Genomic DNA, 123,552 nt, shown 5'->3' on the forward strand with positions numbered 1-123,552 from the left:
GATGGACCCCACACCAAAGTTATCCCCACCTCAAACTTGTGCTGCCCTGATAGACCCAAGGGAGCCCTAGAAACTGACATCAGGAACCTGGACGGCTGAGTTTTCTTTCCCAGGGAAAATGGAAAAAGGATGTGCCCAGGTGCCCCTGGCCCTGACTGCAAAGAATCCTTATATCGAAGGATGGAGCCCAGACCGAAGTTGTCCCCACCTCAAAATTGTGCTGCCCTCATAGACCCAAGGGAGCCCTACAAACTGACATCGGGATCCTGGACTGCTGAGTTTTCTTTCCCAGGGAAAACGGCCAAAGGATGTGCCCAGGGGTCCCTGGCCCTGGGCTGGGCCCTGACTGCAAAGAATCCTTATATCGAAAGATGGACCCCAGACCAAAGTTGTCCCCACCTCAAACTTGTGCTGCCCTGATAGACCCAAGGGAGCCCTACAAACTGACATCAGGAACCTGGACTGCTGAGTTTCCTCTCCCAGGGAAAATGGCCAAAGGATGTGCCCAGGGGTCCCTTGCCCTGGGCTGGAATCGGACTGCAAAGAATCCTTATATTGAAGGATGGACCCCACACCGAAGTTGTCCCCACCTCAAACTTGTGCTGCCCTGATACACCCAAGGGAGCCCTACAAACTGACATCAGGAACCTGGACTGCTGAGTTTCCTTTCCCAGGGAAAATGGCCAAAGGATGTGCCCAGGGGCCCCTGGCCCTGGGCAGGGCCCTGACTGCAAAGAATCCTTATATCGAAGGATGGACCCCACACTGAAGTTGTCCCCACCTCAAACTTGTGCTGCCCTGATAGACCCAAGGGAGCCCTACAAACTGACATCAGCAATCTGGGCTTCTGAATGTGCTTTCACTATGTAGATATTCCTCATTCATTGGCAGGGCCCTGCGATCCCCTTGGTTTTCAGGTCCCACGTTTCCTTTTGCGTTCTCAATGTCAAATCTCACTGGATTTCCCTCATCTTGCCTCTCCCACCCCAAGTACTCAGGGATTTTTTTTCATGCCGAATACCTGTTGTAATCTGACAGTACAAAGCTTCGGCTTGATTTTTTCTGTGCTGGATTTCTCCTTGGGAAATCTGCCACCATATAACCCTAAGCACAACCACTTTGCTTTGTTCAGAATTCACAACCTTCAGACCAGCATCATGGCACCTTACCGACTGGCCCTCCACTGGCACCTTCCCAAAGCATTCCAGTAATGCTCCACATTTTCAGTGGGCATCCTGTCTCACCCTCACCCTCATCCTGACCCTAAAAATACACCAAGGAATTCTAAAATAGCCATTAGGAAGGTATAACAATTCTCTAAAAGATACCAGAGAAAGCCTTCAAAAATCCCCTAATAGCCCTGCAAAAAAAAACACTCAAGGAAGCCGGCTCTGCCTCCAAACCCCTTCCTGTTGCCCTCTAGCCCACAGACGTCATCCCTACCTTTTCGCAGCGGGTCCTGTTGTCCTCTGAGGGTTCTGGCGTTGTCCTGGTGCGAGGGTCGCCACTGGGAGGCTTCCGGTGTGGTCTCGCTGTCAGGCTTGCTGTGCTGTGCTGCTGTTGTTGGGGGTGAAAAGGGAAAAGGCTGCTTAGGGTGAGGTTAGGGCTGGGTGAGGGGTGCTGCACCTGTACCCTAACTTGCCTCCTAAGCTGTACCCTGTAGCCCTGATCCCCACTGGACTGTCCAGCCCTCAGACCCTCACCCCCCCAGCCCTCAGGCTCTGGCTGTCACCCTCGAATCCCCCTTTGCCCCTCAAGCCCACTCTCCTCTGCCCCTCAGCCCCCAGCTTCTCTGTGTCACCCTCCAGCTGCCCCTGCCCCCCTCAGCATCTCTCTGTGTCACCCACTGTCCCCTCCCCTGTTCCTCCCTCAGCTCCCAGCCTCTGTCACCCTCAAGCTGTCCCTCAGCCTCTATGCCATGAAAAGACCCTAAAAAACCCACAAAAATGCCCTAAAAAAACCCTCATCTTCAAAATGTCTTAAAACCCCGACAAAAACATGAAAATAGCCTCAGAATGCCCTTAAAATACAATAAAAATACTCTACTTTAAAAAGCCCCCAAAGAACCTTTAAAAAATATCTCTAAATATTCCTAGAAGAGCTCTAAAAATAGCTCCAAAATCCTTAAAACACATTGATGAGACCCTAAAGAAACACCGCAGCGAGGAAGGCTGGAGAACGCGCTCCGGCAGGAAAGTGGCTCCCCCGCCCTGCCAGCGCTGCCACGGCTGCAGCTCCCTTCCTCTGAAACCCCGACACTGACGCCACGCTCCGGCGCTCACCTCACCCAACAAGGGAAAAGAAATGTAGGCTTCCCTTCAATCGTGTCCCCTAGAAGAGAAGAAAAGAAGCAGCTTTCCTCAAATGATGGCAAAAGGGAGAATTTTACCTCAATCCAAACCCCTTAAAAGGTGGGACCACAGGACTGCCCCCTCCAATTCAACCCCAGGATGACGAAATTTCAAAGGGAAAGGAGAAAAGTCCCCGCTATAAAGGCACAGCACCGGCTCACCTGCTTGGCTGCTGCTTCTCGGCACAATGGTTTGTCCCTGGGCTCCTCCTTTGAGCAATGCTCCACGTATCCAAGTGGGGATCCAGGTGATCCCCCGGACCCTGTCCGAAGCGCTCACCGTCCTTCCAGGAGACAGCCCCGGGAGCCCCCCACAAACTCCTCTTCTCCAGCAGCTCCATGCAAAACCTGGCTGAGGCAAACCCTCACCCTTAAATAACCTCCCCCCGGCAGGACACGCCCCTCCTCCTCATCAACTTAACAGCTCGCACCTGTGGCTGCTCTGAGCCCTCATCAACTTAACAGCTCACACCTGCTTCTGTTGCCACTCTCCAACAGGGTCTCTTGGTCTCTCCCTCTCCAGCACACAGCCCACTTCTCACAGACACAGATCCAACAGAAATCTGCTACAGGTGTTGGCTTTTCTTAATCCACCTGGTTACACGATTAAAACACATACATGCATTGATGGTCTTTGAGAGAAAGCTTTCCCCTGGAGAAAACAGTCCTTTTGCCGGCACACTTTGATACACCTTCGGAAAAAGCAGAATCTGCACCAACTCCTAAGACCCCTGCCGAGGAACCCAGCCCTGCCTGGGACACCCAAAGCAGCAGACCTCAAAAAAGGAGGGGAAAAGTCAAGCTTGGAGTGGAAAAAGAGGATAGAACTACAGCAGCCTTTAAAAATGCCTGCACAGAGCAATAGTGGGAACCAGACACATTTATTCTTTCCTTGCTTTCTGTGATGACATAAATAGGAAGTAAGAACACGGTAAACAAAAGGCAGAGCTAGGATTTTACAGGTCTTCATTTTGGCAGGCTGCATGACAAACACCTCTTCAGGGACTGCGATGCCTTTTGGGGAATGGCAGAGAACGGAGGCAAAAGGTGCCGGGAGCCCTTTCTGTTCCCTTCAGCCCCTGCAGCCCCTCCAGTGCTTTCAGGGCACTCTCTTGGTTCGTTCCTAGAGAAAAAGGCTAGGGCATGATTTTCAAAACTACTGCCCGTCCCCAGTCAGAGTTTCCTACATTCCTGGGTACAAATGAGTGGATGGAGAGAGTGGATGGATGCTGTCCAGCAGTGTCCCCAGGGGCATCTGGAGTGTTCACACTGCTGAGCTGAGAAAAACTCACCAAACCCAGCCCAGGGGCCTGTGATCCTCCACCCACCCGGGGGAACTCCGGGCGCTGTAAACAGAGGCCACAGCGCACACCAGGCTCTGCTGTGCCCGGTGAGGAGTCTCTGTATGAGCCCTGAGCCCTGGCATCACCTCCCAGACACCACAGAGACCTCTTGTGCCATCAGAGAAAAGCCCTGGAGCAAATGTGTGTCCCCAGCACGATCAACAAGAGATGCAGAATTACCTCCTCAATAAAAACACTGTTTCTGATGGAAATGTTACCTCTGTCAACTGTGAGGATTTTATAGGAATACTGGCTCAAGAATTCAGTGACTTCAGGGATTCCATACCACAGGTTCCTGGGACTGCTTGGGCATCCAGAGCCTATAGTATTGGTTAAACTGGTAGAGCTGAGGATACTTAGCAGCTTTGTCACAGAGCTGGAACGTCACGCAGGGAGCAAGGGGTTCTCTCGGAGAGTGCAGGAGGCCAGTGAAAACAGCATCAAGGTAGTCCACATCATCTGCTCCTAGAAAAGCCAAATAAATTAAACTACTGACATGAGCATGGACACTGGGGCAACGTTCCTTACTTTGGGCCTTGCCAGCAGCCCACAGAGCCTCACGCAGAAAAGAACTGATCGAGATCAAAAAGTGTTCCTAGTGACCTAGACACGTGCTCCTGGCCGCTGAGGTACCTGAAAAACCCTCCAGACATCATCAGCTCTTGCTGAAGCAAATAATCCACCTTCACCGTGTTGTGCTAAACACACGTCTGGCCCTTAACAGGGAGAGACCCTGCCAGGCACCGCCTCAGAGAAGAACTGAGCTGTACTGGGGGGACACACCCAGCCGACGTGTACGAGTTAAACAGAATTTTCTGTCAGAACTGGGACTTTCAGCACCCCCCAGGTGCTACTCAACTGCCACATACACACAGAGGGCTTCGTGAGGTGCTCTGGGGTTGGCCAGTCCTGCTCCAAGCCCTGCTGATGCCCCTGTGATTTTAACACCGTCCTCAAGGAGGTGGTAGAACCTCACAGTATTTGCCCCTGGAGCTTAATTTCTGAAGTTTCCTTTGGGAAACGCATCCACTTCCTACTTAACAAGGCAGACCTCTCTCCCTGCTCTCGGGAAGAGCTGCCTACAGGCAGGGGAACCACCTTCCTCTCCTGATCGCCATGCTCTGCCCTTAAAATGCTGTGTTACTGAGGCCAACTACTTCCAGACCAAGACTGTCCATGCAGGCACAGTGTCCCTTCTCTTTAGGGTCAGGGAAAAAGGGCAGAAGCACCTACAGAGCTACAATGCCCCTCTTGAGCACAAAGCACCGTGAATCTGCACCTCCTGCTGCTTGCAGGGAAGATAATAAAATGCCTCAAGGTAAAAAATTATAAATGGTAAAAAGTTATAACAAGAGGGTAGAAATGATGCCACTTTCACTCCACTGCTAGAAATGACACATAAAAAATAAAAAAAAACTGTACCTGTTCTGTTTTCAGACTGAAGCAACATCATATTCCTGGCTTCTAATGCAGCAGGGACAACAGCACTGAAGGGAAATGTTTGGATAATCACGTCTTCATTTAAAGAGAACCCAATTCCTTCATCTAAGCCATCACTGCCCTCCATCAGAACAGCCAGCATATCCACGACATCTAATAAGTGACGGAAAAAATGTAAGCAGAGGATCCAGACTAACTGGGAAAACAACAGAGGTAGAATGCAACATTCCAGGAACACAAGGTATCTTTCTAGTTCCCAAAATAAAAAAACAAAACAAAACAAAACAAACAACACAAACAAACCCCCCCCAAAAAAAAAAAAAAAACAACAAACCAAACAAAAAACCCAAAGACACATTCGCCAGGCAATACAATGTTAGGGGCAGCACAAAAATCACAGCTGTTCTTCACTCTGCCTTTCAAAGCTGCTGTCCAGCACAGGTTGCCCAGAGAAGCTGTGGCTGGCCCCGGATCCCTGGAAGTGTCCAAGGCCAGGCTGGACAGGGCTTAGAGCGCCCTGGAATGGTGGAAGGTGTCCCTGCCCATGGCAGGGGGTGGAACGGAACGAGCTTTAAAAAAGGTGCCTTCCCATCCAAGCCCTTCTGGGATTCCATGATTCTGTGAACAGCCCCGGGCAGAAGGACTGAATGTCCATTGTAGTTCGAAAATGTTGCTGCAAGAGCACGGAGAGAGATTTCAAATACTGTTAAAGTGGCACAACCACATCAAAAATTACATCTGGGGGTAAAGTGGCAACTCTGCAATTCCAACTTCTGATACCAAGGACACATGGAGGGCTGAATCCTGGAGATCCTTACATGACAGGATTTCTAGTGTTATCCATCCCCAGTTTGCTGCTTAGGGTTAGAAAAGGTAGTCAGTCCCAAGTCGTGGAATTCTGTTCTTAAAGGGTTACCACATACCATCAATGTGAGAGACGGGGATGCTGATGTTTGATCCGAGTCCTGTAGCAACCTGGAGCACGCTGGCTTCCCGAACCAGGTCTGCTGCCTTGTCCGTGTAGGGGTAGGGCTTTGTCCTCAGCTTCAGCAGGATCTGTCAGCAAAGGTGGAGAGAAAAGTAAGTTAACCGGCTCCCAAGTGTGGGGGGACCATGTGCTGCTAAGGAAGACCACGTGCTGAAAGTGGTTGGAAGCAGGGCGGGTTTTAGGACGACAAGTTCCATACTACTGCGGGATTCTGTCTACAGTTCCTGCTCTACAAACCAAATACATCAAACGACAAAAATAAACAAACAAAAAAACCCCACATTAAATTAACAAAATAATTATTCCTACCTCAATAACCCCATAACGCCTCGCACCATTCCAAGGAGGGCGGCAGGAGGGGCGGGCAGAGCCAGGGCCCCGCTCCGCCGCCCTGGCGGCATTTTCCGGCACGCGGCCACTCCCGGCATCTGGAGAGGGGCGCGGGGCCGGGAAAGGCGGCGCAGCCCTGCTCCGATACCGCTCGGCTGCGGCCCGGGAGCGCTGCGACCGTGCCTCCGCCGCCCGCTCGCCGCTCGCTCCCGCCCCTCACCCCTCCCGCCCCGTCTCGGTGGTTGAAAACAGTGAGAAATAGAAACGCACAGGGACGGACGGAAATGAAGTTAGAGATAGAAAAGTAATATGAGAAGCAAAGGAAGAAATACAGTGAAAAGAAAATGACTAAACCACACCAAAGAAAGACAGGAGCCAAAGCTGGAGGGGGAGGAAGCAGGGGGGATCATTATTAGGGTTGATTCAACTTTATTGAATGAATTTCTTTATTTACGCTTCAGCAAAACACATGGAAACGATGTACACAAATGCAAGTACAGATACAATCCATATACAGGCTGGTAGAAGTCCAACTTGCATACAGAGCAATACATGGAAAAGCAGCAGCAAATGCAAATACAGAACAATACAGAGCAATAGAAACCAAACACATATTAACACAATATGATCTTTTTTCTACTGTCATTACATTTTGTTTAATTGTTAGAGGAAACCCAAAATAAAAATAGCACACAGAAAACAACACTCATCCACCATGAGCACCTCCTTCACATTACACACAAACTCGCCATCGCTCTCATCTGAACTTCAACACATCTTCTGACAGCAGCTCTGACAGCTAGGAGCTATTTCCACTCTGGGCCCATCAGTTTTGCACCCAAAACCCCATAGAAGACAGATGAACTACAAAGTTTTATAACTGCTCTACCTAAGCGTGACTATGTACCCGGGGAAGAGCAGCTCCAATCATAAGTGGCACAACAGAGGCACATACAACGTAAGCCAAGGTAGGTACATACAATGTGAGTATGCACAACATAAGCCAACATAGGTACATGGAGTATAAGTACATACAATATAAACTGACAGAGACAAAGTGATGTGGCATTGCTGAAACCTAAGTGGACCCTGGCTCCTCCTCCCGATCTCCCCAGCCATTGCCAAAGGCTACCCAGATACCACCTAGAAATAAAAGATTTCACAGCTTCATCACAGAGTCCTGAAATATTTCCAGATGGCTCACAAGCACAGGAAACCTGGTCCACCAGCCAGTTGGTGATGGGGGTTTGGCATACTCTGAGTGGATTGCCTAAAACACACAAATGAGAATGGAGGCTTAGAGATGCACCAGAAATTGAGACCTGAGTGAGAACAACTGCTTCTGCAACCCGTCACTGCTCACCTTGGCTGCCAACATCTGGATCTAACTCCTAAAAATAAAGACAGAAAACAGTGCTGTAACACAGAGTCACCATTTACACTTCCACTGCAGAGACAAATGGTGACTGACCAGACCAGGAAACATCCTCTCCAGGGATGGGGCGCTCTGCCATGGATTTAATCCACCTGCATCTGAAAGAAAGTTATAACAAAAGTCAAATGGCTGCAGAATAACTTAACAGCTCCAGACATGTCAATCTAGGAATACCATCTAGAGTCCAACTCCACCCTGCATTACAAAATTCAAGTGCCCGGGACTTGTCCCATCACACCAGGCTATGCAGCAGGGAAGAACAGCTCCAGGACAAATATGTACTTACACCTGTGACACAGGACAGGAGGACAGGACATGACAAACAAGGGGATGCTAAAGACAAGCAACACATTATACTAACAAGATTATGACAGAACAACTATAGAAATCTTCCTGGCACGAAGAATAATGGCAAGGACTGAGAGGATGCCAAAAGAGATGCCCGATGCTATGGCAACAGTGGATGGCAGAGGCTCTAGGGAGAAAAAGAGAAGACTGTAATAGAGTGACGTGTTAGAAGAACTGTTGGTCACAATGATAGAGATGACCATGAGACAATGCTACATTTAGAATGCTGTCCGTATCCCTACAATCTTGTAAGTGCCAGGACATTACGATTCATGGCTGGAAAGTATGGATGGTGATACTGCTGGAAGCAAGGCCTCAAAAGTCATCTGACTCAATGCTTCTGAATTGCGACTCGGAGACATGGCCGAGCCCGCCGGGAAAGGAATGAACTACATCGGCATCGTGCTGAGAAGTACGAGCGTTCGAGAACCTAGAGATCATGGCTGATGCTTGAGGTTAGGCCCTCGAGGGGAAAAGGCAGAGATACCTGGTCTGAGGCACCCCAATGACATGCTAGGAAACACAATACACCAGACAACAAAACACAGACTGGAACTGCTCTGCACTGCACACCCTACAGCTGCAATAAAAAGTAGGGCCTCTTCCTTTAGCTGTCCTAAAAGCCCCTTAGTGGATATCCCTTTCCCCTCTGCTAATTTTTAAATCTGTACCAAGAATTTCCAGTCCACTACTAGATGATCATCCTATCTCCAGGCCATGGTCCCCAACTTATCTTTTGGATGACTGGCGACATGAATCCAGGGTCTGGATTTGAAAGAACTTGGTAAAGAGTAAGATTCATAACTGTTGTAATTACATAGACTTGCTGTAGGGTGATTAAGTTCTTCATCTTTGAAACAGAGCCTACTTGTTAGTGTCCAGCCAGCCCTGCAGTAGCTGGGCGGTTGGTGATTGATGTAGTTGTGGTTCACTTTTCTAATGATTTTTGGAAAGCTGGTCCATCAGCTGAGGTTATTTACACCAGTGGATCAGCACAATCAGTTTGGTGGTGGTAGTGGATTGTTATTCCTATTTGATTGCTGTGCTGAACATATCACCCTGATCTCAGGGAGTGCAGGGAAAGGGAAAAAGGGAATGTGAAAATACTCAAAGCATCATTATGGATGCAAACATGCAGATAGCCCATGCAGTCCGTGATGTGAATGTGACTAAGGGATGCATGAAATTCCACCTAGTGGGGTAACTGCAAAGATCAGCCATGCCTAGGGAAGTCTGCCATCTCCTGTTGCATGCTGAAGTACCTTGTGTACCCACCATAACCCCAATTTTCTTTCCCCAGTGTCCCTTTGACAGACCACTGCAGGCAGCTGGAGCACTGCTGGTGTGTATGACCTGATGTGTGTTTGAAGCATGGGTTGTTGGATGCTATTTTGAATCCTACTGATGCGTTAGGATTTTAGCTTTTTTATTTTTCATATATTGGTAATTCTGCACCCCAGCAGCTGCAGTGGTATGAAACACTGGCACATCAGCTGCCAGCACCATTTACAATAGCAAGATTGGTCTCTTAGGACAATAATGGATGTAGGACAAATTATGATGGTAAGCTGAAAGTGCTATTACTCATTATTGAAACTTTGAATTGCTCTCTGGCCAGTGCTAAAACTATAAAGCCGGCAGCCAGTGGACAAGCCCTCAGTAACCTCTGCCACTGAACTAAAAGCTTTTGGAGGGGAACAGAAGTGCTATAAATCTTTGGGGTGACATTTAATATTTGTCAGAGAAGCACTTTGGACTTATTTTAATCTCTTCATTTTGGAAAGTTCATAATAACAAATAATGGGTGCCTTGAACCTGGCCAGTGAATCCCCTGCCTCTCCCAGCTCCAAATGGAAACTAGAAGTGGCCCCTTAATAGAAAGGGCAGCTCTGCTCATTGCTGCCTCTTGTGCACTGTGTGGTCTCCCAGCTGCTGCTAAATGGATACAATCCATTTAGTGTTTACACTTGCTGCCTGTTACTGCAATGACACCGGAGTCTGCAAATGTTTTAACTTGATTTTTTTTAAAACTGTCCATTAACCTTCCTCAGTGATTGGAAGAAAAGTAAATTATTTATGATGCGGATGTTATAGGGGGATTGTTTCTGCATTAACATTTCATTTGGGAGTGTTAAATCTGTCTCTCATGCTAAGTTAAGGATTTGGTTTATCAGGTGATTTGTCCAGAGATGAATCCCATCCAAACACACACCTACCAGCACCTCTTCTTCTGCTCAGATGCTTCCCTGCCATGAAATGAGTGTCCCATGCTCCAAGTGAAGCAAATGCTGGGCCAAGGTGAATAACCTTATAAAGTGTACTTTCAAGCTGTAAATTTTGCTACTCACCTAAATGAGAAGCAGTCTCATCTGGAAAAAGAAAAATGGATTTTTGCCATTAGCATGCCTGCTATTTTTGGCTGGGCTTATTCAGGCCATGCTGATCTCCTTGATGAGAGGTTTTACTGGTAGGTAGATCAGTCACTACTGCACTAGAACAGATTCTCAAAGAGTTGCTAAACCTAATTTAAGATTAGTATGTCAGGAAAAAAGTGACTTTTTTAATTGTCACAGTGGTATCCAAATGGAAGATGTAGGGACAATTTTCATGACAGGACAAGAAGACACAGTTACAAGCTGAGCCAGGGGAGCTTCAGGTTGCACATTGGGAACAATTTCTTCACTGAAAGGGTTGTTAAGCATTGTACTGGACTGCCTGGGGAAGTGGTGGAGTCCCCATCCCTGGGGTTCCTGGAAGTGTCCAAGGAATGACTGGAGCTGGCCCTCAGTGCTATGGTCTGGTTAACAGAGTGGGAATTGGTCACAGCTTGGACTTGGAGGTCTTCTCTAGCCTTTATCGTTCTGTATGTTTGTGTTTCCTGGGCTATCTCTGTCACTATTCATCCCAGACTCCTTCTCAGGAGTGAAGGGAGTAGGCTGACATATGGCCAATTGGAAAGGGACTAAGTCCCAAGTCCAGGTATTAGAGCTTTAGAAATAGCTGTAACTGCTATATTTAAAAAAAAAAAAAAAATTAAATGCCACCAAAGTCCTTCTGCAAACAGCAGAACACTATCCTGGGGAAAGCTGTTTGAGGACATAAGCTAACAAATTCCACCTCACATTTCTGAGCACAAGCAGTCAGGGAGCTGCAAATGCACAGGTTTTTGGAGGAACTGGCACTGCCATATGCAAAACATTGGGCTATCCAGTCTGACTGGCTGTCCTCAGCACATTTGAGGCAGTGATTTCCCTCTCTCACCCACAATTAACCTTCCTGTGACTGCCACAAAAGAGCAGGTTGCAAAGTACTCTGAGGGCATCTGCTGAAAAGCGTTGTATAAACACACTGTAGAAAGAACACAAACTTGAAACTTGGACCAACACCACTTCCCTGTTCCATGTTAATATGTATGTGTGGGAAGTTCATGTACAAATGAATGTACAACGTACAAAAGCCAAACTGATACTGAGATGCCTGCAGTGTGTTCTCCAGAGAATAAATGTTTGAACTGTGGCTTGGAAAGAAAAGGTTGAGAGCCTGCAGTGGGTTTGACCAGAGAAATGAGTCGGTTACTGGAAATACTCAGAGGTTTGTCTCAGAGGTTCAGTGTTGCCAACCAACCTGCACATAGGGTTATATTGATACATGCATAAGACTAAACATGACACCTCTGTCAAACTAATCCCTGGGTACTATTTAACTACCACAGCTGCTTTTAAAAGATTGCCTTGGGGCACAGCCCACCGAGGCAGAACAATATCATCATCTTAAGCATTTTCCAAGTTGCTGACAATTGGGAATTCATGCCTTGTAGCAAAATAATTATACAATAACAGTGGAAGTCAAACAAGAGGGCATTCAGCACCTGATTGTGCTCTCTGTCTCTGTCATGCCTTCACTGGTTTTGCTGATATCTCCATATAAAATCATGTCTCTGGGCATTTGGTCTCCTCGAGTGTCTGTGTTGCTGGCTTGGGATTTCGTTGCTGGCTTGCAAGCAGAATATACTGTGAATCACGACTTTGGGTTACTCTGCAATATTCTGTATTACTGTTTAAATAAAAATTGATCACCTTTTTATAGACTATTCTTATCATGACAACAGACACATTAATGTCGTTTATCACTGGGAGTGATAGAGTGAATTAAGGATGTGTATTCCTTTTCAATAGTGAGCAAGTGATTAAGTTCTTTGTAAGTGCAAGAATCTTCTTCCCATACTGAGGTTTTCTTTTTTCTGACTTTTCCTCATAAAAATATAGTTGCAAAATATCATAGCACACCAAATGCAACTATTTTATGATCTCATAAAAATAACACTGAGATGTGCTGTCCCATGGTATGAGGACACTGCTGGTGGAGCTGCGGCCATGCCTGTGGGAGCAGGAGTCCTGGCAGACACCAATGCCCTCAATTGCAGATTATTCCAAACTGCCTTCCCATAATTGCAGGAGAGGTTACATGTCATGCCTCAGCCTCACATGGCTTCCAGCACCATGTTCAGACAAGGGCGTTGGATTCCCCAGGACCTGTGCAGACCTAAATTGGAACCAGCAGTGGCCCTGGACATGTCGTACAAAGGATGAATCTTGGGAGATTGCTGCCAAGGAACACTTTTCTCCTCTCTTTTAAGTTAAAAATACACTGAAAGAAGTGTAAGCTTTTGGGTATATATATATATAGGTATTATAGGTAGTGGCAGCAGCAGTAAAAGTCATGTTTGAAGAGCTGGGGGCCATCCTTAAAACTAAAACACTTTGGCTTGAGCCTGACCTAGAATTTCAAAATACCTCTCCTCAGTACTCCTAGCTGACAGCATCAGCCCCAGTATCATCAGCAACAGCCACCTGCCTGTACAACTGGTAGTTACCCCAGGCTGCTGTGTCTGCAGGCAGTGGTGTGTCAGCTGAGTACATCCTCCAGAGGCTGTGTCTAGTACAAATGCCCGTTTTCCTTTCCATACTCAATTTAGTGTTTAATGTAGTCACAAAGAAAAGGCTCATCCTCACGCTGCTAGGCCTGTGACTCAATTGCATTTAAACCCAGCTCTTAGCAGGACAGACCTCATTAGAAATATTCTCTGCCAGCTGGAAGCCCTTGTCTGAAGTAGAACTAAGAGCAAGGACATGCAGCTAGAATGGCTGGGAGCTTCAGGCATTACCTTGCAGTTTGGGAAAGAAAGACATTAAAACCAGCATCTTTTTCACTGGATATACCTGGAAGTGATTGCAGTATTATTTTAGGTGCAGTATTATCTTTGTAAATAAGCCTTTCCCAAGAACCTGTTCCCCACAGGAAACAGGATGCAAAATTTTGGCCAAAATTTTTTGCTTCAGAATGCCAAATTTGGCCCAGAGAGAAGTGAGGCCTTGATGCATGGAGGAGGCTTTGATTCAGCCATAGTCTACGGCTCTGACCAGATACCAAAGCTGCTCACACCTCTGGGCAGACCATGGTGCACCCATGGAAAAGCAGCTCCTCCAGGAGAGGACACACTTTTTGCCATAAGGCAAAAAACCCGAGGGCAAATCCATCAGGAAAAAGCAGCATTGCCTCCAGAGATATTTCATCTGAGTATGTGTGGAGTGAATTTCGCCCAGCAGGGTAGATTCATTAATTACTCAGTTGTGTCTTTAAACTGAAAATATGCCTATTTAACAGTTTTCCACTCACAATGAATATATTTTCCCCAACAGGCTGCAAGTAGAGACAGAGTCTTTCCTTAAGATCACTGTGCCTTCCATTAGCGAAAGTTTTATTGTCAAAACAATAATTTGTCCAATGTTGAAAAGCTGCAAGGAAAGAAAGAAAAGTCAATACATTTGACCTTGCTTCTGGGAGAGAAACTCCTGGTAGTCATTACAAGTCAACTGTGGAAGTAGCAACAAATGATTTTAATGGATGTTTCGTAAACAAATTCTTTCTAAGAGCCAACATTCCTCTGTCCTTCAACCCACACCTGAAGGAACAGGGAATGGAGGTTGTCTGCCACAGCAAAAGTCCTTTGCTTCCTTGGTTATCTGAGAAGAGAGCAGACGGATAAGTGGAAAGTAATTTATCAGACCTGCGGGGAAATAAGGCTCATCAGGATTTCCTCGCAGTTGCAAAGACAGCAGCGATTTATTCAAATGTGGTTAAATGACACACTCATTTTTCTCACTTAGGTCGCGGTTCTGGAAAACATCTTGGAAAAGAATTTCAGTATGTGCTGATGTTTAAACTTGGGTGTGAGCCCCATGCAGACTAGTGAAACTCAAGCATGTACTTTACACATAAGCATGGATCTACTTAAGTGCTGTCCTCAGAGCTGCTGTTTAAGTGGCTCCTTGAGCTACAGCCTCCAGCTTTGAAAAGGCTCTCCTAGTCTTTGTGTGCAATGCAGAGAGAGCTAACTAAATACTTGCTTGTTTTCTATAGCATTGACCAGAACCACCTCAAGTGCCAGGGCAGCAGACATAAGCAGGAAAATTGACTCTGATCATCTCTGGAGTAATTTAACATTTCAGTGGAGCCAAGTGTTCGTTCAGTGGAGCCAAGTGCTTTTCAACTCCCATGGTGTCAAAACAATTAGCAGATCACAGCACTGCTGATTCACTGGTGCTCCAAGAAAAGCATCTGGCCAACATATGGAAATTTAACACAAGCACTGAATAGCCTTCTTCTTGCACCATCAACTGGACAGACCCATTAGGATGATTCTTATATCACAGGATAGGTTTTGCAATTTAACTTAACCATCTGGAAAGACATCACTGCAGAATTCCAATTACATATTTTTATCATAAGCCTGTTTTCCATGCATTACCCCTGTTAGAATTCAGAGAATATAAAATATCCTAAGTTGGAAAGAACCCAAGAGGATAATCAAATCAAATTTCTTTAGCAGGTTGGGGATTTTGATTTAGATTAGATATTTGGAAGAAATTCTCCCCTGTGAGGGAGCCTGGCACATGCTACCCAGAGAAGCTGTGGCTGCCCCATTCCTGGAAGTGCTTAAGGCCAGGTTGGATGGGACTTGGACCAACCTGGAATAGTGGAAGGTGCCCCTGCCCATGCCAGGGGTTGGAATGAGATGGTCTTCTAGGTCTCTTCCAACACAAAACATTCTGTGATGTTTCTAAATTCAAGACCTTCTGTTAATTTGCTATTGGTTACATCCCTACCCACCTTGACAATTCCAGAAAGTATGATTTGGTACTAAAGCAATTAGTACTCTTGCTGACTAGTGAATGAGATCATGGCTGTCAGATTGGAAAAAAGCTATAACACAATAATGAGCCTGATCATTTAAAAGTCAAAGGCAAAGAAGCAGTCTCTGTGTGGATAGCAGGTATCTTTGAGACAGTTATGCATCTGACATTATCATAAAGAAAGAAAAAAATGGGGATGTGGAGGATGCCTAGTGTTCTTTGAGGGTCTTTAAGTAGGGAGGACTACAAACCCTGATGGTAGGATGGTCAGTGTGTTTCCAGTTAACGTGCTTGTCCCCTTCAGTGGAACTACAATGTGTTCATCAAAGAGATCCACGGACTCCAGTACTTTTACACAGAGGAGTTACTCCAGAGTTCCTTGTGTTTCCAGCAAAGGTGTCAGACAGGGTAAATGGAAGCACCAAATATGTTCCGTGTATGGTTCTGTGAATACTATTCCCTCATAATGAAAAGCAAAAGGTATCTCATCTACTTAGATGTAGTGTCTATTTCTTCTGATGCTTGAATTATTATTCTAGTATGGGTGGAGCAAACTCTCTGCACACCTTGCATCAACTGCTGGGTGACTTGCTATGTTGTTCCCATCTCCAAAGGGGATGGAAGGCTGCAGGTGACTTCCAGCATCTCCCATCAAGCCACTTATGAAAAAGGCCAACTAGAAAGCAGATCTTGTCAGACACATCCTAAAAAGCAGAGCTGCAAATGCTTGCCCATCAGGAGTAGGACACAGATGGATTTTCAGATTATTATAAAAGTGCCATTCAGTCAGAAATGGATTTCATTAATCAAATGCATTTTTTACATAGCTTCAGACTTGGCTGAAAATGTTCCTTCTTATTTTATTTATTGGCATTTATTAACGCAGCTATTAGCTATGTTAATGCAACCTCAATGGTATTTTCATTTAACTCCTAACAGGCAGTTCTTATGTATACCACATAGCAAATGTGACCAGAAGGAATTTGACACAACCAACTCTTCCTTTGGAATCAATATGGGATCCAAAACAAACCTCTGGTGATCTCAGCATCACTGCCCAAGGAACCAGGCATCCTACAAATAAATACTGAATTGCAAACCTGCAGCCAGTTGAGAATAAATCTGCTTCACTGGAAGTGGAAGAGAAAGCAGAGTTCAAGGCTGCTACTGAATTGGTGGCCAAATGCCAATACCATACACTTTAAGGCAGTATAAAATCATTCATCTGACAGGCTGACCCTCCACGCTGGGAAAATAAAGCTATGTAACTATCTTCTGTGTCTCACAACAGTGGTTCTATGCCCTGTTGAAAGCAGCCATCTCTCTCCATGGGCTATTTACTCATGCAGAATCCATGCAGGACCTCAGCAACACTTCTGAATTGCTTCTGCTATTCAGTGTTGTTGGTGTGTTGTATTTCCACACCTCTTTCCTGTGTATTTCCTAGAGCACCTGCAAGCTTCCTTGATCACTTTCTCCACTGAGATATTTTGCTTCACTCAGATGCTTTTCAAACTGCTTTGGGTTTGGGTTTTTTGCTTCCTCCTCTCCCACACCATGCCATGCCACACAGTAGCAGCATGCGCCCATTAGCAGCAGCTCACCAGCAGTAAATGAACTAACTTATAAAATATGCATGGGGAAGCAAGTCATTACACAATCACATGCCAAAACATTTCAGATCTGGACTTTTTTTTTTTTTAAGCCACATGCAAGCACTGCAGTGCTATCTTTGCATGTAACTGCTATTTTTGTCCCTTTCCTTGTCCTTGTGATAGGACATCTCTTATCACTAACTGTCCTCCCATGGCTTTGGCATCTCTCAAGAGCATCCTGCATTGTGCAGATGTTTGTCTCTCTGGTATTCTCTGTGATCCTTCAGTGTTCCCTGAGTTTTGCACCAATCACTGGCACAGACTCATTAATCGTCAGTGCAATAAGATAATACCTTACAAATGGTGCATGATGTGCTGGGAAAAACACTGATACTGCAATTGGGACAGCTACCAACATACTGGCACTGGCTCGGATACCCACAGTCCACCTAGGACCCAGGTGAATAATTTAATCTTTCCCTTCACATAAATTTGTTAGCTCTTGAACACTGCATGTGTTCATGAAGAGTCACTGAAGGGAAAATGACCTTGGGTTTTGCCAGTGTTCATTGTCAGACCCTTTGCTACTTAGGCCTTCCTCTCTAAACTCCAGATAAAAAAAATATTTGCATTTTTTTTTTTTGGGCTAAATTGTTAATTTAACATTAACATGAACAGACCTTTCAAGCCTTGGATATAGTACTTTGCCTAAAGGTGCCATGTAGGGCTACTGAGGCAACTTCAACATGAGTAACACTGTTTTCTTCCACATCACCCTCTATGCAGACACCTTACATGTGTTTGAGGTATGAATTTGGGAGAATTGATATTTCCATTTTAGAGATGAGAAAATTTGGGGTGCTGGAAGGGATTTCACCTGTATCAGCCATGAGGTGCCTGTGGCCATCAGAAATAGGACAAGAATAATTTATAAGACCAGGAAATATTTCTTTAGTGGGAGGGTGGTCAAACTCTGGAACAGGCTTCCCAGACAGCTGGTGGATGTTCCAAGACTGTGAGTGTTTAAGAGGCATTTGGATAATGCTGTTAATAATATTCTCTAACTTTTGGCCAACTCTGAATGTTCAGGCAGTTGGATTTGATGAACACTGAATGTCCCTTCCAACCGAAACAGTTCTATTCTATTCTATTCTATTCTATTCTATTCTATTCTATTCTATTCTAATTTTCTTCACCATTTTTTATTTCCTCACCTCCAAATCCTCCTTCCGTCTTGTGCAGCTGTGCCAGACAGTCCCAGCGTTATGCTATCCTGGCAGAAAAGTGTTGGTTTATCACTCACAGATGCTTTCAGTAGACTTTCAGCTTTCCCTCTGAGCTGCTTTGAGGTCTGCTCTTGCCTTCTGAAGCAGTTAATTCCTACAGTGTCTTCCCCTCAAAATGTCTTGAACTGCTTCAGAGGATACTCTAGGGTGACACAGAAGCCAGCCCTGCTGTTCAGAGGACACAGTGGCCACATGTGAGTGACAGCAGCGCTGTGCAGGGCCCCAGTACACCCACATTTGCAGCCCTGTGGTGGCACATTCTTGTTGGTCCATGCAAGACAGGCACAGGGATGGTGGGGCACAAATGTCTCCTGAGCCTTTTTGCATCTGCACTTGAACAAGGACCCTATCTTCCTTCCATCCCTCTCCCATGCCAGGCCCTTGTGCCTTTGTTGATTCCTTTCCCTTTTTGTTCAGACTCTGATCCAAGGCCCTTCCACTTTGCTCTGCTTTAGCCTTTCAACCTTTACAACAGTACCTGTGCAGGACCAGTTGAAACAGTATAACCAGCAAAATAAGCAATTTCTCCCTTTCAGTTTAGCAAGTTGAATCATCTTAGCAAAGGATCCAGCCACCCCCAGAACATGCATGAGGGCAGGATGATGTGACAGCTGCAACAGCTCTTCAGTGTTACCCCCTGAAATGCATATTTTTACCCAAGGAGTATAGAAACCAAACCTTCAGTTTCAAAAATTACTTTAGAAACTAAACACCTTTTTTTTTTTTTTTTTTTTTTTTAACGTAGCATTTGGCTCTTAAAGCTCAGGTTCTTTTGGGAATGAGACTCATTTTTTATTAGCCCTACCTTGGCTGCTTTACAAGGATTTTGCAATGCCCCAGTGCATTCCTGGTCACCTTCTTGCTGTGCCAGTTGTGGCCACATCCTGGCCACAACTGTTTGCTGGGGATGAGCCTGGAGATGCAGCAGAGGAAACAGCCCCAGTGCCTGGCAGAGGCCGTGAGGAGGCTCCAGGCAGGGCTCTGGGCACTTCCTCATGGGAAAGGTGACCAAGATCTCCCATCTGGCCCTAGCTCCCACCTGAAAGCTGTCACCTGTTGCTGTACCCCAAAAAAGACACCCTGGTTCTTCACTCACTGGCTGGTTCGCTGAGTGAGAAACTGTTGTGGTACCTGTTCTGCAGGAGCAATCTCACCAACATCTCCCCCCAAGAACTGTTGTTCTTTGCCATAACAACTTTTTAATTCAGTTTTGAAACTTTTTGTTTCATTGCTTGTTTCTCCATGGAAACGGTGTGCTGACCACATAGAGTGTACAATGGTAATTTACATTTTCATCTCAGCGTTGATGACACATTTCATGTTTTGGACTTGCACAACTGATTTTGTTTGTACATCTAAATTTTCTTCCTCATTATCTGGAGTGTCCAGTTCTGCCCTCCTCAGAAGAAAAAAAGAGAAACTACTAGAGAGGGTCCAGTGGAGGCCACAAAGATGATGAGGGGTCTGGAGCATCTCTTGATGAACTATGGGAACTGAGCCTGTTTAGTTTGGGGAAGACTGAGGGGGGAAATCTCATTAGTGCATATAAATAGCTCCAAGGATGCCGAGAGGATGGTGCCAGACTCTTCTCAGTGGTTCCCAGTAACAGGACAAGAAGTAATAGCCATGAACTAAAACACATGAAATTCCACCTCAAGGCGAAGAATTCCTTTCCATGGAGGGTGGCAGAGCCCTGAACAGCTGCCCAGGGAGGGCATGGAGTCTCGTCTCTGGAGACACTCCAATCCCACCTGGATGTGCTCCCGTGTCACCTGCCCTGGGTGACCCTGCCTGGGCAGGGGGCTTTGGACCGGGTGATCTCCAGAGGTCCCTTCCAACCCAAACGTTTCTGGGAGTCTGTTATTTTAGGTAAGTTTATTTTGTACTGGTAGAGAGGTGAAAATCCTTTTGACTCCTTCCACGCCGCTTTTATATGTTGGCCTGGGGAGTTTCAAACTTCGGTATAAAAACCCTCACATAGCCCGGGGCACGGTCACGCCTCACGGCCAAGCAGCCCGCGCAGGGGACAGTCCCAGCCAGGACACTCCCCACACGGCCGCCCTCCTCACCGGGACAGCCCCAATGACCGCTCCGCCTCCGCGGCAGCGCCGACCCGGAACGCGTTTGGAGGTGGTGCCGGGAAGATGGCGGCGCCCAGGCGGTGAGGGGAGAGCGGCGCAGCAGCCACGGCCATGAGTGCCGCCCGCGGCTGCCGCCCGCCCCGGGCGTTCGCAGGTACCGCGGAGCCGTAGGGCGAGAGGGCCGGTGTGCGGGCAGGGCCGGGGCTGCTCTGTGGAGCGGTCCCCGGAGCCTGCAAGGCCGTGCCTGTGCGTGTCCTCGTGTGCGGGGCGTCCCGGTGTGCCACACTGCGCTCTGTGTCCTCCACGTGTGTTTATCTTTGGTGCTGTCCTATGGCAGCTGCTTCCTCTTAGTGCTTATTTAAAAAGATAACCTTGTCGATAGTGTATATAGTAGTGGGACAATACTATGTTGTACGATGCTCCATCACCAAGGCTGCCTGAGTTCAAGCAGCGTTTGGACAACCCTTTCAAGGTCAGGGTGGGATTGTTGGGTTGTCCTGTGAAGGGCCAGCAATTGAATTCGATGATCCTTGTGAGTATCTTCCACCTCAGGATATTCTGTGAAAATGTGTCTTACTGGTGTTCAGGAATTTGGAAGAAACACTCAAAATTTTATTGGGACATGCCAACAGTTCAGTTTTGGGCCCCTTGGGATAAGAAGGAAAAGGAGGGTTTGGAATGTATCCAGGCAAGGGAACAGAGCTCGGGAAGGGTCTGGAGCACCAGAAGTAGCTGAGGGAGCTGGGCGGCCTCAGCCTGAAGAAAAGGAGGCACAGGGGAACTTCCCATTCTCCACAATTCCCTAAGAGGAGGGTGCAGCTAGCTGGGGACTGGGCTCTGCTCTCAGGAAGTGAGGGACAGGATAAGAGGAAGTGCCCACAAGTTTGGCTGGGGGAGGTTTGTGTTGAATCTTAAGAGAAAATTTCTTCTCTGAATGGGTGGTCAGGCACTGGCACAAGCTGCCCAGGCCAGTGATAGAGTCACCATCCCTGTAAGGGTTAAAAAAACGTGAATGTAGTACTTAGGGACATGGTTCAGTGGTGGACCTGGCTGTGCTGGGTTAATATTGAGACTTGATCTTAAAGGTAGTTTCCATCTTTAATGATTCCATGATTTTGGACTGTCAGGTCTTTTACCTGGAGCAACAAACATTTTCCATTTTTTGACCCTGGTTCCTTTTTGTTGGGGTGTCCTGTGTCACAGCTGACAACAGGCACTGTAGTCTTAATTAGAAGCAAACTCAGTGGCAGAGAAGAAACTGGAATCTACTGTTTCTTGCTTTCCTTTAAACAGGATTATTTCTCTGGCATCTGAGGAACACTGGTGCACAGCAGATACCATGCCGGTTTGTGAACCTTTACCATGTGGCCAGCAACAGGTTGATTACCTTTCAGTACTTCAACTTTCTCAAACGAATGGTAAGTCAGGGAGTGTACCTATACATATTTCTCATTGATCCCATGTGATAAATCAAAATGGAGATTAGTTTAAAAGAGTAATATTTTTCATACCAGCCAAACTTAGGCAATTTTAAGCGTCTCCATTTTTCACTAAATCAGAGTTAAAGCACTTCGTATCCTAAAACATCTCAGGCTGGAGGAAACCTTTTGTAGCAAGGACAGTGCCTTGTGTTGTACAGTCTCCTCTGCTTGACAGGCAGCTTTTGTACCCTTGAAATAGGGCTCTCATCTCCTGTTGAGAAACTTGACATAAAATTATTTAAAAATTATTATTTATAAAATTACTAATAAAGTCACATCTTGGCTAGCAGTCAAACAACTGGTAGATGGAACTCACTTGTGGAGGTGGTGTGTTCTCAGTTATTTGGTTTATTTCAGTCAAAATCTGAGCTCATTAAGTTAATGGGTTACATTTAGAGTGTGCTGTTAGTTTTAGGCATTAAAAGAGCTGTAATTATCATTAAACCCCTTGAAATTACATCTTCTTCTTTGACCAGTTATATCATATGTTAGTGGATGGTAGTAATTTTTTTTAATTGTGCTGCTGATTTGAACTATATTCACATTGCTCATTCAGAGTTGCAGACCACTCTTCCTCATTGTAATTATTACTGTGTACTTGAAATCAGGATTGATTGAAAGTTCTGTCTTTCTGTTCTTCTGCTGCTTGAAATATATAGAATATTGGGGGAAGAAAATATGAGAAGAGAATCTAAATGCTCTTTTTCTTATTCTGTGTTTGTTCGGTAAGCTCTAAAAGAGACCAAACAACTCCATCCTAATTTATTGTTCCATATATGTTCCTTTGAAATTTGTTGTCTACTTAATTAACAATAAGTTTGGCATAAATAATAATAGACTAATGTGGGAAATGACTTTATATCATAGGTGGTAGATTGTATTTTTTAGCATATTTTAAATTTTTTCATTTCTTAAATACACATAAGTTTAGTACTTATGTTTGGAAACTGAAGTTGTGTGAGAATTTGTATATTTTGCTGTTTAAAGGTGAATTTTGTTTGGTCAAAGGTTGAGCTTAATGACCTTGGAGGTTGTGTCAACCTTTATTATTCTGTGGTATTGATTAGTTGTAAGTCACATTGTATTACCTGGTGGTTTTGAATATGAACAAGGAGTTTGCTGTTGTAGCTGTGGGGGAGGAAGTAAACATTCAAATGCAATTCTGCAAGCTTACATAAACATTGATTCAGTTGTGATATCTTAGCCAACTTCAGAAGTCTTTCTGTGTGTGAAATAAGTGTCTGAAATTTAGACTAAGTTGTGTCGTGGAAGTAATTCTCCTAACATGAATAAAATAGCAATAATATTTTTGGTGTTAATAAAGTGAAATGGACAGAAATATCTTTATCTATTTGTTTTAACCTTTCTCATTGTATTTAGTATGTAACACAGTGCAACAAAGACCTCAGTCAACGAGCCAAACCCAAGTCCAATTCAGTTGTGTCTCCTTTTCATGAGCTTCATCAATTGGATCAGGAAAAAAAGGTTGTACACAAAATTAGCCCAGTTTCACCTATTCCTCAGTCATGGTCTGAGATGTCAAGCAGAAATGAGTTGACAGAAATGAAATCAGCTGCAGAAACTGAAGATTCAGTCATACCTGTGGGAGCTGAATCCAAGGAAGACAGACAATGGAAAGAAATGAAGCTACGGCTGCATGACTTGCCAGGAATTTTAGCACGCTTGTCCAAAATCAAGCTTACAGGTATTACTGATAATTTTTTCTCATTTCTCTGCATTCTGCTTGATAGCAGAATTCTTTGGAATCTTACTGGTATGATTTAGGCTTGCATGTGATAATTCCCACTTTACTGATGCTAGCTTATATCAATTTCATCGAGTATGTTCTAGGAAAATTTTTTTATGGAAGCATTCAATAGTTTTCCCATTGAATTTGTTTGAAAATAATGAGAGGAGCTTGGATCCTGTTGTCAGCTGGTTTCTGGGAAATAATCAAGTGTTAGTACACAGACTACAGTGAAACTGGGTAAGGAAGTGAATTTACAAATAATGTGTTCAGTATTTGAATTTGTCTTGCTTAAGTTTATCAGTGTTTTATTTACTTACGTTTCACTGTAGTACTGCTGGTTGTGAAATTAGCACTAGATATCCCAATGTAAGATAATCCAAATGGTTTCCTATATTAGAAAGGAAAAAATGTTTGAGTCTGACCAATTGAAATTTATAAAAGAAGATCCAATTTACTTTTCAGTCAGTGATGGTGTTGTCTTTTCAAACCAGCAATTTGTTAATCAATTGCCTTGCAGCCTTAACTACATTTTGTCTTGTTCAAGTAGTAATACTTAATGACTTTAAGTAACTCCGTTGCCAATAGGAACAATTATAAATTACCCCTTTGCCAATAGGTAGGGCTAAGTGTACTTTTTATTTCTAAGGAGGCTCTATTTAACTGACCAAAGCCTTACATCTTGTCTGTGATATAAAGTCTAAGAACAGAAGCGTAATTTCCTTAGTCCTTGCCTGGGTGCTCTCCAGTCGGTCAAGTGAATTCCTGATAATAAGACTGTTCCTTGCCCTAAAAATTTGTTATAATGAATGTCCTGAATTCAGGTTACTTTTAAAAACTTTTGTTGTGCAGTATATAAGTTTTCATTGTTTTTCTGTGGAAAAATCTTGCTGACCACATAGAGAGTATAATGGTAATTTACATTTTCATCTGTGTTACTGATACATCTCGTGTTTTGGATTTGGCACAGCTGATCATGTTTGCACATCCACATTTACTTCCTCATTGTTTTTAGAAAGCCTGAGAGCATTTATTGTGTGCAAGCCTGTTGGGAAGGAGGCTGTGATTTTAGTTTATCTCTGTCTTCTCCTGTGCCTGGAGGAGTTCTTGATCCAAGGTAAATGTGGTAAACTTTACCTATTGAGAAGGTATATAGAGATACAGGAAAAAACCTTACCCTCTTTTCTCATTGTCATCTTTATATGTTTGGTGTGCGGATTTTTTGGAAGTGGAAAGTGTAAAAGAGTAAGTTGGATGAAGAGGACTTTGTAGAAGGGGAGTTCTATTGTTGGTCTTTATTGGTCATGGGATAGGGTAGGACATAAGCAGAAATATGCGTGTAATATGTAGAGCAAGGAAAATTTTTTACAACTTGTGTAATCATTTAGACAAATTATATATTCTGTAAAGACTATAGTGTTGTAATTATTTGATTTTTTTAAAAGAAGAATAAATTATCTGAGGTCAGTTTTTAAGTTGCAAATGTCGTACAATTCAGTTCCTTTCACCCGTGAAGTTGTGATAGATCGCATATCCTGTGTGGTTTTTTTGGCAGACACTTTACTTATACTTTTTAGAGTATGAAATAACAAAAAAACAAACTCTGCATGATGCAGAGGGACTTCTTATGCTCTGTTATTTTCCTGCTGCTGCTGGAAAGAGATTTTTTGTTTGTAGTATGAACTGTATTTCACCTTGGAAAGGAAATGAGTTTTGCTATTTCCATACCCTTCTGCTTCATGTAAACCACAGGTTTTGTGACTCTGCCATTAGAAGCTCTGCCTTAAAAACAGGAATAGATTTTTATTTATATTCTTTTGCCATAGAAAACAATTAGGGAACTTTTTGTTAAATGTCACATAATCTACCTTTTTGGATTAAATTTCCATCCATTCCTATCTCTATGGTGTTTTTCGTTGGCTGCTCTCTGAACAGCTGTATCCTACTGCCCAGGCACTTGGAAAGCTAATGCATCTGTCTGATAGATTTTCAGAATTATAAATGCATTATTTTCAACTTGATCCTAAAGTTGCTGTGTAACTGAAAATAGGAAAAAGAGACAATGGAAGGTATGGGAATAAGAGGAAATCCTAATGATTTATAATGCGCACACACACTAGGAATTTCAGATTGTCTCATGTTCTTAAGTTTAGCTTCAAGTTTAGATTTAAGTAATGTTTTCTCCAAGGATTACAAATGAAAACTCAGATGAACTATATGTAAAACCACAGGAAAATCAAAGTTCAATTTTTAGTTTGGGGAAACTGAGGAAGGTATGATATGAAAAATGCCAAGTGTTCCCTTAGGTATCGCTCTAGGGTTTGTGAACATTTCCTTGTTGTCGCTCCTGTAGCATGTTGGTCTTTCTGTGAGAACAAGCAGCTAAAGTGGAACAGGCTGTTCCATCCCTGGAAATGTTCAAGGCCAGGTTTGATGGGGCTTGGAGCAACCTGGGATAGTGGAAGGTGTCCCTGCCCCCAGTAGGGGGTTGGAAGTAGATGATCTTCAATGTCCCTTTCAACCCAAACTGTTCAGTGATTCTGTGATTCTATGATGTACAGCACCATGTGTCTCAGTGCTCTAGTCCGATTGACAAAGTGGTGATCAGTCAAAGACTGGACTTGATTATCTTGGAGATCTTTTCCAACCTACTTGAATCTGATTACATAGCACCTGTCTGAGAAGTGGATCAACATGTGTGGACAAATATGCTACTTTCTGGGCATTTTTAGTTTTGATGACTAAACTAGATTTTTTTTTTTTTTATATCTTGTTATAAGAAAATAATTCTGTTATGCGTACTAGCAAACAGCTGGAATTTATTGGATGTGTTGCTTCTGTATGGATTTGTGTTTGTGGAATAGTGGTCCTCTAGTGCAAATGTGCTGAATTTAAAACCAGAAGCCTGAGATATTAGTACTGATTGAAGGTGTGGTTGTGAGCATCCTGCTTCATCTCTTGTTGGTTGTGTATTGGTGACACGAAGATGATGAAGATCCAATTTTGCACAATGACTTGACTCTTACCAAACTGCAGCAATGACTAAATAAGGGGCCTGTGTTGTGTTTGTAGGCTGAAAGTCTGATAACAGCTGCTGTAGTAAAAAAATGCATTTGCTTTAGTGGAGTTCTGGTATGTTCCCAATTGATTCTGGAATAACAGCATTTATTCTTTAAATGGTAACTTCAGTATAGCCAGAAAGTTTGAAAAATATTTATTGGTTGTTACTGTTCTTGCTAGTTTACCTTTATTAACAGTTCTAAATATATTTCATATACTTGTCAATGTAGTTCTTCTTTTGCGATTATTAAACCAATAACTATTATCCCATGAAAGAAACCAAAGCTTTCTGGAAATTGGTTTTCCATGCTACAAGAAAAACAAATTAAATAAAAATAAACCATTATTACAGTTCATTTTTAGCGAAATATTTTAAAATTGTTTGATGGTAAGAAGAGATTATCTGCTCTGTTTGTAATATTGCACTTGAATTTTTCATAATTTGGTGCAGACTTGTTTCAGATCATTGTCCCAAATTTAATTTTGCTTCAGGAATGTGGCCTTTCTTAGTCTGCAGGTTATAATCCATATCAAAACTTTGATGTGTTCAAACAAACCTGAGTTTACAAAGGACATACTGGTTAGGTGGGTAGCACTAAATCCTGCTGCTACAGTTGGCTTTCCAGAAACTGAAGTGTGAAAACTCAGGAAGGAATACTTCTTCAGCCTTTGGAAAGCAACTTTCCTTTAAGGCCTATAGAAACTTTTGCAATAAAGCAGTGAAATTGTTTATCGAAAAAAAAGTACAAATGCATTTGCTTTTCTCCTTCCTTATGTACTGATATATCACCAGTACAGGAGTAGAAGGGAATTCTAGAGTAGGATTGATTTGCTTTGGCTTTCTGTGCTTTTATTTTGGCTTGGCTACTTTTTAATAGTAGGTAAACAAAATATGGCATAATGATTCACATGCTATAAATTGAAAGGATTTATAAAGGCAGAGCACATTGTGATGAAGTGGAAAAGGAATGTGAAGAACACACTAAACTTCTGGACTGTGTTTTTATGCCAGAAACATTATAATTCACTCTTTGTCACCAATCTATCACCATTTCCTTTCTCATCTACATTGACGTGGGAGAAAAATGTCCCCTGTTGATTTTTGTTAAAGCTAAAAATGTTTAAAAGACTAAAAATAAGGCTTAGGCTGAGATCATAAGTTTAAATCTTGGCTTCTTTTTGAAGAGTGTGTATAATGCCAGCTCCCATCAACAAGTCCTGAAAGGATTGATTCCATCTATTATGCAATCAAGTGAAGTTAATTTGGCCCCTAACACACTAAACTAACAGGGATTAAAAAACAAACAGAGTCAATGACTTCATTCCCTTGATGTGATATCAATTAAATGCACTTTTCCTCCATGAGGGAAGTTGAAAAGTAAATTATTGCTTCCATAGTTAAAGAAAATAAACTTCCCACTCCAAAGGGAGCATTTTCCTATTTACTGCTAATGTGTTGTATTGGAATATCTGGGCGATGAGGGACGCAGGGGATGCCTGGTGTGCAAACTCTGCCCTAACAAGAAAAAGTACCTGCTTTAATGGGATATGGGAGAGGATGTGCTGCGGCCTTTTCAAATGAGATCCTGACCAAATCATGCACAAATGACTGGCTAAAATTAGTCTGGAGAAATCAATGGGGATTTTAATTAGTGCTATAACGATACAGTGTTAGAATTTCTTTGGGGTCAGGGTGGTGGTAATGTTACACTGACTGTTTGCCAATCTATTCCACCTTTCTTCTCCAGTAAGTGAGTTGTTTTCCCCTAACAAATTGGTGTAAAGTGCTCTCTAAGATAAGTTTTAATTAAATTCTTGTCTAGAAGTGAGCATGTGATTTATTATGGAAAAAAAAAAAAGAATGTAATCACTCTTGGAAATGCAAATGCCACTGTTCACTGTCATTTTCAGTGCATTTTTTAAACTCTCAGTTGTACTAATGCATTTCATGTTTTCTTGTGCATTCCTAAGGAGGATTCAAGAGTTTGGAAACTAACACAGTTGTAATTATGTAATAAATAAGATCTAGTCTTTCAGAATGATCAATACCTTCATGCTCATTTGTCTGGTGAGGCAGCAGAATCTCTGATTCTTTCAGAGCTGCTTAGAAGGGTGAAGTTCTGTCATAGATCCACTGTATTTTAGAAGTAGCCTGTGAATCTGTAACAAGGCAAAGAATTAATACTTACTATAATATGCATGTTATTATAATGATATTCAGGCATCAATGGATTTTAATACTTAGGGAAAAGTTTTGATGAGCAGCAAGTTTTCTCCACTATATTTTCTGGATTAAATCCTAAGGTTCTTATGCAGGCACAGTTCTTGAAATGAACACTTTGCATGTGCATCCTTACTGGCAGGTCTCTGCCATGACATTTAGTTTTTCATCTCAAGTAGTGCTGCTTAATGCATAATCTAGGTATTTTCAGTCAGTAAAGATTATTTATTTGTCATTTTAACTTCACTCAAAAAGGAGGCTTCGTAGGAATTGGGAAGATAAGAACATTTTGGTGCTTTGATTTAAGATACTTAAGGTCTTCTGTTTAATAACTAATAATTTCAGATTGTAAGGTTTGAGGTCATGAGCAAGATGTTCCATAAGTGTGCTGACTTTTATAGTATAAGAAATTTGTCATGTCATACTATTCCTTGCCAAAATGAGGTTTTTGAGACCTATTATTTGGGTAATTGCAATATTGCGATTAAAACTTGGGTAACTTTTATTTTAAGGATGTGATTTGCAGTACTGTACTAAAGTTACAATTTTGCATGACAGAACTGAAATGGATTTTTTATGAGCCCACTCAAATTTTGAGGCCATTAATTGTTGTTGGGTCTCTGTGATTATGTGATTGTTCTTTCAGCCCAAAGTGGGCATGTCAAATAGGAGCAGTGGGAACAGAGATTGTGCAGTGAAATTACTGTAGCTACATGCCCCAAATCTCTTTTTGACTCTGCACTGCTATATAATTCCTGCTATAATTTGATATAAAGCATATAGCTCAGTGTGGATTTTTTTTCTTTCTGTTTTTTTTTTCTGTGTTAGACTTTGCAGTGATGTGTGAGTTACTGGAATAAATATCTGTTCCTGTGCATGTTGTGTGGGGCAGTTTGGTCCTGTAGCAACTCCATAAAATAGGGAATAGTGTATCCTCACATCTGCTAATGTGCTAGTGCTTTTGGGTTTCTTATTTAATCTCTGGCAGTTCTCATTTTTGATTTCTTTATGTACAGTGTTTGTATTAATTTACCCAGTTCCTGGAGCTAATGTGAAGCATAAAGATAGCAAAAAGTTAATCTGCACAAGAGTTCTTTCAGGGTTTGAAAGTCATAACTCTAGTGTTATATACAAAGATGGTTTCTTGTTGATGCTTTGAACTATGCTCTCACTTGTGTTGCAGCTCTGGTCGTCAGCACCACATCCGCTGGCTTTGCCATGGCCCCGGTCCCTTTTGAGCTCACCTGTTTCCTGCTTGCCTCCCTTGGAACTGGCCTGGCATCCTGTGCTGCCAACTCCATCAATCAGGTCAGTCCCTCCCTTCATCTGTACAGCAGACTGGTGTTGTCCTGGCTTCTCAAATGCTGCCAAGTGTGACTGGATGGCCAGGAGTGTAATGCCTTCAGCTGCTGCCTGAGCTCTGAGCTGCTAAAACTGACACCACAAAAGTAATATATGCCTGAGAATTCAAGTGGAGTTGCTAGGCACAGTGTGTTTATATAGAATGGATTTAATGAGGTTTTAAGCCTCCCAATAATAATGTTTATCTTGATAATACCCATGCCTGGATCCCTGGAAATGACAGGAAGAACTGAGTAATTGGAGTATAAGAATAGCCAGTGGGGCTCCAGCCTTATTGGCTAGATTCTTCGGTTGTGTTATTTTATGACCTTGTTGGATCTGTCTTAAAGAGTGGCTCAGATCCACTTAAAACATCTATAGTGGGACTTCAGTGGGATTTTGTCCAGACTGGGATGATGGTATCTCCTGCACATCTGCAGAACAAACTGAGAACCTTCATTGTGTGGAGGTTGTCCCATGCCAGAGATGTTTCAGGTGCCTGAACTTGAGCTTCCTTGTGTATGTCAACATGCCTGGGGAGCTTAATGCTGATCTTGGCTCTCCTGCACTCAATTGTGAAGCGCAGTGGCTTTTGGGCTCTCCCTACCTCCCAAAGGAAAGCCTAACTCATGAACAGGTAGTAACACCTTGTGGTGCTGAATGGAGTTTCAAAGTGTAGTAGCCATGTTCACTTTCAGTTGTAAATGTGGCCTGGAAAAAGAAGGAGCAGCAGCAGTGCCACTGTTGACAGCACTTCATGGTTTCAGCAATCACTTGTGACTCCTGGGACTCCAGTAATGGAGGTTTCCTGGGATCCACACCCTGGAGTCTACTTGGGCTCTTTGGTATTGGGCTCTTTGATGTTTACACCTTGTAACACCTCAGTTGTAGGCATGAGATGTGTTTCTTGGGATTGCACCCATCAGCACACATCTTGCTCAGCCTGAAGTAAGTTGTATTTACTGTTTTTACAGGTTTTAGTAAGCTTTCATTGAGCTTAAAACTGAGGCAGGCAACTAACTGTTTTCTCTGCAAAATGAGGACGATGCATGATTTTTAATGGCTTGGAAATGTTTAGGTAGCCTGCCTAACTTGGAAACACATAGATAACCTTGAAAAATAATTTTAAATAAGTCACACTATTTTCAGAAGAATACATTTAGTTATCATGCATGTATTTTTCATGCAAAGGTTGGGTAAAAAGGCTGTCGTAACTAAGGTGAAGTTTTGATGCAATTTTAGATGTACTCTTTTTTCCTTTACTACATTTTTAATATTAAAAAATAAATTTATGGGTTATCCTTTGAAATATTTACTGTCATACGTACCTTCACTTTTGATGTGGATACTACTGGACAAAGAGAATTAATGATGGCTTATCTAGAGACTCCTGTGCAACTTGTCTCGAGATTTTGCTAGATCTTCTGAGAGATGACATTCTCACACAAATAACTGATTTTCTTTGTCTTCAGCTTCCATGTATTGCTCATTGTATTTTGTCCCAAAAATAAGCACTTCTTAAACTCTTGTAAGCCATTTCTTAAACTCTTGAAGTACTCAGAAGTACAGGAATTCTGTGCTGTAATTTGGAATTGGACACTTGGGATAGGAAAGGGGAGTTAAGAGGAGTGCAGTAACTTTGTGCTGGGTCTTGTAATTCACTCATTACTCACTGCAAGTTACTCCAGCCTCATGGTGTGTCAAACGGCCTTTCACAATTTCAGCTGAACACTTTAAATTTTTCATACTCATTCATGTTGACCCACTTTCCTGTGTAGAGAGACCTTGAAGGCAGATTACTCCTACTAAAAAAATATAAAGGAGCAGAGTTGGTAAGGAAACAAAAGAGCTGTGCTTGGTGATCTGTTGTTTATCAATGGATCCTTTCAGTCATTGGGTGTCTTTTTCCCAGTGTTATTGTGTCTAAATTGGCTGGGAAATTAATTTTCCATAAATACTTAAAGCTTGGGTAATCCATCTTGACCATTGGGAAGGAGCACATTTGACTTGGAACTTCCTTTATTGCCACTTTGCTCTATCCATTGCTCCCCATACACATCTATGTCTCTGGCAGCTCATGACTCATGTTTCTCCTATTGCTCCTCCTTATCCCTTAAGGACCTTTTTATATGATAACTGTCTTTCCGCTTCCCAAATTGCTATAAATCTGTACATCTTTAAGGGCAACTCATCTTTCCCACTCCTCGTTTCTCTGATAAATCTGTGTGCACAATTTGCAGTCCCCCCATATGTCATGGGAAGGTGAAGTGTGTATTGTATTAGATTCTTCCCTGTGATTTAAGACAGGATGTGAGAGGCCTTGTCCTGTGAAATTGTAATGAAGATTCTATAAAATTCATGGAAGTATTGATAGTAACTTGTAATTGGTCAGATTCTGAGGTTTGAGGGGGTTTTCCCTTTTTTTTTTTTTTTTTTTTTTTCCCCCTTCTCTCAACTACTTTGTTTTAGCAATCTGATAGGAGCGGAGATGGTTTTACCCCCAGTCAATTAAGCTGAATTAACTAAGTTAAGTCCTGGGGTGGGAGCCAAGCCTGTGCTAAGGCATACACAGACACCAAAATATTGTGTTTTATTTCTTCACAAAGTTGGTCTGAAACAATCTTCTAATTATCACTTCCTCCTTGTTTTCAGATAGTTGTATGTCATACTTTAAAATTATTTTTTCCTGCCTGCAAGAGCCAGAAAGTTACAAAAATGTGCTTAAGTGGAGATCCTTGCCCCACTTTCAGTTTTTTTAACAAGAAAAACAGATCAATGGTGCAGAGCAAGGACTTTGTATTTTTGCATTGTTTATAGAAGTACAGTCTGAATATTTATCCAGGTGTGTGTTTGGAAAAAAGTTTCACAATTCACAGGTTCTAAATTCTAGCATTACTTTTCAAAGCAAATAGAAAGAATGCATTTTGATGGTGATTCTGTGAAATTGGACAATGATTTTTAAGGTGCTTGTGACTTACTGTTTTGTGACTTGAGAGTGAAAAAGTTGTATTGGAAAATACGGAGAAAAAATAAAAAGGGCAGATGTGGTGCCTGCAGTACAGCAAGGTCATTCTAGAAACATTTGTTTAGAATACGTCAAGAAAAGTATCTTGGAATAATTTATGACAGACAGAAGTTGTAGAGAAAGAGACTAGGGCTGGTGGGAAATGTTATGAATTCTGGGGATCTGGATAAATGTCAGAGGGTCCTTGGGTTTTTCCATGTAGTGTGTATAATCTGTGGGCTGTAAAGGAGGAATCTTCTATGGGAAGGTGCCAGAGAACAGAAAGTGTTTTATTTCTCTTGTCCTCTACTGGTGTTTCTACCTCTGCCTCACTCCTTTCTATCACAATACTTCAGAATTGTACCTCACACCTAATCCAGCATTGCAGTGGCTCCCAGAGCCAGTGCTCCCTGGTTCTCTTCCACATCATCTAACACCACCTTATGTCCTCTGGCCCTTCGGAATTGTACTACAACATGTCACCACTTCTCAGTCCCACCTGCTAAAATGGCTTTTGTCTTTTTTTCCTCTCTCTTTCTAAGAGCATTCTTTCTTTTTTCCATCACTGAAGTAACTTAAAATTATTTCAGACAGGTGTTCTTTATTGGCATTATGTCTTTTGAAAATAACCCTTATTTTACAGTAGGTTTTGATTTAAAAAAAAAAAATCAATTCACTTACCAAGGACTGGATTGAGATACATTTTGTCTGTAACATTACTAAAGGTAGCCAAAATCTGCAGAAAATCTCATAAGAAGGGTCAGTCTTATTAGTTGCAGTTATGGTAAGGAAATGGAAATATATTCTGGGGTTTTGTCTTGTAAACACTGCATGTTAATCCTGAATCAAACAAATAAATGCTTTAATGTTGTTGCTTATAAGTTAGAAATAAATCAAGTAAACCCTTGGTTTTCTGATTAGTGAAGACTTTTTTGCTGTACTCCAGGCTGTCATAGAAATGGAGTGGGAGAAATTTATATTAAGTTAGTTAATAATATTTTTTGCTTTTTCATAGCTGTTTTTTTTTTTTTTGATGATTTCTGAAAGCTTACTCAAGCTTCAAGGAATGGAGAGAATTTTATATTAGAGAGAAAACATAATTTTTGGAGACTTCTAAGATAGTCACCTCTGATTTAAGGAGAAGGAAATAAAACATGAAGAGATGTTTACAACACAATACACAGCATTAAAATGTTAAAGAAATTGCATGCACATTTTATATGTCAAGTACATTCTTCTGTTACTGCAGCATGGTTAAAAAGTGGGAGAGAACTGTAAAGATGAAAGCAGGATGTTTAAAGTGGCTTGAATTTAGTAACCAAGAGATAAAATTATATGCTTGGGTTTGACTGATGGTACCTTGACAAGGAATTATGCTGGGCTGAATGTCTTAGCTGAAGTTAAGAGAGCTGAAAATGAGGAATACCATAAATATGTTATCCAGCATGAGAGAACAAATGCAAGTCAACATCCCTGTCCCTTCAGGGCCTGATCTGATGGCTGTGTTTTGCTGTTAAAGTCTCATCTTTTCCTGACAGTGGTGATTCCTTAGAAGTGTAGCTGTAAGGAGTGGGAAGGATGGGTTATTTTTAAAATAGTGGAGTGAAATTTGGGGTTTGAGTTCAGTTACCAGCCCAGGGAACCTATATGTGATCTTTGGTATAAGACAAACTATGAAGGTCATTTGGATTTTGCAGAAAGATAAAGTAAAAATAGAGCAGCCTTTCCTCTAGTTGTCAGTCCACTCACTGTATTATCCTTATTGGAAAAAAAAAAAAAAGTCTGGTCTTCTTTTATCAAGTCTAAATCTATTGTCTTTTGAGTTTTGAAACCATTGCCTCTTGTCCTGTCACAACAAGCCTTGCTAAAAACATCTGTCCTCATCTTACATATCTTCTTTAAGTATTGAAAGGCTGCAATGAGCCTTCTCTTCTCCAGGTGAATGCCTTCACCTTTCCTAGCCTGTCTCCAGAGCAGAGGTGCGCCAGGCCTCAGAGCATCTCCATGGCCTCGTCTGGACTCGCTCCAGCAGCAGCTCGACATCCTTCCTGTGCTAAGACCCCAGAGCTGGAGACAGCTTGGCAGGTGGTATCTCACCTGAGCAGAGCAGAAGGGCAGAATCCCCCTGCCTTGACCTGCTGCCCAATTTAAAAAAAAAAAAAAAAAAAGGAAAAAAAATTTAAGAACTCTGTTGTGGTAAAAAAACCCACCACCCCAAGGGTTAAACTAATACAGAGAAAGTGGTGGCTAGTAATAGTTGTCTGGGTTATTTATGAAGTAGAAAATAAAAAATAGTATGATTCTGGTAGTCCCTGTGCTCCCTTTCTCTTTAATCTCAGTGAAGAAATTCAACACAAAAGAGAACAGCAATAGTTGTGTTCCCCAAAACTAGCAATGTTTTTGGCATTTTCTCGGTACCAAACTTCTCATACCAAAGAAGTCTTTCATTGAATGTCCATGGAGTGGGAACTTTTTATTCTGCTGCTAATGTTATTAATATGCTCTGCTCCAAGTTGGAGCAGCTGACCTCTGTCAGATCATGCAACCCACCTCCACTCAGTGCAGGTTTTTGCTAAGTAAACTCCTCAAAGTTCTTTCTTGCCCACTTTTGAAATCTCTGAAATTTTTTTTTTTTTTTGCTCCTTCCCCACACAGATAACTGCACTGTCATGCTGAATGAGATAACCCATTTTACATGCCAATGAGATTTGCTCCATACAATATATGTAAAAATGATATAGTTGAATGATTGAAGTGATTTAGAAATAGTCTAAAATGACTTTCCAAGGTTTTGGCTTTATCATGTTTCCCTTCCTGCCTCTGGAATGATCCCACTGTCAGACACTTCCCTTTTCTTGGGAATGACACTCGCAGTGTCAGTCAGCTCAGTCAGGCCACACTCCCACACTCCCAGTTGCTCATTTGCGATTTACACCTGATGCATCTCTGCCTCTCTGTGAAGTCCCTTTGTTTTGACTGAACTGATAGCCTGCAGCAGCCGCCTGGCCTTTCATCTGCCCCCTCTCCCCATTCCCACCAGTGATCAAACAACTGGCAGGAGGGGTTATTAAAACTCCACACTTCAGGACTGTCAGTAGCAGAGGCAGCCTGGAATGTAATTTACAGTGGATAATAAATACAAGAAAAGTCCAACACTGGAAGTCTATCTCATGCTCTAAAGTGTGTTGATATATGCTGCTTTGATATTTTAACTGCTAGGCAGTCTTCATTAATGGTCATTGAAGATCATAACTTACAGCACCAACAGATGATTCATAATTGCAATGGTTGAACCAAGTTAGCATGGTGGAATCATTGATATGGAGTAGGACTAGCTTAGCTTGTGATGATATATTTCATGAGCAATGAGAACGATGAGCACTAATGAGAATCAACCTCTGAAGGAGCGATAAATTTTAAATGCAAAGATTATCTTTGCAAAACATGAATCATTTGACCTACAACTGAAGCTTGATAAAAGGTCTTAGAAAAATACTATCGATTAATGAATATCATTGTTGAAAGAAAGTATCTTTGCTCAGTTGCTTATTGTGTGAGTATGGTAGGCAAACAGTCTTAAAGTGGATGGATCCACATGACCCTTAAGGACTTAGACCCCAGTCACCTGTTCAGCAATGACAATGTCAGTGATGTTCAGCAAAGACAATGAAAATAAGTATAATGACACCCTTGTTACTACTTTCCAGCCCACTGTGGCTCTAACTATTAGCATAAACCTTCGTATTCTAGGAGAATTTGATTCTTACTCTTGTGTTGCATCTCATATATGTTAAAATTCAACAATTATATATTTCATAGATAAAAAATTAATTTAATGTTGTGCCCCCGTTTTATGGATCATCCTACTTCTGATTTGATAAAAACAGTTTTCTGTGGATACACAAAGTAAGTGTGTGCCGTTGTTAACAGGGCAGACTCATTTTCTCTCCCTGGTGGCATTTCTGATGAGCAACTGATTTCCTAAATGAACACCAGCAAGGTGGTAGGATGGTAAAGAGGAATTTTTGGAGATGTCAGCGTTAGGGACTGCAGTCCCCTTTGTCCTGCTGGGACAGAGCAGTTCTCTCTCCATCTGAAAACATCCTTTCATCTGCACAGGTGTTGATGGTAGACGTGGGCTGGGAGTGAACAGATTCCTGTTATTCTGAAATACCAGTGTGATGGACTGGAGCTTTCGGGTGCCAGCTTCAGACACCCGTTAACTTATGCATCCAGATATCCTTGAGATGATGCATTTGGATGCAACAAGATCACTAGCACCACACTCACAGGCTCTGTGGAAATACTGGGTGCAAGCAAGATAGGGGGTAAGAAAGAATTTATCAAGTGATGAATTGTCAGGAATATTTCAGTGACTTGGGGTTCCCTTTAGATCCAATGCCAGATTTTCCCTGGAAACCCTGATCACAGGCAGAACAAAGGAATTTCAAAGGGCTGAAATGAGGGAATGTGAAGAGAGAACTAGACAAAAGGGAAAACCTAGTACTTAATGAGATTTATCTGTCCTTTAGATCCATAGCGGTATTGCCTTTCTAAGCTTAGAAGAGTGAAAATAAATATTCTTTTTTGTCAGTCTATAAGCATGTTTTGACATTTCCAAATAGCTCAGAATTCCTTTAGCAGTGCAAGTACTAAATTCTAACCTTATTAGCTAAGTAGTGAAATGTCATTTTCTTTTTGTAATTTAAATGGTGCCATATTCAACTTATTGCCTTGAATTAGATTTCTGACAGTTTCAGAAACAGCAATACAAGACCTAGTATACCGTGCTGTAGGAAAAATAGCAACAATGTGGCAAAGTTAATGCAGAAGGGTTAAAGAAAATTATTTCCTGATTGCCTTAAGCAGCCTACCAATACCATTTCTTTGGGGAATAGCTCATTGAAACACAAATCCAGAGCATTCTTGTAGTCCTTTTCCTTTTGAACTATTTTTGGGTTCTCTTCAAATTTTCATAGTTAAAAAATACTACATAAATACCATGAGTTCAGATTCTACTTTTTCATTTTAGGAAAGGACTTATTAAAACCGAGTAAAAGTCCTCTTGCTTTAATTTTCCATGATGGCTGTCTCTCTTAAAATAAAAAGTTTCATTCTGCTTTGACTTTTAAGTTTGTTCCACACTCTAGCTGTCAACTGCCTGTGAAGAGTTGACCTGCCTAGGAGAGAGCTGATTGTGATTTGCTGCAAGCCTGGGCTGGAGCAAGCACTCGAATGCTCATTTGTTTGGGCTGGAAGGAGTTTAGTTATCTTGTGTGGCTTTTGACTTATTTTTTCCAAAGCTGCAAGGCTTTGTAGGAAGGTGTAGTGCAATGTTGACTTTTCTGACCTGATCTGCCACAGTTTGGGACAGTCAGGTGTCCCAGTCATCCCTTTCTCTGCTGTAGCTTGTAATAGAGAGAAGGAAGAAGAGGTACCTCTAGGATATGAGAAAAGCGACAGGGAGGGAGGGTCTTGGCACACCTTGCCCTAGGAAAGAGTGAAAGACCAAATGGCATGAATGTTTCCCACTGAAAAGGGAAAGCTGGTACTGCTGGAACTTTGAGATTGAAGAAATGAAGCTCTTATTTTCTAAGGATCTTTCATGTGAGGAAACTCAAAGTGACCAATTCAGTTTTCTGTAAGGGTCTGGTATATATGTGGGTAAACGTCTCTGTAGCCCACACAGTAATCACAGAATCATAGATTCATAGAGTATCTTGAGTTGGAAGGGACCCATCAGGATAATGGAGTCATATACAGGTGTGTTGGTTTTAGATAGCCTGATTTTTGGTAGCTGGGTGCCATTTCACTGTCCTGGTAGTTTGGCACATATGTCACAGTGATATAATTATTTTGATTTTTTCCTTCAAACTTGGTAAATAGTTTGTTGAAAAAGCCCTTTTAGTGGGTTATCAGAGTGGCAGGTCATGGAGAGCATGATAAGGCACTCTTTGACAGAAGGGATGCAATGGTGGTTGGGTTTGGTTCCAATTTGGAAAACTCCCAGTCATATGTAATAGCAGTTGTCTGCTCCTGTGCTAGTGTTCATTTAAATATTTTTGAAGGCACTGTTACAGGTCTTTGAAGTAGAGTGCATAGGTTACAGCAGATACAGGTAACAGAAGAGCCTTCTCTTCATGTCCGTGGTGGTAGCACTGAATTTTCTTATTTATTATCTGAATTGCAGTAGTGTCTAGAGAATCTGGTGGTTTTCCAGCATAAGAAGGTAATGATGTGTGTCCTGCAGAGTTTGCAATCTGGGAAGTTATCGTGTGAAAGTATGTGGGTTTGCCTCTAAAAACCAAAATACTTCTGCAAGTCACACAGTTCAGTTTTTCTGAGGAGCATAGAGAGAAGATTGAAAACTGAGTTAATTAGTTTGTAAAAATCAAAGAAGGTAGTTATTGTTGTGAGAGATATAGTCTTAAATGGAAACAAGCTGCTTTAAGCATGTAAAATCTCAAGGACCATCAATCTTCTTCTGGACATGACTTAACTGAACCTTGAAAGTGCTGCAGGAAGCATTAAGATTTGTCAAAGCTTATGAGTGTTGGTATAGTTACTTGACTAGTGCAGCTGACAGTTGACTGAAAATCAACGCACATCACATCCTGCAAGAAGCTCACGGAGAGTAGATTTGTGAGAGTAGATAAATATTCTTGCTCATAGATTGTTTTTTAATTTTTCCCTGTATTGCTGCTCATGCATTGAGTTGGATGTTGTTCTAGGCATGAGCAGGGTATGTTGAATCTTTGATTTGGGCCTATGCTGTGCAAGAGCTTTCCAATATGTTATCTAGCTAATTTATTGTAGGTTGAGCACACATGACGTGTGCAACATCCATTTTGCCAACTCATGGGGCATTTGCCAGTTGTCCTAAAAGGATCTCTTGACCCATATTTGCTAATGGCTGGATTTTTTGTTTTAAAAGTCACCATTCATGACATATACCCTGGGAAGGTGTAGATTAAATATATATATAATATATAATATATAATATATAATATATAATATATAATATATAATATATAATATATAATATTATATATAAATATAAATATATATATATATATAGCCACAATTTCTTGGGTTTTGGTGGGAAATGGTCATCCAAATTGCATAAAAAAAAATTCAGCAGTATCCCTGGTGGGATTATAACACTGGTATGAAGGGAAAGCTGCAGTAATTTTTTTTTAGAAAATTTTTATTTGTAATGTTGAATAGCCATTTGCTACTAAGTGGCTTTTAAAGAGGTTTCTAAGCATAAGCTGTTTAATGAACAAGTGAACCACAGCTCTGGGCACTATTCCATTTCTTCTGGCTTTTATGCGATCTGTATGGAAACTAAAAGAGGAGGTTAGTTTTCAATACCAAAATCATTAGGTACATCATCCAGATTAAAAAGCTTAGGGCATGTTGGAAGTATCATTAAACTAGGACAAGAAATAAAATGGGACACGTGGATGGAGATGTAAGAGTTACAGCAGCTTATTAATGTAAGTTTTGACTTTAAACCAGACATGTCTGCAAATCTTGGAGGTTTGGTATTCTCAGGTCCCTAAAGGCTAACTTTGCCTGGATCTGTATAGATTATGTAAATTTTTGAAGTAAACCAGACTTCTAGAAGATGAAAATCTGTCCCTATAATTCTCCTTTTAAAACTTCTTATTACAGTTGAGATTTATGTTGCTGCCCCCAGCAGAGACATGACAATCTGCTGTAACTTCAGAGAGTACTATAAAGGTGCTGGCATTTGAGAGCAGGCTGGATAGTTCGGCCTCAAACTCATTTTTATGTTCTGAAATTAGATACTTTAAAAAATAATTACCTTTTACAAGCTGCTTAAAGGCTTGGAATGCCTTGTGTTTATTAAAGGGTATTAAAAGCAAAATACTATCTTTGAAGGGTATCCATTATAAAAGTGTTTATCTGAAATAGCCTTAGGCAGCAAGGGAGCAGAATTGGAAATAGAAAATAAAGTTACAATGAAGAGAAGTCTCTGCTGTGTTTCTCTTGCTGCTTGTGCTGATTGCAGTCTGATTGCCCAAGTTTTTTTACCATGGTTCTTGGCCTCTTCCTGGCAGTGGGAGTGTGCAGCAGAGCCAGCCCTGTTTGAGGCAGGCTCCTTCTTCTCAGCTGAGTTTTCCTCAATAAGGAAGGTTACTGTTGGTGTGAGGGTAAGTAGCAGAGCCGTGTCTGGAAGGGACAAATGGAGAATACCACCTGGCAGAGTTCCAGCTGTAGCGGGGAGATGTTGAACTGTGATCTGTGTGTTGAGTTCACATTCTTCATCCCTGATTAAAGTCTTCAGGGCAAGGACCACTCCTGGTGGAAATCATTCGTGCCTCCCCTGTAAAATGACGGTTGACTTCAACTCCCTACTGATCTGGATGTTTCTAAAGTTTCTTTTGAAGTGGGGCCAAGAGGTGATGCAGAGGCTTATGAGCAGTGCAGGTTTTGTAGGGAGATTTCAAGAATTTTATTAGAGTTACTGCTAGAGTCAGAGAAAATGGATAACCTGTAAAGCACTCACTTTGTTCAAGTTGCCATGCAGATGTGATTCCATAGCTCTGGTCATATCTGGGATTAACTAGAGTTGGAGTAGAGTTGGTTTTGTGTCAGGATTGTGCAAGAATACATCAGTAGTATTATTACAATGTCATAATTAGTTTCCTAGTAGCATTAAGTAGGTGACAGTGAGGCAGTGTCATGAAGAGCTGTAAAAACACAACTGGCTGGGAGAAGATGTTTAGGAGATGGTTATTTAGTGTCTCTTGAAAACAAGAATGAAAAAATTTAGGAAAAGGCAAGTTAGAAATGATCAAAAGAGTGTGGTTGGGCACTGAACAGGCTTCCCAGGGAATGGTCATGGCCCTGAGGCTGCCAGAGCTCCAGGAGTGTTAGGACAATGTCTCCGGCATGGAGTGGGATTGTTGGGGTGTTTGTGCAGGGCCAGGGCTCCATGATTCTTGTGTCTCCCTTCCAACTCAGGATATATTCTGTGACTGTGATTCTTCAGACAATGCAGTTACAGTGCAACTCCTCACTCCAGGAGGTTTGGATGTTCAAGGTTTTGGTGATTATGCTTATGTCTCATTTGATATCTTTGGGATTTGCTTTGCTTATTTTTCAGTTTCAGTTTTCATTACTGACCACTTGAATTACATGGAGATGCAAAAACTGAACACAAGATCTAGAAAAAAAATCCCAAACCAGAAACTGAAACCCCCAACAAATCCCACCCCCTAACAAACTGCTACTGAAAATTAAAGGTAATGGACAGCAAATAGCTTTATATCCAAAAGTCCAGCCACTGCAGTCACTTTACTCTCAAAATCTTTACTTCTGCTGCTGTGACTGCTAACCTTTTGTTAGGTTAGCATGAAAAAATGTAACCTTTCTTTTTAAGTCTGGATTTTGCTGCAAGTGCTTGGGTGGCTTTTTTTGTCTCTTCTATTACAGGTAGGGCAACTTTTGTGGGGTTTTTTTGTGGTTAAAAAGAGAGGTAGGAAAGGCTGATTTTAAGTAGTTGTCCCAAAGAGAGAAATAGAATAAAGAGATAGAAATAGAATAAATACTTAACTGCTTTGAAATGAAACATACTAATCACAAATGGCTCTTTACATTGCTGGAGAATGTGAAGAAGTGGTGCTTGGGGATGCGTTTGGAAGATCTGCTCTATTCAGTGGGATCTAGAGCAGAAGGATGAGTAGAAATGATTGGTTACATCTAAAAGTAGGCTTTCTCTCTGTTTCACATTTAATTCTCTGTTAACTGCTGAGAATATAAAATTTTAACCGTGCTTCAGGCAGTCATATTAAAAGCTTCCCCTTTACAGCTTTGCCACTCTTTCCAAGAAGATCTGTCCATAGGGGCCAAAATTGCTGAGTATTTCCTTAAGCCACCCTCTCCATGGATCAGATTTTCTGGTGCTGCTTTGGTGATACAGATTCCATGTGTAATTGTGACTGCCTGCAATGCTTTCAAATAAACCCCGCAAGTAAGTTATCCCATGACCTATTCATTGTATAATTTTGCTGACTTTGAATTTGCAGCTCAAGTGCAGAAGACTTTTTTCTATGTCTCCAGACACTGGAGATATACTGGACACATATCCTTGGATATGTTTTTTTAAATGTCTATGAGTTCTGTGTGAGCATTCTTTCTCCAGGCAACAGTCATTGTATTTCAGAAAGTGCATTAATTGTGATAATGTAGCATAGAGCTCCTCTTTGTGAAATTCAAGTCTTTTTAACATCACCACCTTCAAAGACAATAAAAATTCCAGTCTACATTTATCTATTCCCATGTGAGGAGTTACTGCACTGTATATTGTATCATTCCATATGAAATTCTTCTGCTTAATAGTCTCATTTATACACAGTTGTCTGAGGTCAGTTTTCCATTTTGCAGTTGTCAAACAGCTGTCAAATTACAAGACCAGATCCCAACATTCATTTACATTTTATGCCATTCTTTGGGAGCCTGTTTCATATCTTAATATAACTAATGATTTATCTACATATCTTAATTATCTTACTGCACTTGTTTTTCACAGATGTTCACATCCTCTCTTTCTTCAAGAGCAGCCCTTAAAATAAAACTTGTGTAACATTTCATTTGGTGAAATTTAGTTATACAGCAAAAGAAAGACAGTTCTCTATCTTCAGTGTAGGCAATGAAAATGAAAACAGTTTAAATTCTGCCTCATATTAATGATAATTTGAATTCTGAACTGTGAAATGGAACAATAAAAAGAAAGTTTTGAAATGTGCTGCTAGAAATTACAAAAGAGAAAATCTCCATTTCATTCATTTATTGTTAGCTTTAGCTAATAATTACCCCAGCTATTGATTTTCTCCATTAGCTTTAGATTTTTTGTTCTTCAGTAGGAAACCAAAATAAAAAGGACTTCATTTGCAAATCATCTTTGTAGTAAAATGTATTCATTTTTCATCATGGGGAATATCAAAGGCTATCACATGAGTGAGAACACAGAGACTATTTGTGGTTTTGTGGTATGATGATTCTTCCGTCGGTGAGTTCCAAGCACAAATTTTTATGATGAAGATTTAGGGATTGTTTTCTTATTTATTTCTAGTGGTGTAATGATCAAAGGAATGTCTCTATATATGCCATTGATGTCTTACTATGAAGTACTTAAATAGCCCAAGGTAGCCCTCTACTTGATAAAATTCTTTAAAGACAGGTAGGACCGTTGGGTGTTAAACAATTGTCTACTTTTGAGCTCGGTGTGTTGTCAGGGGAGGAAGGCAAGAGGGGTTCTGTTACAAGCCTCAGCAGTTCTCCATAGCGCTGAGATTTAAAGAGCTCTTTTAAAATGTTGCCGTAAATTATGGTCACTGGCGGAAGTTTGTCTGGGATATGCTGGGCTAGAGAATGTTCCTGTGCCATTTCACCATCATTCACTAATGTATTCAAGCAGTGTAACTTGATTAATTCTTTCCAGGTTTGGGGGGGGGAAACATTCTGGTCTACACATATGTATTTGTAGCCACTTTCCATTCTGGAAACAGATTGTTTCAAGGCTGTTGATCGTCCTTTGTGCCAGTTGCCTCAAGATGCTGTGCTTTGCTAAGGAAAGGGAAACAATATCTGCACTATTTGCTGCATTTCATAGGCATTTCATAGGCAATTATTAGTCTTTTCAGTTGATGGGATCCGCATTGGGATTGTAATAAAACATAAGTCAATGTGAAATTGGATGCAGACTACGAGAGAAGATAAAACCAAGTGAAAATTAATGACAGATGTAAAAGTTACTGGTAATAACGTAGTCATCTTCTTACAATCTTTTTCAAAACTATATTTTTATTTCAGCAGATGTCACTTGAAATCGTCAGGGTAAACGATCTCTTTGATTTTGATTGCAATCTTCAATACTGAAAGTAGCTTAATTGTGTTGGGTTCTGACTTATTTATGAATGGGTTTTTACATTTGAGGGCAGCTGCTGAATTGTTCTGAATGGCAGGATGCAGAGTGCTCCAGTGACTGTCGCAAGTCTCTTTTAATGGCTTCAGGTACCACTAGTGTTAACTGCAGAGTCCATAGAGCATCTCTGAAGCTGGGGGTCTGTCATTGTCACAGCTGGGACATGGGGAGTGGTAGGGCTGATTACCTAATGTTCTCTAAGAAGAATTTGGGAAAGCTCAACTTTTTGGTATTGTTCAGCATAAACAGCTCTTCTACAGGTAACTGCAAAAAGCCTTCCCCACTTGTTTTAAATCATAAGCAAACTTTGTTTTCTTAGTTTCTCACATAAGAAAGATCACAATCAAGCCAAAGGCTGTCTGGTTCAAGGATTCTCTATTCAGCAGGATTCATGGATGGCCCTCTGTCTCAGATCCATTGAGTCTTCCATTAATCTCTTCCTGGCCCTGTTGGCTACTGGCAGCGCTGGAAGGAGGATTCTAGACATGGGAGTTCCTAGGACCTGAGACTTTCTTCTTGTCCTCCATGAAGCATAACTGGGCAGCTCCCACCCACTCCCTGGGTGCCTGCAGGAATAGTGGGAATTTTTGGTGAGTGAGAGCCTGGAAAAGTCTGGTTGATGCCTCCAGCTTTTCCCCGCTTCTGCACCATTGCGGTTCCTCCTTTTCATTATTCCTTGAGCTTACCCTGTAACACTTGTTTGGAATGGAGATGGAAAAGGGCAAATTGTATGGTATTAGATACTTAATATGTGTACAGACATGAGGGGATAAGTCTCCAGAAGACTTTCCAGCAGGTCTTTTGTCAAAGACAACGATGGTGTCTGTATCTGTGCAAATTTCCTTCCATGGATTTGTCCAGTTCCCCTTTTTAGGCCTGGGACAGGCAATGGCCACTCACCTCCCAGTTGGTTCTCCATGCCTTTTATGATTTTCTGGACATCTCTTGTAATCTTCCTCTCTTGTTCTTTTTTCAGGCTGAGGAAACCTGCTGCATCTTGGTTCTCCTATATGGAGCTGTTCTATACCTGTGATTGGCTTCCTCTGTGCTTGGTTTGTGAGCTTCTCTTTGGGAAAGGTGGACCCAAACTGTATTCCCAGAGGGTGGAGGCCCAGATACAGGATGGTGCAGGAAGGAAAAATAGCATATCCATTGGTGACCTCGCTGACAGAGCAAAAAAATCTAAACATCAAAAAAACTAAGACGTGTTAGATAGACTGGCTCTATTTGTTATACTTAATTATTGAAATTAAAGGTATTAGAAAGGCAGGAATATTTTTCTCTCATGATTCATTTGGTTTGGCCCTGAAAATCCATGCTACAGACTGGATGCTGTTAAATTATTTTTGCACAGATCATAAAATTAAAGTAAATTTATATAAAAGGTATAAATTAGAGTGTTCAAATGTTATTTTTATGGCATATTAGGTTGAATTATTTTAAAGTAAATGGTTTATTTCAAGGAAACTGTGAAATTGATAAATAAATCTTCTCTGTTCCAGTGCTAAACATGTGAAATGTAATCTTCTTGAGTCTTACATCCCTAGGTTCACATCCTTGTGTTTGGAGTAGGATGTAGGTGCTACTAATGCGTGCAACAGGTGCATGTAATTTAGCTGTGGAACTAGTCAAAATACCTTTAATCAGTTAATGTTAAGTCAAACCATGTGTGTTTAGGTTTTTTTCTTGTGCTCTCTGGTCAGTACATTTGTGGCTCAGCATTGTACACCATCCATCAGCGGGATGGGGGAAGGACCTGGTTGCTGAAATTTTAATCTTTGTGCTCCAAAGTAACAGCTGTAGATACTAGAAGTGCACAGTGATCTGTTTCAACTTTTCTGCTTTTATGTAGTCACTGGTTTGGGAAACGGCAGGTTTGTGAGTGATGCCCTGAGGAGCACAAGGACCAGCATGCTCCTGAGACTGGGGAGCTGTTAAAGATGCTTCAGCATCAGTCTTTGTGAAAAACATAGCTGAGACTTGAATGTGGAGAGGACAGGATGTTCATATGGTCAATCACTTTCAAGTTTCTTGAATATTTTAAAACAGATGGAGTGAAAACAAAGCATAAATATCACAAAAGATGGGACCTCTCACCGAACAGGCTTTTCCTGCAGTGGAAATGCATAGCAACCAGAAAAGAGTTTCAATGCTTATCCAAGGCATGGATGTGTTTTTATGCAAGTAAAAGGCAAGTTGCTTTTTCAGTGTGGAGTATTACTTTTGCCAAAGACCATTTCAACTGGGACAGAAACAGATTTGCTGGTGGACTGGGGTAGAGTGAGCATCCGACAGCACTGAGAAGTAAGTGGATCTAGTTTGTCTTTTTGCAATAGGTGCATTTCTGCTTGAAATTACTTGCAAGGATTTAATGTTTCAGGCAGTGTATTTGGTATGTATATTTCCTGGTAGCTTGTGCTACTGGAGGAGAGTTTGTCTTTGGAGTGGAGTTGTCTTTCTGGGTGGTCCTTCCAAAGCCGTAATCAGTGTATGCACGATGGGTCTTGTCAGCGTGGGGCTCAGCACCGCAGATTTGTCATGTAAGATAGCACCAGCCAGAGTATGTGGCTAAGGAGCTGTTCAAGGATCCTGTAAATAATTAATAAAACTAACTTTTGAAGTGGCCCTTTTCTTTCATTTTATTAAAACAATTGGGAACATCAAGTTTTCCCTTTGAAGTTTAATTTAATCGGCTGTGCTACTGGCCTTTATTTCTGTGGATCACAGATTCAAAAAAATCAGATGATAACTTTACTCCTGAGATGTTTGTAGAATTTGTTTTCTGGAAATCTAACCTTAATTAATGTTTAGCTTCATCTTTAGAGTCTCCTCAGCGACTAGGTGCAAGCAAATGCACACAAAACATTCCTTTTACAGGTATCTAAAATAGCCATGGTAGTAAGTACAGTATTAAACACAAAGATACTGTCAAAAAACTTTTAAAGGCCATTTTTATACTTCTTTTTTATCCCTTTACTTACAGTAAGTATTTTCAACTCATTAATTTAATGTCTTACTCTTTTTTTCTGTTAATACAGTCTAAAAAGCAAATGTTAGTTACTGTAATTAAACTATTTTTTGGAAAACTAACTTGGGAAGCTTGAGAAAATATATTAAGGTGGCATACTTAGGCAGGATCGGAGAGACACAAAACCAGAAAATAATTTTGATTAAACAATTTCAGGAAAATAGCTTTTGTTGCTGGTTATAGTAAAGAAAAAACAAGTCAGCCCAGCAGAAAACAAGGCAGAGCTGTACTACAGAGAGTGTGTTCAAGAATATTGGCATTTCTTTTATGCCCCCTGTGAAAAGATTTTATCTTTATTCTCTGCCCTCTGAGAAGACTTCAGCTCTAATGTTCTGGCTAGCAGAAGACATCTGCTCTACTTTCAGCTTTTAGAGCACAGTAAACACTTACGTTGGGTAGACAGCAGCACTAATCATGTTAAGCACCGTCTCCGAAGGCTGGGCGAAAGCAGAATTAATGCATTGTTTTAGGGTGCGGGGCTGGGGCACAGGGCAGAGTGTGCAGCTCCCTGACAGCGCTGGCCCAGCCTGGAGCTCCCTAAATCTTGTTGGTTACACCTCGAGCAGGAGCCAAGCCGTCAAGGAGCCCCCATTCAAGTGTTTGCCACACCGGGCTCTGGGGTAGTAAATGCTAATTTGGTGTCAATTAGAAAAATGTCAGTGACCGGAGACGCTGCAGTTAATCAGAGGTTCTTCTGTTGATTCCTGGCTAGGTGGGTTTATTCCCACTCCCTGCATTTTGTGCGTCTATCACCACTTTGCTTTTTCAGTTTTAAGCAACATCAATGCATTTTGTATTTCATCTCTGTTGTAGATATTATTCCAAGTTTACTTTAAGCAGTATGTCCTTTAGTCACCTAATGCAATAAATGGTTGTATGCCTCCTGTTTAACCATTAAATGGCAGTATAACCCTTGTATCTGAGGGTTGTTTATGGTTGTTTTTTGAAATTAATTACAGGATTGAGTGTTAAAAATGAGTGTCAGGCTGTGCTACATGAACGCATGGGTACTTTGCTGATAAATTTACTCCAGAGTCCTATTTTAAACTTTTATCCCCACCTTAACTTTCAAAAGGTGTAAAATGTATGTTGCAGATATGTCTTTGCAGTCTGCTGTTTTTGATTTTCTTTTTTTTTTTTTCAACATTCCTGTGACAACATTGTTTCTCCATGTTCGTCAAGTGTTAACCTCAAAAATGTTAGTTTTACAGGCAGTGTTGCCCTCATAAAACAGAAATGAATGGTTAACACTTTAAGGGAAGTCTGCAGAGGAGAAGGAGTTTGAAATAACATTCAGCTCTCAGTTTCTTGACTAATTTAAACTACTGTTATATTTTTGGTTAAAGGTTAATGTTCCTTTAATTGGCCTTTTAATCAGACATCTGTGTTTGGCTGGAGGTAGGATCGCATTGAAAAATGTGCCCTCACCGTTCCCATTTCTCCCTAGAAATCTCAAGGGATTCTCCAGCCTTTCTGAAGTGTGCTAACAGAACTAATTGTCTTCATGCCTGGAACAGCTTTTTGCCAACAAATAGAATAATATTTTAGAAACTAGATAAATTCTAGAATTGACTTTTAAATCCTCAGGTGCTCTTTGGAATGATTTGGAGAAGGGGAATATAAAAGAAACTACTTTTAGTTAGCAAAATAAGATTTTAATTAAAAAGTAACCTATGCATTTGATTATATCATGTGAAAGGTCTGAGAAAATGATTTATTTTTTTTTATGTTTGAAGTTTATATATGCCTTGTGTAGTGCTCTGTTCTCTTGCTCAGATTAGTGTGTTAGTTCATTGTATTTGCATTTGCTGTAGTCAAAGTCTGGATGGACAGAAATCAGTGGAAGATTTATGCTGCATTTAACAGGCATAAGTCTGATCCTACAGAGCTAAATAGGAATTTTTTTTTCTGCTGCTTGAAAACAGGAGGGCAGTGAACCTCAAAAGGAGACATCTATAGTGAAAGCATATTAAATTCATCCACCCACTGGCATCACTGCAAACATGGGAATGGCTTTGATTTTATAATTGGAGTAATCAAAAGTGCTAGGAGACAGTCAGCTTAATTTTGAAATTTTTTTTTCAGATCTCTGAATACTGTTTTGCTCGGTGTGTAGTCAATTTCAGTTTCCTGTTGAGAAGTATGTACTTATTTTCCATTTGATTGTGTAGGGCTTTCTTACATTAATAGAGGACAGAGGAAAGTTGGAAATGAAAAACGAAATGAAACATGTTAGCAGGGAATCTCAGTAATTTTTTAAGGCCTGAAATAACTTCTAAGTGACTTAATGCTATTTATCTGTTACAGAATAATCTCTCTGTAGCATAATTAAAATGTGAATTAAATCATTGCTTGTCCAAAAAGATGGAAAACTTGTGAAAACTCTGTGGTATTTGTTAGAAATAGAGCTTTTAATTATAAAAAAATATTTTGGGATGCCTGTAGTTTTATGTCTGGTAAACACCGAGTGCTTTTTGTTTTTGAAAACCTAAATGGTTCTGCTTTGTCTCACATGTTTATGATTTGCATTATGCCTATGCTCTGCATTTCTTATCTAAATAATGATTCATTGGGGGCCTGTAAAATAAAAAGTCATCTTCAGTGCAGTAAATAATAATAAAAAAATAATAATAGGGAGAAAGATGCAAATCAAAGACCTGGTCTAAAGCTCTTAAAATTTTCCTCCCCAGTAACATGGGCAAATACAACTAACTGTATGTGAGTGTTTTTGCCCACACTGAGAAATCTAATTTGTGCCATGTGGAGCCATGATTTAATCCCTTGTGTTTTTTCTGTCCATGGCACCACGTGCCTGACAGTGGCTGGAAGTCCTGCTCCGGGTTAGTTTGTTACCATCCACTACGCTGTAGTGTCTGATTTTTCACCAGTGCCAGAACAGCCTCCAGGAAGCCACATAAAAGTTCAGTTCCCCTTCTCAGGAATGTTCTTAATATATTCCTAAGTCACATTTCTAATAGTGGTCTAAAGCTCCGGCGCTGTGTGTGGTTTTGGAATACAGCAGCGAACCACAAAGACAAAAAGCTCACAGCCCAGATCCTGCCGTTCCTGGTTGTAAAGCTGACTGGCTTCCCTCCTTTTCTACAGTGGAGAACTTTAAAAAGGTTCTGTCAAAATAACTTAGGATCACAATCTAGGTTGTGGAGTGTGGTGGAAGAAGAAGTGTTTTCCTGAATAATTTGGAAAACTTGGTTAAATAACTGTTGTAAGTCTCTGGGGTGTGTTGTCTGCTATTACCTGCGCTGTAAGTGTGCAGAGGTTTGTGGAGGTGCTCACACACCTCTTGCTGTCTGGAGCTGGGGGGGTGCATGTTGTGCTTACACAAGCTGGATTCGGGCTAGAGCTTATTTCAAACTGACAAAACTGCCCTGGATCCAAAATCCAGGGATTTTGGAGAAAAGTCAGGGCTTCTAGCAGTTTTCCCTATTTGTGTTAAAATACTCAAACACATTCTGCACACACTGCCAGAAATGCTCTGTTGAGTATTTTATTTAATCTGATTGAGTTGTCTGGGGTTTCTCAATACATTTTAAAACTTAAAGTACATTTCAAACTTTTTTTTTTTAAATTAACACTTGCTCGTTCTGGGAGAATGTGCATCTATTGCTTAAACTTTATCCTGTGCTGCTGGAAAACCTCTGCATGACTTTATTATTTTAGCAGTAAGAAGTAGAAATTGTTACCTGATCAGTAGAACTTGCATGTAGGACACTACACATTTAGAAAACTCTTATGAAGATTTCTTTTTTTAAGTCTTACATTTATTTTAATTAATAAATTAATTTTAGAAGTTTTTTTTTTTTTTTATGTATATAGTAGCTTGTTAAGACTATGGCAGAGCTGTACTTAGCAGATGAAATTTGTTTTCTTTTGCCGTGGCACCTCATGCTGGCACTGCTGTGATCCCCACGGAGCCCACACTGAGAGGAAAGCTGCAGTATCCAGTCCTTGGAATTTGTCCTCTCCTGTCCCAGATATCTCTTGCCGAGCTTGCACCAGGGCAGACACCAGTGTCAGGATGGGTTCAGGGATATTTTACTCTAGCAATGCGAGATGTGGAGTCCATTCTTAGGTATTTTTCTTTGGCAGCCCCTTCTCCTTTCGGGGTGACACAACTGTGCAAACCAGCCTTTCTAATGTGCACTTTGATACCAGTCACTGATTTAAATCGCTGAGTGAGCATTGGAGGATGAAAATCATGAGCTGGCTGGGTTAAAATACCAAAGCTGTTGCCCTACAGGGTGATGATACCTATGTCCTACACCTCTGATGTTGTGGCAGGGCTGGGGGCCCAGGCAAGGGGGATGAGTACTGGGGAATGTGAGCGAGAAACTCTGCTGTGGTGTCAGCTTTTAATTCAAGTTAACAGGGTTCTTGCATGACAGTTGCAAAGTTATATTTAGACCACACTGGTGTATATTGCTTACAGGACTTCATTTTTCTATCTTAATTTATAGAAATGCTCATCTTCACATATGGTAACATTTTTTCATTTTCCAGTAATATAGCAGTTTTGACTATTACATTATACAGGAAGGATATTATGGATTATGTACTTTTAATTGTTGCTTTTCATAAGAGCCAGGACTTCTGCATTGACTCTGACTATTTTGAATGGTTAATTTGAACAGTCTTTGTGTGTGTTTTTGAGGCTGTTGGGAGGGACAGATTATAGCAAATCCTTAAATCATAGGTAGCTCTGTGCAGAATGAATTGCTCAACTTCAAATTAACCATGTTACTTATCAACTTCAGAAGAGAAAGTTATTTCATCTGTGCTCTGACTTCTTTTATAAAGTCTGTTTTCTTATGTGAGAGATAGTATTTTAATGGATAAAAGATGCACCAAAGTATTTACCATTCAGGCTTCTGTGGTTTTGCTTCACTGGCTGCTTGCTGAAACAGGATTGAATTTTAGATGAGAGCTGGGTACTCACCCAGATTTCTTTACAACAGCCATGGCATAGAATTAAAAACAGACCACCTTGTTTATATCCTTGTATCAGCTTGATTTATTAAATCCTTATGAGTTTTAATTTACAAATATTTAATAATTCAATCATTTAATCACAGAGGAGGAAAGAAATTCTGAAAATGGTTTAAAGGGGATTTTAAGGGAGGATATGTCTGTGTAAATACTTGGATATGTGTCATTGGAGGTCCATACATGTGGGATAGAGGACAAGGTTTTAGTTTGGTTTCAGGTGAACATACATTCACCTACCTACTGAAGGACCAGAATGCTGTTCATCCTCTTACTTTCATATCAACTCTTCTAAGGGATTGTCTGGACTGGGAAACTGAATCCCATCTGAAAAATATTGTAAATTTTAGGGCTGCACAGGCAGAGTCACTATGACTGACCACTGGAAGGACAGTGGTGGCAGGAGTTGAGGTCCTTTAGCATGTCTTCCCTGGAGCCTGCCCCAACTTCTCATGTGTTGTGCCAACATGAGCTTTACCCGCCTATTTTACAAAGGGAGAATATTAAATAACTTGCAGTTCATTGCAAACTTTTCAAACCAGCCTTGATTTTTCATGGGTGTGGTTCAACACTGGATGTCCAAGATGTCCAGTGACAATTTTGAAACAAGTCTTTTAGAAAACTTTTCCATTTTAAGTAACTTCTACTGGATTTTTGCTCTTTCCCTTAACTCTCTTTCACATCCTGGCTTGATGTCTCTGGGTTTTGGACAATGAAACCTCTATCTCTGCTTTGTGTAATTTCTAGTGAGAAAATGAATCTATTTAGGGGAAAACTCTGCAGAGAGAATATGTAGGGATTGGTGAAGTTAATTTAGTTTGTACTTTAATAATTGCTTTAAGAATGAATTTGCTTCAGATTTTAAAAAACTTCATAAACTAAGCTCTCATTTTCTTGGCAAGGAGGCAGTTATCTAGATTGTGTTGCTCATCAGAGTGAGTGTTTTCCCTTGGTGATTTTTTTTTCCTCATTTGGGAAGAATTATTTGTTAAGCATAAAATTGCATTTAAGCTGAGAAATTTTTCTTAGAATGAGCTCAAAATGTGTATGTTAGTTCTTTTTAAAGGATGGCATTATAGCATTTTTATTTAATGTAAAAGATGCATCCTATAACTCAGAATGCTGTGTGGAGATTTCGGGTTCTGACATCTGTAAATATACAGAAATTACATTTAATCAACCTCAGCTCTATTCTACATGAACATCTATCTTGGAAAACTGGTTTTGTTCTTTTGCAGCCATAGGCTGGGAGGTGGTGTTTATGCATTCTCCTGCAAAAGGTTTATAAGAAGTAATATTTGAACATGAGGGGTCTTGCTTGGAGCAGTCCTATGGTGAACAACCACAGGTCTTGTATTTCCACTTGATTAAGTAGTGTCAAGATCAGTTATGCAGAACAACTTCTGGATTTTCAGAGTGTTGACCTAGCATTGGATGCCTGACTTCCGCACCTCCAGTAGACAGGAGCCATTTTCATATTCGGTCTGTAGGACATTGCAAATTGGGGATGGAAATCCTGCTGGGCTTCAGAGAGCTTGGAGAGCATCTCCTTTGTCATGCCTAATTGTGTGTGTGCAGGCAGGTGAGAGCTGAAGGTTTCTGAGAGGGAGTGGTGTTGAAAAAGCGTTTCTTGGCTGTCCAGCAGTGGAGATGAAAAGCCAATTCTTCTTCCAGACATGGTTTCCAAGCGCACTGGGGCTCTGTTCTCTGTTCTCTGTGTGCCACAGATGCATTCAGCCCTGGAAAAGGAATGCTGCTGCACCCAGGAGGGCATCGAGTTTGTGGAACCTCTTAGTGCTGTACCTAGGGATGGGTTTCAAAAACTCAGCAAGCTTAAAGCTCTGAAAACCAGCTCTGAATATAATCACCTGTGGCTTAAGCATGGAAAAGTATGTTCTCAGTGGCAATTTGATGGCTGAAGTAATTTTACATCCCTGGGGTGTAAAATGTGCAGTGCTGAGGGACCTGTGCTACTCTGCAGAGGAAAGAAGAGTGGCTTTTTTATCATTCAAAAGGAAAAGGTATGTCTAAAATTCATATAATCATGTTCATAGCTACTAGGATTTAATAATTTAAGAGTTTAAATTAGCTGTGACCTGGGTAAAAGAGAAGAGTTTGAGTCACAGAGCTGCTGTGTGAGCCCTGGTTTGTCAGCCCAAATGTGTTTGTCACGCCTGGAGTAATGCACAGCCATGCCTGAGTTTCTCTGCAGTTTTAGGTATGAGTATTTTAATCACAGCTAATATGCTATTTTGCTTCAATACTCTCCCTGGAAGCTTTTGTTACTGCTCTGAAGTAATAAGGAGTTTTTATCTTCATTCCTGAAGTAATGCATTTATGACATTAAATGGAGGCATTTGAGTAATTCAGCTATTCAGCAATACTTTTTAATCACTGAAATCTCAATTTTTGCAATCAATCCTCTTATCCTTGCTTTCTGTTGGATTGATGTAGCTGTTACTTTGGGTACTGGAAGCAGAGGAGTTATCTTTTGGGTAGACAAGTGATTGATTTTAGGCATTAGACATTCACCGTGAAGTTATAAATATTTATCTTTTCCTACTTCTACTCTGAAGTGACCTAGAGGCTTTCCCAAACAGGTTAGTTGCCTCAAAAAGCTATTAAAAACATCTTTATACTTTCTTTGCCATAATATTTTTAAAGAAGGATGGCTGGGCAGTTGGCTGTGTGGAGTAACTTTTCCTCTTCACCGTATGTCCATAACTCTCATTATACTCATAGGAGAACTATGTGTTCATTGAGGAGAAAAATAGGTCCCGAGTGTCAGCACTGTCAGGAATTTTTTCTTCTACTACATTGCTTTGCTCTCTTTCTACCTACAGGAACTTCGCAGCTTTTGCACCTTGTTATCCGCTGCCAGTCAAATGTCACGTTTTCTAGTTCCTTATTCTGAGCTGCCATGATGCTGTGAAGGTTTTGGGACGATTTCTTAGCCACGTGTATGTTGCTCTGAAACTCCTGCGCCACAACACAGAATTTCAGTTGTAATAGGAGAGAGAGAAGTCAGGAGTACAGCAAATACAAGATTATAATTTTGTCTTTCCTATTCTGATATGAGACACCTTTCTGATGCTCGCCTGACACCAAATGTGAACAGCAGAGCTTTGCTCCCTTCTCCCCTTTGTTTAAAAATGTGACACATAAAAATCTAAGCTCTAAATAAAAATCATATCTCCTACAATGTTTGAAGAGCTATTTTAAACATCCATATAAATAAAAACCAATCTAGTGTTTATTCAGCATCTTTGCCCTCATAAGAACATTGGGGTCTTTTCAGAGAATAATGCATTTGTGGAGCAAGTAGAGATAAGTTTCAAAAAAATATCTGGCTTAGTGAGGATCAAGATTCAGTGGGGAAAATGAATCTTGACAGAAGAGGAGAAATATGTTTCTGTGATTGGAGGTTCAGTAAGAGCATCTTACAATGCACAAAGTTCTAAATACTTTTTTTCAATAGATGTGGATTAGTTTTTAAAAGAATTGTGAGTTGTGGAAATCAGAGCTTTCCTTCTGTTGTCAGTTTGCTCCATTCAGCTTTAAAATGTTGTTTGTATGTCTGACACAACTTTCATATTTTTCTCTCTTGCTTTCTTTTTTTTCTCTTTTCTTTGAGAAAGGTAAAATGGTATTGGTTAAGAAAATATATAATATTGATAACTCACATTTGCATTGCTCGGGAGAGTTCAATAACTTCGGTGGTTGTGCTCTTTACTCTGGTGACCTTCTGTTGCAGTGGTTTTTTCTATAATGTCTTCATCTGGTTTTGCCTATTTGACTTTGGATTTTGGAGACTTAGGTGACGAACATGAAAGGTTTTTCTTTCTTTCACCAGTAGCTGTGATTGCCTGTGGAGACATGAAACCACCATATTTCCAGTTAAATCCACTATGTGGCTTGTAAAAGAATTCCTCTCATTTGGAAATAGAGATCTAGGGAAAAAAAATCAGTTCTTAGTAGTGTTATCCAGGGCTTGGACTCAGGGATAGGGCATAAGGTGTTTATTAAATGCCTACTGAGTTTTGAGCTCTGCATTAGAGTGACTTAATCCTGCCTTTTGTCTGGTTTAACACTAAGCATTTACACTGACCGCTTAGCTTCAAAATCAGTTCTAAAATGTGGCTGTAATTTTACTGGGGAGAGAAGTGAAGGTCCTGCTCTGATGGCAGGATTGTCTAGATCTGCCTATGTGTGTGCTGCTGGCAGTTCTGGTGCCCATTTCTAGCAATAAACACCTAAATGAGCAATGTAAATTTAACTTCTGGATTTATGCAAGGAATCAATAGCAGCACAGTTTTGTGTTGTCTAAACAAGTATTCCTGGAGAAGCTGACGTTCCTTGGGTAGTAAGCAGGATAAGGAGCACCATTCTGGATGATGAGATAGCTGCAGGCAATTGAGCTAACAGAAAAGGCAATACAATTTCTGGCTCTTGATCATGGTTTGCAAAGATAAGAGGTGCCCCCCCCCCCCCCCCCCCCCCGTGTAATCGTGCTAATTGCTGCAGATTGAGCCTGCATTAACGTTTTGCAAGTAAGATGTATTGAGGGGAGCAAATCTGACAGGAGGTTTTATGGAAACGCAGCAATTTCATACATACAAAATGTTGGGGTTTTTTTGTGTATGATAATGTTGTAAAGTTATCTTTTCAGTGCTGAGGACTTGTTAGCCAGGTCATGGCACAGTGTAACCCTGCCTGCAGAAAACAGCTCTGTTGGCTCATCCCTGAGTGCTTGCAGGATAGAGCTCCACAAAAGTAATGTCTTTAAGCCACTGTTAGATCCCAGCAAGTTTTGGTGATTTTATTTAGAAGTTAAATATGTGTGTTACTCACATATGCTCTTATATGTGAGATTTCCTTTAGGTTTTACTACCCATTGTTTATTCTGATGTTTTGTAAACACCTAGAAAACACAAATACATCTTTTCAGGTTTGATTCCCAGATGTTTGCATAAGAAACCAGATAATGACTAAAGTTACTTAAGCTACCTTCCCAGTCAAGCTAATATGATATTATTTCTATTGGTTTTCACTAACGCAAAACTTGAAAATTATAGGTTCTGTATCTCAGAGCAAAAAAGCCGATAGTGTAACCTCAGCAGAACCTTTCCTGTCATCTGTTTTTCTACTTCTCTCTTTTCTATCAAGGCATGGCTTAAGAAATTCCAAGAAGAAAGCATGGATGTGAGGGGGCATAAACATGTTTGCTACATCAGTGATATCTGTAAAATTTATAATCTTGAAAAATCAATGCAATTCAACCCAGAAATATTAGCAGATTACAAGCTAAATCATTTTACTGACGGAAGTTTTTTTTTTTTTCATAAAACTATGTGCAAAGTTGTATTTTAAAGCTTTTTAAAGCTTGGGTTCTTGTAGAGTGCAAAGCTCTTGAAATCAAGAGATTTTGTTGCCTGCAGTCGAATCATCTGTCATGCAGCTTTAGATGAGTTAAATCAATAGTCAAAATCCTGTATTGCAGTGTAATTTAATTAGAATTGTAAATAATTTGGTCAAAATTATAATTCATTATCAGCTTATTAGTGTACATGCTTGTATGGAAAACATCTTTAGTTAAAGTTTTTTTAAATAAGCCAAGCCCTTTCTGTTGAGCAAGAACTCTGGGAATTCTATTAGCTAACAGGAGAATCTTGTTCTGTGTCTTCTCTGTCAGCAACTTGCAGCGTTTCTCAAAAATATGTGAAAATCTGCTGTTCCTGTTAACATCTGCCACTTAATGTTTCACATGTTCTTCTGTGTTATAAATAATTTATTTTATCTGTATGTTTTTATTTCACTGTAATGATTGTGTGCAGGGGATTGTACTGTGAAGGTACTATGTGGTGCAGTAGTGGAGGGGGTTTGGGTTTCTAGGATAGTGTTGTAGGGCATAAATCCCAATCCAAGTGGAGTCCAGAGTGAACTTTTTATTTACTTTTGAGCTGATATTTTAATTGCCTCCTGTTAGCTTTGAATCATTTTATAAAAGATCATGTATTATTGATAACTCTTTGTTCTACATAATTTCATTGTCAATCTGTAACTGTTTCCAGTTCACTGCAATAAATAATTGTTTAATGTGTAAGGTGCTGTGGTTCTCCCATATTATTTCTTGCAATGACCAGTTTTTTCTTTGGGGTGTGCCATGTTGAACATAATTCCTTTTTAGCTTGAAACCAAGGTTTAAGACTGTTGCAGTACCTACAACTGAAAAATTTCATTCATCCTTTTCCCTCTCCTCATAAAACTATTTAAGAAACCACAAAGACTTGGCCAAGAACTCCAAAATGATAAAATTCATTGCAAGATTAGTGAACTTATACAAGTCTACGTGTTGATTTTTAATACTCTTAAATTAGATCCATCTCCTTGTATTTGCAAAGAGAAATCTCCTTCCTCACCAAAGCCTTGGCTCTAAATCACTTTTCATCCGTGTGGCCAACACCTGATTGCACATGCCATCACCAGGAAGATTTCAGCACTGTTCTTTCTTATTTAATGATTGAAATACTTTTTTTCCTGCTTCCAATGGCCAGAAGATTTATAATCCTTCGGGGACCTCTGGAGCTACAGTATTTCCTTTCACAGTTGCTCCTTCTCCAATTGCAAATGGTACTTGCAGGGTAACTCATAGTTATTTCCTGCTCCTACACTTTCCTTTTCCTGAAGCCATCAGATTTGTTTGTTTACTCTTATGTGCTCTTGCAAGGCACTCTACAGCTCTGGTTTCTTGACTGACCAGATTTCACGTACTTCCAGTCTGAGGGAAATGCCAGCAGGGATTTGATTTAGAGATAGTGCTCCTTCTTTATCCCAAAATCTTTGTTTCCTGTGCTGCCTTCTATTGCAAAGGATGTGTAGGAAATAGCAATCTAAAGTATCCTTGAAAAATGTCATGAAGTAAAAGAAAAAACCACAAGCAATGTGAGATCTTTTAGTATCTTGTATGTGATACTGGAAATGTTATAAATAAAGTCTTTCTTCACTGCAGTTGAAAATTGGGAATCTGACGAGCACAATAATAAATGTATTTCATGATTGTCTTTAATGAAATACCTACAGAGCTTTTTTTTTTTTTTTTTTAAATAATCTTCAGCACTTGACTCAAATAACAGTGCTTTTCACTCACTACAGTACCTGCGAATAATATACTAAAAATATTCGTAGCATCTTCTGGACATAGTCATAAAATATTTTAGCAATCTTCTGAGGATTCCTGTTCCTTAACATTGCTTGTTCTTTGCATTTTTCGAAAGTCTTTCAAAATGAGAATGAGAGAAAAGAAAATGGAGAAAATATGAAGAAAAGTAATATAAAGTATTATATTCAACTTGGAGATTATCTTTGGGAGGGAAGCATCACCTCTTGGAAAACTTCATCAGATCAATGAAATTATGCAGTTGGACATCTTAGGTGAAGCATTTTAGGAAAATAAGTACCAAAGAAATCTTTGTTTTAGCTGAACAACCGATGAGATGTACTTTAAAATATCTGTAATCATGATCTCGGTGGTTGAACACCAAAATATGTTATCCACAAGCTGAAATTGTTTTGAATGCACAGGAGTGAATTTAAGAGTGTGTGGTACTTCATTTTAGGATGTGGAAGATCATGTGTCTGTAATAAGTAAAAAAATTCAACACTGTATTTTGTATATCATAAACAAAATACATATAATGTTTTCTTGAGGGAATGAGCTTTCACAAAAAGGCATTTTGAATTCAATCACTTTTCCCTTCTGCATCACCAAAAAACATTATTGTTAGAATTCGGAATCTCGTATGTTTGTCTGGTGCTGTTTTACTCCTCTTTTTAGTTCACTTTTCACTTGAGTGGTAGTGCACATAAATTTCATTTATTTTTAGTATTTTATCACTCTCAAAATCTGTTCTCCTTCCTTCCACGTTGTGACACTGATCCAGTGTAAACTTCACTCTTGTGGTTTTTTTTTATTTGATTTGGATTTGAAAAACTGGAGTCCTAAATATTATTTTGGGTAATTGGATGACATAAAAAGCATAACTTATTAAGGCACTTCCCTTCCTTAAATTGTTACACTAATATATAGGATTTAATATGTTTTTTCCCATGTAATTTTTCCAGTGCTTATAAATTTAAATGTTTCAGGCAGTAAGCTGCTGGCTGCTGCTGATAATTCTGTTGGTTGTTTTAGGCAGTGTTTGTATGTTAACTGTTACACATAGTATTAAATTAAATGTAGCTATGCCTTATTTTGAGGCACTAAAAAGCTCAGCACGTGACCCCAGTATCTGATGCATGCCAGTGTCACCAGGACTAGTGCATCCCTTCCTTGGGCAGGTCCCACTGCAAATGAAACAACCTTCCCCTTCCCTCCCTCTTCTTTTCCCATTGTTCTGAAAGATGGCAACATACAACCAACTCTTTCAAAACATAGCACCTGTTCTGATACCACATCATAGAATTTCACAAGGATTTTTTTTTTCTTCTTTTCCTCCTTTTTTGAGAAGCAGGCATCAAGTAGTATTCAGGTCAACTAAAATACTGGGAAAATACTCAGCATCCTATTCATTATGCAGGGCAAGTGTCCTTCATGCTGTGGGACTTACCAGCAATTTCAGACTTTTCAGCAGCTCCTCCTGTGGTCCCAGTCCTGCCCGTCTGTCATGCAGGCTGCCAACGTTGCCCCATCTCTCTATCACTTGATATGGGCTGAGAATGACAGGCAGGGGAGCGAGGGTGGCCCCAGGCGGGTGGTGGGACTCTGAGTACAGCTGCCGAAAGCTGTCAGGATCTTGCCAGCTCATCCCTTAAATGAAGATCTTCCATTATGGTCTTTCCCTGTGGCTAGAGACTTTTCCAAATCCACTATGTGCTTTTCCAGAAGCGCTGAACAGAAGTTGCTGTTTGTAGAGATGAAAAGCATGGCAGAAGTTTTCCCTTTTGTGCCTTCAGCATTCAAAGGCATCTTAGCCACCTTATCCCCACACACTCTGGCATTGTTCAAAGACACCTTTGTGTGTCCCTTTACATCATACTTCAAGGCCACCTCATCCCCACGCACTCTGGCATTGTTCAAAGACACCTTTGTGTGTCCCTTTACATCATACTTGCTTTTCCGTTGTTTATTTTATGGCATCTCTCATGTTCTGGAAAGCTTCCGCAGTGCTATTGGACAGCCACACCCTTTCTCTTCCCCCCCCCCTCCCCGTCTCCCCTGATCTCCCCAGACTCCCTTTTCTCAAAGTACAGTTTGAAGTGAGCTATAGCATTCCCCTGTATCCTGCCCACTTTGGCTTACCCTGTTTTGCCTGTGAGGGCAAAGCCCTCCTCCTCCTTTTTAATAACAAGCAGAATACTGTCAATTACAAACCTTTCCATGCTGTCAGGAGTCAAGGGATTAGTTTATAAACCACTCTGTCAAAAAATAAAAATTAAAAAAAGTGGTTTGTGTTGATGTAGCATTAGAAATATATATTATTATTTATGTCATAATCCAAGGCAATAGTAGCTGGCTCTCAGTGTGCAGTTTCCTTTTAAGCTTATGACATAGGCACAGGACTTTTGAGTTGAAAAAAAAGCCTAAGGACAGGCCCCCAAATTACCCAGCCTATGTGGTGTGCTGGGAGTGTTAGTGGGGCACCCCCCTAACAGCCTGGTAGGGTGAACCCAGACCTCACATACCCATAGAAAGAAATATCTTGTCCCAAGGCATTTATTCATTCAACTGTGTTTATCTTGTCTCCCCTACTCAGTCTGCAGACTAAGCTACTACACAAGTACTCCTATTTTTAATAGGAACATTCATAAAAAAATTAGCCTCAGGGGAGGCCAGGAAGAGGTTACATCTGTGGTTATAGATGGAACAGCTCCACAAGGCCAGGATGATATTATTTACTGCTTGGTTCTGTATTTCAGCTTACTGCTTTGAAATTGCACAAAAGTCACAACAATTTCAACATCAAGGGTGGCTTGTTTTGCAGTTGGAAATCGTGATTTAAAATAGCGTCAGTACAAGTCCTGCATTTTGCTGGAAAATGGGCACTTGGTTGAACCTTTTTCTTCCCTGGGTGCCCCAAGGAGGTAATGCATGTGCTGATGATAAACCCAACAGGTGCCAGGGTTGGTGGGTACTGGAGCCAGTTGGCTTTGTGCCGGCAGCACACAGTGGCTATATTGTGTCTCTAGGTTTTTTGTGTACTTCCATGTCCTTGTGAGGGATGGTATAACCCAGTTGAAATACATGCTTAAAATCCTGAGGGATTAAGTGTGTTTCCTTTGCTTTACAGTTCAGAATTTTACAGTTTCTTTGTTTGGGGGTTCTCAGATTGCTTAATGATTTTTTTTTCCTCCCGGTTTTGCCCAGATGTGCAGAATAGTTGTGTTTGAACCTTACTAGGTTTGCCAACTTTATTACTCAACATATGGTATAGCCTTTTATTTTTGTCTAGTATATCATTCTTCTGCTGACAAATCCCTTAGTACAGGCCTTTTCCTTACTATTCTTGAATGGTTCATTTTGTGACTTGTCTGTACTCCAAAATTCAGGTTTTTTGCTAGTTATTCAAGGAGACAAAATTCAGATGTTTTGCTCCTGTGTGAAAAGTATTGTTTAAGATGTCACTTACTAGAAGTAACATGGTCAATTACTGTTAAAAGAGCCCTTTTTCCCACCTCCCTGGGAAGCTGTTGCTCTCTGACATAGGAGAAGCGCCAGAAGAAGGCCTGATATGATGTGAGTGCTGCAGTGCTGTATCAGCTCAGGAGCACGTGTTGCATCCCAAGCCCACAAATGGCTCCTCTGTGAGTCTGCTATTGACTGTGCTGGAGACCCCAAACTTCATAGTGAGGAGGATGAGTCCACATGGGTCTGCTCAGCCAAGGCTGCTGGTGTTTGAGATCCACTGTCAGCCCCAGCCTGGATTCTTGCAGAGGTTTGGGAAAGCTGTGTTTATTTCCACTTCTAAAGCATTCCCAAACCCAGACTCTTATCTGTTCTTCTCTTGGCCGTATGGGGAGGTTAGAAATCCGACTGACATGGGCAAGTTGGTTTCTCATGGTACAAAGATGCATTCATTGCTCCAAGCATTATATTTGCACTTATGAGCACATTATAGTCCATCCAAATCCCTGCATCTGTGGCTCATCCTTACATACTTACTCTGTATTTATAGTGACCAACATTGCAGAGAATGTGAGCAGGGATTGTTTTCCTGGTCGGCTTGGGAGCAGATTCTTTTGCGGTTTACATCTCTATAACTCAATTAAGTGACATTAGGATAGTCTTACATCAGCTGAGTTCTCTGCCTGGAGTCAAAGTATAAATCTTAATAATGATGGTTTTACAAGTGATTTTTCTTTATAAAATTTTATTAGTGTTTTCTTCTGAGCAGTTTCTTAAGCCTTTCTTCCTTTGTAGCCAAGTCTGTAAGAGACTTCTGACTATTTTGTTTGAGAGTCAGAGACTCCCAATAATTTGTAGTCTGCTGAAACTACCCCCAATATACTGTTTTCATAACTCTTGTATAAGCTTCCCAATTCAGTTGTAAAGGCACAGATCACTTGAATTCTAGAATTTATTTCCTCTGCAATAGAAATAGCACGTGGCTTTCTCTTGGCAAATTGTTAATATTTGTATCTGAGTTTGAAAATTATAAATTGCTGTCTGGTGCTAATTGCCAGTAATAACAACTGTAATAGCAGCTGCTCAGGTAGTCTTCCATATAATGAGAAATAAAAATTACTTCCCTAAATTATTCCTGATAGTCACAGTGGAGTGGTCTATGCCTTGAGAAAAGGAATAAAATTCTGCAGCTACCAAATATGTCAGTCATGTATCAGACAGGAAGACCCAGTTAGAAAAATCCTTTTCAATTTCTTTAAAGAACAGGTAGAACAAGTTGTGTTTTGTCATTAAATGATATATTTTTCAAAGCATAATAATATCTGGTCTTCCCTTGTCTGGAACTCAACTGGTGAACTTCCCAATAAGTCCAGTTATTTCGGGCTGATGCCCAAACCACTGAGCTGTCATTCCAGCACAATTAATTCCTAACCTTTCACCATGATTAGGTTGGCTGAGCTTTGGTTGCTGTACTGGGGTTATCCCATTGGTGATACCTATTGGGATGTCTGTTGGCTCTTTCTGTAGTTATTCTCATAGCAGACACTTGGGGTGAGGTTTTTTGCCAGACTTTTCTTTCCTACAGGCATTTAAATGAGTAACTGTGAATGAGGCTAAATACTGAAGATGAGATGAGCCATAGAGACAAGTGGTGGGGAGCTGGACAGCTCTTATTTTTAGCCATATTTCAGGGCAATGTGTTCTTGAGGCAGACAACTGGAGTCCAGAGTGTATTTTAAAATCATATAGGCCTTTCACAAAGGCACCAAACTGGGGCAGTGTGAGTGTGAAATATGGGGTTTGAAATTGAAATTTCTCCTTAAGCTTCTTTCTCAATGTTCCTGCCATCATGAGAAGTTTTATTTTGCCATTAGAAAGACACCTGGCATGTGTTGCAGTTGTACCAGGCACTGTGCTGCTGGAGCTGGGCAGAGCTGCTGGTACCTCCTGCTGCTCCCACCAGGAATTCCTCAGCCTCTCCAGTGTGTCTGGGCTGAGGATGGGATTGGACCCACTGTTACAACTGAAGCAGCATGGCATGAATAGCACACAGGATACATTTTTTCTCCAGTAGTAACATGTAAAGATATTTTAATATGTATTCTGTTTTTAATGTGTCATTTGGAAGTCCTCCTGCCCAGCTCTGTGAGTGGGGAGGGTTTTTCTAGCTCAGATTCTTGGGAAGGCTCATCTTCAGGTGCTGGTACAAGTGCCAGCAAAACCTTGGGTAATCCCACAGCTCCCTGCTGTCTATTGCCACTCAACTTGTGTTTTAAGTGACTTAAAACAAAAAAGCCCAAAGTATTAGCTCTTAAAGCTTTATCTATTCAGAAGTGTTTCTATTTAGTATAATTATACATCTCATGCTATGATGTTTTTAATTAGTATTGTAGACTGCATTTGGTGGCGACCTATTTTAAGTTTCAGTTGTCTGAACTCTGAGGGGTTTGTGGTGTGTGTGCCCAAATTACAACCTATATGAGTGATGGTAGTGCTGCACTCTCCTAGGAGACATTAAATTCCTGTCTGGATATTGGTTGGTAGGACATAATTTGTCTCTGATAAACTGTTCAAGGCTAGGTTGGGTGGGGCTCTGGACAACCTGGTCTAGTGGAAGGTGTCCCTGGCCATGGCAGGGGTTGGCATAAGATAATTTTTAAGTTTCTTTCTAAAACAACAATTCTGGAATTCTGCAATTACTAATAATGCTTAGATCTCCTGTGCCTTATGGCAAGTCCAGAAGGATTGGTTTCCTCTCCTCAATATACCTTTGGATGAGGGCTTTTTCTAGTGCTGAGGGTTTTCTTAACTTTTTACATGTTTCATTGTGATGACTGACTGTTAACTTGTGTAATTTGTAAAAACTTCCGAAGAACATCCAAGAAGATCATCTTCTCTTCACAATTTCATTTTTATGATGGGACAGCATGCTGGGAGCCTGGAGAGAAATCCTGACCAGCACTGTCCCTATCTCTTCTGGTTTTACAGCAGACATTGCGAAGTGCTCAGTGGATTTATATCTCCCCAAATCCAGTTTGCCTTCTGAGTTTCAGTAAATCTCACAGCCACTGCAGTCCCTCAAAGGTTGCTCAGTAATGGACATTTATGGGAACATTCTCAAAAATAACAGAAAACTTGAAAGGTCCTGGAAAATGCCTTTGGATTCTGCCATAATTCAGTGAGCCATTAGCAGCTTTTTTTAAATTTACTAATACCACCCTATTTACATATGCTTGTGTGGCTGTGCATTAAAATACATGTCTTTCCAAACAATAACAAACCAGGAAAATAATCGAGAGCTAAATAGTTTCATGAAACTTTCGAGCCTGGGAGGCATGAGGAATTTTTCCAGCCACAGGCAGAATCATTTTAAGGCATGGGGTAATTTAGGTTGAGAGGTGATGCTTGGCCTCAATGAGTTCTGGATTTAAATAGGTAAGTGTGGGAATGAAATAATAAGAACATGAAATGACTTCTTCAGGATCACTCTGTGGGTATTAACATGTGACCTGGGTTAAAAGCCAGGATTTTGCTTTTTAGTTCAGAGTTTTATCTACTCTTGGATCAAGCCTGAAGGTTTCTCAGGCAGAAGGAAAAGAAAAAAAAAAAAAAATCTTTTCTTAGAGCATGACTGTGCAGTAGTGCGAAAACGTTAAATGCAATCTTGACTCAAGCAAGGCATTTTCATGGAGGCTGGGAACCATTAATGCCATTAGCAGATAGCCATCTGTAAAACTGCACTATTCTGATCTCCCATATGCAAGAAAAATTAATTCAAATGGGAACAGGTGCTGAAAAGTACTTGCTGGGATGTGGGAGGGAACAAGGAGACAGACTTACAAGAGGTGGCTGAAAGAGCTCGGCTTGTGTGGCCTGGCAGGACAAAAGCTGGTGTGGGTCTGATTGCTCCCTAAATATATCCAGTAGTAAGTACTAGGAGGAAAAGGACCTTGCTGTGGATGGAGAGCAGTGTTAGTAAAAGAATTAGTGGGTTGAAATTAGCTGTGTGTAAATTTAAACTGGAAATAGGATTAAGGTTTCCAGTTATCATAAACTTCTCTAGCAATTTATGAACCGGCGATCCCTTGTGTATCACACAGTTCCCTGTGTTCCAGAGGCAGCACAGCCTGATCCCCTTATATAGCACTTCGTTAAGCCTCTCTTTGTTCAGCCTCCACAGCAAGGTTGTGTAACCTGCTCAAGCTTTACATCCAGTTGTTTAAAACAAAAAAACTCGCATAAAAGCGTAGCTTGTTGTCTTGTCTTTTGATGAAATTACCAAAAAAGTATGAAAGTTGTTTAATAGGTCCATTATTTGCCCATTTATTCCTCTAATAAGGACTTATTCAATTTAGAAATCTAGTTTCTGAGGATTTTGTCCCTATGAGTGACCCTGCACTGAATTTGAAGTGATATATTTTCATCATGCAGAGCAATAGCTATTCCAAACAGCTAAAATCTGTCATGTTTCTTCAGTCCAAAGAGCTGATGCACCTGCCTGGACCAAGAGAATTAACTAGATAGAAACTAGGAGTTGGGGAAGCTTCCCTTGAGCCCCTTCCTTGTGCTTGAGGTTTTGGGGTTTTCACATTTTCCAGATCATCACAATTGCTGTGTCTGAGGAGCCCTGCTCCCTGGCAGAGCTCGGAGCATCCGTCTCGTCTGTCCCCAGGGTATCCCTGGTGCCTCCTCCACAGGTGCCGCGGCTGCTGCTTGTGGAGACCCGAGTGATTGATGGTGCCACCTAATTTTAAATTGCAATTGAAGCCTTATTAGCCTGTGATTGCTAATCAGAATGAAAGTTGGCTTTTGTTGGCTTTTATTACTCATTCCACTTTGTCCATATTAGTTACAGGCATAATGTGATTTCTGCTCTGTTTTGCTGATACATGGCACTCCCAAGGGATCCCCTTCATTAAAATCTAGATTTCTCTGTACAGCTTGACAAGTGGCTCTTACAGCCATAGAATGCTTTTTAATACTTTATAGTTCTCAATGCAAAGAAACTTCATGTTGTTTTCGTAGGTGAGGGTGACATAAATGTTCAAGTGCCTCCTGTTACTTGATATTTAATTATGAAAGCATCTGCTGGAAAAATAGTTAGAGCCTGGTGTAATCGGCACTGGGACAGCCCTGCTAATCTTTTCATTTGGTCTAGACATCAAGGATGCTTTGTGCTAGTCTGGCTGTAGCCTGATAATCTAAGACCTTCTGGACTACACATTTCGGTAGTCTTTATGAAGGGAAAAACTCCTCCATAAAACCCCTTAGGTTTGCGTGTTCCTCAGGCTGATGAATGCCTATTTGATTAGTTCATGGAAAAGTTATTTGGATGAACCTGACCATGGAGGCAGCTTGGCTCTGTGTTAGTGCCCTGATGTCTGAGAGGGCAGCAGCCCCTGGGTGTCAGGACAAGGGTGCTGCTCCTGCTTCTCATGGCTCTTCGAGCTCAGAAAATTCTGACTAAACAGCATTTCCATGTTACTTTAGAAAATATTTTTGTAATTAGTTACATTCCTAAAGAGATCCACAGATCCTGGCAATTGTTTGGAAGTGTCTTTTTCTGTTGTTAAGTAGCAACAAGTCTTCTTGTTACCTGTTTTAAAACAATTTAAAGATTCAAAATAAGCATCAAAATAATTAAGAAGTGGGTGGGAGGGCAGTAGCTGGAGCTTCACCTGTAAGATGCATTGGGAAAGTCATTCAAGGTCAAAACAAGGAAATTCTGTCTCAACAGTGGCCAGAACTGAATGCCTGAGGAGTACTATCAGAACATAAATGAGGTCTTGTGTTTTTGATGAGTATTTTAGTTCTTTGCATGGAAAAATTTAGATTTTATCTAGCCTGGAAGAATTCCAGACTTGTCAAAAGAAAACTTGCTGTCTGAATAAAACCACTGTCTGTTTTGGCACAGTGCTGGGAAGAGCTGGTGTGACTTCTCGTTGGGGTAGTGGTGATGATGTGAGTGCTGGGATGGGTGAAACACAATGTGCCTGAACTTGCCATTGCTGGGGCAGGAGCAGCTCCTGCTGTGCCCGTGCCAGTTGTGCTGACCTGCCCCAGCCAGTTTGTATTGAGATAAAACCCAAGTGCCCTGTAATCTGATGTTGCCCTACAAAGAGATAAGTGTGACATTAAGGAAATACAAGCTGGGAATGCATAGTGGAGTTACTTTTTGACCTCTGGATAAGAAGGCAAAGCCTGGCTCTGGCATTTCTGCAAATCTGTCACTGTGGACTGTACCCAGTGTGGAAATCCAGGCAAGGAAAGAGTTGGAACCCCGCAGGTGTGAGACAATGCTGCATTGCCAACTTTGCTGGTTCATACTTGGTTTGATTTTGTGCTGCTTTCCTGTAGTACCGTGGCTTGATGGTGGTGGAAATACCAGTGTTCTGTGTTCAGAGGGTTCTGTGTTCATTGTTCTATGTTCAGAGAGTTTCAGGGAAGGTGCAGATACACATCTGCGCTCCTGGTCCCACTTGCCTTTTTTCCTCTCCCAAAAGAGTATCTTCTGTAAAATGCAGATCATAATCTACATATTTGTGGGGAGGAAAGACAAGAGGATACAGCAAAATTAAATTATGGTGGGTTTTTTGTCTTTGCCTTATTTTAAACAGTCAAGCAGGAGAAACAGCCCTTCTAAAATATATTTATATAGAGATGATGAGGCCTTGGCACACATTTCCCAGAGAGGCTGTGGACTTCCCAGCCCTGGAAGTGTCCAAGGCTGTGTTGGTTGAGGCTTGGAGCGACTTTGTCTAGAGGTAGGTGTTCCTGCCCATGGTAGGGTGTGGAACAAGATGAGTTTTAAGGTTCTTCTCAAACCATGCTATAAGTATCTGTATCTGTAAATAATATGTTTTGTCTGTTTTTGTAAATATGGTTTGTTTTGCAGTCTATAACATTTTGGAGCAACATTATCTTTCTTTAATCAAAGGCTGTGTTTGTTAAGAACCAAGTGGTGCTAAGCAATGGGATGGTTGACTATGGTGAGGTTTGACTGAAGTACCCTGGAATGAGAGGAGAAACACCTCAAGGAAGGGCTCAGGGCTTGACTAGGTCTTTCTGTAACATCTCAGTATTTGCAGGTCATCCTGCCTCTCCCTCTCCTTTTCCCTCTTCTCTCTTATTAGATCTCAGTGCCAGATTATTTCCCTGCCAGCTTTTAGAAGCTCGGCTTAGTTGTCAGCAGCTTGTCTGCTAATAGGCTCAACTGTTTGCCATCAGGGCTGTCTGAACAAAGCATCCGGAAATGTGGAAATTCAAAAGAAGTATCGCTGGTGAAACCCAACAGAGAAAACCTGTGCAGGTTTGGAGGGGAAGCTGCCAAGCTATAAATATTTATATACTAAATGCATATGCCGGTGTGTAAATGAAGTGCTTTTAAAGCCTATGAGAAGTCTTCCAAACCTGCCTTGGGTATGGTTTAGTTTATAAAATATATTTGAAACCTTTATTTGTATGATCATATGTTTAGACAGACACTGCTAAGGAGTGTGACAGTGGCGGGTGCCCACCGTTTCCCTAGGACAAGGCACGTGGCATAAAGATCTGTTTTCCTGGTGGCAAATTTTATTTTTCTAGTTGTTGGTTCTGGGACCACAATTGGAGCTATTTGTGTAATTTCTGATTGTTTTTCAAAACTGGAATATTTTTACACAGTGAAACTGAGTTTACCTCAACTTTTTAGACAAGCTCCTAAGGACAGAGCTAATAAAGAAATTGTGTTTACTAAATCACACAATTCTGTGAGTTATTTTCATGATTTGTTCAGTGTTTAAATGACTTGTAAAATGTACTTAGATATCTTTCTAATTTTAATATTTCAGTTAAATAAGTAGGTGAGCTTAGCATTACCTTCTGCACCAGTTTTGGTAATATAAATATCCATGCCCAGATATTTATAATTTCCAATGATTATTTTAATTTTTTCCCCCAGTATAACATACATAGTAACCATGTGCTTTGATCTCTTTATTTTGTGCTTCCTCAATAAATCTTAGTTCATAAGGAACATTACTGAATGTTGCAATTCATTTCACCACTTCATATTTAATGATTATCATGTAAGAGCATCTTGGGACTTGTCTACACAGGAACTACAATGTAATTAAATGGGGCTATGCATTTAAGGACTTGCCTGCATAGGGAAATTCATTTGAATTTTAATATGATGTGAATTTGTAAGCATATTGGTTTTGTCTTGGGATGTATTTTATGGGTATTCTTTTTTTGGAGTAAGAACTTCTTGTTACAAGCTTATTTTGGAATTGCAAAGTTAGTGTTTCTCACACACTTTCCTCACTGAAGAGCTTGAAATCTGGTCAAAAGTAGATGTTTCGCCATGTATTTTTGCTCATAGAACTATGTCAATATTTATTTGAGTTTCAGTTTGTAATGTTGGTTTTTTTTTTAATTTCAAGAGTTTCCATTAGAGCAAACAATTTGATTTTGCAATTCTTTTTTCAGAGGATCTAATAGCTTTTTATGTTTTGATTTTTGTAAATTTTCCTTTTTCATAGGTGCATATATGTGTTGGGTTGCACCACATGTAGATCTGGACTTGGGGATAAGCAAATTAATTTTTTAAAAAATTATCTTCTTGCCAACAATGATCAGTGTAACCTTGATGCTGGACTTCCAGAACTTTGTTTTCTTCTTCTTACACAGAATCCCACGGTGGTTTGGGTTGGAATGCACCATAAAGCTCATTGAGTTTTATCGCCTGCCATGGTGGGGGGCACCTTCCACTATCCCAGGTTGCTCCAAGCCCCATCCAACTCGGCCTTGGATACTTTCAGGGATGGGGCAGCTGCAGCTTCTCTGGGCAACTTGTGCCAGGGCCTCCTCACACTCACAGGGATGAATTTTTTCCTAATATCCCAGGTGGGTCTGCCCTCTGACAGTGGGAAGCCATTTCCCCTTGTCCTGTCGCTCCATGTCCTTGGATGAAATCCCTGTCTTTCTTTATATATGTTTCCCTACTTGCCTAGATAAAGATGTTGATCCAGGGTGAGATACTATAATGCACTTCCATTACCACAAAAAGACTTTTCATGATTCTGGGTTTAGTTTAATAGAAAATGAACACAATGTCCAAAACTCCCATGGTGCCAGTCTGGCTTTAGTGCCCTGCACAAAGTGCTTCAGTCAAGTGTCCTGCTGAATTCAGATTATTTTTTCCCTTTTTTTTCTTGTGATTGAACAAAACACTAGTCCCAACCATTCAGCACTAGCAAGACCCGTGTAGTCAAAGCTTCCACATCCCTATGGTGGCACCAACAGGAAGGAGTTGGAAATACTCCCCCCAGAAGCTCTCGGATGGATGATTACTGACACCGGGGGGAAATCAGACCACTGAGGTGCAAGGTTGGTTTTTTTTTTTTTCCCCAATAGATACTCAGAAAACTTCATATTGGCTAACACTTAGCAAACAGAGGTGACATTTGAGGCATCTGGAAGACAAACCTGACAAGAGTGGCATTTCCATGTCAATATTAAAAACTGCTGGGAGTTCACTGCTCTGGTAATATCCATGGCATGAGCTGCAGGAGCTTGAGCCCTTTGGCTGGGCAGGGAGTTCCTGCTTTAATAACCCTTTTCTTGTGTGCAGTTTGGACACTTGCTTTGATGTGGAGAAGTGCTGGTGTAACAACACTTGTGAGCAAGAAGCTGCAGCGTGGTGGAAAGGAACAAAAACTTCCCCCGGTTTGTGTGGAAAGCACTAATTTATTCCAACATATTGATGCTCATGCAGTGCTTAGAACGAGTCTTGCTTATATGTCATTATGTTTCTTGTTATGCTATTATTTTAAGAATGGCCTTCTAAAATAGAGAGAGCTATGCTATTTTTCCATATCTTTGGCTGCCTTTTGGCAAAAATCTTCCTGTTGCCAGAAGTCAGATCAAAATTAATGATGTTTTTACTTCTAAGGCTTTTGAAAGGAGCACTGGCACAAAATAAATAAATTTACATGAGTGAATAGGTCATTATACCTTAGAAAGACAGGGGGGTAATTTGACTTGGTGTCTTAATTAGTTTCCAAGCTAAAATTAATAGTGTGTGGAATCCCTCTTAGTAACATGACTCAGAACTATTTATTTTTCAACTCCTCTTTTCAGATTGATGGGTGTGTTACCTTAGCATTTGAGAGATGCAAGCAGCACTGGAATGACAAACATTTCTCGACAGCTTTAGAAAGATGGATGGTGTGATGACCCTGCAACAGGTTTGGGTGTTTGTGTTTTCCAGTGGGTCATTGTGACTCTTGCTTCACTTTCATTCTTAATGAGGGAGGAAGGAGAGGTGAGACCTAATTATGGGTTTGAGATGTCTTTTGTAATCTTAACTTCTCAGTGTACAGGTTTGTCATCCAGCCCTCAACAGAAGACCATAGTGATGGTCATCCCCAGCTCATGGTCCCAGTTGGTGCATTTTGCTTTTAGAAAAGAAGATGATTACTCAATTTTACTGCAAAGGTGGTACAAAATTATTAGCTACACCTTGGATATTTATTATTGTATTGTTATTGCATTATTACTTTATTTGGCAGTTCTACACATTCTGCATAGAATCACGTTTTAATGAAGAAAAATCCCTTACCAAAACTAACCTATTATGGGCAAAATCCTTATGCTTGACCAGAATCTTTATGTCTCTTACATGTCTTATGATCTGCAGAGTTGTGATAGCCCTAGGAGGAGATAAAGCCTTGAAAATACTACACGTGTGGTCTACCACATAAAATATCTGTGAAATTAATAAGAAAAAAAATGCATTTTTAATATATTGATAGCTTTCTGGTAAGTTCTGCACAGATGGAATCGCGTGGTTTCCTTTAATTTGCTTTATTGCCAAGATTTAAAACTAAATGAAACCATTGTCATACAAATGAAGTTACAGCATTGCACTCATCAGTGTGCCTGTGATATTCTCCCCTAATAATTAAAACTCTTTAGTATATTAGAAACTGGGCTCCTTTTGGCTTTGGGAGCACACAGTGGAGGGAAGAAATGAGGCTGTTCTGCCAGTGCAGTGTAAATCCTGAAATGCCCCTCAGGGTTCCTTTGCTTTCTTTTTAGATCGGAGAGCAGATCAGATTTTGAGCAACAGGAGAAGGTTTAAATTTTGTTGTAAGCTCTCTACTATATACTTGATCATTTCCTTATGTGTGCTGTATATAAAAATATGACTTGAAGTTCTCCTTGATATCATATCCTAATATTCAAAAGCAGTAACTCCTGTGGAATTATTTTACTAGTAGGTTTGAGCTATGGGTAAGTGGAGCAGGTCAGCTCTGTGACATTTGGACAAAGTTAGCATGCTGCATTGCTCAGGCACATCAGTAAAGGCCTATGCCACTTTACACCCTGGTTCACATTTAAACTTTTTTACTGATTCTGTTGCAGTGGCTTTTGGGGCTTTGAGGTTTTTAATATTTTGGCCAGAAGGAGCTGTAGATTTTCATTTTGCCAAATATGGCCATGCCAAATAAAGTTCTCTTTCACAGATGCCAGGAACTTCAAGTATAAAAATTAATTTATTTCTGAAACTAAAAGATATTTTGAACAAGCAGTTTATATGTTTGCACCTACTGAAATAACCTCTGCCTCCCCAAAAGCAGACAAGCCTGCTGCTATATGTACAATGCTACTTTTGTCTGTCTTGTAGGAAGAAAAGACTCACTAATAGGATGTGTCAGCCATAAGCAGTTAAAACCAACACATCTCCGTGTGATATAAGAGAGTAGTTTATGGATTAATACTCAGGTTTCTGGCAGGAAGCACATTGCGATGGATTAGTATTCTTATCATTTGAGTGACAATTTATAAAAAGCTGATTAAAATGACCTGGATCTGGGACACCTGGGTTGGAGCCAGGAGATATGTGGAAGTTATTTAAATCTCACCTTCCTACTTCCCTGCTTTAATCTCCTGGGCAAGAGCAGAGCACAGCATGGCTGCTTGATTTTATAGCTCTCTAGTAGTCACAGGGGACTGAAAGCAGCTGATACTGATGGTCTGGAGGGCTCTTGAGTGATCTGCTCTTTCTACATCTGCCCTGCCTAAACCCAGGAGCTCAGGATTCTGCTGTAGTTACTAGGCAGAAATAAAATATTTGCAGCTCCTTCCTCTGTTCTCACTCCTCTGGAGGAGATTTGTGTCTCTTGGTTGACTCAGGATCCCCTGCTTGACTTAAGTACTGCATTCAGTAGCAGAAATACTTCCCCAAGAGTTCCTCAGTAACAACTTTATTCCACCGCAGGAATTTGTCTAAGCCATCTTCAGTATCAGATTTTATCTGCAGTGTTGCTCAAAGCAGCTGCACTGTGTTCAGAGACCTGGCCTGGTGTATTTTAGGACATATAGTAACTTAAACCAGATACTGACCTTGTGAAATACCTATCTTCAGCAAAGAGATTGTTATTTGAAGTTTTGTTTATTTTTTAAATTTTACGTTGCACTCATGGCATGCCGGCATTGTGACAGATATGATTTAATGCAAAGGAATCTCTTGAAGAAAATATCTTTGCAAAGTGATTCAGGGGATATTTTGGTAAGGCATAAAGGTGGTACTTTTCTTTGACAATAATAATGGTTCCTAAAATACACAGTAATAAAATAGTTCCTGAAGAAACCATGTTACAGATGTCACATGCTTCTGACATCTATTTAGTGATGATAATTAATCATTAAAAACATGCAGGGGGAGGGAACAGATGTGGGGTGATCACAGCTCAGTTGTGGAAGTGTGTTTAGGGAGGTGAAGTTTTCCTTTTTATTCCAGGGCAGCAAAGCACAGATAAACGTTGCTTCATTGCCTTGTCTCCATGACCCTGGAAAGAAATAATACTTTAACCCCTCAGTGGGAGACACACCATTGTGGTGCTGCTTCTCTCCTGGGGTACATGATGCACCAGCACAGCAGTGAGAGCTACCTAACAGCTTCCCTCTCCTCTTTTTGTGTCCAGGGTGACCTGACCCAGAGACATATATAAAAAAATTGAAAGATCCAGAGGGAAATTAACTGATTTTTGACCAGATCAGGTCGTTCTGTGGGTGCAGTTGGTTTGGTGAGCACAAGGGAAGGGCGTGTGTTGTTTATCTAACTGAAACCCATTTTTTAGCAATTTTCATTTTAAGTTGAAAAGGCAGAGCCCGACAACAACAAAATCCAAAATGATGGGAAGATATTCAGTGCAGCGTGTCCTGCACTTGGAAATTGCCTCCTTTGATCAAGAAGGCAAAAAGCATTGATGGGCAAGTGTCCTCCTGGGAGAGGGGCTCAAGAAAGGCTTGGAGAAAGGAGCTTTGTTTATGGATGCATTAACTGTGTGCTAAATAAAAAAGACTTGGTGCTGGTAAATGGATAATATTATTAGCTTTTAGCAGCTGGCCAGAAAGCAGTATTCCTTCCACAGAGTTTATTTCTCCAATGTGGATCACATGAGGTGAAGCCTGTCTGTGGTACCCAGCTTTCATTTCCCCTGAAGCCATGGCTGACCTCTGTGAGGCCTTGGGAATACACTAATTAGGTGGCTCACAAAGTCAGCAGTATTCAAGATGGAACAGCTTTTAAGGGCCTTCTTTTATTTTTATTTTTATTATTTCATTTTTGTTACACTATCTTCCTAGTAAAATATTATTTTAATGAGAAGATCTAGGTTCATCGGGTGTCACCTGACCTGCTTCTCATTTACTAAGCCAGGAGATTCATGTCTTTTCTTCCATTTCAAGCTTTGGGCATCAGGTGCATTAAAGAAATTAGGTTAAGTGAGCTAGTTTTTCATTGGTACTAGAAAACTGGATTCAAAGATCAAGACAAGAAAATTTTTTTATGTGGAGTAAAGTAGATAAAGAATTTTGGTACAAATGCCATATTTTTAAATTTAATTATAATTAATTTCTAGCTCCTTGCAGCAGGCTTGGACACAGTAGGCTTGGACACAGCAGGCCCAGGGTCTTTCCTTCCATCCCCACTGCTCTTCCTCAAGGGAGTGCTACAAGCACATCCACACCTGCAGAGCCAGTGGTTTATCCAGCTAGGCTTCCCTAGTTACCAGCAGTGTATTTCAGGATATGTCCATCATCCTCTCCTCTATCCTGACCCCTCATCACTGTGTCAAGCCCCACAGATGCAGCAGCATTAGGAACATGTTGCTGTGACACTCCACATTATCAGCCGTGATACAAGGAGCTTGAAAATCTCCTTGTAATGGCACTTGTGGTATCAGCAAAGGATGTTGTTTGCCCAAAGTGCTGAGGAAGAGGCCCAAGCTGCACGAGCTCAGTGACCACTTGTTTTGTTGGTCAGAGCCACTAAAAGGATTTGGATGAGCTGAAAACAAACATGGAGCACTGTGCCAGGCATGCTGGCAGCTCCAGCTGCTGTTGCCATTAAGGACACTGAAATCCTAAATGCCATGTGAAGCCTAAAATGCCCAATTCTGGGGACAGTGTCTCTGGGAATCCTTGGAAAGCCACACTTGTGGGTAGTCAAGAGAATAACAGCATCACCTCTTGAGCACTTAAAAGCAGAGCTGGCACGACAAGTTGTTACTCAAACTGGTCAGATGGGTGGATAGCAGTGAGTCTGCCTTCTCCATCCTGAAAAATCTCTGAAGCCATGAGTATCAAAATTTTCTTAGCAATTTCCTCCTGTTGTATTCCCTGTACAGAGCAATGGGCTTTTAAATACTGGCTAATAATAGGAATTTGTCTGTTGTGGGGTCGGGGGGGAAATAAACTGTCAGATCCTTTATGTGGCAGACCTTTTCAATTTTGTGGGACATGACGGTCTGGGGTTTAGCTGCCCTCTTCTCTAACAAGTAACAAGTAACATTGTTCAGACTTGCATTGATCTTGTTTTTAATTAGAAGCCTCTTTGAGATGGAAAATATCAGAGCAGATCTATAGTAAGACTGGAAACTTCACTGCCAGAGGGTTTTCAGATACGGCCTTAAAAAAATAAAAAACTAGAAAAGCTATTTCTAAATCCTTAAAATATTTGACTTGCTTTATTTTCATATCTTGAAGACAAACAGGTGCTATGTGCCCTTTATGGTTCTCAAATATACAATCTCCAAGCCAGCAGTCTCCAAAGCCTTCCCTTGTTTGTACAATTAGGGTGGGATTTTCAGAATCACTCAGTGTTGGTCTGTCTCTGCTCTCATTGAAGTCAAACTGCCGTTGACTTCAGTGAGAATCGTGTTAGATCAGCACATGAGTGCTTTTGAAAATCCTTCCCTCCATTTTTTTTTTATTCACATCTGTGTACAATTGAGTAAAAAGACTTTTGTAATATGCTTTAATTTTTCTTTCTCATTTTCATATAAAAGTGATTGGAAAGAAACCAGAGGGAAACCTGCAATAATCTTGACTTTGATCTTATTTACCATGAATTATATGTTATGTTTTTCTTCTCCATTTATGTAATTATATTTTACTTTATGACAACATAAGATAAATCACTGAAAACATGAGGAACATAAATAACTAGGTAATATGGAGAGGAAGAACAGTCTCGGAGGAAAGTACTTGACGCTTCTTGGTCTGGTGAGTTTCCAGTTTTGCTTAAAGCTACTTTCTTTTGCCTGCATGGGAAAAGCCAGACACTTCATGTAAAAGGCTAATGCTGAAACCTGATGAATTTGGAGGCTGCATGGGCAGCTGCGAGGAATGACTTTCTGGATGTCGCCTTCCCAGGAAGTTGCAGGTTATTGCCCAGGTCTCCACAGTCTGCTCTGCCACTGTGCTTTCCACACAGTTTTGGTCCACTTGCTCCTCCTTGGTTCATGCACCTTTTTGGTTTCCAATGTGTGTTTCAGTGGTGTTTCTGGTTAACTGTTTGCTCTAGGGCAATACCAAAGAAAACCAAAGATAATCAGAGCTTTCTGTAGCTCATGGGAATTGGGAGAACTGCAGAAACACCTAATTCAACAAGATCAATATTTGCAAGACTTGCCCTATACAGCCCAGCTTCACCTCTGGCTGTAGATATTCATTTAAGTGCTCTAGCGGGGCATCCAAGCTGTAGTGGTTTTTATTTCTATTGTATTAATGTTTGCTTGGGTCTGTAGCAAGAGTTTTTAGCTGAGGAGGAGCTTTGGCCATCACCTATAGCTCATCTCCATCTCCCCATGTGGTACATAGCAGGGGGGATTTTGGAGACCAGCAGGAGGAGGTGACTGCTTCACTCATTAGTGCTGAAAATTGACCAGAACTGTCCTTCTGGGAGGCTTTGAAGAGAAATATGTAGATCCAGAGGGTTATTCTGTTGGCAGAGAACACATGGAAGCATCCTTGGATTCAGGGGTGGTTTTGCAATGGGAGGACCTCAGAGTTACCTTGAATTAAATTACCTTCTAATGGCAGGGTTCCATTCCATCTTTAGACTCCTAGGGTTGTCAGTTCTGCTGTAAATACGTGTTCAGCATTAGGGTAAAATGTTATGTCAGTTCATGGCACACTGGTTGCCTGTTTCAGCTACTACTGTTTCCACCACATGTCACCGATTAGAGCTGGGCCAGCGGCCAGGCTGGTCCTTGATACACTCGAAATCCAAAGTAGTCTATGAAAGATGTTTATTAGCTGAAGTGTGGCAGATCTGTTTGATAAACTCTACGGCATATTGTTCCTCTTAGTGCTCTCTGTTGGTGTTTTCATGTGAGCAGGAGGAAAGGTGTTGGACTGTTGTAATTCAGTAGATGTGATCTCCTGCAGGACCATGGATGGCAAATGCAGGATGTGCTCAGGGCTCCACTGGCCTAATTAACTGATAATTGTCAGGCCACTGTCTTGGGAAACTAAATTGGTGGTCTTGATGTTCAACATCCAGAGGGTGTTGAGGTACTGAACAGCCCGAGAGGCTCCCCAGGGAATGGTCACAGCCCAAGGCTGCCATAGCTCAAGGAATGTTAGGACAACGATCTCAGGCACAGAGGGGGGTTCTTGGGAGTCTGTGCAGAGGCAACAGTTGGACTTGATAATCACTGTGGGTCCCTTCCCACTCAGGAGAGTGTGATTCTATGAACTGATGGAAGGAGCAGAAGTCGCCTGCAAAGGCAATGGACACACTGTCCTCTTTCCCTGTCAACTAGTCCTGAAAGTGCCAGCATCATGTAATCTGCAGCTGCAAGGTGTTGTTACAGAAATCTTTGCATAGTCTTAATAAAATTATTAGTCTGTGTGCCCTCCAGAAAGTCTGAGTGCTCAGCCACCCTCAACCAGCAGGCATTGCTGGTTCCAAGAGGTAGCTTGAAATCAAACATTCTTTAACATTTCACTTATAAACAAAGTGGAAACCAATGTGAAGAAACCAAAGGAGAGAAACACCATGGGTGTAAACAGCTCTGAGCAGTAATGTGACAGCTATACTAGGAGTTGTGAGATGCTTAAGATATAATTATATTAATTGAGATGAGATCTGCACAAAAAGCATGATGAGCCTGCCAGAGAAATAAACCACAGAGTACTGGCTAGCCTGTGTTTTTTTTTTTTTTTTTTTTTTTTTTTTTTTTTTTTGCCATCATCATGTTTTAAATGTTCATGCATACTGATTAAAATTTAGTTTAGGTTCTTGAGAGCTGTTGCCATGTCTTGTCACTCAGGGCTTTTTAGATGCTGTAGATTTAACCCTCGCTCTGCCCTTTTGGTGGCCAGTATCCCAGATACTGAGGGCAGATAATATTCTGCCATGTTCAGCTGAACTGATGCATTCAGACTTCCTGAGGAAAAAGCATCTTGAGTGCTTCTAAATAATTTCTTTATCTAGGCTTCATCTTACTGAATTTACTGTTTGCTGTAACAGGCAGGACTCTGTTGGCCTGGCATGAGATAATATGTTTGACTTCACTCTTTCATTCTTGTGGAATGATATTTGAGATGCATGGCTTTTTTCATTTTTTTCTAGAATATCAGGGGAAAATAATTTCAAATGGAGAGAGAATTTTGCTGAACATCTGGGAGCAAAATGGGGAAAGTTTGATAAATGACATCTTGCTGACATGGAATAGCAACTAGCTCAGCGAAGGAATCTAGGGCATTGCAAATAAAAGGATTTTATTAAATTTAGATCAGTTGGAAGTACAGCACCATGCTGTATACATACGCTTGACAGTAACAGATTATTCCAATTGTCAGATTTTAAAAAGTGAAAAAATTCAGTCGGGAGTCATGCAGTAGTCTTAATTTCAGGAGCAGCCATGTCTGTATACAATAGACACAGACATTTTTGACTACTTAAGTCAGCAGAGGAGATTCTTGTTCAAAATTTATGTTCTGATCAGAGCTTGATTGCTATATTAAATATATGGAAATATTTGATACACTAAACATGGCATCATCAGCTTATACTGATAACCCAGCGCGTAAGTTAAATTTTTTTCAGGTGTTGACTATTCAGCTGTTCTTCATTTTAGCCATTTTGTGTCTGAGACACATTGAGTTTAAAACTTGCACATTATTTTGAGTTTTTCCATTGCACACAGATACCTTTATGTATAAGCTTAAATACTGTCAAATAAGCAAAAATCTCTTCACCTGCACAGTTTTAATCTGGAAGTAACTCAAGGCAGTCAGACCTTTGCAAGTAGAAAGAAAACCTGTGACTTACAAACAAAAGTAATCTTAGTGCAAGTATTTTCTGGAGAACAGACTTAAGTCCTATAGAGCTTTTTCCCTTGTATTGCTCTACCATCTGATGTCAAATGTCTTTTTTTCCTCCATTTATCATAATTGCCTCTGAAATCTAACAGTGAAACAAACCATTAGCAAAACACTGAGCTGCCAGAAGCAATCTCTGATTTCAGATGCTTTACTTGCTCAGAAGAAACTTGTCTCTGTATCCTATAGAGATTCTTTGTGAAACATCCAACATTTCCAGGTTAGTGGTGAAGTTGAGAAGATCTGACCTGTCCCTCCAGCATGAGGTAGAGGGCAAGGACCTGTCAGTGCTTTGCTTCCAAACCACGGTCTTCACCAGCTCTGGTGGTCGTTGGGAATGACCCTGACCACTCCACTCAGCCATAGCCCTTACTTGTATTGTTGTTTTTCACACATAAAACTGACTGGCTTTAGATTTGCCTGGATGGCAAAGTGCATTCAGTTTTTCCAGTGATATTCTTATAAAACAGATCCTGCAGAAGCCTGAAGGAGTTCCGAGTGGGCAGATAGTGCTGCCTGAATTTTCCCATAGGCTGTGTTAAAAGTCAAATTGGGTTGTGACATTAAGTAACACCATATGGTGTGTTCTCTCCCTCCTCCTCCAGCTGGAGGCTCAGAGCAGTTCCAGTAGCGTTTTACAAGAGTTGATTGATTGATTTTAGGGTGGGTTATAGGTTCTGGCAAGGTAGGTGATCTTGGAAAAACCTTAGTGTTTGTCTTTTAAAGAACAGAAGGTCTTTAAAGAACATTTGCAGGGACAATTTGTACTAATATAGAACTGCGATCAGGAAGCTGGGGGGGCTCAGCCTGGAGAAAATGAGTCTCAGGGGACACCTTCTGGCTCTGTACAAGTCCCTGACAGGAGGGTGCAGCCAGTGGGGGCTTGGCTCTGCTCTCAGGGAACAAGGGTGAGAGGAAATGGCCTCAGCTGGTGCCAGGGGAAGTTTCTGTTGGGCATTAGGGAAAACATCTTCATTGAAAGGCTTGTCAGGTGTTGGAAGGGGCTGCCAGGGGAAGGTGATGGAGTGACCATACCTGGAAGTGTTTGGGAAACCTGTAAATGTGACACTTGAGAATGTGGTTTAATGGTGAACACAGTGGTGGTACTGGTTGGACTGGATGAGCCTAAAGATTTTTTCCAACCATAATGATTCCATGATTTCTGTGTGTGTATGCAAATGTAATTGTGTATGTCTAAAAGATGTGTCAGACCTATTGGGAAACGAACTTGGAATCAAACTGTACTTCAAATTATGAACTTTTGGGGTCTTGTACAAACTATTTTTGTCCTTTGGGTGATTTTCTTTCTAAGGGGATGCCAAAAGCATTAGTGCAGATATGAGAGCTCCATAAAACCCATTTACCATTTGTATTGTATCCTTGAACCGTCAAAAACAGAGATTAAAGCACCTGCAGATGCAGACAGGACAGTCCATGCATGGCATGTTTTCCAGTATCCTTTCATTCTGATTCTTCCTTTCTTTTTTTAATTACAGTTCTTTGAGGTTCCGTTTGACTCAAATATGAACAGGACTAAAAACAGACCACTAGTGCGAGGACAGATCAGGTAAGGCAATGCACACCTGCTCTGGCTAAGGAGAAATAGGCCTTTTATCTATTTCCAAGTTTCTCTCACTCTTCAGATGACAAAAAGCAGCACTTTGAGACAAAGCACTTAAGAGAAATGCACCTCTCTGTTCCTTGCTATTTCTTCATGTTTATAACTTCCATGTGAACAGTTTGGGCACTCACATCTGTAAAATACTGAATTTCTCAATACAGTAGAATTTCCCTTCATCTGACATATTACTTCATGTGTGATGACTCTCTGTATGGTGTGTCAGCATACAGTTATGTTCCACTGAACTTTTGTTTTGTAGTAATAAATCTTAAAATTTCCCAACTAAGAACAAACACAAAAATGTGTTGCTTCTACATGTTTAGCTGGTTGAAAACTCATTGTGGCATCTTAGGAAATTAATTTAAAAATTTGTTATCATAAAGTTTATCATCATCTACAAGTAAATTCCTCCCCCACCAAAAAAAAGGTCCTTCATTAGCATAGGAATTTCCTTTAAAAAATGTCCTCCATTCCCTCTGTTTTCTGCATTATGTATCAGTTCAGTTTCTTCAAGGCTGTTTGGCAACTAAAAAAGCAAAGTGAAAAAGAACATCAATAAAAATCCTCTAACTTATTTGCAAACTGAAACTGAAGCTCCAATTCATAAACGATTCAACAAACAATTTTAGTATTGTGTTTCCATGATTTGTGCCAGAGTATTTATAATAAAATTATGTTTTCCCTTAGGGTTCTGTGAACAGTTGGTCCTATTTATTTCTGTGTTTTATCCATCACCTTTGGAGGACTGAAAAAAAACATGACAAATGAAATTACAAGAAAATTGGGACAAAATACTCACGTGAACCTTGGGGGTAAATTCAGTCTTGTGGTAAATAGAGCGCTTCAATAAACTTGTTCTGATTTATTCTCAAAGGTAGTGCTAATTGCAGATTCCCTCCCGAGTTAATTTTACTTAAAAAAGTATTTTAGGGACCACTGCAGTGAGGGCATCTTTTGGATATACAGTGTCAGCTTTAATTGTGTGGTTCAGGGGACCTGCACTTCTGCTTCCCTTGCATATGGTCCTTTCTGGGGGAAGGAAGACTTATTAGGAAGAAAAATGATGGGGGGATTTTCTTTTTATTATTATTATTTTTTGTCATAGTCTGCTAGCATGGCTTGCAGTGCTTGTGGACTCAAAACTATAACTAGGAAACTTTCTGTCAATTTCTGATTCAGAGAAAGCAATTTATTTTATGTTTCCAGTGTCCTTAAGTGAACTTTACAGTCATCTGTATGCACCACAAATTGGCAAAACTGTATTTAATGGATTTTCTTACTTCCCACCCCTTTCATATTTGCTTTCACACAAAATGGTAATGTTGGGGACATTGGGCAATCACTCATCAATCTACCTACCTGCCTGTCAACGGCTAATTTAAAGTTATTTAGTGTCACTTCCCTTGAATAATGCTGCTCTTGCTCCTTGCAGACCATGGAGTACGCAGACCTTGACTGGGGTTATTTCTTCTGTGGTGTGCCAGTGGAGAATAAACCAGTGCAAGTGATCTAACCATGTTGTATTTTGCCACATATTTCTTGGTGTTCCTTGAACTCTTTCCTTCCTGGCTGATAAAACAAAACCTGTAAATGGTTATGCTAAAACCAGTCAAATCCAGATAAGTGAGGAATGGACAAATAGTACATAAGAGACTGGTGTCTTAATTCTGGGAGACGATTCAGAGAGTTTGGGGAGTTCTTGCCCAGAATTTGTCTGACATTCGAGTTCTGACATTTTCTTCTCTTTAGCTGTTCATTTAATGAAGCATTTGCTGCTTTTTTAATTCTGCTGTGTTACAACATCTGTGCTATCCAGTGCGAGACATCATTTTCTAATCCATCTTCATTTGCAGTCTGTAAATATATTCTCTTTTTTCCTTGCCTTCTGTGCTTTTTATTTATTCAGCATAGTCATCATTACAGAACTGGACAATATGGATAGCAGTTTTTGTCCTGAACTTTAGATCCTTTTTAAAGCGAGAAGGCTGTTAACTGTCCAGCGTGTTGGCTCTGCAGCTCCTTGGAAAGGCTTTCAGTGGTGGTTTTGATGTGACTCCTGCCCACTGAAAACTGCACTGAGGCCAGTGAGAGTTTTTTCTAGAGGTTGTGCCATCACAAAGAGAATTCTTACATGCTTTGAATGTACCAGAATCAAACTGGTAACCCCAGTGAGGTTCTTGGAGTTACTGAGTCATGCAGTCCATGAATGAGCTGGTGTCTCCATTTGAAGTATGGCAGTTCACAGAGGTGGCTCATTAGGAAATGTTAAGCCTTCGTAGAGAAACTATTCCCATGTGTTCTGCTTTGTGGCCTCCGCTTGCAGCTTCAGCTCTCAGTTTGTTCAGGGTTAAGACTAGCTGTCCATTCTAAGTGATCTTGCTTCCAGCAACATTTCTCCCCTTCCTTTCTGCCTGAAGTCTTCACTTTGAGAAAACTCAAGTCCATCTCAGGGGTTAATTTTGCTGCATACACATTCATGTGGTTCCCAAACCCCACACGTCACCCTTTACTGTGAGTTGTTGCAGACTTGCAGTTTCCTTTGACATTGATGAGGAACATCATTAGCTTTCAGAGAAAGGCTCTGTGGCCCTGGCTCCACTTTGAGGTGTGGACATCTGGCTGGAGACAGTATTGTTCTCTTACTCGTAACATTCAAGAAGTGTCTCAGTTGGGCAGCTTTGGCCTGTCCATCATTCCCTGTGAGCCAGGAGCCAGGTTTGCAAAGATCTCTGGAAGGATGGGGTTTGGAAAAGTAATTTTCCTCCATCCTTTGTGAAGTCCCTGTATTGCATCATCTTGATGGCTGAGAATTTCTTAGGGGCTCAGTGTGCCCCTGCTTTATATTTTATGTATTTGGGCTGGACAGTCCATAAAGGCAATCGCACAGACAGGTTCTGCAGAGCTGGGGCTGCTGCATGTAGGGACAAGAGCACATTTACCTTATTTGCCAGCCACCAAACCCACCTCTGGTGCCCCCAGGGAATCTTCTGACGCTGTTGGGAGATCTGTGACAAACAATACCAGATAGTTCATTGACTGCTTGCTTTACAGTGTTCTATTTAATTTGTAAGGCTCTAAAAAATGTTCCCTTTGAGCCATGAGATGTAACCATCCTTATTTACTATTCAGAAAGTAATCAGAGACATCCTGTTGCAAAAACAAGAGTAGACCCAAACACAGCATGCCACTGAGTGCTATCCATCATCCTGCCTGACACATCTTCCTCCCTCCTCTGACCCTTCAAGTCTTGTTTGGAAATGCAAACAGCTTGAAATGTTCTTTATACTTGGACTCCAGTGTTAAAGTCACTAGGCATATTTGTGTTCTGCATTATAATAACAGCTGATACTGTTTCCTTCTATGAATTTATATTGTGTTATTGACAAGGAAAAATTTCATGTGCTCACACAATCTTTGAATCATCTGAAATGGCAGCAGCTTTTTCTGATTTCCTGTTGTGTGTGATTTATTCCCTTGCTTTTTAAGGTAATGGATTTAATTCTCCTGCAGATTAATTTTAACAAATTTCTCGTATGAGCTGCAGTAGCTGAGTGAGATCAACCTCAAGGGTGACAAGTGTCCTGCTCTGTTATGTTGTGCAAAGTGACAGGTTTGATCGCCCTTTACCTGCACACGCTCCTAAACACTGGCAGCTGTACGAACTTAGGGTACTGCTGGATCCACTGTGCTGATCGCTCATAAAAGACTTCATAGTTGTACAAGGATAGTTTTTAATCTTAAAAGAAAAAAAGACCTTGAACGGTATGCTCTAAATAACCAATTCACGGCCATGTAGACATTGTTCAATTCTGCTTCTGCGCTACTTTACAACTTACAGCTGTTTTCTGTACCCAGTCCTTTGGCTTTGGACTCAGCAGTGGCTGCCTGGAAGTGGGCCTGGGGCTTCTCCTTTGCTTACCTTATTGACATTTCTGAGTGGAGTGTTGACTTGGCTCAGTTTGAACTATAAGCCAAACTCTTGAAGAATCAGACCAAAAAGGGCTCCTGTGCTAGTACTGTTTCTCCCCAATTTTATATTTGTGAATTGTAGTCACAATTGCATATATGGAAGTTGGATGTTCGTGAACTAATAGAAAACTGCAACATGTGAAATTCTATTTATTGAGAAGCACATTGTAACTCTAGATTATTTCTATGTATAGCTGAGTTTTTCCACTCTGCTGCCTGTAGCAGACCTCCTATTACAAGTGTAACAAAACCAGTCCACGCTGAAAAAAATGTGTGCATTTTAAACAAAATTTTTCCTGTAATCACTGTGGATAACTCAGGGTAATTAGCTTGATTCTTTGCTTACCATTAATGTAAGTCAGGAACGTTCCTACTCATGTTAGTGGAGCTACATGGATGTAAAGTGAAGGAAAATCCACGTCCTAGGCTTACATTGAGACTTGCATTAAGTGTTTTGCTAGCTCTGGTTAAGCCAGAGATTTAAAACCGCCCCAGGGGTCTTGGTACAACTTGGGATCCTGTTTAGAGCTCAGCCCCTGCTTAGGTGGTGGCTCTGTTCCCTTGGGTGGTCATTTCAGACAGGTTTCATTCTACTTAAGTTAAAACAAATAAAACAAAAACTCCATAAATCTACAGTTCTTCAAGAATAATAATTTTTAAGAGATCAGATGCTTATTCCCTGCAGGGGAACATTCTGATGCTTTGTTTAGAAAATACCTCATTTTAAAGGGACTGCCCTGAGATCTTTTTAAATGATAAAAATGTTTCTTTTTTCAGTGGGACGCTTTCCTCTTGTTTAAACAGGGCACAATTCAAAGCAGACACCATCACAGCAGCCTTTTCAAGAATTTCTTATCCTGCTTGTATTCAGGCTTTATTATTTAAAAACAAGTAAATGCATTCCTTCCCTACCACCACCCTCCCGCCTTCATTTTTTTTTTCCACCCTCTGTTTTTCAAGATCTGTCATTGACTGTGTTTGGTAAACAAGAAATTAAAAAGGAAGCTTTATATTTTTGACATGTACAATTGCTTGTAAAAATGTACTTCTTGCCTTTGGAACAGCAGGGTATTTAATTTTTTTTTTTCTGGCTTGGCCATGTCATAGAGAGGTATGGGGGGAGAAAACTTGGGGCTAAAATATAGTTTAACAAGAATAAAACCCACATCAAAGGATGGTCTAATGCGATGATATAATGCTTACTGTGTCTGTTTCCCAAAGGGGATATGGATGACAGTACTTACATTTCAATTATCTATTCACTGCCTGCATGGGATGTTGATTAAATGTTTCTAAGGTATTAGAGGCCTTTTGTAGAATGCACAGGAAAATAGTGATACTGCACATTCTCCTCAGATCAAAATTTGTGTTAGGAGGAAATTATATGGCTCTAACTACATATATATTTTTTTTCTTAGGGCAATAAAGAGGGTTGTTTTATTAACTCCACATTTAAAGTTGTTTCAGTTGAATTGAAGCAATTGCTGGTTCTCTAGCTCACTCCTGCTCAGGCCTCAATCTGCCACATCTCAACCCAGACATTCCTTTGCAGGCAGCTCTGTTTGGTAAATATAAATCCTGCAGAAACACTTGACCCCTCATGCCTTGCTGCTTTTCAGCTCAGTCTATGGGGTCTTTACCCCCAAATTATTTATCTGAATCTTTAATTGCATGCGAGACAGTTGATAAATTGGAGTACATTGTGCCTTGCCCTACGTTAGGAAACATCCCACATGCTTATGTATAAAGCTGGAGTCATGGTGCATTTGTCTAAATAGTTGCTCCATCTGCTTGTGGAGAACACTGCAGAGAAATGATACGGGCTCCTAATGGAGTTGTCTTATTCTCTCATGTCAGCTCCTCGCCTGGGGGCTAGAGGCACAGGAACTGGAGGGAATCTAGCCATTGTGCACTAATCCTGCCACCTCTGTGTCTAATATGAATGGGCTTCTTGGACATTGATTGCAGCCATTGCCACTTTTCTTCTTTAATTGACTAGCAATGAGTCATTATCTCCAAAGGTGATGTTAAAGTGAGTTTTTACAAACAAACAATATTTAAGCTTGAAGCCCAAGATCCTTTTCCCATCTTGGGGGCAGTGTTCTCCTGATAGCTTTTCTTACAATATCTGTCAAACATTTCAGGTTCATGTTTGTAAATTCTGGCTTAATGCAATCAAAACTGTTCCCTGTATTAGTATGAAACCTTGTCTGGTTTAACCGCAACAGCATCATCATTCACCCTGTGCCAAGTGGTGTAGGAAATGTCACTGCTCAACAAGTCCATTATTGGAGCTGCCTCTGATTAGATGCTGCTATGCCCTGAGATCTGTGTACAGTGAGTAATGTTGGAAGTGCATTTCCCTCTGTGAAGGACAGAGTTTATCATGTCTCATACAAGTTATAACTTACATGTTATCAGCTTCACAAGTCAGATATAAAAGAGGTTTTTCTTACACTTTAATTAGCTGTGCGAACACAGATGCTTGCTCTCTGGTCTTTATGACTAGAAAAGCTGCATTTCTGAGGTTGAGATATGTGGAGAACCACTTTGATATGTTTTATTTAGTTCTTTTTTTTTGCTAGGGATGTAAAGTCACAAGGAATATAAAATTATAAATCATTCTAGAAAGGAGCCACGGGGACTCCTATTGCTGCCTGTGTGACAATAATTACGTTCCATTCATGCACTTTGATAGTATGTGAAGGGATTTTTGTTTTGTTTTTCCACTGAAAAATGCCATAACTCCAGATGGTAACTGTAGATAATCTACCTGGATAGTAATACAGGAGTCACAAAATGCAGCAATCTTCATCCTCTTCACCTCTGAGCTGACGCTTGGCAGCTAAGACTTCTCTATAGAATGTTCCCATTATATGGGTGTCAAAGGCATGTTTGCAGTGGTGCAGGGGAATCTGCAGATGGGCAAAAAGGATCTAGGTGAGCTTAAAATTTGTCAGGTTCAATCTGCTTCATTGGTCATCCACTGGCTGGTGTCTAGAGACTGATCCTCTTCCCATGACAGACCTTTGCATTTTGTCCTGCTCTGTTTTGCTGTAGGGAATAACTTAATTCCTTCATTTTCATTGGTTCTTGAAATGTATTTAGAAGCAGTGTTCCTGTGCTGAGATGACTGGACTATCTTCTCTCTTCTGCTTTTTGAAGAGCAGGTTGATAAATACCTTGGAACATCAGTTTTCTCTGAATGGGATTGAGATCTGGCCTGAGACTTCTTTACCACTGCTTTCCAAATCTTGGCTGAGGGCTCAGCAGAAGCACATGTTATATTTAATCACTCTAAATCAGAAAAATACTTCTGGAGAGACCAAATTATCCATGCTGTTAGTCAGGTGGTGTCTGGCTCTTAAAGAGAGAACTGAGATTTTGAAGTAGAATAAATGGATCACTTAACTGCCATACTCTAAGGTTAGATCAAAGAGGAGGATTTAGTTTAAATATTATGGGGGACATTTTTCAGATTTACTGTAGGTTTGTCTTGTAAGCACTTAAAAAAATATTTACATTTTCATGACTCTGGGGAAGCTGTGAATATTATTAGTCACCCTTTCACTCTACCTCACAAAGCCATATACCACAAGTATGTTGACACTCCACAGGGTTGCTCAGGGTTGTTATGATTAACATTCTGGTGTGGATATCAAGTGTAATAAAAGCATAGACATGTTGTAAGTATAGGTTCTTTTCATTTGTAATTCTTTACTTTTAAGTGAAGTGATGAGGCCCAATTGGAGTGTCTGCTTAATAACAAAGGGCAGCATAAAAGTTCTAACTTTGTCTGAACAACAAGTCTCCCTATGGTGCACTGAGCTATCTCATCCCATACCTGGGCTCAGACCTCAGGGCAGGCTCATGAAAGCATGAAAAAACAGATCCTGATATCATTTGCAGGGATTTAAACTGGTTAAACTGAGAGCAGGAGATGTATGGGAGAAAGCTCGATGCTGAGGGTGGGGCTCTTGATCACCTCCTTGGCTGAGTTAAAATTCTTGCATCACCTTAGTGAAACCTTCAGCAAAATGATTCAAGCCAATTTTGCTTTACTCAAGCATAAAAAAGAGAGATGTGTCCCTTTCAGGATGAAATGATTCTTTTAAATCAGCCATGTTTTTTTATGATAGTTTTAAAGCACCTCAATCTGGCAGGGGAGTCAAAACATCTGCATCTTGGGCTCTTGAGCAGTGAGGGGAACAAATTGCCCCCACTTTGTGTAAAATACAGTGTTGATCATGCTTTTGTACAAGGATGCACACCTGTGGCAGGGCAGCCTGGGCTACATACTTGGTCTGTTTCTTCTTTGGGAGAGAAGTGAATTGAGGCAGATGGGCAGTATGTTATCCTAGTCTGTGTTTATTTACACTAAATGCACTTCTGAATAAGTATGATTGATGACAAAGCCAGAGCTGGTGGCAATTGAGAGGCAAAACTCAAAAAGGCAACTCCATGATGAGCCTTAGCCAGTGATACATGTTTATCCATCACTGAACTCTGTTTATGCCAGGTTCTCACTGTATGGCATTCCTTGGGAGATTTAGACATCACTCATTGAATCCTTCCCTGTTTCCCTGTGGATGGTCCAGCTGTCATTCAAAATCGTGTCCAGGTTGGTGCTGATGGACCTGGCTGGGCGCTATGGACAAAGTAAAGGTATTAGGGGTGATTCCTTTCAGAGGGATTTGAATTTTAAAGAGGCTTACTTGATGATTGTGTCTGTAAACTCTTTTTCTGCAGACATAATGGTTGTGGTGTTTAAGTGTGCTTAAATGCTACCTGTTAACCCAGCCCTCAGATTTTTGGGGAGCATCTACCACTCTCATACTTCCTCTTAACACTGAATTCTTCTTCAGCTTGATTTTATGTTACAAGTTAGGTTTAGAACTTTTCCATTATTTTCCTAGTATTTTTTTTTTTCGCACTGGGGAAAAAGTACTGTCCAGTCTGAGATTAGCAACATCTTTATCATAGCCATTACCAGAAATCAAATTACAAAAAAGACACACATAAAAACACAGGTGGACAGATTTGCAACAAGTGTTCTCTGGCAGTCTTAAAAATCGTGGTACACCCGGTTAAAGGGGATTTGATATAAAATTTAATACTCATAGTACTTGTAGACCACAGGAACATGTTTTTGGGGATGAAATACCAGACATTGACAGAATGTACAGAATGTAGATACTAATTCTTAACCTGTGAAGAAAAAATTAAATAAATTCACTAAGGAAAAAAAAAAAAAAAAAGAAAGACTTGAAAAAGCTCCCCCTTTATTTGTCTGTTTTCAGTGCTAAATGATAGACAAGCTGTATTCTGATATTTGCAGTTGATAGAGAAAAACTGAATTCCTGATTAAAAATGTAGTTTACTCTCACGTTTTAGTTTTAAACTGCATCATCCTTCATCCCTTCTCATGACTCATAAACCTTTTTGCATGACTGAAAGAGAATAAATGAATATCTATTAAGATATTTCTCAACATTTTCTCCTTTAAAATAATACCATTTTAGCTCATTGATGCATACTGTTCGGTTTAATATAACTCTGGTACTTTGCAACTTTGAGCTTCAAGCAGCAGGTTCTTGGGCTTTTTGTAATACTCAGCCACAATGTACCTGTAAAAGAGAATATCAAAAGTGAGAGCATGAATTGCTTGTATTAAGTAAAGCTTCTGACTGATCCTGAATCAGAACTACATGAAAGAAATAGAGGTTTGGCAGTATGTCCATTCTGCCAGTGTTACAGCTATTTTTTTTTTTCCATTTTAATTGGAAAGAAATCTTTCCTTGAGACTAATCCAATCTGTAATTGCAAGTTGTAGTTGAATGTAAAAATATTTTGCTTTGAGTCCTTACAAACCGCAGCCTCAAAACTATACTAATTAGGGGTCATGATGTATTACAGAATCCCAGAATGGTTTGTGCTGGGAGGGACCGTAAAGACCATTCTAATTCCAGCCCCTCTGCCATAGGCAGGGATGCCACCCACTAGATCAGGTCATCATGTAACCACTTTGATTCAGAATCTTACATCTGAATGTGGATGTTTTTTTCTGTCAAGCATGTTCTCAGTCTGTCTTTAGAGCGCTTTGAGAGTTTTATCTAATTTTTTTGTAAAAAAAAATTAGAATCATTTTAGTAAAGTCATCAGCAATGAAGCTACTGATCCACTCAAGTTAATAGTGTTGTTACTATGATAGAACTGTTAGTAATGTTATTAGTGTTATTCCTATGATATAGCTTTTACAGCTGACAGTGGTCATGGATATGGTTTTCATTACTAAATTTATAAGTACACAGCCTGAAAGGATTTGTGTGGAAAGTTAAAATTTAATTTCAGATTTGGTAGATTGCCATCATTCAGCATTCTGCCATGATTACTGATTTCTTTTGAATGCTCTGGGCCTTACCTCAAACATAGAAACTGTGTGAGGCAATTTTTTAACCTTCCATCAAAAATAATTGCAGGGATGCTGCCATTGCTATTTGGGGCAGAATGTCTTTTCCAGCCTTCTAGCTCCTTTCTTGCAGTCAGATGAGTTGTTGGCACTCATGCCAACAGATGACCCCATTGCCAGTTCTGGGCATCTGTCCATCAGGGGAGGCCGAGCTGGAAATGACACAAATGCAGTCCAAATGGATGCTTGAAGGGGATGGGCCTCCATCCCCATTGCCTCAGCTGTGGTAGCAGGAAGGCTTGTTATAGTCTTCCTAACACCCTCGGCTCTTTTCTCTCTTCTCCAGATGGGATGGGGTTGCCTGCTCTAACTCCTGTTGTTGATGGCCTTTCCAGTTTTTCTGGTGGATCTCTAAAAGCTGCTGAGCAGAGTTCAGCAGTTCTTGGGTGCTGATCTTAAAGAAGATAAATATAAGTTTAAGAAAATACTTTTGGCTGATGCTCCTCCCACTGAAGGAGGTGATCAAGCCATAGGCCAGTACTCTAGGACAGTCATGCTGACCACAGGCACAGTTCCTGCCCTGGAACATGTTTTCAGCAACTTTTAGTGTTGCCTGGCTACAGGAATTGAGAAGATGCCAGGAGATGAGCAAAACGAAATCAGCAGCTAAGGATCAGTATGGTTTTATGTGTAGATGTAGGTAGAAATCTCCATGGACATCCTTTCCCCTCCATGACTGTGGGCTTCTGCAGCCAGATAAGCCATCAAAGGGGTGGTACTTGAACTTCTGTTTGCGTAACCTCTTACTGTTGTTGGAAAAGGGTGAAACCTTCAGACTGACGCTTTTGTCTGAATTTATAAGTGGCTTCAGAAGCCTTAAGAAATTACTGCTGACCTGGAAAAAATTAGGGAAAAGAGGAGGGGGCTTTCTCCAGCAGCTTTGTACTGATGAGTAGTCTGGGGACATTTTTAATACCTAGAGATCCCAGAAATAATAAGCAACTTATGATGCTTCCTCCTGAAATCTGATTTTAATTATTGTTTTGGAACAGCACTGGACTCATGTCTCATCTTGTGATGGTGAAATGTAGTTGCAGATGAGGATCACACTTGTGTTCTTTGTCTGCCAAAATACCTTCTCTTGAGCTCCTGCTATTTTCAGCCAATCTGTGCAGGAACCTGGTTCAGGTTGTCCCTCTTCTTATTACAACAAATTGTTTCGACATTATATGCAGATAGAATTTGCGCCCAGAGTAGAAATATTTAAATTAATTTAAGTCATCAGTCTCACCTCTGTTGTCTCAGCTTTGTTTACCTGCCACTGTGGAAGATGCTGAAGCCAGGGATAATTTAGTACCATTTCAGTGGGTGAGCAAGGGGAAGAACCACAGTGGTCTTACTGAATCTGTCTCTTAGATGACACAGAAAACTCACCAAAACCCAAACCCAGTTTTTGTCTCATCAAAAAGTAGGTAAATTGCAGTTTATTTAAAGGGCAGAGTCTGTGCAGAGTATTTGCTGTCACTGAAATCCCACACAGAGGAACACAAGGGTATGTATTTGCCTTCATTTGGATATGGAAATTACTCTAAATAAAGTTTCTTCTTATTCCACCCTCCTTGTCTCACAAGGCATTGCCTGGATTCTTCCTTCACTGTCCCTGTTCTGGTTATTTTAGAGCATCACCCTGCATTTGGCAGAACAGATCCATGGTCTTGTGGCGTGAGGGACAGTTGTCAATACTAATGAAATCTAACTCAGAATAATCAACTGGGAATTTAAATGTTCCAAATCCATTAAGGTACTAAATAAAAGACCATTGTTATTTGGGTTTTTTTTAGTTTACCCTTTTAGAAGTGGGGGACATGTCTATGAAGGATTTTTGACAGACAGGGAGAAGACAGGATTTATTACCTTTTGTATTAGGTTTTGAATCTCATATTCAAATATATGCACTTATACTTCACCTGCTCTTTATGTGTGTTTGGTATGCCCAGTTTCCCATTAACACATGGTCACAAATTAAGTTTCTTATGTGTTTACATAACATCTGAACATGAATGGTATAGTACTGCTGATTGAATGAATGCACCTATTCAGGATTTATATGTGCTTTGTGTCTGCACTTGTATGGGAGTGTCAATCTATTCACAGGAATAGATTAAAGCATTGGATGCTGATACAGGAATTTTCCATAATTTCAAGTATTCATAAGTTTTAAAAGGGAATTGTGTTTTGCTCTTCATTGGTTTTTGGTTTTTTTGTTTGTTTTGGTTTTTTTAATTCATTAAACTTTTGCCCCATTTTTAACACTGTTTTTTATATTGTAGTTTAAATTCTACTTTGACAGTCATCTTTACAAAATGTTTGGGCAAAGACAGCACAGAAAAGCCTGTGTAAGTGGTCCCACTGTTGATCATTATAGACATGAAGCTTGCTAATGCTGCTGTGAAATAGGCAAAATACTACATTAATTTTGTAGACGGGCAAATGCTTTAATTTGTTTTCATCTTTTAATTTTTCCAAATAAGGCTGTGAGTCAGTAAATACTATTATCCATGGTTCTGGATCCTCCTAAATAATTTATTTCCTGCACCTGTGTGCAAGCTCATTATTTGCGTATAACCAGAACATCTGTAGAGTGGCAACTAGTTTAGGGGATCTATTATTGCACATGAATTAAAATAGGCTGCTGCATCGTCCGAAGCGTCCTCATTCCTGTGGATGAGGGTCCACGTGGATATCTCATGGTCATGTATATAGGAGATACCTGAATAGTACCCATATGGAATTCCTCCTGCCTGTTCCCATTCCCAGCAGCCCTGGGTATCAATCTTTGCCCTGTCCTTGATCAATCCTCCCCAGCCCAACCAACACCTTATCTCCAGTGTTGAATGAGGAGAATGTGGGCCTCATCTTCCTCTTGCTTCTCATTCTCCTCTTAGATGCTCTCAGTGGAGTGTGACTGGGATGGGGCTATCTTGGGTGAACTCCCTGGGAAAAGAAATGGCAACACATTTCCTTTGCATCAGGAAAAGTTTGATTATTCACTAGTCAAGCTGAACTTTGAAAAAGCTTTTAGTTGAAGGTGGATGTCTTTTAGCACTTTTATTAGGTAGATTTTAGCATATTGGTTAAAGAAGAGAAGAGGGACAAGGCAAAACTACTAGGTTTTGGTTTGCCTTTAGGAGGTGCCCTGTGTGGTGACATATTGGGTGTTTTAGAGTTGAAATTTGAGGAGAACTCATTTGGCACTTGCAGTATTTTTCCAAAGCCTGATTTTAATCAGCCAAATAACTGAAACCAGCTCCTCCCAAGAATCCATCATAAAACCTAGTTTCTTACTCAAGATGTTTGCTTTCTGAGCTAGCTCCTTGGCCAGTTTTCCAATGGAAGATTGCCTTTTTTCCCATGGGAGTGATTCCCTCAGTAAACATGAACGCCCAAGTGAAATGAGGCATATGTACCAGCATCTGTCACCAGCCTGCACTTACTGCATGGGATGGTTTAAGGATGAAGAAAACCATCAGAGACCCCTCAGCCATTTTTGAGCACTGTGTGAGAATGCCATGGCATTGGGTTACCCAAGGCTGACATGGGCAGCATGGTGGCATGAGGCTGTAGTAGGAGGAACTATGAATATCAGGTGGTGGGGACATTCAGTGACAATTCAGTGTCTCAGCCTTTCTCCTGCCCCAGGACGAGATGCTGATCTCTTGTGGTCCCTTGATGAGATGTGGGGCAGCCTGGCAATGGAGAGAGCATCAAATCTGTGAACATCACTCCATCTACCTGAGTACTGACAAACAACATGAACATGCACATGCACACTGGTCCCTAGAAGATATAAACAAATAGAAATCAGAATATTATTTAATCCTGTGATTTAAACCTAGGCTCAGTCTTGTCTCCACATCTGCAGTGTCACTGAATCAGAAAGAGCATCACCAGTGACTGAAATCTCTCTGTTTTCCTCAAATATTGTCTTTTTCACAGTGAGTAGTTGCTTATACTTCTCCTAAACCTTATAAACATGACAAGTTTCCATGAGAGCGAGTTGAATTCTCTTCTACTTAATTTTTCACCCTGAAAGAAAAGTCCTGATTTCTCATTGCAGTGTCTATGTGAAGCCAAATAGCATTCTAAGAGTCAGAAATAGCAAAGCTGAGTCATCAGATCACAGTATGACTTTATAATCTCAGTTGGAGTTTTGGGAACAGGCCTTTGTAAGTCAGACAATTACTCTTCTTTGTTGAGGAAACACTAGACAGAAATAGAAAATATGGTGCTTTCAGGATGTCTGAAAGTAAAGTAGTTCAGCTGCTTAAGGAGAACCACCCCACTGACTTTATGCCCTCCCCTGAGAGCATTAGGACAATTATAGACGCTGATCAAACTGCCTCAAATTGCCCAGAGAAACTGTGGCTGCTCCACCCCTGGAAGTGTTCAAGACCAGCCTGGATGGGTCTTTGAGCAACCTGGTTTAGTGGAAGGTGTCCTTGCCTTTCAGAGAGGAGTTGAAACAAGGTGGGCTTTAATGTCCCTCTCAAGATAAACCATTCAGTGATTCTGTGGTTACATACTGTGCCTCCAGAAACTTCCCTTAAAGAGGCAAAAAGGAAGAAACTGAAAAACAAAAACGTGTTCTCATTCACCAGGATCACAGCAAATCTTTTGAAGGTCTCAGCCTCCTAACTTCACCCCTCTCTTTTGCTAAAGCCTTATTTTTTAAAGGTATTTTTCTGATCCATTGGTTGGAACTGAAGGCAGCAGACACCTGGGATCAGGGCTGGCACTGAGGGCTGTCAGTGCTGCAGGGAAACAACGAGGCAAAACAGGGTTCATCCATGCAGGAAGGCATTACACTCACACCCTTTGTCTTCCTGTCTGAGAAGAGACATGACGGGCTGGTGCCTGCTCATGGAGGGTAGTGTGCGTTTAAATTGGAAACATCTAGATAAGTCTTCACTCCTTGTTAGTGAGAAAAGTGCTCGTTGCAGTAGATCAAACTGTGCCCTCATTTATGTCTGCGAGCCCTACAGGGTGGATGTGGGCAGCCCAGCCTCATAGGATCACACTGGTCTTTTGTTGTCTCGAGAGTGAGTATTGTGTGAATTGGGTGTTTACTGTCTAACTGTATTTTATTCAATAATCAGTCAAGATAGATTTGTTTAACCAAGCCCAGTCAGACTTGCACTACAGGGGGGAAACATCTACGAAGTGCTCTGACATTTGTGGTCAGCATTGGGACCATTGGCAGTACAGATTGCGTTTTGCACAGGAGCAAAGGAGCTCCTGCACAGGAGCACCACAGGCTGCAGAACCAGAGGGCACAGCTCCGTATGGCTCCTTTCCTGAAAACAGCCTCAAATTTTATATGTCTCTTTGTCAGTGAAAGGCAGTGGCGTACCCTCCGTCGACTCCTGCTGTATTGGTAACAACAGGGCAGGTAATGCTGAGTAGAAATGTGTTCTGTGCACACTGTCTTACCTAAAATCTGTTGATGGTTTAGACAAGCTGAATAAAATTACTTTGCCAATTTAAATTGAAGGCAAATCTTTAGCATAAGATTTGCTCATTTTAGTTCTTCCAGGTATTTAGGATCTCTGTACTGCATTGGTCTAACAAATATCTTAAATATAAAAATTCGACTGGTAGGAAATATTGCTGATAAAACTCCCATAAAATTCGTCCCCACCAGCAATTTTTTCTCATTTGCTTATGAGGGTCAGAGTGGTGCTTGCAACACCTATTTTAGGGTTAAGGATTTGACCAGAGGGCAGAGTAGATTGTAGAACACAAAGGCTGCATGGTTTTCAGTTAGACAAAAGTTGTAAAGCTAAACTCCTTGCAGAGACCTTCATTGCAAGCACACATATTTCCTGGTTTTACATGGATGAGTGTGAGTGTATATTTAGCCACATGGGTTATTAAATACAACTAATGTAATGACATTTTCCTCCCTTCCAGAGGTTGCCCACACCACATTATTTCTTAGGAGCTTTTAGTTCCCTCTTCCTATTATACCAAACACATCAAACAAGCACACAAGAGGAGATCCCCACCAGCAGCAAACAGGTTGATCTGGCACAAGGAACCACAGCTAAAGCTTCCTCAAGGCTGTGGCATGTTTGTTGTGGAATTTATTAGCAGAAGTTTACATAGCTCTAGCCACTTTCTGACAGATTTTAATATGGGTTTCCAACCTTCAGCTCTCAACTGATGCGCAGTAGAAATGTGCAGTTAATTTACTCCACTCTTGTTTGCTGCTTTTGACCAAACCTAAAATATCTTCAGTTAATTTCAGTCATGCTTACAAAATAAGCCAGTTTTGATTCTGCTGCCAGCATTGTTTTGTACTCCCTCTGCGTAATACAGTGCATCGGATAAATGGGGGTGTAGAACATTCAGACTTTTTCCAGTAAAGTCAAAGAATACTTTATACCTATTAATGTAATTTCAAAATGATTGAAATGATTTTCTCATAAATGCTTATTCATTTTGTGTCTAACCGTCTTGTGTTTTGAAGGATCCGTTGCATAACTGCAATCAGTTAAAAATCTGCCAAAGTGCAAACCATTTCAATTTACTCTAAAGTCTGAGTGCTTTTTGCAGTGGTTTAAATTTACTAAAATTAAAATGAAGGAGGAAGATCTGCTGAAGGCAGCAGTTCTCCATAAGGGAGAACAGTTCTCCATTACTTGCAGAGCTTGAGTTTATTTGGTGAACAAAGTGATCACAAGATTAAGAATCACCTCCATTGCAGAGCTGTAGCAAGATTCTTCACGTCTTGGAAAGGCTTTTGTTAGGATGGGGGCTCAAACAGGAATATTTAGGATGGCTGAGTAAAACAATAACAAAAATTCAATCTTAATTTTGGAGGGGAGACCAAAGAGAGGGGACAACAGCCATTCTCTAAGGCCACCTCCTGTTCAGCATGTGTCACATGTCTTCCCCACAGCCCCCTGCTCGCTGTCTGCTTTGCTGCCTCCTGTGGAATCCCAGGAATTGCCCTGCTCACACTGGGAGTGAACCCTCTCACCGGGGCCCTGGGAGCCCTCAACATCTTCCTCTACACATGCTGTTACACACCCCTGAAGAGAATGAGCATCGCCAACACGTGGGTGGGAGCTGTTGTCGGGGCCATTCCCCCCATCATGGGCTGGACTGCAGCTACTGGGAGTCTGGATGCTGGTGAGTATAAAACCCTTTCATCAGGGCATTGTATAAAACCCTTTCATCAGAGTGGTTGTCTGGGTGGCTAAAAAACCTACTCTAAAGGCAGTAAACTTTGTTCTTTATGCTTCTTGATCTGACCAGGCCAGGTTGGACACAGCTTGCAGCAGCCAGGTTTAGCTGAAGGTGTCCCTGGCCATGGCAGGGGGTGGAAAGAGATGATCTTTAAGGTCCCTTCCAACCTAAACCGTTCTGTAATCCTGTGGTAAGCTTCAAAAGCAGTTAATTTTGGTAACATTCTCCTTACACAGCTATTTCAGGGCAAAACTGAGCTGATAAAGCAGCATGGCCTGTTGAAATATGTGTTCTGACCGTCTTAAAAAATACAGAAGGAAAATAGCATCTTTGGTGTTCACATAGGAGGAAATGTTACATAATTTCAGGATTCAAACCATGTTCAGGATTAAAACTATATCCAGTAAGATCCAGCTTGCAAGGGGCTTTCAGCTGGAAAATTCTTAGATGTGTTTTACTGTCTTTCCACAAGCCAGAAAATATCCTGGGAAGATTAATTTATTGGTGTATTTCTTAATTACCCATTGCTAAACTCTAAGTTACAAATGCTCCTTCCCTCCTCCTTGAAAAGCAAACCAAGATTTCTATTTTAGTAGCTGTGAACCATTTTTACATCCCTTGTAAAACACCGATCTCTTCAGCAACTCAACTTTGACACAATCTGGCATTGTTTTTCCTGCCAGTTAGAAACTTAAGAATCAAAGTGGTTCCTCAAACTTATAATCTGAAGCAACTAATGAAGTGCAATTAATAGGTCTGTTAAGAGCTGGTTTAGTGCAAACTCATCCCACAGGAGGGCATATTTAAGTCTTGAATAATAATTTCAATGAGGCTTTTAACCAGAAATTATCAGAATTTGTACAAAATCTGTTCTTTTTGCACTTTCATAATAAAAATCAGTCTGAGTTGGCTTTGTGTCCACATGTTCCCACACAGATCTAAATCAGAGCAAGGGTGGAAGGTGTTGTGGGTTTTTTTTCATTGTGTGCTGCTTCTATACAAATATTTGCTTCTCTGAAAGTTACTTAGACCTAGAAATTATATGTAAGAGTATGTATAGTGTCTTGTGTTAAGGACTGCATAACATAGTTAGCAGCTCTGTACTTTAGAAGAGAAGAGGGAACATGACAAAAAAGGCATTGAGGGGCTGGAGCGTTTCCACGGAAGGGAATGGAGCTGGGGAAAGGGCTGGAGCAGATGAGGGAGCTAGGTGTGGGGGCTCAGCCTGGAGAAAAGGAGGCTCAAGAGGGACCTCAAAGGAGGCTGACAGGAGGGGACAGCTAGGTGGGGGTCAGGCTCTGCTCCCAGGAAACAAGGGACAGGATGAGAGGAAACAGCCTTGAGTTGTGCCAGGAGAAGTTTGGAGTGGATATTAGGGAAAAAAATTCTTCACAGAAGGCTGGTCAGAGATTGGAGCAGACTGCCCAGGGTAGTGATCATCACCATTCCTGGAAGTGTTCAAAAAATGTGTGGATGTCATACCTGAGGACATGGTTTAATGGTGAACATGGTGGTGGTGCTGGAGTGATGGATGCACTTGATCTGGGGTTGTTTAGACTGGAGAAAAGGAGGCTCAGAGGTGAGCTTATCATTCCCTACAACTTCGTGAAAGGTGGCTGTAGTCGGGTTGGTCTCTTTCTCCAGGCAGCAACTAACAGAACCAGAGGACACAGTCTTAAGCTGTGCCAAGGGAAATAGAGTTGGATATTAGGAAAAAGCTTTTACAGAAAGGGTGATCAAATACTGGAATGGCCTGCCTGGGGAGGTGGTGGAGTCACCATCCCTGGATGTGTTCAAAAAAAGCCTAGACGTGGCACTCAGTGCCATGGTCTAGTTGAAGTGTTAGGGCTGGGTTGGAGTCAATGATCTTAAAGGTCTCTTCCAACCCAGTGATTCTGTGATTCTGTGTGTGATTCTGCATGATCAGAAAGGATGCTTCCAACCTTAACAATTCTGTAGAATCAACTTAAAACAAAATGTATATTCTGGCTACAGATACTTAAACCTTGACATTGTTTGGGGATTTCTGTGTTTGTTTTGCCCCTTTATTGCAGAGTTGGTGTCCAAGGATGACTCTCATGTGCCTGTGCTTCACCTTCACAGTTCAGCCTGGAGGAACTGGAGTGCAGAGCTGCATGTCTCCAAAAGCCCTTGCTGTAGAGGCCAGTGAAATCCCAGCATGCTAAATTGGCATGGATTGTCATTTTCTTTAATTTGTCAAATTGTTCTTTGAGAACTATTTCGCACAGAGGAAAGCTGTCCCTGTACAGCAGCAGAGAGTGCAGCAGGGAGCCCTACTGATGGCAAAGTAAGCTCTTCCTCTCTAACTTGCAACTAAAATGTGGTTATGTGTCCCTGTGCCTGCTCTGCTGTGGAGGGAATGATCCCTGGCAATGATGCCACCAGTGGAACATGATAACTTTAAACCACCCAAGCAGACTTTGTCAGAACACAGTAATCTGGTGCATAACTAGTGTGTTATGTATAGCTAAAACTTTTAAAATCACCTCCCAATCTGTGTCAGGGAGGTCAGGCGGCTTATTTAATAGAGAAAAAAATGTTATTGAGCTGATACTGGTGTTTGTAATGAAGCACACCTGGGGAAAATCCTGAAAACAGGAACTGGAATGTAGTATTTTAGTGCATTTCAGTATCAAATTAAAACAAAAAAAAAACCCAACACAAAACCTACAAGCACTTTTACCAAGAAAATAAATAACTAGAAGAAAATGATGGCATTGAAGACTATGATTTTCAGTGTTAAGCATTCTACTTTTGCAATAAGAGAGTTCAGTCCCTGGCAGCATTGTATCCATGCAGAATACAGGCATGCATCCATACACAATGTGCAGACCTATGTCCCTTCACTAACCAGCCTGGTCTCAGTTGTTGAACTCGTTAATAATGTGTAATTAGTGTGGAGACAACCTAGTTTTAGGTAGAGGTGTGAAAATGCCTTTGCACCTCATTTAAAAAAAATCATTCTACTCGATAACAAAGAGGAATGTGAAGGAAGGGAGGCAGAAAACTAATGAGAAGGAAAGTTCTCACCACTAAAGTGGTGGGTTTTTGAGTTTACATTTTCCTGTGGATTTTCTCTCCTTGTAACCTTCTCACAGCAGCCACATTGTTGTATGTGTTGCTGGTTATAGGGAAAACAATATTTAAGTGTAGCCTTTTCATTAGCATTTGTGGGGGGAGCTGTGTGTTAAACTGCCGTGCCTGCTCCCTTCAGGAGTTCCATGACATGGATGCTGTGAGGTATCTTGTCCTTTGGGGAGTTGGAGATGGTTCCTTAGAGAGCTGAAAATGGTTCCTCATTTTCAGTTCCAGAGCTAATAACAAAGTATCTCAGAGTGGAACAGCCTTGTTTTAATTTGCCTTCATTTTTTTTATGACTTTTAAAGATTAATAACCTTAGCAGTTTCTTGCACCAGAAAAAAATACTGTGTATTTACAGATAGAAATCTGGGACCCTCATATTTCCAGTGATGCAAACACTTGCTGTAATTTATAGAATAGTCATAGAATCATAGAATGACTTGGGTTCATAAGGAACTTTAAGGACCATCCTGTTCCAACCCCTTGACATGGGCAGGGACACCTTCCACTAGACCAGGATTCTCCAACCTGGCCCTGGACACTTGCAGTGATGGGGTAGTCACAGCTGCTCTGGGCAGCCTGTGCCAGAGCCTCACTGCCCTCTGAGCAATTTCTTACACTACAGATCTTTGCAGATCTCCTGGTACTTCCCAGGAAGGTTTGGTTCCATTTCTGCCCTAATAGGTAACTTTAACTGTATGCTCCTAAACCTGATTGAGCATCCTGCCCCCGTCCCTGGATTTTGTGCCAAAGTAATTTAGAGAAAACCTCCCATTTCAAAAGCAAAAGATAAGATTATCTCTGGGAAGATGTGGAATTCTTTGTTGTGGGTTTGGGGCGGGGGGGGGGGGGGGGGGGGGGTGTGCAGTTTGTGTTTTTTTAATGACAGCTGTTTGAAACTGATGAAAGATGGGGAATGTTAACATTTCCTCGCTGGGGGAGTGAGTGCAGGTGAGACAGCCAGAAGTGCAAGATAAATGTAATTTATCACATGGCTATCACTGCCACATATCTGGGATATTTATGCAGAGCTTAACTGTCAGCCTGTGATCTGCAGTAACACCTTTGCTTCCTTGAAAGCAGGTTTCATTGCTCCTTCTTGGGACTATTTGTTTCTGAAGAGATTTGTTTTCCTAGTAAATAATTCAAATCTAGTAAACCTTCAAATCATTTTGCAAAGGAAGGATTAGGAGGAAAATAATGACATTCACTTAAGTGATAGCAGAGAGACAGGAAGATAAGTCAAACTTGGCAGTGTCCCCTGTTCTGTGCCAGATCCCCCTTCTGCATGGGATCCGCAAGCAGAAGAGCTCCTGGCTGTGCCACAATGCTGCTGAGCTTGTGCACAGAAAGAAAGAAACAGAGCTGTTTATTTTGGTGTGTAAGTGTGCATACATGCTTTAAATTATCCTTACACTGCTTTTCTTTCTCTCCAGACTAATGTCCATTTAAACTTGTTATTTTTAGTTAACACAAAACTGAAGCTGGAGTAGATTCAAATGCCACAGCCCATTTTTTGCCTTGCATTTTCGTATCACAGCAGTCACATCATAGAAGGATTTGGATTGGAAAGGACCTTATAGATTATCTCATTCCAACTCCATGGGCAGGGGCACCTTCAATTAGACCAGGTTGCTCCAAGCCCCATCCAGCGTGGCCTTGGACACTTTCAGGGATGAGGCAGAAACAGGTTCTCTGGGCAGCCTTTGCCAGGGCCTCACCACCCTCACAGCCGGGAATTTCTTCCTAATATCAAATCTAAATTTCCTCTCTGTCAATTTGAACCCATTCCCCCTTGTCCTGTCACTACATTTTCTGATGTAGAGTTGTTCTCAGGCTTCCTTGTAGCCCCTTTGGATCCTGGAAGGTGCTGTGATGTCTCCATACAGCCTTCTTTTCTCCAGGGTGAACAGCCCCAATTCTCTCAGCCTGTCCCCACAGGGAAGATGCTTTAGTCTCCTTATCAACTTTGTGGACTCCTTTGGTCTTGCTCCAAAGGACAAGGTCCCATGTCCTTGTTATGCTGGGGTCCCAGGAACTTCTGTACTTCTTCCCCTGACCATGCTCTGCTCAGGCGCTGAAGGCTGGATTCCATCGGCAAGCAGGATTGGTGTCGAGGAGCAGAGCAATTTGGTGCCATGGAGTTCATACAAACCACCCAGTGAGATGGAAGTGACAAGCAGGGCTCCTCAATCTAATGTGCTTATCAGCTAAAGGGATTTATTCTGAATAGGTGGTGGCAGAGCAGATAAGGGCCCTGACAGTGCAGCAGACATTGCAGAGCCACAATGGCCCAGGAGCCATAGGTATTACTGCACCAAAGAATGTTTATCTAAAGAGACTGTTTAGTTTATCAGATGCTCCGTTCCTGGTCTCGATCCCCTGAAAGACATCTTGTACTGATTTTCATTCATTTTTGGAAATTTAAATAATTCCTCAGGGTATGGAATTTATAGACTCAGTATCAATTGTAATCATGTGGAGGCTGATTTTTAAATTGCCTTTACTTTGTAATTCAAATTGTGTTGTGTGGTAGACATTAATTATGTCAGCCAGCATCTATTTACAAAAGGGGATTTAAAAACGGGCAGTTCTTATCAGCTAGTGACATTTGGCAGATGGATGGTTTCAGTAACAAAAAAAAAGGAGAATAGGAAAGAGGGGGGCCTGTGCTCAACCTGCCAAAGGCTGGAGTCTCTTATACCTTCCCTGGTGTAGCACTTGTCTGCCAGTAGGAAGGAGAGCAAAACAACAGCTTAATTGCATGCAAAATTAGCTTGAAGATTTTTGTGTCCCTTCCAGTTAAGCACTTGGAGCTTTCAAAGACCCTTGATGTGGGAGCAGGTCTGGGAGCCAGCCGCCAGAGCAGGGTAGCTCCAGCATCCCACTGCCGAAGGAGAGGAGGCTCCGGCTATAAACTCCCACTGGTAAACTCAGCTTTTCAGGGTTTCACTTCCCAGATGAAAGAGCAGAATTTGTGGTCTGTTCCAGAGGAAACAGAGATATTCATGTCACTGACATTTGAGACTTGGAGCTGGGGGCCCAGGAGTATGCTTTGTGGGGGTAAAAACTGTAAAAATGAGGCAGAGGGACAATACTAGTGAGCAGCTGGTCTGAATTTAAACAAAAGCCAGTGGGCTATTTTTTTCTTCCTTTCCATCTTCGTAAGAGACAAAAGGAATGGCAGCTCCACTGCTGGGGCACCTGGGGACCCCACAAGTTCACAGACAGCGTACCCTTTGCCTGGTTCTCAACCCCGTGTGTGGCTGTGTAGCTCTGTGCCCCTAGGTGTGAAGCACAACACCCACAAAGAAATCCGGATGGAGAGATCTGCAGGACGGACTCCCACCCTTGGGCTAGTTGCAACCCTACTAGAGCCTGAAAGAGGTGGCAGATGAGGAGCCCCAGCATGGCTCTGCAGATTTGCAATCCTCTGCTGTGTCTGGTCCTTTGGTAAATGCTTCCTAAACATATTTGCAGAAGACTGTATTTTCATCTTACCCAACAGGCTCTTCTTTTATGACATCTATTGCTGGGGTTAGCTAAGGTGAGTTATATATGGTGTTGTTTTCTCAGCCTTGCCTGTGTAATGAAAGGTGAGGCTTTTGGCTGCAATAACCTGCTGTGTGTCACACAACTGCACATGCCTGTGTGTATCCATACACACAGAGCTTTTTTCTATGTGGTGAGCATACCTGAGGACATCTGGCTTCCTTCTGTTAAACACAGAAGCCAGGAACACTCTCTCAAGTTGAAAAATCCCACAGCCAACTTCATTTCCTATTCCTGGGGGATGCTGAGGATCCTTTTGTTTTGCAGAACAACCCAAACACACAGCCAACAGCCCCTTCCCTTTCAGTGCTGCTACAGAGGAGTCTATTGCAGCCCCTAGATGCTCCTGCTCCACAGGCCTTTTATGCCATCCTTCAAAAGAAACAGCTATTGAAATCCCTGACCATGAAGCATTTGAGTTTTCCAGTGTTTTCCTTGTCGCACTTGGTTTCCACGATGGTGTAACCTTGGAGGGGCACAATGCGGGCTGGGCCATGCATCCCACGGTGACAGCCGGGACAATTGTCCCAGCCCAGGGACCTTGTGTGCATCTTTAGAAATGATACTTTCCCTTTTTCCTCTCAAGGCTGCTTTCCTGTTCTCGTGCCATCCAGCACAAGCAGTAGTATCTACTTTTGTTTTCCAGTGGAAGCATAAGTGCTGATTGTTTTCTTGCTATGGTGCTGATGTAGGTAAAAGCATCAGTTCGGTTAAGGTTAGTGTCTAGGTAATTCCCAAATGTCTTTATGTTTGAGAAGGCTTCATAATTGCAAATTAATATGTAAATTTTGACAAGCTAATCTTGTTCCTAATTCTAAAGACAGTGGGAAGAATTAAGTAGCTGGTAACATTTCTCTTCAGGAGGGATGATATCAGGACAGTATCTTGAACACTTGTAACTAGAGGTCAGTTGATTTAACATCATTTTCCATCACCAAAGCAAGCTGAAGCACAGGCAGTAATGATTGTATCTTCCAGCTCTCCTTTATTAACAGAAAATGCAAGCAAGAGCTGAACAAACCAGTCCTTCTGGATCAGGACATCTGGCCATGACTCTCCATTGTGAATCTTTTACCAATACCCCCAAATAATCCTTTAAGACTGTATTGAACCTGAAGTGGGCAACTACGCTTTGACAAGATTTTAAAATCTTTCTTTATCCCCAGAATTGCTCACAGGTACAAATCTCCAGGGAAGACTACTCTGTTAAACTTGTGAATGAGCACAAAGGAAAAGACAGAAAATAAAGGGTTTGACATGTATTCTCTTCATTACTTTTGAATGTAACATCCGGTAAAACTTATATAGGACTGTGGTGAAGACTTTGGGACTGGTTTATGTTAAAATTTCTTGTAGAAAAGGTGGAAAAGGCTGCCTGAGACAGCACGGGTGCTCACAAGCAGGTGGATACAGCTGGACCAAGTCAAATCTCTGAGCTCTAATCTACCTTGTCTGGGTTAAAGAGGAGTAATTTGTTCAACATCTTTTAAGGGAAGAGAGCCAGTTGTGTGCTATCAAGTAAAACGGTGTGTGGTTGTTTCCCAACTATGATCCATTAAGAGTCTGAGCTTAGACTGCCAAAGCCTTCCCCTCCCTACAGCAGCCAAACCCATACCCGTTTCCTAGAGACTAAAGGCCAGTGCTTTTCTCTCTTAAGTCACAGCTACCAGTGTCTGGAAATAATTTTAAAATTCCTTCACATTATTCAAGGCAGAAAAATTACTAAAATTGTGCTTAAAGCAAAACAGCATTCTTAGGTTGCCAAGGCAGTAAACACCAGCTTTGGGAAATGCAGTTAAGATTTCAACATCTGTTTTGGAGCTGATATTTAACTATTCCATGTTTATTTTAATGCCTGGTTGGCCACTTTCCTGTTATACATATGCAGCACCAGAGCAAAGACAGAAGGAGCAAGTCTGTTCTTGAACTGATGTTACAGGTAGCTCCTGATCCTTTTTTTTTTTGTTGTTGTTATATTGATTAAATGAATAGGTGTTTGTCATGTCTGCAGCCTGAAGATGATCTGAGAGGTTTCAGAACCCTGTGCAGTAGGAGAGCACTGTGTGTTCTTTACAGTACAATGAGAAGGGCAAGAAGAGAGCACATGTTGTTCCTCTGCAGTGTGTTTTCAGGAACACGGTGTTGATACAGCAGTCCCTGTAGATAATCTGGGATGTTCGTCCTGACTTTTGTGGAGAGGCTCATGTTCACCTGCCTGCCCAGGCTGGCCAGACTCTAGTTGATCCTGCTCCTGAATCTGGAGCTTCCACCAACACACACTGTGCTCCAGCCTGTGTCCTCCTGTAGTTCAAGGACTTTGCTGGAAAAACCTGTCTTCAGAATTTTTCTGAGAGTTTCAGCTGGACCATCACAAAGTGTTGTGCCTTATTTAAACTGAAATAATTAATCTGTGGGTGAAACCATCATAGTGGCTTCATGGGCCAACTGAACAGGTATAAAACTCTTTGATGATGAAAGGTATTGCCAGAATGAAAGAGGCATACTTCAAATCGTCACTTAAGAGAGTGGCATCCTCAGCATGAGACAGGCAGAATTCAAACATTATTTCTGCCCTTTAGTAGTTAAGCAGGTAGGTTTGGAGTCCTCAGGTTGCTCAGTTTGCTCAGAGAGTTTTGTTGGCACTGATAATCTCAGCAGCTGTATGTAATTATTCTTTCTTGAATAGATGTTGTATGGACTTGCACACTATCCTTTATGGGACATGAGAAGTTTGGGCAACCGGCATTTGCATCTGGAGCTTTTAATCACTGTGTCACTCATGTTGGTGTGAGCCCAGGGTGGGCAGGACAAGGAGCTGCTGATGCCTGAGTGCTCTGCTCTGCTCTCTGGATGTTAGCCAGTGGTCAGAGCCCATAGCCTGCAAGGACTTGCACCCTAAAAACCATTTTCCAGCCTCCTCCTCTTAGGGGCTCTTCCTGCCCAAGGACTTTGTCTGGCTCCTGCACTGACATTGTTTTCTCATCTGAGATTTGGATGATCCAGCAAACGAGATAATCATAAATTGCTCTAGAAGGAACAAACCATGAAGTTTGAATCAAGATTTATGAAGAGCCACATGGCCTTCTTGACACTTTAAAGAGCAGAACTTCAGAAGGGTGTTCTTCTTGTTCTTGTAATTCTGAAAATTAGACTGTCAACTGCTGCAGTTTGCAAACCCAGAGTCACTAGTTGCTTTTGGAAGTTTCATCTCACAATTATTTCCAAATCTTTTCCAAATGTATGAAACTGTAAAACATCCAAGGAGTTGCTGAATGACTGTGAAATTTAGTGTCATGTTTGTTTTAGGAAAAGTGCAATTTATAAAGCTTCAATATTTCACTAGATAAAAATATATCTGCAGAAAGAAAGAACCATTTTTTACCTTCTTCAATGCCAGCTGATATTTTTGCTTTATCTTATATATTAAAATAAAATAAAAATCTCAGCTTGTTCTTGATTATTATAAAGAAGGTCTATTACTATTTAAATAACTCACAAAGAAAAATTTAAGAAAATAATAACTTAAACTTAAAATTCATGAGGAATAATAAAACCTGTTATTTATCTTGAGCTCTGTGTGTGCTTTAGGACCTACCTGGTTCTCTGTGATCCTGGAACTTTTGAGATCATTTAAGACAGTGAAAAAAGATTAAAGAATAGGAACTGAGGAAGAAGATATTTTACTCCTATTTTGCATACAAAAGTGAAAGAGTTCTGGAGACCTGTGCCTTGTTTTCTTTAGGTGACTTCATTTTTTTCCAAATCAAACAGGACTGATCTGACAACTTACTGGGATTTCTAAGTGTCTGCTGCATCTATCCCAGGTTCTCACACTTGGAGAGAAGAATTGGTCATAAATGGGCTCAACTGCAGCAATTAAAAATTAGGCCAAAAAGACTAGGGAGTTTGGAATATCCACAATCCAGCCATGTACTTGTGGTCTTGCAATTTATGAACCAAGAGACCCCAAGGTGCTGGATGTCCCTGGGTGTCCCTAGGTGCTGGCTATCTCCTGCTGCCCAAGCAATGACTCTGCTACGACAATCAGCTTTGCTTTTGTGGACCCTGCGTGTTCCAGTTGGGAACAACTTTGTCTGATGTTCACTTAATTATAAACTCTGTAGAGAAAAGGGAGATTTGCAATTATTAAGCTGAGTTCCCAAACTGTTGGGAACGGCACAGAGGCCATAGAGTAGACTCAGCTCTGTTTAGAACCAGATTAGTCTCCAGAGTTTGTCTCAGTGTAATATTGCTTAAAAACACTACTGACTTAATTATGACATAGTTAACATTCATCTAGTAATTAATGAGTACTACAGTGTCTGGGCTTGACAGGATTCCTACTGTGAGCTCATTTGATGCTGACTTGTACTGTACCATGTGCCATGCTTTGTAAGTCATCAGTCTTATGTAACACTTAAAAATCTCTGACAACCTGACAATCTCTGCCTAAGTCAAGGAAATTACAGGATGTCCTAGCACATGGGAACCAAACAAAAAGATTGGGTCTGTTAAAGTCCTCATAATGGGCTATTAAATTGTTTCACTGTTCAGCTTCTCTGTAAAATATCAATTATCTCAATGGTTGTAATGTAATCAAAGTAATTAAATTCCAAAGGCTTGCATGTAAAAAACCAGAGCTTTGTAAATGGGAATACAGCCTCAAGTATTTCTGTTGGTCTGTTTGTGTTTAAAAGTTTCTCCAGATGACTTTTTTTAATGGTGTCATAGTTAGGGAACTGTTAAAGGGCTTTGTGTGTTTGAGGTTTAGGGTGTGTTTTGAGCTTGGCTGCACAAAACATTTGAACAACTGAATAAGCAAAACCTGCGTTAGAACCGAAACATAGGGATGCAGACACAGGTCCAGAGGTGTGGGAGGCGGGAACAGCGTCTGCTCCATGTCTTAGGCCCTGGCTTCATCTGCTTAAGAGTCATTAGCTGATGGATAATTGTAGCTTACCTTTACCTAAGTTCTGAACAATGACAAGCTAGTGTCTCTAAAGCACTTCAGATGCGATACTTGAAAAATCCTGCTCTCTCAAGTGTAGCACATTCAGGATCTTGCCTCCATTAATGTGTTTTACAATAATAGGAAAAAGCTACAGAGTGACTTATGACAAGAACATACTTACCAGTTTTCCCTCAGGTAGAGACAGTTGGTGCAGGAACCAATTAGCAGTAGTTGTTTAGAAGGAAGTGACTTGCTGAAATGCTTTTCAAAGTAAGTGCTCCACAACCAGATAAACCACCATGCTCCAGCCCTGTGTGAATGCCATGAAAACCAGAGGCTCCTTATTTCATGGGGCTGCCCTGTCCCTGGACAGGGCAGTGCCACTGGTGTGCAGTGTCACTGGTATCACAGGTGAGTAGCAGTGCTCTCCTGCAAACAGGGTGTGACATCTGAGGTCTGTGTGTGGCACTTCCTGCAGGGACTGTCTAACACTCTCTCTCCCACTGCAGGTGCATTGCTGTTAGGAGGGATCCTCTATTCCTGGCAGTTCCCTCACTTCAATGCCCTGAGCTGGGGTCTGCGGGAAGATTACTCCCGAGGAGGATACTGTATGATGTCTGTCACTCACCCAGGGCTGTGCAGGCGAGTGGCTCTGCGTCACTGCTTGGCCTTAATTGGACTCTCAACGGTGGCTCCTGTCCTCAACATCACCACGTGGACTTTCCCCATCATTTCACTCCCTCTCAACCTCTACATCTCCTACCTCGGCTTTCGGTTCTACAGGGATGCTGACCGCAGCAGCTCCAGGAAGCTCTTCTTCTGCAGTTTGTGGCACTTGCCAATGCTGCTGCTTGTCATGTTCACCTGCAAGAAACCGGTCCTGGAAAAGGAAGACAAAGGCAATCTACCCAGGGGAAGTAATGAGATGGCTATGGAAATTAGATTGCCTTAAATGTCAATACCTGCCATCTTTGTGACATATCAGGTAGTATATTTTAGTGATTGCAAGGGGGAATCCTGTGGGAATCTGTTAGAATCTGTTTGAAGAAGAATCATTTGTGCCTAGCGACCGCTTCATGTGAAATATTTTGTATTTTTTTTTGAAAGGGAATAGTCAGGAGAGCTTAAAGCATTCAGGGTCTTAGGCCCCTTTACTCATCACAGGTTATGATTTCACCTATGCCAGAAGTGCATCACTTTGGGATGGCTTTCCTAAGTCCCTGTGAGTCGTGGTCTCTGTTCTTATGGGTAGTTGAGGTAATTAAGTTAGGAAGTCACATGAGCACACGTGCTGCCATCAGCACTGGCAGCCTTGGCAGCCATCAGGAAGTGACCAATGAATGATTTCTCACCCTTCTCCCCAAGCACCCTTTCATTTAATTTAAGCTTTGAAGGACATGAGAGGGTGAACTCTTCTTCTCTGAATCTGTGCCATCCCTGCACTGGTATTACACCAAAGCCCTCAGTTTTGGGGGCTTTTTTCAATCAGCTGCTCTTCCCAAGGTTCCCATTCACCGCAGTAGATTTTTAGGTCTCATATAGCTGGCACAGGGCTAAAGGAGTGAAGAAAACTGTCTTTCAGCACAACACACTCAAGCATTTAAACAGCTCTCCTGTAGCATATCCCTTGGACACACTGAGCCATTCTACTGTATTTCCATCACAGGGAACTTTTTACTCCTGTATGGTTTTACGTCATTAGTGTTTGAGCCCTGTGTGACAGATCTTCAGCTGGTAAAAACCACCATTACTGTTTATGGCAGAGAGGCTGTGAATTGTGGAGGAGGTGAGAAGCATATCCCAGAGCCAGATGGTTGTAAGGCTTTTCCATGTTAATGTGTCTTATGCCAGCCCATTGAGTCTCAGCATCCTTAGACAAGCTCAGGACTGGCATCAAGAGCTTGAGCTGTGTTTAATGGTACAGTGTGGGTGGTGGCTCAGAAGGGCTTCACTTTGGGGGTGATTAATAGGTAAGGAAACGTATTTCACATAAAAAGGGCTGGGGATTTTAATCTAACAGAATGTTCACTTGCTGATGTAGCCAGTGTCTCTCCAAAGCAATTATTGTGGATGGTCTCCCAAGAGCCATCCCTGCATTATCCCTGTTAAATGATACACTGAAGAGCATTTCTAGTCACAGTTTAACATACTTTTGATCCTGCTGCTCAGCTGTGGCTCACCCTCATCTTGCCTGGAGCTGTCTGTAACCTCCTGGTGTGCTCCCAAACACAGCAACATCGGGGGCAGACAGAGACAGTGATAGTTTATTGTGGTAGTGCGTGTTATGACTTGATGTGTTTTCATGCCAAGATTTCTTTCCCATGTGGAGAGGGACAGGGAAGCAGGAGTATCCAAAGATACAGCAATACCTGAAAAGGAAGACACTGTCTCGAGCTTGTTCTCAAATAAAGCCCCTCAATGTCACAAATCTTTCACCAGGGGTGTGTCACACTGACATAAAACCTTCCCTGGCTGCTTTCATGATCCAAGCCTGGCTCTTGGTCTCAGTTATGCTGGTGTAAATCAGGAGTGACATGGTTTAACCTCTTTTTTTCTGGCAGAGATGCTTGCAGGAGCAGGGCCACCTGTTTCCATGGCTCTTAACAATTGCCTGCAAGATTTGGTGACTTGAGTGATTGCAGGTGACTAGATGGAGCTCCCTCACTGTCTGACAGACTCTGCTGTGCTCAAGTTACTGTGGGTAACACTTTGTGCTACTCTATGGAAACTGTGCAACTTCTGAATTTGTTTTAAAAATGCATCCAGTCTTCTCTGCAATAAAGTGCATACTATCCAAAAAGAGACGAGTGCTCCAAATCTGTCTTGAACTATTCACTTCTTGTTGAAACTCTGGTCGGGTTCAGTTAACTGCAAAGGTATTTGCTAGTTTTAGGGCACTTCTCATAGCAGCAATGTTCTTGACCACTTCAAGAGTAAGGACAGCTTGTGAAATACTGATTTATTGTGCAAGCAGCACACTGAAAATAAATCATATATGAGTGGAAGGGGTTTGTGCAAAACCAAAGAATTTGGTCAACCTTTAGGTGGGAGAGGAACCTGAAAAGAGCAGATGGTTCACAAAAAAACACAGATTTTCCTCTCAGAGACAGAAAATGGTGCTGAGGCAAGGACGGTTGTGGGTTTCTCCTAAGTCATTATAGAGCCAGGCTTCAGATGGCCTGCAATTCCCAGGTGCTGCTGAGGAATTCCATTCTGATTAAAGGTCTCAAGGACATGCCTGTGGTTGTGTTCTGAAGAGAGTCATCTTAATTTCTTGGGCCGAAATGTGTAACATTCACAGGTTTAGGGCTGGACAGGAGCTTTGTAATAATCACTGAATGTCTGCAAAATGCAGGTCACTGGGCTGCACCAACATCTCCACACCCAGTGGGTCTGGCCTTGAAAGAAAACATGGCTTTTGAATCAGTGTATCTGGGATTTAAATGTAAGATAATATCTTATTTAAATTTCTTATTTTAAAAGAAACACTTTCTTTACCTAGAAATTGTTCTAGCTCTATCTCTGTTGCACATTGGCCATGTGTCAGGTGTCCATATGCTGCCATTTTACTGCCTTTAGGAAATTTTGCTGTTGCATGTGCTTTGCAAATAGACACCTTGCCAAAGTGAAGACTTAGCAGGAGACGGATATTGTAGTAGGTGTTCTCAGGTCTCTTTTTCAATATTGCTGCTGCCACTATGGAAGATGAAAAATTCTGAACTGTCTGCCATCACCCAGGGATATTTGTGGTCCCCGTGGTCCCCCAGAGAGGACTAAGGTGAACCATTCCCCCCTCCAGCACTGCTGATACTGCTGCCCAAATTCTGCAGGGAAGGAGGCAGGTGAGGTGTATGAGGTGCCTTGCTGGGATGGCTTTGCACAGGAGATAAACCTGGGCTTTCTGCATTTCTGTGCTGGGCTGTGCAAACATCAGGCTTTGAGAGCTCCTTGAATCTGGAACAGCAGTTCCTGCATAGAAATGCAATGTTGTTCTTCCCTTATCCCATTTTGATAACTTGAATATGGTTGTTTGTCACTCTTTATCCTGGTTACTCAGGAACTCCCTATGAACTGGTCCTGCAGAATCAGCATGGTTTGGGGTGAAAGGAGCCTTACAGACCATCATGTTCTGACCCCTAGGTATGGAATACCTGTTCTTTATGTGGTAGTGAAAAAAATAGCAGTGGTGTGCTATATCCCTCCTAGCCCTTGGTCTGCTTGTAGCTGAGAATGTTCCATCTTGGTGTTGCTGTCACAGGAGGCAACTCTGCATCACCAAAAGCCTGCACTGAAGCTCATGGAGGAAGCTGAACCAGTGACTCAGGATGAAGCTGGGTTTTGTCTATTTGGACTTTAAATCTTTTGTGTGGTTTTGTAGATAAAACAGTAGCCCTGAGGCTCAGAAGATTTTCATTCTTTCCAGATCTCTGTAGAAGAAATGAACTCCAGCTGTAAAATAGGGATGGAGATACTTTTTGTTGGAGGAGGGAACAGTTCATGTCTCTGTCAGCCCACACCCATTGTTCTGAACAGCCCTGCAAGGTGAGTGCTGGGTAAGGCTTTGAGGAGTTGCAGGGAGACTGAGTCCCCTCCTCTCTCCTTTGCCCTGACATTCAGCAGATCACAGAGCAGAGCACTACCCTGGCAGGGTGGTGTGGGGAGCAGAGCTATGTGACTGGGAGTTGCTCTGAGCTCTCAGGTTCACAAGGAGCCCCAGGCCTTGTGTGAGCTGTGTGTGGTACCCCAGCAGGGCAGGCATCCTGGTACCCCTGCCGGGCAGGCATCCCAGCACAGTAGGCAGTTGCTGGAAGAAAACTCTCTGCTTGCTCTGCTCTTTGTTCCAGCATGAGTGAAGAAACCCAATCCCTGTGCTCACAACACTTTTCCTTCTCATTTCCCCCACTGGGCTTTTTTTTTCTCACTTCCTGTATCAATCTCTGATATAATCTGCCCCAGCAGAGTCACACATTCACACTCTCCTGGCTCCAGCAGCATTTCCCACTCAGCCAGGCCATGGCATTTCAAGGCTTACACAAAACACATGTCCTTTTCAATTCTGACAGTCCCAGGAGAGTAGGAATGGTAACAGTGATATTGTTAGAAATCATCATTACAGATAGAAAGCATGTTGTCCTGCTTGCTTTCCAGAGGTGATCAGATATTCCCTCTTCCTTGGAAATGCAGGGTGTCTACAGAACACTTTGCTATTCAAACAGAGATATCAGCACTATTTCTGCAAGTAGCTATGCTGGAGGTGGTAATTCTATATCGTCCATTGCAGGGTGTCCCCAATGGCATTTTGAGTCATGGAATTTCTTAACCAGGCAAAAAGCCAGTCCCGGTGAGGGCTCATGGGATGCAGGATGCCACTTGTGCTGTCCATGGAACCTTGAGTCAATTATTTGCCTCTTGGTGCTGCAATTCATTCTTCCCATCATGGCAAGGTCAATGCTGCAGGGCAGGGCTTGTCCCCCAGCGGTATGTGTCCAGTACTTGGCCTCGCCCAAGATAAGTCAGAGTCTGCTTCTAATGTTTCTCATCTCCCAAACAGCTTGGGCTTAATTTGGAGTCAAAGGCCACAACTGTGTTGGGAGTTCAGATTTGCCATCAGTCATGACCTTTCTCCCTGAGATCCCTCAGACTGTACCCTTCTGTATGATTCCCTCAAAGTTTTTTAGTCCCCTCTGAAAAAGGCTTCTACTGCTCCAACAGGAGGTCTGGTGAGCTTCAGAGCTGCCTTCTGAACCCTTCTGTTCACAGAATCCCAGAATAGCTGGGGTTGGAAGGGACCTCTGGAGATCATCTTATCCAATGCCCTGCCAAGACAGAGTCACCCAGAGCAGCTGACACAGAAACGTGTCCAGGTGGGACTGGAATGTCTCCAGATACGGAGACACCACACCTTCCCTGGGAGTTCTAGTGCTCTGCCACTCTCAGTGGAAGTTAGTTCTTTCTCATATTGAAGTGGAACTTCTTTTGTTTTAGTTTATGGCCACTGCTCCTTGTGCTGTCACTGGGCTCTACTGAGGAGTCTGACACCATCATCTGACACCTCTGCTTTTCTGCTTCCAGACTTTATCTGTTTGCACTGAAGATTTTCCAGCCTGGGTCAGCACCTCAGGCTGCTTTCCAGTATTTCAAAAAAGTACAGTTCATGTTTTTCACAGCACAGAGTTGGCAAAACAACATTGTGTTTTCCCACAATGTGGAGATGTTTTCCTACTGTTCCTAACCAGTTCTGGCACCCCCAGGTCTTGGAATAACTAACAATTTGGCAGCGGGTTCAGGTTGGCGCATTAAACCATTGTGGGAAGGTGCTGGGTGTTTTTCCCAGTGCCTGAAAGGCTGTGGCTCCCAAATGCTTGTTTGAGCTTTGCTGACCCTTCCTAAGAGATGCTTTGCATGTGGTGGGCATGGAGTGTACTGGGTGAGGAGCCACTGCCATGGTGCATGTGCTTTGGGAGAGCACAAGGACTCAGAAAAAGGTGCTAGAAAGGAGGGTGCTTGACCCTCACCACTAGTGCTGGAACAGCTCTGAATTCATGCCTGTATTCTCATTTTTGTAGGACACCTGACTCAGTCTTGCCCACTGAGTGAGTGGGATACCCAAAGACAAGTTTCCATCCGTCCCCAAAGTGTGGGCAGCCCTCACACACAGGGGCTATTTGGCAGTTGAGGTTTTTCCCCTGGTTTTGCTGTCCCAGATGCATCCCATGGTCCTTTCTGCCCTCCCCACTCCCCTTTTTAACACTTTCTATTGTAATTACAAATTCCTTTGCATACATTTTTTCATGGAATGTGTGCTGTAATACACATTGCCTGTGCCTCTCAAACTGTGGTTGTTGCCAGACTCGCTGTTTTTCAAGGGAAATGCAGACTTTGGGGAATTGCCCTGTGGGGTTGGAAACAGCAGGGATCTGATCTCCCACACTGACCAAACTGTCCCTAACTGGGATGACCAGGGACATACTGCTTATCTTCCTCATCCATAAAGCAAGGAGGGAGAAGAGGGAACGAGTCATACCTGTGGGTAGGGTGCACAGACACCAGACCATGCTGCCAGGGAATCTCCCAGCATGGCAGGACAGTCTCCAGCACTGAACTTCTTCAGGTGGAGGATTGGACACATGGCACTCAAAGTTCATTTGCAAAGAACTGTCTGGCCCAGAGACCCATGTTTTGTTTTTTTTTACCAAGGCGAAAGATCAAGATTTTTGCTGCTGAGAAAGGCTGGGAGATGTTTGGGAGGTTTTTTTGGTTGGATTTTTTTGGGGCGGGGGGTTTTGTGGGGTTTTTTTGTTTGTTTGTTTTGGGGTTTTTGGTTTGTTTGGTTCTTTGTGTTTGGTTGGGTTTGGTTTTGGGTTTTTTTTTGTTTGTTTGTGGTGGTTTTGGGGTTTTTTTTGGTTTTTTGTTTGGTTTTTTTTTTTTTTTGTCGTGGAAAGGAGACACTGTATCAAATTAAAATTGAAACAGAGATGCAAATAAAATAATTAAGGCATTTCCGCAGGGAATGCTGCTGGACAGCATCCAGACTGGGGAAAGGACCAGCCTGAGTTTATCAGCTGAATTCCAAGGTTTGGATGGATATTCATTCTGCAGAGCTGCCAAAGCCATCCCTGCACTGAACCATGCCCAGCAGCACTGAAGGGAAATGCAGGCATGTCAGGGGTAAGCAGGATGGCTGGGACCACATAGTCACCCCACAGCAGAGAGAAGTATTATTTAGGTCTCTTCTCCCTCATCTGATTGCTCTGGCCTGGTTGTTGCATTGCACTTAGCTTTCAACGAGAGCAAGGACTGGCAGGAGCTGTCTGTATGTTGGGAATGAGGCTGATTAACCCTCCTCACTTCAAAAATGAGTACTGGGAGGAGTGTAGTGAGGCATCTGTAGGCAGATGTTCCCATGCCATCTCTTTTCCATGCTGCTCAGAGCTCTGCACAGGGTGTAGGTCGGCCTCCGCCCTGTGGGACCCCATGGACCTTGGCCAGGCCAGGCAGTGCCTCCAGGGCTGCCAATGAACAAAGGTTTCTGTTTTAGGGTGGGAGGGAATCTGCCCTCTGTGGTGTAACTGCTGGCAAGTCTGGTCCCCTGGTCACCCAGCACTGCATCCCACGCTCTTGCCGGGAGCAGCGTCGCTGGGCTTCCTGCAGGGATTGCTCCGTGGGCTGTTGGGGAGCTGCCCGTGCAGGAGGTGAGGAGCCATCAGGCTGGAGAAGTGCAGCTGAACGAGGTGCCTGCAGACCCGAGCCTGGTGGCGTCTGTCTCTGGAGCCGTGACAGTGAGTGTCGGACTGCAGAGCCCTGGAGACGGTCCTGAGCCACTGCCGCCTGTGTGCCCTTCTCACAGTGGGGACTGCAGGAGAGCCACGCTGGACAGAGGGACAGACAGACAGACAGATGGACAGATGGACAGACGGACAGACAGAGAGACAGAGGGACAGACGTACAGACAGAGGGACAGACGGACAGACAGAGAGACAGATGGACAGAGGGACAGATGGACAGACAGAGAGACAGACAGACAGAGGGACAGACAGAGAGACAGAGGGACAGACGGACAGACAGAGGGACAGACGGACAGACAGAGAAACAGGTGGACAGAGGGACAGACAGAGAGACAGAGGGACAGATGGACAGACAGAAGGACAGATGGACAGACGGAGAGACAGACGGACAGACACAGGGACAGACGGACAGACAGACAGATGGACAGAGGGACAGACAGACAGACAGAGGGACAGACGGACAGAGGGACAGACAGAGGGACAGGCAGACAGAGGGACAGACGGACGGACAGAGAGACAGACGGACAGAGGGACAGACGGACAGGCAGAGACACGGACAGAGGGACAGACAGACAGAGGGACAGACAGAGAGACAGACGGACAGAGGGACAGACGGACAGACAGAGAGACAGACGGACAGAGGGACAGACAGACAGAGGGACAGACAGAGAGACAGACGGACAGAGGGACAGACGGACAGACAGAGGGACAGACGGACAGACAGAGAGACAGACGGACAGAGGGACAGACGGACAGACAGACACAGACGGACAGACAGAGAGACGGACAGAGACAGACGGACAGAGGGACAGGGACTGCTCCGCGTGGCTGCCGGGCTGTGCGGCCGAGTCTCGCTTGGCCGCGCTGGCGGGAACTCCCTCTGTTGACTTCTCCCGAAGTTGCATCCCTTCATCCAGCGGTGTCCCTGGCTCTGGTAATAAATAGCACCTTCCGTAATGTCTGTAGCCCTCACTAAACCACAGACCAGACTGATTATTGCTGCTTTTGTAGCCTTTGCAGAGCTGTTTTTATTTATAATTGCACCCTGCTGGTCTGTTCATAATGATTTTCCCGGCTGCATCCCATGCGGTCCACTCCTGCAAAGCCACATTTTCATAGTAGCTGTTGTTGGTTTTAATCACTTGTTATTTGGATGATATATTAATAGCAGTATCTCTGTGAAGCCTTAGAGTGTTTTCTTTTTCAAAACATTTACCATAAAAGCTAAGTGTTAGCCCTAATAACACGTGTTTCCTTTGGCTACCTCCTCCAGCCATGAATCCAATTAACTGAGTGCTCAGTGGAGGACGTGTCTCACCCCGTCCTGTCCCGCCTTCTCCCCAGAGCCTCTCCTGGACCTCTGATTAAAAGGTGTTTGGGACCCCAGTGGGAATAAGGGTGCTTGAAAGGTACCGTGTGGTTGGAGGGGTGTGAACTTGTAATCGCCCATGTCCAGACTGTAGGAGGCTGTAGTAATCCCAACTGTACTTTGCAGATGTTAATTTGTGTCTTGTGTTCTCCTAAACCCCAAATAACCCATCACACCTTATTTTGCAGCAAAGAAGGGTGATGAGAAAGCACTAGTGAAAGAAATAAAAACATAGCTGTTGCCTCCTGAGTATCCTGAGTCTGTGGGTGGGGAGGAGTGGGGTGATGCTCTTTATTTTAGCCATTTATGGGGGAAACCACCCCGCTACCCCCCCCCAGCAAAACCTGTCTTTGCTGGAAGTGGTTTAAATGGAACACTTAACTCACTGGGGTTAGTGCTTTTTAATTTCATTCAGAAGGCAGCTGTGAATGGATTCTTCACCCACTTCAAAAGGCCGTGGTAGCATGTCCACTGTGGTGCAGGTCATTAATGGACACTACAGGAGTTGTGAAAACATCTGCTAGGTCCATG

The 123,552-nt window shown here is 41.6% G+C and overlaps 2 protein-coding genes across 4 annotated transcripts; one reads left to right on the top strand and one right to left on the bottom strand.

Moving 5' to 3' along the window:
• Nucleotides 1-3,299: 3,299 nt before the first annotated feature.
• LOC144247236 (uncharacterized) lies at nucleotides 3,300-20,502 on the bottom strand. Its single transcript, XM_085556463.1, has 8 exons — nucleotides 20,378-20,502; nucleotides 19,164-19,221; nucleotides 7,815-7,842; nucleotides 7,656-7,721; nucleotides 6,431-6,666; nucleotides 6,057-6,189; nucleotides 5,116-5,286; nucleotides 3,300-4,158 (listed from the first exon to the last, which is right to left on the bottom strand). Exons 1-8 carry the CDS (start codon nucleotides 20,500-20,502, stop codon nucleotides 3,965-3,967), a joined length of 1,011 nt encoding a protein of 336 aa, XP_085412589.1. The 3' UTR covers nucleotides 3,300-3,964.
• On the top strand, nucleotides 20,424-116,167 carry COX10 (cytochrome c oxidase assembly factor heme A:farnesyltransferase COX10). Of its 3 annotated transcripts, none has more exons than XM_085556871.1 (7): nucleotides 20,424-20,921; nucleotides 21,683-21,807; nucleotides 23,251-23,575; nucleotides 30,082-30,206; nucleotides 84,009-84,079; nucleotides 101,473-101,705; nucleotides 113,877-116,167. In XM_085556871.1, exons 2-7 carry the CDS (start codon nucleotides 21,805-21,807, stop codon nucleotides 114,317-114,319), a joined length of 1,200 nt encoding a protein of 399 aa, XP_085412997.1. In that variant the 5' UTR covers nucleotides 20,424-20,921; nucleotides 21,683-21,804; the 3' UTR covers nucleotides 114,320-116,167. The 3 variants fall into 3 exon arrangements, with proteins under 3 accessions (XP_085412997.1, XP_021394747.3, XP_085412996.1); XM_021539072.3 differs by having other exon boundaries at nucleotides 20,424-20,543; XM_085556870.1 differs by lacking the exon at nucleotides 84,009-84,079 and having other exon boundaries at nucleotides 20,424-20,543.
• Nucleotides 116,168-123,552: the final 7,385 nt, after the last annotated feature.

The sequence above is a fragment of the Lonchura striata genome, chromosome 18, assembly GCF_050655825.1.
Source record: "Lonchura striata isolate lonStrDom1 chromosome 18, ASM5065582v1, whole genome shotgun sequence".
NCBI classification, from domain to species: domain Eukaryota; kingdom Metazoa; phylum Chordata; class Aves; order Passeriformes; family Estrildidae; genus Lonchura; species Lonchura striata.

What these genes read in the sequence shown, in the direction of transcription:
- LOC144247236 (XM_085556463.1), bottom strand. Translation starts at nt 20,502, where the DNA reads ATGGCCGTGGCTGCTGCGCCGCTCTCCCCTCACCGCCTGGGCGCCGCC. An exon ending in ACAACTGGCACAGCAAGAAG is followed by an intron (nt 7,843 to 19,163) that starts GTGACCAGGAAT and finishes CTTTATTTTTAG; the next exon opens with GAGTTAGATCCAGATGTTGG. An exon ending in CCCCGTCTCTCACATTGATG is followed by an intron (nt 5,287 to 6,056) that starts GTATGTGGTAAC and finishes GTCACTTATTAG; the next exon opens with ATGTCGTGGATATGCTGGCT.
- COX10 (XM_021539072.3), top strand. Translation starts at nt 20,501, where the DNA reads ATGAGTGCCGCCCGCGGCTGCCGCCCGCCCCGGGCGTTCGCAG. An exon ending in TCAACTTTCTCAAACGAATG is followed by an intron (nt 21,808 to 23,250) that starts GTAAGTCAGGGA and finishes CATTGTATTTAG; the next exon opens with TATGTAACACAGTGCAACAA. An exon ending in TACTGGGAGTCTGGATGCTG is followed by an intron (nt 101,706 to 113,876) that starts GTGAGTATAAAA and finishes CTCCCACTGCAG; the next exon opens with GTGCATTGCTGTTAGGAGGG.